The following is a 121,159-nucleotide window of genomic DNA, read 5'->3' as shown; positions in this document are numbered from 1 at the left end:
AGGGACAATTAGGAGGCCTGCGTCTTGTGACCGTAGCGTACGTGTAGGTATGTACGGCAGGACCAAATCAGAGAGGTAGGTAGGAGCAAGCCCATGTAATGCTTTGTAGGTTAGCAGTAAAACCTTGAAATCAGCCCTTGCTTTGACAGGAAGCCAGTGTAGAGAGGCTAGCACTGGAGTAATATGATCAAATTTTTTGGTTCTAGTCAGGATTCTAGCAGCCGTATTTAGCACTAACTGAAGTTTATTTAGTGCTTTATCCGGGTAGCCGGAAAATAGAGCATTGCAGTAGTCTAACCTAGAAGTGACAAAAGCATGGATTAATTTTTCTGCATCATTTTTGGACAGAAAGTTTCTGATTTTTGCAATGTTACGTAGATGGAAAAAGCTGTCCTCGAAATGGTCTTGATATGTTCTTCAAAAGAGAGATCAGGGTCCAGAGTAACGCCGAGGTCCTTCACAGTTTTATTTGAGACGACTGTACAACCATTAAGATTAATTGTCAGATTCAACAGAAGATCTCTTTGTTTCTTGGGACCTAGAACAAGCATCTCTGTTTTGTCCGAGTTTAATAGTAGAAAGTTTGCAGCCATCCACTTCCTTATGTCTGAAACACATGCTTCTAGCGAGGGCAATTTTGGGGCTTCACCATGTTTCATTGAAATGTACAGCTGTGTGTCATCCGCATAGCAGTGAAAGTTTACATTATGTTTTCGAATAACATCCCCAAGAGGTAAAATATATAGTGAAAACAATAGTGGTCCTAAAACAGAACCTTGAGGAACACCGAAATGTACAGTTGATTTGTCAGAGGACAAACCATTCACAGAGACAAACTGATATCTTTCCGACAGATAAGACCTAAACCAGGCCAGAACATGTCCGTGTAGACCAATTTGGGTTTCCAATCTCTCCAAAAGAATGTGGTGATCGATGGTATCAAAAGCAGCACTAAGGTCTAGGAGCACGAGGACAGATGCAGAGCCTCGGTCCGATGCCATTAAAATGTCATTTACCACCTTCACAAGTGCCGTCTCAGTGCTATGATGGGGTCTAAAACCAGACTGAAGCATTTCGTATACATTGTTTGTCTTCAGGAAGGCAGTGAGTTGCTGCGCAACAGCCTTCTCTAAAATCTTTGAGAGGAATGGAAGATTCGATATAGGCCGATAGTTTTTATATTTTCTGGGTCAAGGTTTGGCTTTTTCAAGAGAGGCTTTATTACTGCCACTTTTAGTGAGTTTGGTACACATCCAGTGGATAGAGAGCCGTTTATTATGTTCAACATAGGAGGGCCAAGCACAGGAAGCAGCTCTTTCAGTAGTTTAGTTGGAATAGGGTCCAGTATACAGCTTGAAGGTTTAGAGGCCATGATTATTTTCATCATTGTGTCAAGAGATATAGTACTAAAACACTTGAGCGTCTCTCTTGATCCTAGGTCCTGGCAGAGTTGTGCAGACTCAGGACAACTGAGGTTTGGAGGAATACGCAGGTTTAAAGAGGAGTCCGTAATTTGCTTTCTAATAATCATAATCTTTTCCTCAAAGAAGTTCATGAATTTATCACTGCTAAAGTGAAAGTCATCCTCTCTTGGGGAATGCTGCTTTTTAGTTAGCTTTGCCACAGTATCAAAAAGGAATTTCGGATTGTTCTTATTTTCCTCAATTAAGTTAGAAAAATAGGACGATCGAGCAGCAGTAAGGGCTCTTCGGTACTGCAGGGTACCGTCCTTCCAAGCTAGTCGGAAGACTTCCAGTTTGGTGTGGCGCCATTTCCGTTCCAATTTTCTGGAAGCTTGCTTCAGAGCTCGGGTATTTTCTGTGTACCAGGGAGCTAGTTTCTTATGAGACATTTTTATAGTTTTTAGTGGTGCAACTGCATCTAGGGTATTGCGCAAGGTTAAATTGAGATCCTCAGTTAGGTGGTTAACGGATTTTTGTCCTCTGGCGTCCTTGGGTAGGCAGAGGGAGTCTGGAAGGGCATCAAGGAATCTTTGTGTTGTCTGTGAATTTATAGCACGACTTTTGATGTTCCTTGGTTGGGGTCTGAGCAGATTATTTGTTGCAATTGCAAACGTAATAAAATGGTGGTCCGATAGTCCAGGATTATGAGGAAAAACATTAAGATCCACAACATTTATTCCATGGGACAAAACTAGGTCCAGCGTATGACTGTGACAGTGAGTGGGTCCAGAGACATGTTGGACAAAACCCACTGAGTCGATGATGGCTCCAAAAGCCTTTTGGAGTGGGTCTGTGGACTTTTCCATGTGAATATTAAAGTCACCAAAGATTAGAATATTATCTGCAATGACTACAAGGTCTGAGAGAGACATTCATATGGACATTCATATGGAGAGAGACATTCAAAAAGAGACATGTAGACACACAGACATGGAGAGAGACATTCAAAAAGAGACATGTAGACACACAGACATGGAGAGAGACATTCAAAAAGAGTCACACAGACATGGAGAGAGACATTGAAAAAGAGACATGTAGACACACAGACATGGAGAGAGACATTCAAAAAGAGTCACACAGACATGGAGAGAGACATTCAAAAAGAGACATGCAGAAACACAGATATGGAGAAAGACATTCAAAAAGAGACACACAGACATGGAGAGAGACATTGAAAAAGAGACATGTAGACACACAGACATGGAGAGAGACATTCAAAAAGAGTCACACAGACATGGAGAGAGACATTGAAAAAGAGACATGTAGACACACAGACATGGAGAGAGACATTCAAAAAGAGACACACAGACATGGAGAGAGACATTGAAAAAGAGACATGTAGACACACAGACATGGAGAAAGACATTCAAAAAGAGACACACAGACATGGAGAGAGACATTAAAAAAGAGACATGTAGACACAGACATCGAGAGAGACATTAAAAAAGAGACATGCAGACACACAGACATGGAGAGAGACATTAAAAAAGAGACATGCAGACACACAGACATGGAGAGAGACATTAAAAAAGAGACATGTAGACACACAGACATGGAGAAAGACATTCAAAAAGAGACATGCAGACACACAGACACGGAGAAAGACATTCAAAAAGAGACATGCAGACACACAGACATGGAGAGAGACATTAAAAAAGAGACATGTAGACACACAGACATGGAGAGAGACATTCAAAAAGAGACATGCAGACATGGAGAAAGACATTCAAAAAGAGACATGCAGACACACAGACATGGAGAGAGACATTCAAAAAGAGACATGCAGACACACAGACATGGAGAGAGACATTCAAAAAGAGACATGCAGACATGGAGAGAGACATTCAAAAAGAGACACACAGACATGGAGAGAGACATTCAAAAAGAGACATGCAGACACACAGACATGGAGAGAGACATTCAAAAAGAGACATGCAGACACACAGACATGGAGAGAGACATTAAAAAAGAGACATGCAGACACACAGATATGGAGAGAGACATTCAAAAAGAGACATGTAGACACAGACATGGAGAGAGACATTCAAAAAGAGACATGCAGACACAGACATGGAGAGAGACATTAAAAAAGAGACATGCAGAAACACAGACAGGGAGAAAGAGATTCAAAAAGAGACATGCAGACATGGAGAGAGACATTAAAAAAGAGACATGTAGACACACAGACATGGAGAAAGACATTCAAAAAGAGACACACAGACATGGAGAGAGACATTAAAAAAGAGACATGTAGACACACAGACATGGAGAAAGACATTCAAAAAGAGACACACAGACATGGAGAGAGACATTAAAAAAGAGACATGTAGACACACAGACATGGAGAGAGACATTAAAAAAGAGACATGTAGACACACAGACATGGAGAAAGACATTAAAAAAGAGACATGTAGACACACAGACATGGAGAGAGACATGCAGACACACAGACATGGAGAAAGACATTCAAAAAGAGACATGCAGACATGGAGAGAGACATTAAAAAAGAGACATGTAGACACACAGACACGGAGAGAGACATTCAAAAAGAGACATGCAGACACACAGACATGGAGAGAGACATTCAAAAAGAGACATGTAGACACACAGACACGGAGAGAGACATTCAAAAAGAGACATGCAGACACACAGACATGGAGAGAGACATTCAAAAAGAGACATGCAGACACACAGACACGGAGAGAGACATTCAAAAAGAGACATGCAGAAACACAGACATGGAAGGAGACATTCAAAAAGAGACATGTAGACACACAGACACGGAGAGAGACATTCAAAAAGAGACATGCAGACACACAGACATGGAGAGAGACATTCAAAAAGAGACATGCAGAAACACAGACATGGAGAGAGGCATTAAAAAGAGACATGCAGACACACAGACATGGAGAGAGACATTCAAAAAGAGACATACAGACATGGAGAGAGACATTAAAAAAGAGACATTCAGACACACAGACAGGGAGAAAGAGATTAAAAAAGAGAGACATGCAGACACACAGACATGGAGAGAGACATTCAAAAAGAGACATGCAGACACACAGACATGGAGAGAGACATTCAAAAAGAGACATGCAGAAACACAGACAAGGTGAGAGGCAGGCAGACAAAGACAAGCAAACACAGTGAGAAAAAGAGGGACAGACAGACAAACAAAAGGCTGCAAACACCAGACAGACAGACAGACAGACAGACAGACAGACAGACAGACAGACAGACAGACAGACAGACAGACAGACAGACAGACAAGAACCACTAACACAGGAACGATTGAGGCAGACTGACAGTGAGAGAGACTAGTCTGGAAGACAGAGAACAAAAAGAAAGTGGGGAGGCCCACGTGTGAGAGCCAGCAAACAGAAAGAGTGGGTGAGAGAAAAAAAGTGTGAGCAAGGGATGGAACGAGGAAGTCATGAGCAGAAGGGTGTGGTCGACTAACGGTTCTTAATGGTTCCTGACTGACACACAGAGGAAAGGGACTGTGGATGCTGCACTGGAACGAGCTCTGGAACTAAGCGACAACTCAGGATGGACACCAAGGTGAGCTGAATGACTCAAAGAGGAGAGGAGAAAGGGAGGGACATTGGTACTCATGAGAGAGGGAGAGAGTATGATATGTGAAGTGAGAGACAGAGAGAGAGAGAGAGAGAGAGAGAGAGAGAGAGAGAGAACGTGTGGCGGATGTTCGAGATTGACAGACGGACGGTCAAACAGCCTAGATACACAGAAAGATAACACAGACAATGGTGAGTGAGTGAGTGAGTGAGTGAGTGAGTGAGTGAGTGAGTGAGTGAGTGAGTGAGTGAGTGAGAGGCGGCCAGGCATGGGGTTAGTGGAGTGAGAGAGAGTCTGGAAGGGAGGCTGGGACAGCCCCAGAAGAACAGGCCCTTGCCTTGACATATGCTTCAGAGGCTTCAGAGTGAAATTAGGACTGGCGTGACCCGCTAATCTGAACTGTCAAGCCTCATGATGCCCACTGACACTTACCTGTCACCGCTTCCCCTGCCCTCAGGACATGCTGCCATCAGAATAAGTCAGGGCAGGCATCTCAGCTAGGTACTGATACAACACCAAAACACTCCTCTGGCTGTCACTCCCTCCCTCCTTCCTTGCCTTCATCCACCTCGCTCTCTGCTCTCCATCCCTCTAGAACAAATAATCATTGGGTTCCTCGTTGGTTTACGGATGATGTTATTTTCTGTATACACTACTGCTTTTTGTCAGAACTAGAAGTTTGTCAGTGTGATTGCAATTCTCCTCAGAATGAATGTGTTTACTTGTTTGCCTGTGTTATTTTGTGTACGATTACCATATGGTGCAGACGAAGAGTGATTACAAAAAGCTATTATGACCCTGTACAGTAGTTGTGTATGTCAGAGGAAGCTCTGAGTGGCACCTGATTGCTGTAAGTGTTGTTGTTATGACAGATCCTCATTCCGCAACTAGATTTTTAATTGGCGACACTAAGGAGTCCCGAGATATGATTTACAGTGTGATGGCTGAGGGAGCAGCGGTAGCAACACAATGTACTAAGGAGCATGTGGGAGGATTCCCGTTATAGCCATGGACTCTATCTCATCTCAACACATGACCTCAACCTTCCAATTCAGCTAAATCAGGGCCATGTGATGTGTGCTTGGTGATGATATGTGTAAGTATACAGTAAACAGGGCACAAGTATAATTCCATGGATTAGAAAATGAGAGTGCTCTCATCTAGTTTCTATATCGTATTATACATTTCGTTTGAGATTGTCAGCCATCTTCATTGCGTGAAAAAAATGTTCTTGCCTGCACTTAGGTGTGGGGGAGGGAAGTGGGAGAAACAACCGCTATGTGTACAATTTCCTGTATTTCAAAAGACATGTAGCCTCAGTACTTGACATAAAACCAGTAACACGGCTACTTCCTCTTTACACTGACATTAGTCACGGGCCTACATGAACGCACCCCTTGTTCCACACAGTAGCTCTTAGTGTCTGTCTCGTTGTGTAGAGTACCATTAGAAAACCCTTACAGCTACTGTAACGATAGGAGCTGGTTCTGAAACCTGTTACTCTGCCCTATAATGGGCAGAGTGTGAGTGTGTTTAAGTGCAGCGGGAGCGCACAAACAAGCAGGGCGTTAATGAAGGTTGATAGATGTGTGGTTGTCATGTGTCTGTTGTAATCTATTGTGGGTATAACAGATGTGCCTGTGTGGCTGCCTCTAAGTGATCTGTATTCATTGCAGTGTCACCTGTGCTGCTTAAGGGCCTTTGCTTATCTTGCAGATTTCCAGCTGAAGTAGTAGTCAGCTTAATGCTGTATTAATTACAGACCCTGCTGAGACTCTGTACCACAATCAATCTCTCACTCACATCTCTCTCAAATCTTTCAGATTCAGCTGAGCTGGATGGCAGTATGTCTGTTTCTCACACTACCAGGTAAGCCATGAAAAATAACGATTTATTTCTTTCTCACACATATACGCATGCATGCACCCATGGTCAAGCACACTGTTCTCATATGAACATACTGTATACACACTCTCTCCCTTTCTCATCTCAAACTAAAACAGGGTCTTCAACCTTTCCTTGCCCAGGGACCTCCGTCCAGGCAAAACGGTGACCCCACATATGTTAGCAGAACATGTTAATGACAAGGACAAGTAACCAACATTTCAAAATGAATCGATTTGGTAGATAGGTTTTCATTATTTTGACCTCCACACATTATAACTGGAAAAAGTGTCAACTCGAAAATAGCCTATTAGTTAGAAAGGTAACTCCAAACTAGGTCTGCGATGATTATAGACATTTGGGTAACTATGTAATGCAAATGGCCACAGTTGTCATTTTTGCTGAAAAATGTTTTGAGCTTTTGTTGCGTCATAATGCATCTTTCAAAATGAGCTACGGCATACCTAATGAACACAACACAGCTTTGGTGACACCCCTGTCTCAAAAACAAATGATTTTGACCACCTTGAACTTTTGGAAATGAAGCTTCTCCTCACAACTGTGTCATTCTGCTCGTATAATGATTACTAACTTCACCCTCTCTATGTATTCATTCTCCTAAAATGAATGTATTAAGATAATTGTGATTACCTCGACTAACCAGTGCCCGCGCAAATTGACTCTTTACCGATACCCCCTGTATATAGTCTCGCTATTGTTATTTTACTGATGCTCTTTAATTACTTGTTACTTTTATTTCTTATTCTTATTAAGATTTTTTAAACTGCATTGTTGGTTAGGGGCTTGTATGTAAGCCTTTCATTGTAAGGTCTACTACACCTGTTGTATTCGGCGCATGTGACTAATACAATTAGATTTGATTTGATTGGGACTTTATTTGATAATTATACAATAGATGTGCCAGTCCTACTCCACATACATGTTGGTTAATAGCAGCCGCTAAGCTGGTTAAAGGTTAGCAATGTGTTGGAAAAAATGTATGACCAAGTCAAAAAGGCTTGCAGCAGCTAACATCATTTGCCGCGACTGGTAGTCTCGGGAGCTTTTTCAAAGCCTATGTCAGATACTCCAATGAGTGTAATTAGCTCAATATTAAGAGTTGAGAAAAACAGACATCATTTAAAAATAAGATAGTCCCCTCTTTTCTACTGTAGGCATGTAGCACAACATTTGTTTAGTCTGTTGTTGCTAGAGACATTCATAAAAATATATACATTTTTTACATATATTTTTGCGGCTCACCTGCTGTACCTCCACAGACCTCTAGGGTCCAAACAGTCCTGAGTCATTCCAACGAATATATCTGTTTTTTCAGTGACATCTCTCCTCCTCTGAACCACACTGTAAATATCTCAAATGACCTCATAGGGATTCAGCAACAGAACTGATTTCCCTGTTAGGAAATTGATTCAGTTCTAATCACATTTGCTTGTGGGAACCCAGTGGGCCCATAGTGGGGTTGTAGCGATTCATCATGGAGTGGTTAATTAGAAGGTATTGATGGGGAGTGGAGTGTGTACAAAGGCCTGCTTCTCACGTCTCTCAGGGCCAGTACAATCTACCTCTGTGTTGGTCAGAGCAGCCCCTTCATAACCATGCTGCACTGCCCACTCACAAGACTAGTATTATCACAGACTTTGAATACATTCACAGCACTCTATTGACCCAGCTAACAATTCTAGGGAGAGAGAACGTAATGTTACCCTTAATGTTCCTTTAAGCAGCCACACACAAGCCTAAGATCACCATGCGCAACGCCAAGCAGTCGGCTGGAGTGGTGTAAAGCTCGCCGCCATCTGGAGAAGTGGAAACACTTTCGTTTGAGTGATGAATTACGCTTTAACATCTGACTTTCCGACAGACGAATCTGGGTTTGGGGGATGCCAGGAAAACACAACCTGCCCCAATTTATAGTGGCAACTGTAAAGTTTGGTGGAGGAGAAATAATGGTCTATCTTTCATGGTTCGGGCTAGGCCCGTTAGTTCCACTGAAGGGAAATCCTAATGCTACAGCATACATTGACATTCTAGATTCTGTGCTTGCAACTTTGTGGCAACAGTTTGTGGAAGGCCCTTTCCTGTTAAAGCATGAAAATACCCTCATGTATAAAGCAAGGTCCATACAGAAATGGTTTGTCTAGATCGGTGTGGGAGAACCTGACTGGCCCGCACAAAGCCCTGACCTCAACTCCATCGAACACCTTAGGGATGAATTTGAACGCAGAGCCAGGCCTAATCGCCCAACATCAGTGCCCAACCTCACTAATACTCTGACTGAATGGAAGCAAGTCCCCTCAGGAATATTCCAACATCTAGTGGAATGCCTTCCCAGAAGAGGGAAGGCTGTTATAGCAGCAAAGTGGGGACCGACTCCATATTAATGCCCATGATTTTGGAATAATATATTCGACAAGCAGGTGTCCACATACTTATGGTCATGTAGTGAATTTGTGTGAGAGTGGACTAACAAAATCAATGAGGCCCCCCCGGTCAGTAATTCAACAATGATTACCACACGTTTAGATAGCTGGCCGGTAGACTTACCAATAAAAAAAATGATGATGATGCTGACATAGGCAAATTGAGTGACTGTCAGTGACTGACATAACGAGAGAAAAACTGCTGATGCACAACAACATTTTGAAATTGCACCTTGTGTATTCTACTATTTTAACTCTCAATAGTAAGTTGAGACCCCAACTGAGTTCCTATCATTTACTTTTAAATTGATACTCGGGCATAAACGTTACCCGTCCCTGCCCTAGGGAATGTGCTTATTAGTCCAGTATAGTTTAGGCCCTGTCCAGAAGAAACACTAACCCCTCCTCCTTTGGCACTTATGTAGATCAAACAATTCGATAGGTGTAAGCAATAGGTAGAGTGCACTTTGTAGTAAATCTCAGCTATGTTAAAAGTACACTCAAGAAAAAAAATATTTAATTGATCATAGTAATTCAGGAGTATCATTAAAACAGCTTAACATGCCCCAAAAACATTAGAAAACTATACAGAAAGCTCTTAAAATACTGAAATAAGTCAATCAAATCACTGAGATCACAGTACAGTGAACTAAGACATTCAAAATTCAAATCCCAGGTAAAGACATGTTGAATAATTATTGTGTAAATGCACATTCACAATGTAATCATCTATTTTAAAGTGTGCAAAACGTGTACGTTAAAAACACTATGTTAAAAGCACTGTGTATGTGAGTATCCCTAACGTTCACAGCAGACAAAGAGCTATCATTGGTTCACCATTCAGGGCCTTGATTGGCTCGGCAACAGTAACAGGGCGTGATGTGTAATTACACTTTTTTAAGGGGGAGAACACTTCTTAGAGACCATCAGGCGACATCCTGACAACAGATACACAGAAATGTTCCAGCAACGTTCAATTGAAACGTGTCTAGAACATTAATATATTATGTTCTGAGAACATGCAACCATGTTCTGTGTATGTTTGGTGGGACGTTGATGGAAAATTCTCATAACATAGAAAATTGGACACATGAATGTTCTTGCAACGTTACCATGAAATGTGTCTAGAACGTTGATATTTTAAATTCTGAGAACATGGTAACCCCGTTCTGGGTAAGTTCTCTTTGATATTAAGGGAATGGTCTCTTGGAAACATTCCTTCCACATTACCAGAACACTCCTATGAAAACATTACTTAATGGCCTTATGTCACTCTTAAGGGAATGTTCTCTAAAGTTGTGGGAACGTTTGTTGTTAGCTGAGTAACTCCCTCCTTTTGTCCCTCCCACTGGCTGTGTGTGGACACATTCTCAACCCTGGCTGCTGCTAGGAATATATTACTCAATTGTTGTGGAGAATAATTTCAGCAGAAGCCATGTTTTGTGCTTCCGACTGTCTTGTAATGTGTTGTTTACGTTTCACCCAACTGCTTTGTTTGAGTAATGCTTGAAAAGTCATTTGTTTTCTGTCAACAGGGTCCCTTGCTCAGAGCCCTGCCACCACACACCCCAAAATGACTGTGGTGGCAAATGTTACTGCAGCTCCCTCTCCAGCCAGAACTGGTACAGTCCCCTTTGTCTTTTCTAGATGATGTCACATGGGGCTATTTCATATTTCTCTGTAGCTTAACTCAAGAACTTCACTCTTTAATAGGACCTTCTTTTAAATATTTTTCACCAGCAGGATGAATGGAAATCAATGTCCGTTAAACCATGGCAGCTAGAGCACCAATGTTTGTAATTACTTTGTCCCCCTCCTAACTGGCTTTGGTTCAGTAGCTGGAATCAATTTGAGGAATTACTGTGACTTGCGAAAGAAGTCACACTTTAAATAATGTTTCACTTATTTCGGACTATTTCATTAATGGAACTTGCGACAGAAGAAATCGTACTTATTATTTGGAACACTACTCCTCTTACACCGTTTAAGACAGAAACGCCATTCAACCTTTAAAACATGCAGGCCGGTCAGGACCAGTGTGATTGAAACCATTTATACTTTTTAACCTATTAAGCTTCTAATAAACCTCACCCACTTTAATGGGATTTCTTCTACATTCTAAAGCTCCCATTGTTAAAGAGCCACTGAACATGTCGATTGGCACATGTTTTTATGTTGCTCATTTGAAAAACAATATTTCAGTCTTAGCAGTGTGTTCCTCACTGATTCCGCGTTTGGTTAATGATTTTTTTCCCCCCATGAGACACTACTGACGCGGAAGCCTATTGATTGAATTTAAGATAATTACTTTTTGCCGAGGATGTTTTAGTTGCGCAGTTTTACATCTAACTAAGGTGTTTGGTGCAGTATTTGCCAAGTAAAAAAATGTGTGACATGTCTTAAGTAAACAAAGTCAGAACTGCTGGGCAGATCTGTCTCACTGTCTAATACATTGAATAGAGTGCAATCACCGCAGCTGCTCAGCCTATGTTAGTGGGAAAAATCATCAACTCAAAACCCACCTTTCATTTACCCGTTGCGACGCACGGAGGTTTCAAACTCTGTCATAGACGAGACTAACTTTATGACCAAAATGATCCTATTTACACTTTGTAGTCAATTTCACACTATAATAACTCTCTCTGACTCATATTGATACCATAAAGGCCATTTTCAACGGGATTTTTAAAGGCAGTGACTTTAAAAACTCCCCTTCTGAAGCTGACTTTCAACATTCTATTCACTATAAACAAATCAGCTACTTAGACCACTTTCCCAACAAGCTGGACAAAAACGTAGAGGGTATGAAATCTTAAAATATCTTCTACCAATCAAACTATATAGCTGTTTTAGTTATCAAATCAACTTACTTTTCCTCTCAATTTTTACAATCAACTGACATTTTGACCACTGTCCCAGCAAATATGACACAAACATAGATGGGATGACATACAGTGGGGAGAACAAGTATTTGATACACTGCTAACTTTGTAGGTTTTCCTACTTACAAAGCATGTAGAGGTCTGGAATTTTTTATCATAGGTACACTTCAACTGTGATAAACGGAATCTAAAACAAAAATCCAGAAAATCACATTGTATGATTTTTAAGTAATTAATTAGCATTTTATTGCATGACATAAGTATTTGATCACCTACCAACCAGTAAGAATTCTGTCTTTCACAGACCTGTTAGTTTTTCTTTAAGAAGCCCTCCTGTTCTCCACTCATTACCTGTATTAACTGCACCGGTTTGAACTTGTTACCTGTATAAAAGACACCTGTCCACACACTCAATCAAACAAACTCCAACCTCTCCACAATGGCTAAGACCAGAGAGATGTGTAAGGACATCAGGGATCAAATTGTAGACCTGCACAAGGCTGGGATAGGCTACAGGACAATTATTTTTTTTGTTTTATTATTATTTATTTTTTTAACCTTTATTTAACTAGGCAAGTCAGTTAAGAACAAATTCTTATTTTCAATGACGGCCTAGGAACAGTGGGTTAACTGCCTGTTCAGGGGCAGAACAACAGGTTTGTACCTTGTCAGCTCGGGGGTTTGAACTTGCAGCCTTCCGGTTACTAGTCCAACGATCTAACCACTAGGCTACCCTGCTGCCCCAGGCAAGCAGCTTGGTGAGAAGGCAACAACTGTTGGTTCAATTATTAGAAAATGGGAGAAGTTCAAGATGACGGTCAATCACCTTCGGTCTGGGGCTCCATGCAAGATCTCACCCCGTGGGGCATCAATGATCATGAGGAAGGTGAGGGATCAGCCCAGAACTACCTGGTCAATGACCTGAAGAGAGCTGGGACCACAGTCTCAAAGAAAACCATTAGTAACACACTACGCTGTCATGGATTAAAATACTGCAGCGCACGCAAGGTCCCCCTGCTCAAGCCAGCGCATGTCTAGGCCCGTCTGAAGTTTGCCAATGACCACCTGGATGATCCAGAGGAGGAATGGGAGAAGGTCATGTGGTCTGATGAGACAAAAATAGAGCATTTTGGTCTAAACTCGACTCGCCGTGTTTGGAGGAAGAAGAAGGATGAGTACAACCCCAAGAATACCATCCCAACCGTGAAGCATGGAGATGGAAACATCATTCTTTGGAGATGTTTTTCTGCAAAGGGGACAGGACGACTGCACCGTATTGAGTGTAGGATGGATGGGGCCATGTATCACGGAATCTTGGCCAACAACCTCCTTCCCTCAGTAAGAGAATTGAAGATGGGTCGTGGCTGGGTCTTCCAGCATGACAACCACCCCGAAACACACAGCCAGGGCAACTAAGGAGTGGCTCCGTAAGAAGCATCTCAAGGTCCTGGAGTGGCCTAGCCAGTCTCAGACCTGAACCCAATAGAAAATCTTTGGAGGGAGCTGAAAGTCCGTATTGCCCAGCGACAGCCCCGAAACCTGAAGGATCTGGAGAAGGTCTGTATGGAGGAGTGTGCCAAAATCCCTGCTGCAGTGTGTGCAAACCTGGTCAAGAACTACAGGAAACGTATGATCTCTGTAATTGTGAACAAAGGTTTCTGTGCCAAATATTAAGTTCTGCTTTTCTGATGTATCAAATACTTATGTTATGCAATAAAATGCTAATTAATTACTTAAAAATCATACAATGTGATTTTCTGAATTTTTGTTTTAGATTCCGTCTCTCACAGTTGAAGTGTACATAAAAATGACAGACCTCTACATGCTTTGTAAGTAGGAAAACCTGCAAAATCAGTGTAAATACTTGTTCTCCCCACTGTATTGACTTCCGGCGCCAACAGAGATGGCCGCCTCGCTTCGCGTTCTTCGGAAACTATGCAGTATTTAGTTTTTTTAATGTATTATTTCTTAAGTCTTATTACATACAGCCGGGAGGAACTATTGGATATTAGAGCAACGTCAACTTACCAACATTATGACCAGGAATATGACTTTCCCGAAGCGGATCCTCTGTTTGGTCCACCACCCAGGACAATGGATCGGATCACAGCAGGCGACCCAAAACAACTACACCGCAGAAGGGGCAGACGGTGAGGTCTTCTGGCCAGGCTCCGTAGACAGGCACATCAACCACCACTCCCAAATATACTACTTGCCAATGTCCAGTCTCTTGACAACAAGGTAGACGAAATCCGAGCAAGAGTTGCCTTCCAGAGAGACATCAGAGATTGTAACATTCTCTGGCTCACTATGTTATCAGAGTCGGTACAGCCACCTGGTTTCTTCACGCATCGCGCCAACAGAAACAAACATCTCTTTGGTAAGAAGAAGGGCGGGGGTGTATGCCTTATGATTAACGAGTTGTGGTGTGATCATAACAACGGCCATACTCAGGTCTGTCCAACGCTGGTCTGACCAATCTGATTCCATGCTTCAAATTGCTTCGATCACGTGGACTGGGATATGTTCCGGATAGCTTTGAACAACAACATTGATGTATACGTTGATTCGGTGAGCGAGTTTATTATCAAGCGCATCGGGGATGTTGTACCCACGGCGAATATTAAAACCTTCCCCAACCAGAAACCGTGGATTGATGGCAGCATTCGCGCAAAACTGAAAGTGTGAACCACTGCTTTTAATCAGGGCAAGGCGACCAGAAACATGACCAAATATCAACAGTGTAGCTTTTCCCTACGCAAGGCAATCAAACAAGCTAAGCATCAGCATAGAGACAAAGTAGAGTCGCAATTTAACGGCTCAGACACGAGAGGTATGTGGCAGGGACTACAGTCAATCACGGACTAGAAAATGAAAACCAGCCCCATCGCGGACCCCGATGTCTTGCTCCCTGAAAAACTAAACAAATTCTTTGCTCGCTTTGAGGACAATACAGTGCCACCGACATGGCCCGCTACCAAAATCTGCGGGCTCTCCTTCACCGCAAGCCAACGTGAGTAAAACATTTAAACGTGTTAACCCTCGCAAGGCTGCAGGCCCAGACGACATCCTTAGCTGTGTCCTCAGAGCATGTGCAGACCAGCTGGCTGGTGTGTTTATGGACATATTCAATCAATCCCTATACCAGTCTGCTGTTCCCACGTGCTTCAAGAAGGCCCCCATTGTTCCTGTTCCCAAGAAAGCTAAGATAACTGAGCTAAACGACTATCGCCCCGTAGCACTCACTTCCGTCATCATGAAGTGCTTTGAGAGACTAGTCAAGGATCATATCACCTCCACCCTACCTGACACCCTAGGCCCACTCCAATTTGCTTATCGCCCCAATAGGTCCACAGACGACGCAATCAAACTGCACACTGCCCTAACCCATCTGGACAAGAGGAATACCTATTTAAGAATGCTGTTCATCGACTACAGCTCAGCATTTAACACCATAGTATCCTCCAAGCTCATCATTAAGCTTGATGCCCTGGGTCTCGACCCCACCCTATGCAACTGGGTCCTGGACTTTCTGATGGGACGCCCCCAGGTGGTGAGAGTAGGAAACAACATCTCCACCCCGCTGATCCTCAACACCGGGGCCCCAAAAGGGTGCATTCTCAGCCCTCTCCTGTACTCCCTGTTCAACAATGACTGCGTGGCCATGCACGCCTCCAACTCAATCATCAAATTTGCAGACGACACTACAGTGGTAGGCTTGATTACCAACAACAATGAGACGGCCTACAGGGAGGAGGTGAGGGCACTTGGAGTGTGGTGTCATGAAAATAACCTCACACTCAACATCAACAAAACAAATGAGATGATTGTGGACTTCAGGAAACAGCAGAGGGAGCACCCCCCTATCCACATTGACGGGACAGTAGTGGAGAAGGTGGAAAGTTTTAAGTTCCTCGGCGTACAATTCACGGACAAACTGAAATGGTCTACCCACACAGACAGCATGGTGAAGAAGTCGCAACAGTGCCTCTTCAACACTTAAACTTTTACAGATGCACAATCGAGAGCATCCTATCGGGCTGTATCACCGCCTGGTACGGCAACTGCTCCGCCCACATGCGTAAGGCTCTCCAGAGGGTAGTGAGGTCTGCACAACGCATCACTGGGGGCAAACTACCTTCCCTCCAGGACACATACACCACCCGATGTCACAGGAAGGCCAAAAAGACTATCAAGGACAACAACCACCGAGCCACTGCCTGTTCACCCTGCTATCATCCAGAAGGCAAGGCCAGTACAGGTGCATCAAAGCTGGGACCGAGAGACTGAAAAACAGCTTCTATCTCAAGGCCATCAGACTGTTAAACAGCCATCACTAACATTGAGTGGCTGCTGCCAACATACTGACTCAAATCTCTAGCCACTTTAATAATAACAAATTGGATGTAATAAATGTATCACTAGTCACTTTATACAATGCCACTTTATATAATGTGTACATACCCTACATTACTCATCTCATGTGTATATACTGCACTCTATACCATCTACTGAATCTAGCCTATGCCGTTCGGCAAACGCTCATTCATATATATCTATATGTACATATTCTTAATCATTCCTTGTTGTGAAATTGTTAGATTACCTGTTAGATGTTACTGCATGGTCCGGAACCAGAAGCACAAGCATTTCGCTACACTAGCATTAACATTTGCTCACCATGTGTATGTGACCAATAACATTTGATTTGATTTTATTTGATATCCATCTACTTTTCTGCAATTCAAATCTGATATCAGAACAGAAATATATTCTAACAATCAAACAATATAGCTGTTTTAGTAAGAGCATCAAGTACTTTTCCTCTCAACCTCTTTGACCACTTTCCCAAGTTAGACAAAAACATAGAGCGTATGAAATCTTAGTCTACTTCTCTGCTTTTCAAATGTTGAATCAGAATAGAATATATTCTACCAGTCAAACAATATAGCTGTTTTAGTAACAACATTGCCAACTCTCTCCCAACTTTTCAGAAGAACTGCATTTTTGCCCGCTTTTCCAACAACTTGGACAAAAACGTTTAGCGTATGAAATCTTCTAGTTCTCTGTTTTTCAAATCTGAAATCAGAACAAATATATTTGACCAATCAAATCATAGCACTGCGGGAGCAAATAAGACTGATTATGCCACACAGCTCACCCAAACTCAGTAAACTAACCCATTATAAGAAACCCCACTGACACTAACCAAACTACAATAGCGACCCCACGTACTGAAGCACCTATGTGAACTGAGCCACAATAACAATTGACCACAATAGTAGAATTGTCAGTTCACCTTCAAAATAAAAGTTGCATTGAAACTGATGCAAACAGATACAAATACTGGATTCATGCCATATTTGGACTAAATAAGGCAAAACAAAGGTTGGAATGTTGTTGTAAATTTTACAAAATACAATCATTTGTTTATTTGACAAGTCACCTATCCAGTCAGCTAATTGTGTGTATTGAACATTCATATTGCACTGTACAGTCTAGCCTAGGGATTGTGCACTCATGAAATGGGGTATCAGCCTACTCAGTAATATATAATATAATAATATATGCCATTTACCAGACGCTTTTATCCAAAGCGACTTACAGTCATGTGTGCATACATTCTACGTATGGGTGGTCCCGGGAATCGAACCCACTACCCTGGCGTTACAAGCGCCATGCTCTACCAACTGTGCTACAGAAGGACCACCACTCAGTGACACCCACAGAAGACAATTCTGAACAGTTTACACAAATATCTCTTAGTCTTGGTTTTCCCGTCCTTCTCCTCTGGTAAGTAATTCAGTTAATTGTAAAAAAAAAAAAAATAATTTAAAGGTAGGCCACTGTATGTGTTTATATTCTAATAGTCGACGCGTACAGTGCCTTCGGAAATTATTCATACATCTGGACTTTTTCCACATTTTGTTACATTACAGCCTTATTTTAAAACAAAAAATACTCAGCAATCTACACACAATACCACATAATGACAAAGCAAAAACAGGTTTATAGAAATTTTAGCAAATTTGTGAAAGATAAAAAACAGAAATACCTTATTACATAAGTATTCAGACCCTTTGCTATGAGACTCGAAATTGAGCTCAGGTGCATCCTGTTTCCATTGATCATCCATGAGGTGTTTCTACAACTTGATTGGAGTCCATCTGTGGTAAATTCAATTGATTGGACATAATGGGGCCAAGAACCCGATGGTCACTCTGACAGAGTTCCAGAGTTCCTCTGTGGAGATGGGAGAACATTCCAAAAGGGCAACCATCTCTGCAGCACTACACCAATTAGGCCTTTATGGTAGAGTGGCCAGACGGAAGCCAATCCTCAGTAAAAAAGCACATGACAGCCTGCTTGGAGTTTGCCAAAAGGCATGGAAAGGCTCTCAGACAATGAGAAATAAGATCCTCTGGTCTGATGAAACCAAGATTGAACTCTTTGGCCTGAATGCCAAGCATCACGTCTGGAGGAAACCTGGCACCATCCCTACGGTGAAGCATGGTGGTGGCAGCATCATGCGGTGGGGCTGTTTTTCATTAGCTGGGACTGGTAGACAAGTAAGGATCGAAACAAAGATGAACGGAGCAAAGTACAGAGAGATCCTTGATGAAAACTTTCTCCAGAATGCTCAGGACCTCAGACTGTGGCAAAGGTCCTTCCAACAGGACAACGACCCTAACCACACAGCCAAGATAACACAGAAGTGGCTTCGGGACAAGTCTGTGAATGCCTTTCAGTGGCCCAGCCAGAACCTGGTCTTGAACCCGAGTGAACATATCGGGAGAGACCTGAAAATAGCTGTGCAGCAACGCTCCCCATCCAACCTGACAGAGCTTGAGAGCATCTGTAGAGAAGAATGGGAGAAACTCCCCAAATACATGTGTGCCAAGCTTGTAGTGTCATACCCAAGAAGACTCTATGCTGTAATCGCGGCCAAAGTGCGTCTACAAAGTACTGAGAAAAGGGTCTGAATACTTATGTAAATGTGATATTTCAGTTGTATATTTTCATAAATTCGCAAACATTTAGAAAAACTGTTTTTACTTTGTCATTATGGGGGGGGTATTGTGTGTGGATTGACGAGGGGAAAAAACAGTTAAATCCACTTTAGAATAAGGCTGTAACGTAACAAAATGTGGAAAAAGTCAAAGGAATGAATATGTGCTGAATGCACTGTATAGTGTAGAGAATTATTTTACCATCTAAAACGATGTGAAATATATTTTCCACAGCCACAAATGTTGTATTGTCAGCTGTTTGCAGCTGGTGTACAAAACTGAAAGCAAAAACTGAACTTGATAACCGGAACCATAGAAATCGTTCACACGGAACTGATCTATCACTTCTTAGACCTGCTTTCAATGAAGAATGACATATCAACAGTGGAAAGAAAAAGTATGTGAACTCTTTGGAATTACCTGGATTTATGCAGAAATTGGTCATAACATTTGATCTGATCTTCATCTAAGTAACAACAATAGACAAACAGTCTGCTTAAACTAATGACACCCAAAAAATGGTATGTTTTCATGTCTTTGTTGAACACACTGTGTAAACATTCACAGTGGAGGATGGGAAAAGTATGTGAACCCTTGGATTTAATAACTGGTTGTCCCTCCTTTGGCAGCAATAACCTCAACCAAATGTGTTCTGTAGTTGTGGATCAGACCTGCACAACGGTCAGGAGGAATTTTGGACCATTCCTCATTACAAAACTGTTTCAGTTAAGCAATATTCTTGGGATGTCTGGTGTGAACCACTCTCTTGATGTCATGCCGCAGCATCTCAATCGGGTTGAGGTCAGGACTCTGACTGGACCACTCCAGAAGGCTTATGTTCTTCTGTCGAAGCCATTCTGTTGTGATTTACTTCTGTGTTTTTGGTCGTTGTCCTGTTGCATCACCCAACTTATTTTGAGCTTCAATTGGCAGACAGATAGCCTTACATTCTCCTGCAAAATGTCTTGATAAACTTGGTAAATCATTTTTCCGTCCATGATGGCAAGCTCTCCATCCCCAGAGGCAGCAAGCAGCCCTAAGCCATGATGCTCCCTCCATCATACTTTACAGGATGAGGTTTTGATGTTGGTGTGCTGTGCCTTTTATTCTCCAGACAGAGTGCTGTGTGTTCCTTCCAAACAACTCCATTTTAGGTTAATCTGTCCACAGAATATTTTGCCAGTAGCTCCGTTGAACATCCAGGTGCTCTTTTGCGAACTTCAGAAGTACAGCAATGTTTTTTCGGGACAGCAGTGTCTTCTTCTGAGATGTCCTCCCATGAACACCATTATTGTTTAGTGTTTTACGTATCGTAGTCTTGTCAACAGAGATGTTTGCATGTTCCAGAGATTTCTGTAAGTCTTTAGCTGACACTCTAGGATTCTTCTTAGCCTTCTTAGCCATTGAGCATTCTGCGCTGTGCTCTTGCAGTCATCTTTGCAGGACGAACACTTCTAAGGAGAGTAGCAACAGTTGTACTGTCTCCATTCATAGACAATTTGTCTTACTGTGGACTGATGAACATCAAGGCTTTTAGAGATACTTTTGTAACCCTTTCCAGCTTTATGCAAGTCAACAATTCTTAATCTTAGGTATTCTGAGATCTCTTTTGTTCGAGGCATGGTTCACATCAGGCAATGCTTCTACTGAATAGCAAACAAAAATGTTGTGAATGTTTTTTATAGGGCAGGGCAACTCTAACAAACATCTCCAATCTCGTCTCATTGATTGGACTCCATTTTAGCTGTCTCCTGACTCCCATTAGCTTTTGGAGAAGTCATTAGCCGAGTGGTTCGCATACTTTTCCAACCTACACTGTGAATGTTTAAATGATATATTCAATATAGACAAGAAAAATACAATAATTTGTGTGTTATTAGTTTAAGCGCACTGTGTTTGTCTATTGTTGTGACTTAGATGAAGATCAGATCAAATTTTATGACCAATTTATGCAGAAATACCGGTAATTCCAAAGGGTTCACATACTTTGTCTTTCCACTGTATAAAACTCACATATCCATGTGAATTTGGTCAGGTCACCCAAAAGGTTGCATTTTGCAGCTTTAGGGTTACTGACTAGAAACTGCCTTCTGAAAAAGGCCATTATTAATGCAACCTATTTTTTATTGGTTCTGCATTCTAGGCCTATACTTGGGATATATTTTTTGTTTAAGCTAAGTTTGCTTGAGAAAGTAAATGATATGATTATGGTCTCTGTCATGCTCTGAACTGTAGGTGTGCCTACACATGCCTCCTGTCCTGTTGAGCTCAACCCTCCCAGAGTAGTGGTGAGATATGGAGACTCCGTCTCAGTCAACTGCACCACATCCACAGACCCCGAGGGGATGGGGTGGGAGGCCACGTACGGAGATACAGGTTTGCATGGAAATGTAAACCTTGTCACCTGGACTGTGAGAAGACTCATGGACTGGACAATAGAACCTAAATGCTACATCAAGTCACAAAATGGAAGTCAGTGTACTGAGATTCTCCCTGTCATTCTCTACAGTAAGTTGTTTTTCTTTTTCTTACATTTGGGAGTTTTGTCAGTAAAAGCAATTATATTTCACTATATGTAACTATTTTGTCTCTAGAGACTCCAGACAGCGTGTCTATCTCTCCTCTGAGCCACTCTGGTCCAATGATGGAGGGGAAGGAGTACCAGCTGCAGTGCGACATCCAGAACATCGCTCCTCTACAGAACCTGGTTGTGAGGTGGTACAAAGGCAATGAAATTATAGAGACTCAAACGTTTAATGACTCCACAAAGGAACTAGTGAATATGTCCTCCACTATCACCATCACCCACAAGAGATATGAGGGTGAAGTAGAGTACAGATGTGAGGCAGAGCTGGACCTGGGACCAGAGGGACCGAAACCTTCTGCCTTGTCAAAACCTCTTAATGTTACTGTTTACTGTAAGTCTTTTTGTTTCCTTTTGGGGGTTGGTGGAATAAAGGGACTTGTTAATGGGCTGAGGGATTATTCTATTCCACATACTATCTTCTACCAATCAGATTATACCACTGGGGGAGCACATAAAACTGATCATGCCACACAGCTCACCCCAACCCACTAAACTAACCCACTATAACAACTCCCACACTCACTAACCAAACTACAATAGTGACTCCACTTACTATAGCTAACCCATGGCCTACCTACCTAAAACATTCAGAATTACTACTGCAATGCACTGCTACTACTACTTCTGGGTTACTCACTACTACCTAGTCTTCCACTAAAGGTTACTATAGCTATTTATAAAACAGTCACTGCCTCTACTATACCAGCCTCAATTTATCAACACTAACAAACTTCTAAACTTCTTCCACTAGATGCAAAATAACAGCCTACAACTTTTCTAATTCCTTATGACTAAAAGTGTAGCAGTCTGACTGTAGTTATTTATGATGAAATATGCACGTTTGACTATGTTTCACTACTACGCATTTAACATTTAAATGCCTCAATTTAAAGGATGTACCACTTATTTCTAACTTGTTGTAGTTATTTGGAAGCCATGTTTTGTGCTTCCGACTGTCTTGTAATGTGTTGTTTAGCGTTCACCCGACTGTCTTGTAATGTGTTGTTTATGTTTCACCCAACTGCTTTCTTTGTGTAATGCTTGAAAAGTCATTAGTTTTCTGTCAACAGGGTCCCTTGCTCAGAGCCCTGCCACCACACAGCCCAATCGACCGGTGGAAGTGACTCCCTCTCCAGCCAGAACTGGTACAGTCCTCTTTCTCATTTCTAGATGATGTCACATGGGGCTACTTCATATTTCTCTGTATCTTTCCACCTGCCACAACTCACCGTTAATCTCAAGAACTTCACTCTTAATAGAACCTGCTTTTAAATCTTTTTCACCAGCAGGAGGAATGGAAATCAATGTCCGTAAACCATGGCAACTAGAGCACCAATGTTTGTAATTTCAATTTAACCTTTAAAACATGCAGGCCGGTCAGGACCAGTGTGATTGAAACCATTTATACTTTTTAACCTATTAAGCTTCTAATAAACCTCACCCACTTTAATGGGATTTCTTCTACATTCTAAAGCTCCCATTGTTAAAGAGCCACTGAACATGTCGATTGCCACGTGTTTTTCTCATTAGAAAAAACATATTTCAGTCTTAGCGGTGTGTTTCCTGACTGATTCTGCATTTGGTTAATGATTTTTGTCCCCCATGAGACACTATAGATGCAGAAGCTTGTTTCCCTTCTTCAAAATCCCCAGAATAATTCTAAGATAACTCAAGACATATGAAATATCTTTTAAGTCTTTGCAGAGGATGTTTTAGTTGCGCAGTTTTACATCTAACTAAGGTGTTTGGTGCAGTATTTCTCAAGTAAAAAATGTGCGACATGTCTTAAGTAAACAAAGTCAGAACTGCTGGGCAGATCTGTCTCACTGTCTAATACATTGAATAGAGTGCAATCACCGCAGCTGCTCAGCCTATGTTGGTGGGCAAAAGGAAATCAACTCAAAACACAACTTTCATTTACCCATCGTGACGCACAGATGTTGCAAACTCCGTTGTAGACGAGACGAACTTCATGACCAAAATTATCCTATTTACACCCTTTAACTGTTTCTGACTCATATTGATACCACACAGGCCATTTTCAATGGGATTTTTAAAGGCAGTGACTCTTTAAAAACTCACATTCTGAAGCTGTGACTTCTAACGTTCTATTCACTGTGAACAATGTGATTTTGACCCAAATCAGCTACTTTGACCACTTTCTCAACAAGCTAGACAAAAACTTAGAGGGTATGAAATCTTAGTCTACTTCTATCCTATTTAAAGCTGGTATCAGAACAGAAATATCTTCTACCAATCAAACGATACAGCTGTTTTAGGAATCAAATCAACTACTTTTCTCCTCAACTTTTACGAACAACTGAAATGTTGACCATTTTCCCAGCAAGTAGGACACAAATGTAGAGTGTGTGACATATTGGTCATCAAAACCTCTTAATTTGACTGTTTACTGAGTCTTTTTGTTTCCTTTTGGGGTTGGTGGACTAAATTGACCTTTTAATGGGCTGAGGGACTATTACTATACCTTTCCACATACTATCTACCAATCAGATTATAGCACTGGGGGAGCACATAAGACTGATTATGCCACACAGCTCACCCCAACCCACTATAACAACCCCCACACTCATTAACTAAACTACAATAGTGACCCCACTTACTATAGCTAACCCATGGCCTACCTACCTAAAACATTCAGAATTATTACTACAATGTACTGCTACTAGTACTTCTGGGCAACTTACTACACTAAAGGCTACTATAGCTATTTATAAAACAGTCACTGCCTCTACTATACCAGCCTCAATTTATCAACACTAACAAACTTCTAAACTTCTTCCACAAGATGCTAAATAATAGGCTACAACTTTTATAATTCCTTATGACTAAAAGTGTAGTAGTCTGAATGTAGTTACTTAAGGAAAACATTTAATACCACAATTTAAAGGATGTATCACTTATTTCTGACTTGTTGTAGTTATCTGGAACACCACTACTCTTACATAGTTTAAAATAGAAATGCCTGTCACGTCCGTTGTTTAAATGAGTGGACCAAAGCGCAGCGTGAGTAGAGTTCCACATATTTATTGAGGTGAAACTTCAAACAACAAATAAATAAATGAATGTGTAGTTCGTAGTGCACATAGCACAAGACAAAACAATACAAAACAAAATAACAAGTAGGATCCCCAATTAGAGGCAACGATCATCAGCTGCCTCCAATTGGGAACCATACTCACACCAACATAGAAAATAAAACCTAGAAAACTCCCTAGTCACACCCCGACCTAAAACACCTGAACCTAGATGGGGAGGGTGGGCAACTAGCGTCGGTGGCGACTCCGATGCGGGACGTAGCACCTGCTCAGACTGCGGATCCGGCCGTGAAGCCAGGCGGAGCTCCGTGCCCGGACTGGGAACCGGAGCAGAGGAAGGCTCCGGCCATGGAGTGGGACTTGACACCGTGCCTGGACTGGGCACCGGCACAGAGGAAGGCTCCAGCCATGGAGCAGGACTGGTCGCCGTGCCTGGACTGAGCACCAGCTCAGAGGAAGGCTCCGGCCGTGGAGGGAGACTGGACGCCGTGCCTGGAATGAGCACCGGCACAGAGGAAGGCTCCAGCCATGGAGCAGGACTGGTCGCCGTGCCTGGACTGAGCACCAGCTCAGAGGAAGGCTCCGGCCGTGGAGGGAGACTGGACGCCGTGCCTGGAATGAGCACCGGCACAGAGGAAGGCTCCAGCCATGGAGCAGGACTGGTCGCCGTGCCTGGACTGAGCACCAGCTCAGAGGAAGGCTCCGGCCGTGGAGGGAGACTGGACGCCGTGCCTGGAATGAGCACCGGCACAGAGGAAGGCTCCGGCCACACCAACATAGAAAATAAAACCTAGAAAACCCCCTAGTCACGAAAACCCCTAAAACACCATAGAGAACCCCGGTCAGGGCGTGACAATGCCATTCCATCTGGATTAAGTTTCTTTCATAAAACCTTTTGATACAGCGTTTACTTTTTGACTTTTTGTCCTCCTAAAACAACTTTATCCACTGTAATAAGATTTTTTCAACATTCTAAAGCTCCCATTGTTGAAAATTCCCAGGACTTCCAACATGTAAACAATGTAGCTTTTGACACAAGTCAGCTACTTTCCCAACAACTTAGACAAAACCGTAGAGGCTATGAAATATTGGTCTATTTCTCTGCTGTATTAATCTGAAATCAGAACTTCTACCAATCAAAATTGCTCCAGAAAAAAGGCAATGCAGCACTCGCTATGCCAACACATAAACAGCTAACTCTCGCCATTCCACCCATTTGCTAAAGTTAACTGATGCAAGCTAACTAGTCAGCCCAGACAGAAGCGCAAAACAAACAATAATATATTTAAAAAGTGGTCATTGCTTTAGTGTCAATTTCAATCAGGCACTGACGTTATCTACCTACAAAACACAGATATCCAATTGACCAGTGAGAATTCTCTAGCTGTGAGCTTTTTTATGCTGTGATGACACAATCACAGCCAATCACAAGTGTAAAAATGTGCTCACAATAATCATTGAATGTGAGCTATGTCACGTTGTGGGCATTTTTACATGACACCCCACACTCCAGTAATAGGATTGATATAGCAGTCGATCAAAGTAATCAGACCTGATATTTTAATATATTTAACTTTGACTGTATTTCACTGCTTCACTTAATGAAAACCTTCCAAACTTCTTCCAATACCACACAAATCATTTTAAAGAGCTGAAGCAAGTCACACAATTTAATTTCATATAAAATTACATTTCTAGTTCAAATTGTGTGGCCTTGCCACAGACCAAGTCATCCTCTCTGCTTTTCTCCTCAGCTCACACAAACAAGTCAACAACACCCACGGCTAAGTCCTTAACCACCACAGGTAAATAACAAACCTCTTATTCCCTCCTTGACATTTAAGAATGACCTGTTCCCTGAAAAACAAACACTCCTATTGGTAGTCCCTGAAACACACTGCAACACATCTATAGTGAATGGATGCTTTGCTATGAAGAATCTCCCATAACCACTTCTGTCTTTCACGTCAAAGGTGCATGCAGTTTAAAATGGAATTAGCTCTGTAATTAGCAAATGTTACATTCCCCTTTCTCGTTAAGATAGACAGACAGTGGATTTTACAGCACCTGACAGGGACACCACTGATACGCTTTAAAAAGTGTAATTAGACTGACCCGATTTCCTATGAGAGTCGTGCCATTTAAATATGCAGAAATTCTATAAAAAAGGGAGTGGAACATAAAAGGAATGCACCTGGAATTTAATGAGATGTAATTATGTACAGGTCCATATGACAGAGATAAGGACTCAAAATGCTGACAGAGGAAATGTTATTTTTTTTAATCTCTCGCTCTCTCTCTCTGTCCATAGTGACACCATCTCCACCCACCTCTGAAAATACCGCCGTCTTTTCTCCTGTTGCCTGGGGTAACAAAGGCATTTCCTAGCCTACCTTTGCCTTATATCTGGTGGGGTTTTCTGAGTTTTGTTATTGTTATCTCACAGCAAATTTGACAGTATCACAATTCCCCATCTCCCAAACAAAACCCTTGGAGGAGTTGTGAAACAGAAACAGAGCACCTCAGCTCGCTGTCTCTCACTTGTCCTCAGATTAATGCTTGATTGTGGCTGATGTAAGAGATAAGAAGTCTCCGAGTGTGTCCCTCTGCGCTGTGCAGGCTTACGTAAGGGTTGAGATGTGGCTTCAACAACACATCAACTGGACCAGATCGCTCTGTTGTCATCTCATTGTGTTGTTGTTCCCACCTCTTTCTTTGTTGCAGGAATATAGGCTACACCTATTATGCTCTAAAAACACACAATGCAAGTACTGTCTTTAAAAAAAACTAAGTGATATTGTATTTCTCTTTGATCACAGATGCAAAGTGGGATGAACCATTCAATTATGGTAAGAGAATCTGATTTTTTCCAAAGTTAACAAATACAATGATTAACCAAGCAGCTAAAATCCACTTATCAATACCACAATGCTTTCAAACATGGGTTACAATCACATGGTAATAGACTCATCTATGTGTCACTGTGTCTGTGCTCAGACTACTACTTCCTCCGTGTTGTTGGTCTGTCTATGGCTGCAATGCTCTTCATCCTGGGTATTATGGTCATTAGCTGTGAGTAGAAAACATTTACCCTCCGTGTCTCTTTTCTTTGTCGTATTCACACTGTTATCATAAAAACAGCTCTTTCTATCCCTCTTATTGTCTTCCTGTCTCTCTCATTCTCTGTCACACAGGTGGTAAAGTATGCCCGATGCCTAGGTGTCATGTGGGCACAGGGAAGTGAGTAGTCCTCTTTAGCCACATATCAATGTGTATACACCCAACCACACACACACACACACACACACGTCACCTTCAGCTTCACATAACCTCATTATGGAACACAGGCCCAATCATGCAACAGTATTTGTAATGGAGGTGTTCCAGTGAAGTGACTGACTATAAAGGGACAACGTAAAAAGCCAAGTGGACCAGCTGGGTTGCAATGTTTAGGGATATCATTCTGTGTTGGTATTGAATGCTACTGTATTCTATCTATACCATGAGTGAGTATCTGTGTGCCTAGATGAGTTTATGTAGATACAGTACTGTGAACATGGATAAATCACTGTATAGAGGAAGTATCTAAAGTCAGTCTTGAGATCAGTCATAATCACTGAATGGATTGCTGACTTAGATCCTATTGTTGACAAATGGCTTAAAGCATTGTTTGGCTGTAATCGATTGGTTTGTCAGCCATGTACAGTTCTGTAAAAACATATTGTTTTGCATTGTTTGATGAATTGATGTTAGAATAATCAATGTTTTTGAATCTGACCTTAGATGAATTGACCCTGGATACTGTAAATGGACATTTCATTAATTGTTTTCATGTGTGTTTTTTTCCCAGGTCGTACCAAGTGTCCAGAGAGTAGTGAGGGGACAAACGTGTTACTGAGTGGCCTCAAGACACCAGAAGAGTTCATCAGAGGGACATGGAGAAACAACACTGATACAACATACATTATCGACCATGTGCGTGTGTATGTTTGAGTTTGAGTTTATTTTATTTTTACAGGGACAGTGCACATTATGTGTGTGTGAAAACGTAGTTGGACAAAACTCTGCGTCTGTCATTTCAGAGATGAGAACGTGATATGTGTTTCATGTGCCTTTCCCACAGACTGCAAGTGAGACTCACTCAACATTATGAAATTACCCCTCCCTCACTCTTCTAAAGACTTACCTGTAGTTTTAAATGCAAGTTTTATTATACTTTGGCACTCATGTTTCTGTGTATATTTTGAAATGCGCACAAAATGTTACAGAATACATACTGTAGATGTTACGTAGCTCAGAGTCGCCCCCAAGAGCACTGGAAGAGGTACTGATCCTTTTTTTTCTCTCATATCCCAGAGACAGCAATTTCATGCCTAGCTTTTCACAGATCATTGTGTAGATTTTATCTGTAGATTTGTCACCAACTTGAATGATATTTTCTCTAATAAATCACATACATGTCCTGTTCATGGTCTCATTTCCACAGATATTATGGAGGTCCATCATGCCTCTGACAGCCTCATCTAACCGAACTGTCCCTCTGGTTCCGGGTAGGGAATTGCCGATACTACATGCCACAAGGACAATACTGACATAGGTGTCTGAGAAGCTTCCCTATTCTACCTTTAAAGGGAAAATTGACTGAAAAACAATATATATTTTTTTTTTCATTATTGCACTGTTAATACAGTTCCAAAATGTTTTGCATGTCAGCAGTCAAGATATTGGACTTTCATGATTGTCCTTATAACAGAACAGAGAGGTGGAGAGAAAAAGAAAAAAAACTCCAAAATAAACTATGGAAAAATGAGTCACGCTGACAAGTGAAGAATAGGGACATTATTTTCCTGCTCCTCTTTGTTTAAATGTTACTTCCATTACTGAATTCAACTTTGAAATGAAAATGAATTGCTAGTCTGGGTGAATAATGACAAGATGAGCCATGTTTGATATTAGGTTTGTTTCCACCTCTATCGAACAGCCTGCTCAACTCTAGCCAAGATGTTTCTATGAAAACGTTTTTAAAATCACTACCTCAGAAATGGCCGAGCCTCGTACAAGCCAGTGAATAAAATGGCCCTGAAAAACATTCCGCTATCTGATAATCTTCAAAATACCCCCTAAAACTATCAGGATGTAAAAATAAAACCTGTTCACTTCCCTTTCCTGTATTGTATAACTCACAAAGAAAACAGATGGTCAGTAGTTCCAGCATGTTCTTTACGCAGAAAACAGACTGACAAAATGTTTTAGTAGAAAGTTATTTTAAGCTTCTTAGTGGCTTTTCATTGTACAATTTACAATTTAAATGAGCAAAACTCTGGATTATGCCACATAGTGTACCAGCTCTGTGTCCATATGGCATATTGTGAAGCATTCACGCTGAGACAAAGCATAGCAGAACATATTTAATGTAAAAAAAAAATGTCATAATCCATAATATAGAAGAGCCATATACAGAACATAATGCTAGTCCAAATTGAATGATTGGAGAATGTGTGGGCTGTGGAAACCTACAGTACAAGTAGAACAGCAAGATGACACTTTTAGTGCAGGTCTAGTTATTCTAAAACACACTCAGATTCATAGACATAGGAATGGATGAGATATAGAGCATTGTCCAAACACTTCGCTGCTGTACACTACAAACAGTTAATGATCCTGAGCAAACAGAATGTACAGGGTTTATCAGCATTGATTATGAGTACTGATGAAGACGTGTGCTTAAAAATTAAGACTAAATTATCATTTGAATATTGACTTTTACAATAGGACATCTCATAAAAAAACAATATAATAATACACAAAGCTAAAATATTTTTGTTGTTGTACGCATTTGCATTACGTATTGCTGTGCAGAGGACGCATCATCCAAGCTCATCAAACAGAATCTGCTGGTTGATACATTTTCCTATTTTCATCAAAAGACAGAATGCACAATCCTGAAACATTCGTGTAAAATTGACAAATATAAACCCTAACCAGATTCAGTTTTTATGGAGAGGGGGTGGTGTAAGGACTTTTGTGTAATAGGTAAGGGCTCGTGGAGAGCCATGTCTGACAGTGTCAGGGATTGGCTGAACTCAGTAATGCTTTCTCTTGACAATTATTTTTAAAGATTAGATGAAAAATGGGCCTTGAGAAACTTTTGCACAGCTGAAAAAGCTCATGGAGCTCTTGAAAATACATTTTTCTTTTCCAATATTTGAACATTTCATACCCTTTTCAACGTAAGCCCTGGAGGAAATAAATAGAGGACAATCATTTTTGATGCATTCACAATAGCAATGCAACAGACGAAGTGGCTTTGAAGGAGCATAATGCCATGGAGATGTGCGAGTGTAGCTGAATGAACAGGGCATTACACAGGTCAAACCAATTCTTTTAGAATTTTTGGACTTTGTTTAGTTCATGACTATTTCAACATGCTTGCTTGAATGGTTCTTAGATGTACTTTTTTCACAAACAAGAAAAACTGTTCTATGCAAACCTCATCTATAATGAGACTAGTCGCTGACTCGTAACCACAACGTCTACTTTGTAAGTCAAGGGAATTTCTAAGGGTATTTCTGAGTACGGGAAAAAGGCTTTCTTGAATGTGACTCTGGTCAGTAAACAAACAGAAAGTGAAAGTTCTTTTGTTCTTTTACCGTATGTTAAATTATACTCCTTTTGAAATGCTGTCGGAGCTAGACTACATCTCAGGCTTACTGGGCTAGTTGTGATGCTTCAATCAAACTCCACATACACAAACACCTGCAGAGTGCAGACACAAGCATACCACACTTTATGCGTTTAGAATCTGTTTACTAATTGAATTTCGTCAACTTAAACAGATTGGGACAATTCTGATTGAGTGAACCAGAGAACACAAAATGAGATGGAGGCACTAATAACACACAGGTGTTTCTGTACAGCCTGGAACCCAGCCAAGCCCATCCTCAGGTGTTTCTGTACAGCCTGGAACCCAGCCAAGCCCATCCTCAGCTGATGACATCACAGCGGTAAGGTTGAGTGGAGAAAGACAGTGGGCACGCTATTTTGACAGACCCAGTGATTTCAAAACTACTTGATTTTGGGTGTAATTCGCACACACTCACAACAACCCTTGTTCCCTCATGATAACGCAACAAATGAATAGCCCTGTCATGCCAAAGCACATCATGTCCACCTCCCCCTCTCCTCTGACCCCTGCCAAAAACATCCTTTCTCTGTAATGCAGAGTAAGAAATAAGCCAGCCAGCACCTCGGCCCTAAAGCTTTTGATCACGGGGCACGATTGATTTCCATTTAAATGAAAAGAGAGCCAGGGAGTGATGGTGGAGTGGCCTTAAACTCAGTATGAATGAAACATGGGCATTGTGGGTATTTCCCCACTCACCCCCCAACCTCCCTACCCCTGCACTTTATTTTATCCTCTCAATTTCTCCCCACCATACCCCCGTCCCAGCACTATAAACCATTCAAATCAAACATACCTCAGCCATCCAAGAGCTGTTTACAATCAGTGATGTGGTTGACGTTTTGAAAGGAAGCATTTCAAAAAGAAAAAGGGGGGTGTTGAAAAGAAAACATCATCATTCACAAAGGTTGATTAATTCCATCTCAGACCTCTGGCTTTTTTCACCCATTTCTTTTTCTTTTTTCCCTTCATAGGTTGAGAAGACGGGAGAACAAGCTTTATCTTTCAACTGTACTGGCTGTTGTCACTGATAGGCCGAGGACAGGATATGTCACAGAGCTGAACGTGGAAATTTAGTGAGGACTGGGCTGGTTTAGGGTGGATTAAACGTGCTTTTCTCATTCAAAAAAGCCTGTTCTAAATGCACCAAATCAACTCTGAATACAGTTTAGTTTAGCGAAGGAGCGGAGAAACAATTGCAATTGCAAATTACTTCTAGCGGGACATTTGTTTTTCTTGTAAAATATGCCATTGGACAAAAGCAGCAACTGCAGAATGCCCTTTTAAATGTACACACATACTTTGGGATATGTGTGACAGAAACAAACAAGAGACCAAATAAAGGAAACTAAGTTTCCTTTGGAGGGGACCCATGACACAGTAACAGATGGTCCCAGAGAGGAGAGCAGTAGGGGGTGGTTCAGTAAGAGCAGGCTGGGGTGGAAAGTGTACCCTTCCTGGTTCAAAGGGCAGTATTTTGTAGAGCTCAGTTCATTGGTCCTCCCCTGCAGGTGTCCAATGGAACTGGAGCTCATCCTGTGGTTAGACCGTTCCTTTCATTCCCTGTTCTGTGGGAACTGAGTAGATCCTAAAGAAAGGACAGGAGAGAAGAGAAGAGAAGAGGGGGAAATGTATTATACCAACCCAAAAAACCCTGTGGGACTTTACACATCTGAAAAATTATAAATTCACTACTATAAAATATTAAAAACATTATACGTCAGTGATATTTATTTCCTTGTTAGAAGTTTATGGGGATATATAATTTTACAGAAACATTGGATGTCCAGACTACAGTATATAAACATTACACGTTTTCGAGAATTGCGGATTACAATTTTTGAGATCCTTCCCTAAAACAGCCTGTTCGAGTTTGCACATGAAAAGCAGGTAGCTACAATCCCTGTTTGTCGGAATCCAGGAAATGCAAGTCGGGTTATAGCGCGCTGCAGGGGTTTGGCGTGCTACATGGCGACTGCATTACCTCCACACATCCTCTCCCCAGGTGGGACTTATGGCCCTGGCAAGCCTCCCTGTTGATCCAACAAGCCGGGGGTTGCTGTGAGAATAAGCCTCTTTTCAGCACACCTATCACTCAACACACAACACAGCCAGAGCTGACTGCAGCCATAGGAGCCCAGCATTAATCCTGCAGAGGAATTTAACCCCTTTCTCTTTCTAAGCCTACATCATCAGATCTATAGCGCCGAGGTGGCTACGTGCTAGGTAAACTCTCTAACCTCTATCGTTGGCTAGGTCACATAGCAGCTAGCATGGGACAAATGAAACTGATTACTTTGCAGAACACCAGCCCACAGCCCACAACCCACAGCACTCAGCACAGTTACACAGCCCCAAAGACAGACCCAGAGAAAGAAAGAAAAAAAAGAGAAAGAGACTGGTAGAGCTCTCAGCTAGAACCCCCCTTTCTCCCTCAGAGGCCCCAGGAGAATGACTAACAGAATGACTATCTCTCACTGTCTGTTCAACTGGTTCAGGCTGTTCTCTGTGCTCTGATTGTTGTTGTCAGATAATGTTGTCATACCATAGAGACAGAGCTGGGGTTTACTGCTCACTGTGCAATGTGCTTTATACTCTAGATTTCTATGGACATGTTATTCCTGCTCTGAGAGCAGGCTGGGTTTTGCTCTGTAGGGGTCATGAAGGGCCGACCGCTCTCTCTGCATCATTGTTGACAGTTGACAGGGTGGGGCGAGGTAGAGCAGTGGAGTGGGCTGGATGGCTTCAGGCTGTGCAGGTAATTGCAGCACAAGTCCAGACGGGCTCGATGGCTCAGCGGCTGGGTGGATCTGCCCTTCCTGATTGAGTTTCGCAACCTCAGCAAGAGTTTGTCTGGTTTTACATGATGCTGGCATGATGCCGTAGCAGAGCGTGTTACCAAGCCAGCGGTGCGGTGGATGGACTGACTGTTACTCACTCGACTGGTTCAGTCGCTCCCTTCCAGCCGGGCAGGCAGTCAGGTAGCGGGGGACTAAGTGGAACATCTCTCTGAGAGACACTGTTTTCTATTATGTCTATTATCGCAAGGCCTGTTCCTCTTAGGGAAAGTAAACACTCCGAGGGGAATAACACGAAGAGACAAATGTACAGTTCAACGTGCTTTAAAAACTATAATTTAGCTACATTTCCATAACTGCTCAATGGAATCCCCCATGGACAAAAATTGCAGCCCTGATGGTTTTATCAGGACGATGGTGTCAGTGGAGGAATTGAGGGTGCGAGGTTACACTGAGATCTAATATGCACAGCTTATTGTCAAACAGAGTGAATGGAGAAGTGTGGCCTTACCCTTGTGGTCGGTTGTGCATGCGGCGCCGGACCAGCACTATGGCTGAAACCAAACAGAAAAGGGAAAAGGTCACCGTTTTCTCCTTGCCGCTGGAGAATAGTTCACATTTGCTTAGTATTAGAGCTTACATGACACCCTGGAACTGGTGTAAATCATGTCAAGTACCTGATTCAAGGGCCTAACAGCCAAAGGCCTGTAAACTCACTGACTTCAACAAACCACTTTTCTAAAGGTTGCTACATCTGATCCCTGATCAAACCATCAGTAATAATGTGCTAGACACAGGCCCTATAATGTGTTGTGTTGTGAGGTGTGAAAAGAGGTCTGCCAGTCAGGTAGCGTGATATTGTCTGTCTTATCTTGACTTTTAATCCTTACCTACTATCACTGCGATTGATAGTGCCACCACACTCACGGCTACGATGATGACAATGGTAGTAAATCCATCTGAGAGCAGATAACACATGACAAAAGTAGTTGATGGTTGCAACACACTGAGTCAAAATGAACGCACAAACTTAATTAACAAAATTATTTTTGCATGACATGGATAACCAAGTAGTATGAATTTGCCTAAATATTTACTTATAAATGGATTTATAGCACATTTCAATTACAGTTCATCAAGTAAGAAGGTATCTATGGGCCTACTGATATGCAGAAATAAGGTTACTTAAATTCTACATAATGTAAAAGTAGAACAATTTGGAAACAAAGTTTTTCCTACCTTCCGCTACTTTTTCTCCTGTTGCCTTGTTTATGTCCACAGTGTCATCAGTTTCAGGTTCAAGCGTGGAATATTGTCCGAGATTTGGGCTCACTAGGACAGGCAACAACACACCAAATTATTCTCCCAACTCCATATCCATTCAGAAGGATTTCACCGGTACAGACACATACAAACAAACATTCATTCATCTGCTCACTGACTTCATGGACTAATTCTATCACTGTCTGATCAACGTGGCAGAGGAGGAACAGAACTGGCAGATTTAACAGATCATCATTCTGATTGGATCGATTTCACTCCCAGCCAATCATTACTCATTCAACATTCAACACTCTGATGAGGGGGAGGGGGAGGAAGGAGGGCTTCAGTAGTGCAGCTCCACTCCTGGCCTGGCTGAGAGAAGGTGTTTCTCCAGAAGATGTGGCCTACCTGCCTGCCTGCCTGCCTGTGGGACAGACACCACTATAATTATATCAAAGCAACATCATGGGGAAGATGAAGAGTGGCAGCGAGCGACGCCGAGAGAAAATGAGAACGCCAATGTGGATTAGTGCCCTGACAGGGTGGAGGGGGGAGATCTCTACTTGTCTGTCTAGTCTAACTTCTGCTTGATGGATACACGAGGGGAGGGGTTCTCCCAACAGATAATTGATTCCATTCTGGGGTAATGATGAGGGGAACGGTGGTGTAACAGTGGTGTGCTCTCACTCTGCTGACTGGGCTGCTTGCCCTTCACATTTCTAACAGGGGGCGAGTTAAAGGGTTAAACTCACCGTTTTGCTTGAATAGATCTTCATCGTCTCCATCTGTGGGACATTCAGAACAGAGGAAGTGGGAAAAGCCCAGTCAGCATCAATATAAAGTAGCTTGTATTACATTTAAAGATTAGCAGAAGTTATATCGCTGTGCTTCATTTGAGGGTTCACTCATGGAACATTATCGGATCATCACGGTACTCCTAAACATAATCATCACTTTTGTAACATTATAAAAAACGCTTTTCATATACTCCTGATTTCATGCTACTTGTGATTTTGTCCTCTTTGTTTTCCAGATGAAGATGTATTCCATACCTGCTACGTCTGCTGAGCCTTCACTCTCCTCTGAGGAAGCTGTATGGGAATAGAGATGGGGAGGATGGGACCAGATTAAGGTCATTCGTTACATCTCTGCACGGTACTGGAGCATAGCTACTCTCCTATGAACTACTGCTGTGGGTAAATACAGAATGATTGAGGTGCCATCCATTCAATGGTATACTCACTCATGAACTCTATACGTCTGTGGCTAGGGCATTTAGCTCATGGTAAAGGCATCCATCTTAATATGACCAGTTTCAGAGTTTTGTGGGAATAACTAACTATACCTTCAGATAGATGGTAAAACACTACTGTAGCATACACAGGTTCATATCTTCTTTATGTTGAACTGGGGTTGATGTAATATGTATGTATTCTTTCTTCAAAATATACTTAAGTATCAGCCTAGGTTCTTCTGAGGAGTTTTACCCTTAATATTCTGCTATCTCTGGAAGCTATAGGACATTGTATATTTCTCGTGTGGAACACATACAGGGCATAAAAACAAATTAAAGCTGATCTGTGTGATTAGATCTTTATCGGTGTCTCAGTGTCTTCTGCCAGAGTGTTGTGGGAAGGTGAGAGCATGCGATACGTACCAGCAGCTCCTCGCAGAGTCACAATCAGACACAGAAACAGCAATCGCAACATCTTCCAATGCTGCAGGGGAGAGAAGAGAGGAAACCAAGTTATAAATACCAGTCATTACTATTCTGCTATTGATGTGTGTAAAAAATTAAGATCTTCCCATTTGAAAAAGCGAAAGTGAGATGGCGTGAAAGAGTCATCTATAGTCTGTTGTTGAGGCTGTCTGTAGTTGACTCAAACATTGAGGTTTAACTCAGAACCACATGTAGTCAATGAAAAATGACAGGTATTGGGAACACTATCTTCTGCAATAACGACACGGACTACCATGATGATACAACTTCATCCAGGTGGCACAAGCACTTCCCTGATGTTAGAGGACGATGGATATCTTGTCTCAGGGATGGATATAAACTGTGTTTCCCAGTGCTCAGCAGAAACCCTGTCCCTCTCTGAACACTCAGTCACAGCCAGCTGGCATCAATACTTTCCCCTCCCACCTGGGTAACGGTGTGGGACTGTGTGGGACCTTGCGTGACTCGGTGTACTTTTACATTTTGTATTGTGTATTGTGTGTACTGTGTGTGTAACGGTTCGAATGGTGTGTAAGGCAACAGTGCTTTGTTCTAACCAGCCATTATAAATCATTAGGATTGGTAAAGGTAATTAATCTATGTCGTGTCAGCCATTAAACTCTGTCACCCTCTGTTTAGACACTGAAAAGTTATTTGTAACTAAACAAATATTTAAGTCTCTGTCAGGTCCACTTTGGAAGATGGCCCAACAGTCACATTCGTTTTGTCTGGCTGCGAGTGGGAGTTTTTTTCCTGCTGCCTTCTTGAGAGACCTCACACTACTTCCTGGTGGCAGTGGGCCCAGAACAGAGTCTGTTCTCTCCCTCTTTTCGCTGATCTCTCCAACACACAGATGTGGAACACAGCTGTTCCTAGCTAAACAAAGCCTCGGCAACCAGCTGGCCAGCCGCAGTACAATTGGCTGTATTTTTAAAACGGGCCCAGGCTTGGGAATGACCTCTTCCCTTGTCGATGTCCGACTGGGCGGATGACGCCTTGGTGCTCAAACATAACACGGCTCCCTGGCACGGGCCCAGAAGCCTCTGCTCTACCAGGGAACCAGGGGTAGAGTGGAGGGAGAATTCCCCGTTAGGGAACTGGAGCAAATGCTGCTGCTACTGCCCTCCCCCTCATTGTCAGCGATGCCCATTGTGTACAGGGACCCTGCTTCCTCTAGATAATGACTACACCACTATGTGAGGGCTCTGGGAAGTGAACGGAGGTAGACTGCATTGTTGGGCCATTGGACAGGCTGCCTGGGGAGTTTCCACTAACCTCATACCCCCTATCCTCACTGCCCTCTACCCCCAATAATATGTTACGGAAGTCCAGTTGCACTTCCAGTTGGGACAGTGTTGCCGTACATTTGTTTACCATGGCAGTGCGAAGACATCAAGAGTCAAAGCAACAGGTACAAATGAGATTGTGTCTCATAGACTCCTGAACCATAATGGTGAGGGGAAGTCAGTAAAAAGAAATAGGGAGAATGGGACTATAGTGGTGGCGGGGGAGGGAGTGGAGAGTAACTGACTCTGCTCCATCTCAGGTCACTGGTTCAGCAGGGGATTTGATGCTTGAGAAAGGCCTGAGGATCGGGAGTCTATGGGCTATAATCTCATTTGAACGTGTTGCCTTGGCTCCAGATGTCTTCACACTGCCATGGTAAACAAATCACCATCCTAGAGGGCTGCAGAGGGAGACGGGGAGAGATGCGTGGACTGGGCTTCTAAAATACCAGGCTTGAATAAGCAGGTCATGGAGGGAGACATATGTTAGTTTAAGGTGTTAATCAGATGACAGGAGAGAGACTGATTTCAGAGGGAGACCAGTGTGCTGCAGTGTAATGTGCTCTGCTCAGGCCTCACAGAGAGCTGCAGTAAATCTCTCAACAACCTAAGCAGCAGCCCCAAATAAAATCCCCCTCTGTATCCAATCTAGTTTAGTCAGAGATGCTTTGGGTGAAATAAGAAGCTGATCCAATTTGGAAACATTTATCAACACAGTCCATTGCCTCAGAATCAAAACGCCTCCTGCGAGATGATTTCATTTCTCTAAATTGGGTAATATATTCTTGTATATTTGAATGGCGACTGAATTTGCATTGATATCCATGCAGGATTTTACTAGGCCCCAATTTGCATCTTATCATAAGCAGTGGCCTCCCAATAAAGGAGAAAGAAGAGGCCTGCCCATAAGCCACAGAGCTACAAAGATCATAGACTATCATAAATCTATGCATCCTAAATCAAGAACGCAACACTAAGCGGAAGCTGCTTCTGCAACCTACACTTAGTGTACAGAACATTAGGAACACCTTCCTGATATTGACTTGGACTCAGAACAGTCTCAATTCGGCAGGGCATGGATTCTACAAGGTGTCAAAAGCATTCCACAGGGATGTTGGCCCATGTGGACTCCAATGCTTCCCTTTGGGTGGTGGCCCATTCTTGATACACACAGGAAACTGTTGAGCATGAAAAACCCAGCAGCACTGCAGTTCCTGACACTCAAACCGGTGCGCCTGGCACCTACCACCATACCCATTCAAAAGCACTTCAAATCTTTTGTCTTTTGCCCATTCACCCTCTGAATGGCACACATACACAATCTGTCTCAATTGTCTCAAAGCATAAAGATCCTTATGTAACCTATCTCCTCCCCTTCATTTATATGGATTGATATCGATTTAACAAGGTACATCAATAAGGGATCATAGCTTTCCTCTGGATTCATCTGGTCAGTCTGTCATGTAAACTGTCTTTGTTTTTCTGCCATTTGTTTCCCTCATGTTTTTTTCCCGGCACACACGCACGTTGAGCAGAGCAGCATACCTCACTGGCTAAGCTCGTCCCAGAGAACATCTTGATCTTATTTACAGGGTTTAATTCTGAATGATAAACCCCCCCCCCGTCATGACTGACGTGAGTGAAATAAACACTGATGTGGCAAGATAGTGGAGAAATGAGGGGAGAGCGATAGAGAGCGAGAGAGAGAGAGAGAGAGAGAGAGAGAGAGAGAGAGAGAGAGAGAGAGAGAGAGAGAGAGAGAGAGAGAGAGAGAGAGAGAGAGAGAAAGCTAGATGAAGCTTTTATCATACAACACAGTAAGAACAGACATAAATATAAAAAGAGAGCAAAAGAATAACAGACAGAACGAACCAAGTGAGCAAGAGATGGGGAAAGGGAGAGGGAGAGAAAGAGTACCTGAGAGAAAACGCTACCTGATGATTTGTTATTCATTGCCATTCAATTTCAAAATGTGGTGGCTCTGCTTTCTATTGTTCAGTGAGAAAATATTCATATTGAAATGTTTACTCAACTGCCCCCTCCACAGAAGCTGTTTATCTCGGTGAGTTAAATGCAAATAGCCTCTTTCTATAACCCATAAACAACACATTTCCCTTACACTATGGCAACAGGCCACAAACAGCAATTATGGAGCAGGTAAATACGCACATAAACACAAACAATACAGTCAGAGCACATGACCTGCTATTGAGAGCATGCACACAGGTTGCCATGAAGCAAGTCAGCATCAGGCAGCATAAAAGTGTGGCGTTGGTCTGGCTGTGTGTGTGAACCAAATTAAGAAATGGGCCGTCTCAGCATGAAACCCAAAGGGGCAAAGTACACAGAAAGGATTTGACAATCCTTTTGCAGACATGCCATCATCATCACAGAACCAAATGGACCATTTTTAACATGGCCACAGATTCTGCTATCTGTCTGCCTGAGTGTCTGTCTGAGCATCTGTATGTCTGTCTGTCTGTCTGTCTGACCAACAAAAGGATCGAAAGACAACAGAGACCGTCACAAGACTAAGGAAGTGATTCTAACATGATGATGACCACTGTGCTGACTGCCACTACCACCATTACTGAAGTACAGTACATTGTACATGTGATGTGGTTGGCCTATGGCACGCTGACTTGCATAACAATGTTATACAGGATTATACTGTGTCTCTTTTAGGGAAACTTTAATGCTGTTCAATTAGACAAAACATCTCTAAGAGCCATCTGATGGAGAGATGCCACTGCTGTTCTTTGTTTTGTTAATGCAACAGCACTATCACCATGACGAGACTAATCCCTACACCTAGACCAGACCAGTGTTTTCCCTACACCTGTAAAGGTGTGGCGGGCTCCTCAACCTAGCTCTGATTCCTAAGAGAAGAAGTCTTCAAGTGATTTCAATTGAAGCTTTTAGAAGCCCTGTATATTGATGTATGGGCCTTTGCATCCTGCCTGGAAAATAATCTAGTCTGACACTGACATAGACAGTGAGCTTGAAATGAGGTTTCAAGTCCACTGAAGCATTTCAGTATTCCATGCTCATCCGAGCCTCTTTATAATCTAGACCTTCATAGCTGGGTCTCACATGCCTCTCAGAAATACAGTCGATTCAACAAATGTTCAAAATCCCCTGCCTTGGCTGCTCTGTGTACCGACTTCTCCCACCGAGTTTAAACCATTTGATGTCAATGTGGGCTCCCACCACTCTTTGGGAGGAAACTTGAGTTAGTATAGTAGAACTAAAGGTCTCTAAAAACGGAATTGTTTGATCTGAGAAAAAATTCAGGTAAGGCTGACACACACATGCAAACAGAAAAACACATTGTAGACACACAGGCACAACATACACAAGCGTGTACAAGACAGGAAGTGAGAGAATTACTGCCTTGTCTGTGTTTCATGCTAAATCATGAAGCCTGACTGTGTGATCGCTCCTTATCTGTCTGAAGCAACAGCCCTTTTCAACACAACTGGTTAAATGCAAAAGTGCAGACCATAAACCTGCTTCCTTATGGGTCTTTACATTTGAATTGCAAATCTAGCTTACTGTAACTATTTAGAGTGCATCATATAAAGGGCAGTGAGGCAGGTAGCAGCCTATAGGTCCAATGTTAATGACTGCTAATAAACAAACAAAAACACTAGTATCACCTCAACTATGTGGTTGAGAATAAATACCCCAAAACTGAAGAATTGCTTCAGAGTTTCAATCCAGCCACTATTTCAATGAGAAAACTCCCTGTGATTCATTATCATTACACAGTTAAGACAGCTTACAAACATAACGTTTAGGTTCAGTAGCCTGCCTGGTGGTTGGAAAAAATATTTCCAATCTTAGTCAGAAGTTGGCTGAGAAGATAGTTATAAAGGCAAAGTCGTTCTGCTTTGGCAGCAATGCAGAATAAAAGACAATACACTGCAGTGCACAGACAGGGTGAGTGGTTTCTGTTCCAACTGAGAGCAATATTGGCAAGACAACAAAACACATATCAATAAGCCAATTTAGCCTGGTTAGAAATCCATAATACCCTTTTCTTCAACTTTCGCCAATGTTTTTGCTCTCATATGAAAATGATCATAAAAGATGCAAAAAGATGTTCACCTTGTTCAGGTAGCCAACACATTACAGAATCTGTGCCAAGGTTTCCTGGTCGCCTATGTAGGCAAGACTGAGGCTACTGTAGACTAATTGATCATGTTTGTATGAATATATCAGCCCCAGACAACCAACAATAGAACATGAGCTGCCATTTACTCAACTTGTGTCGAGGCATTGCAAGACCATTTAAACTATATATTTCAATAACACCAAAAGGTTTTAAATAAAGCATTTTGATTTAGTAAACTTCCATACTCTCTTCTATAATATCATAGTCTATAAATGATAGGGTTGTCTTAATATTATAGATTTGGGTCTGTCTGCCACCCACTCAAAAGGTACTCACCTACACTGACTTTCTGCACCGTGCGACTGGCTGTGTTTCACAATAGGCTATTATGAGACTAAATTGAACCTGCAAGATGTTCACGCGCCGGTGACAGGAAGCACTGTGATGCAGCAAGGGCCAAGTTCAGACGAACTTGTTCGAAGCAAAACGGGAATTCATTGGCAGTGTATCACATCGCTAAGTAGAAAGAAATACCCTAAATACACTGTTGACATGTTTGTGCGGATGTTTTGCAGGGAAGATGTGAGAAATTCCCTTGTGTTACAGTACTCCTAGGCCTATACAATAAACAGACACATATGCAGTGGGCAGTTGTTTGAATTTTCCATTGCAATGTTCTGAAATGAAAGCTCTATCATTTAGTTGTAAAATTGAAGTGAATTTGCCAGCCCTTCTTCGACAGAGAGAGGTATTACAGTGTGACACGTGGTCATGTTGTTCCCTCCATGAGCTCACACTCATCTGTCAAACTGAGCCAATTAGGACCAGCTGTCAACACCGCTGGTGTTCGAGAGAATCAAATCCGTGATACATTGTGGTCAAAGTGTCACTGTCTGACTGATCTATAAATAATAATGAATAGTTATTTATAATGCAAGGTGATTTGTAGATCAGTCACCAACTGCAATTCAGTCCATGGCTGCAAACCATCACAGAAACCATTTTTTTTCTTCACTAATTGGTATATTGAAAGTTAAAAGATCTGATGTGATTGGTCAAAATACAAATTAGTCGAATAACTATCTGTGGGCTACCTGTGCAAATGCTTCAATTTTCATTAATGATGCTCATGAGTGTGAATTTGGGGTTAGCAATGTATTTCTTCAACAAAAAATACGACAATTTAAATTTCATTTTATCCAACAACTGTTTTTGATCCCAACAATTAAGTTTAATTGCTGTTCCAGGTATAAATACTACATTCTTATTATGGTTTAGCAAGCCTTTGCCTGTTGTAAATTTCCATATAGTGTGTGTGACTTCTGTGTGCAAGGTCATTGGAAAATTCTTGAAATAGATTGATGGAGCCCTTCAGGGTATTTCTGTGTTCGCTCGTGGGCCGGCCCTTCACATAAGTGACATAGGCGGTCGCCTAGGGCCCCGGCTAAGTTACAACTTACTGTTGAATACACAAGGTGCAATTTCAAATTTGATTGAGCATCAGTAGTTTACCTCTTTTTAATCAGTCATTGAATTAGCTCACGTCACCAATTATTTGTAATACATTTTTTTATATGTAGATTGGTAAGTTAGTTTACCCAGCTATCTAAAACTTGTAATAATAATGGCTGAATTACCGACTGGGCACGCCAAGAGGGCGGCCACTCAAATGTTTTACCCATGAGGTGGAGGCCCTGAAAAGGGTAAGGCTGGCCCTGGTTCCCTCATGCTGACTTTGCCTGTTTACAAGATGTGCCATCCCATGTCATTCCCATCATTGTGACTCAAGTGAAAGATCACCCTGTTTGTTTGATTATGCAAGACAAAGGTTGTAGGTCTTGGCCCAAGCCTTAGATTGATATGCAGGCCAATTAGGCCAATACTGAGTTGTAAAAGCCTTCTCTTAATAAGTTATACCATAGCTATTTGAGATGTATTATTAGATGGGGCCCCTATGCTACAAGACTAACAATTATTTGAGTATTTAATAAAAAGTCCCTATATCTATATACCTTATTTAAAAGGTATCACCTGAATGGATTTAAAATGGGCCTGCACAGAATCGAGTAAGGGCAGGTATGTGTGGTGTGGATCATCGCTCAGGGTAGACCATTTACATGACATATCTAGTGAAATATGTCATGTAATCCACACATGCAACATACTGCTATGTTGCCTCTCCCTTATGCCACTCAAAATTCAACAGTTGAGTAACTATTTGTATAGTTTCGTGTTATTAGTGGGGTGGGGCTACCTGTGTGTGTTCTTGAGATAATGAAGACATTGACCTCCCTGGATATCGTGCAAGCCTGCCCTGGTTAGTGGATAGTCTATCCCTTAGCATCGTGCCATTTAATGTCATGGTAATGCTGGGGGCACCTTCGTAGACTCCTAATTAGGCCCCTCTCTCCCATTGTTAGTCAGGTGGTCATGTGTCCTCCAATGGAAGCTTTCAACCATCTGACAAGCAGTGCCAGATTAGTGCATTGTCTGGCAGCTTATAATGGCTTTTGACATGCAGAATGTAAAGTGTTGAAGCTACAGTTTAGACAGTCACCTCTCTTTCCTCTCTGTCTTATTCACATGAGTCTTGATAAAAACTAAGCTATGTAGGATTGTTGACAGCACAGTAACTGAGGTTTGGGTTTAATATAATATAATAATATAATATATAATAATATATGCCATTTAGCGGACGCTTTTATCCAAAGCGACTTACAGTCATGTGTGCATACATTCTACGTATGGGTGGTCCCGGGAATTGAACCCACTACCCTGGCGTTACAAGCGCCATGCGTTACAAGCGCCATGCTCTACCAACTGAGCTACAGAAGGACCATTTGAACATATAAATTGAACATATTGTTAACAGAGCACCTTTGTCTGCAGGCTATGCTTTAGGAAATGTCCATATTAAAACCAAGCTTTTCTGTAGTGGCTATCCCTCTGTAAGCATTATACTGTAAGCCCCTTGTTGACTGTCAGTCATCAACTAGTCTAGCTCCGGACCTGTGTATTACAGAGTTTTGTTTAACTGCTCGTGCAAAAAATACTAAAGCCGTTTCATCACAGTCCCAACTCCTAAATTATACAAGACGGTGTTGAAATTGGATAGTTTTAATGTAATTTTAGCCTTACATCTGACATATTTTAATCAAGGCTCTTGCTATATTCTAAGTTTATACTGGAAAGCATCACTCACCTCAAGTTGTGTTGACACTTCTAGCTGTGCTGAGTTGATTCTAGACCACTGCAATGTTTTGTTCCACTGTCGTTGTGATCCCTGGCAACATGGGAGCTTCCTGAGAATGTGCACATCAGACAGAGGTCAGGAACTAGGATCTGTGCTCTGAATTCTCTCATTGGCTGCTGAGCCAGGTGCAATTGGACACCTGCCCTGATAGTGTTATCTGTTTTCCAGTACTTGCACACTGCTCAGTGCTCTTAGCTTGGTGTGAAACATATACAGTAGGTTGTTACTTACAGTTGATCAGTGTGAGCTGTGAAAGTAATCACTTTTCTGCAAAATGCAACGTTCCAACAATTAGTTTCATAAAATGTTAATTTGCTTTCCTCGACTAGTGTTTGTACAATTTATAGCTTTTTCAGATTGAAGACATCTCATTAGCCCCATTTTAGTTTTAACATGGGAATGTCCTATAGCCTGATCCTCCACATAGGCGCTGGAGAGGGTTCAGCTCCAGAGTAACACCACCCTGTCTAGGACAGGGATTCACTCTCAGAAGGCTGTAGGTGTTGCAACAGGTTACACATGCTCAAAACAGGACATTGAAAACAGCACTGACCTGAAGCCAGTTTCTAACTTGGAGTCTGACTTTGTTTTCCCTCCCCTGACTAACGCTAACATGAACTATCCAGCCATGTGTGAAAAACAAAGTATATACTACAACTAGAGATGAGCTCATGGCTCCATAGGTGATTTTACTTTTCAACCTTTTTTAATTTCTTCAGGTAGGTACACGCAACATAACCACTGACTACTTAGTTTTTGTATCTGCAGATCCCTGTGAGGAGATGCACTGTGGACCTCACAGGCAGTGTGTAAAGAAGGACGGAAAGCCGGTCTTCTCCTCAGAGTCTAAGATCTGTTCCGCACCTTTGTCGGTAGTAACACTTTGCCGTGATTGTGGCTAGTACGTGTCCATACCGTCTTGTTGCTTTTGCAGATCAAAGTCAGAAGAGGAACCTGCCCCTAGCCCTGGCCGCCGGCTCTCCGCCTTTATACCCTAGCAGCTCCAGCGTTGTCTTGGAAACAGACTTTGGTCTGATGCTGCGGTATGACTGGCATCCCAACCTTGAATTGGAAGTGGCACCGAAGCTGTCTGGTTCACTGTGTGTTCTCTGTGGAAACACCAACCACAATGCAACTAATGACTTTGCCACCCCTGATGGAACCGTGGTAGCTGTGGACTTCGCACTTCGCTGGAAAGTGGACACTGACGGAGCCTCAGGCTGCTGCAGAGCCACGGCCATGTTGATCCTGACCTGGACATCCACAGCTGCAAGGCTGACCAGTGTGCTGCCGATGTAGCTCCTTCTGCTGTCTAGGTCGATGCAGGCCTACTCTGACATATGTCAGAGGCTGGGGCTCAGAGTCTTTCAAGGCCGGCTACCTCTCAGTGCAAGGCTGGCTACCTGCTCAGTGGCAGCCACTGTGTCCCATACAACAGGTGTGACTGCAGACATCAGCGTCTCTACTACCTCCCCAATGAGATGGTCTGGATGGACCGCCAGTGTCGGAAGCAGTGCACCTGCCATCCTTCCTCCAAGAACGTCACCTGTGTCCAGGCCCAGTGTCAGGAGGACGAGGAGTGCAAGACTATGGCTGGGCTACCATAAGGAAGGGCCTAAAGGGTGTGCACAGCTCAAGGGGATCGGCATTGCACCACTTTTGACGGGAACAGGTATGACTTCCAAAGCACCTGTGTGTACCAGCTGGTGAGGCACTTCCCTAGCTCGGGAGATCTGCCTGGTTTCAGTGTGGTGATGCAGAACAAGAGGGGGCAGACACCAACACGTCTTAGTCCATTAGGGTCAATATTTTGGTCCATGGTTACTCTATTGAGATCTCTCATTACTGGGATGAAGTAGTTGTGGTGAGTTGGCCTGTTTTGGATACATATTGAATAGCGTTCCTGTCTGCACTACTGTCTAAAAATATCAGTGTCAGAAGATTTGAAATACCACCTCGTCTTGGACATGACTACTTCTCAATCTTGTTTCAAGTGAATGGGGTTATTTTGAGTGTTGTGTTGTGTTCAGTGTTGAGCCAAGGCAAAGTGAAGATCTACATGAACGGGCTCTCCAAGTGTATTGAGACCAACTTTGGTGTCCTGGTCACATACAACTGGGACCTCCTGACTGTCCAAGTGCCCAGGGTCTTCTCTGGCTCCCTCCAACTTCAACATGGACCCAGAGGACTATCTAATAGACAACGGGAACATCAATGCCTGTGAGGCGCTGGAAAACGGGTAGCGTTTTTGAATATGTGGATGTAACGACTGTGAACAACCTCCAGTGCTCCATCAGGAGCAGGCTCTCTATTTAGGCACAGACTACTAATGGAGCGTTCCAGAATTGCCATGGGATGGTCAACCCAAACGCTGCCTTTGACAACTATGTCTACGACCTCTGTTACAACAATGGCACGCAGACTGCCCTGTGTCAGATTCTCTCAAGTTACATCGCTGCTTGCCAGGAGGAAGGGGCAAACGTAGATGAATGGAGGGCTTCAGATTATTGTGGTAAGTAGTTTGAATTGATAAATCCTTTTGCTCTGCATTGATGACTATTTCATCTAAGTCTGTCATTAGTTGATGTGAAACTCTGCATGATCTATACTTGGACATGTTTTGGTAAACATCCCTTCCTATGCCCTGTACAGGTCTGTACTGTCCAGCCAACATTGAATACAACCTGTGCCCAATAATTGTGTGGCGTCTCGTGTAAACCTGGGTTCTTCCATAGTGGTGGGAAGTGTGTCACCAACACTGAGTGTGGCTGCCTCTGACTGGTTGTACCACAAGATCAAGGAGGTGTTTTACCCCCATGACCGCGGTCAGGTTGCTGCACTTGTCGGTCACGACCAGCTACCATGCACTAACACCACCTTTACCAGTGGAACAAAGTGTAGGATCCAAAATGGCACGCTTGACTGCTATCCAGCGGCAGTTTCAGGGAAGTGCAAAGTGGTGCGAGGCAGGCACTTGAGGACCTATGATGGGCATAGCTTTGATCTCCATAAGGGCATATCAAATAACCCCTATTTCCTAAACCAGACATCTGCCAAGAATGGAGCAGAAACATTTCCATATATTCAGCAAGGTCGGCTACACCTGAGGTACAAGATACTGAACGACTGTGGAACCGCAGCAGAGGGTGATAGTTGAGGTGTGTTTTACAGTAGCGGCCTTTATCCTAATGGTCGTATTCATCTTGAGCTATAATAAATCTGTTTAAACGTTGATGTGATGTTTCAGGTCTGACCTTTTGTCTCAAGGTGGAAAGGGTGTGTCTCCCAGGTGGCGCAGTGGTTAAGGGCGCTGTGTTAAGGAGCAGTACGGCTGGTTGGGTTGTGTATCGGAGGACGCATGACTTTCAACCTTCGTCTCTCCCGAGCCCGTACGGGAGTTGTAGCGATGAGACAAGATAGTAGCTACTACAACAATTGGATACCACGAAATTGGGGAGAAAAAGGGGTAAAATTAAAATAAAAAATAAAAAAAAGGTGGAAAGGGTTTCATGGAACCTTCCTGTCCACCAGGAGAGTATCATTGCTGTGCTTTCTGGTCTGACAACATGGGTGGAATTGGACAATGGGGCAGTGATCACGTACGATGGTCCTGACTTCATTCAGCTGTCATCTCCTCCTGCCTATGCTGGCAAGGCATGTGGTTTGTGTTGAAACTTCAATACTGCCGCTACAGATGACACTCAGATGATCAGTGAAGTTTTCCTGTCTGGTGCCAACTGCCCAGAGTGTAACTCGACCTTGGAGGCTGAGTTCAAGTTGGAGCATTTCTGTAGAGTGCTCTCAGCTCCTGCTGGCCTGTTCAGAGACTGCCACGCCACGGTAGACCCACGACCTTTCTTGGACAACTGTGTAAAGGCCCCTGTGTGTGTCTTGAAGGCATATGGCAAAGTACTGCGGCAGCCTGAAGGATTATACATTTGTATTTTAAGAAGCTGCAGCCAAGGTCCAGCCATGGAGGGGAGACGAATGCTGTCAGTGGATGATGCAAGATCCTTTCTGGCTTAAAACTGAATTAAACATACATGTATTATGTTTACAAAGACTTAATGTCTTTCCCCTCCTTACAGCCATCTCATACCCAGTGAACTACAAAGTGTGTGCCAATGCCTGCCCTGAAGCCTGTGCCAAGACTCCTGGTTTGGTTAGCAGTCCTTCGACTTGTGTGGAAGGGTGCCAGTGTGAGGCTGGGTAATGTGCTCAGTCATTTTTATTTTATTTTTATTTCACCTTTATTTAACCAGGTAAATGATAACTTATTCTCAAATGGCTTACAATGCCGACCGGGCCAAGATAAAGCAAAGCAGTGCGACACAAACAACAGCACAGCACAGTTACACGTGGAATAAACAAGTGTACAGTCAATAACACAATAGAGAAAAAGAAAGTCTACATAGAGTGTGTGCAAATGGCGTGAGGAGGTAGGCAATAAATAGGCTATAGTAGCGAAGTTATTCACAATTTAGCATATTAACACTGGAGTGATAAATAAGCAGATGATGATGTGCAAGTAGAGATACTGGTGTGCAAAAGAGCAGAAAAGTAAATAAAAGCAATATGGGGATGAGGTAGGTAGATTGGGTAGGCTATTTACAGATGGACTATGTACAGCTGCATCGATCGGTTAGCTGCTCAGACAGCTGATGTTTAAAGTTAGTGAAAAGTTAGTGAAAGTCATGATCACTGCGCCAAGCCTGAGCAGTGTGGCTGCTTCCAGAATGGACGCTACTATGAGGTGTGTGTGTGGAACTGTCATTAGCACCGGTTTTATGGTTCAGTCAGACTGACTGTATTTTACTCTCAAATTACTCTAGGATTTCTAAGATTTTACTGAGTTGCAGTTCAACTAAAATAAAATTCAATAGGCCCTAATCTATGAATTTCACATGACTGGGCAGGGGCGCAGCCATGAGTGGGCCTGGGAGGGCATAGGCCTACCCACTGGGGAGCAAAGCCTACCCACTGGGGAGCCAGGCCTACCCACTGGGGAGCCAGGCCCACCTACTGGGGAGCCAGGCCCAGCCAATCAGAATGAGTTTTTCCTCACAAAAGCCCTTTATTACAGACAGAAATTATCCCCAGTTTTATCAGCTGTCTGGGTTGCTGGTCTCAGACAGGTGTGGGGGTCCTGGGCTGGCATGGTTACATGTGGTCTGCGGTTGTGAGGCCGATTGGACGGACTGACAAATTCTTTAAAACGAAGATGGAGGCAGCTTATGATAGAGAAATGAATTGCATTCTCTGGCAACAGGTCTGGTGGACATACCTGCAGTCAGCATGCCAAATCCATGCTCCCTCAACTTGAAACATCTGTAGCATTGTGTTGTGACAAAACTGCAAGTTTTAGAGTGGCATTTTATTGTCCCCAGCACAAGGTGCACCTGTGCAATGATCATGCTGTTTAATCAGCTTCTTGATATGCCACACCTGTCAGGTGAACAAATTAACTTGGCAAAGGAGAAATGCTCATAACAGTGATGTAAACAAATGTGTGCACAAAATTTGAGAGAAACAAGCTTTTTTGTGCGTATAGAACATTTATGGGATTTTTAATTTCAGGTCATGGAACGTGGGACCAAAACATGACATGCTGCGTTTATATTTTTGTTCAGTATTCATTTTCTGAGTTGTAGTCATTGGTGCCCACCTTTGCAAAACGTTTTGCATCAGGAAATACTTGTTTGTATATAGTAGTCCTGCTTGGTTCTGTTATACATGTTCTGACCAGAACATTTGACTGTTTTCTCATGTTCCAAGACTATAGGTTTGATTACCCTGAGGGCGTAGTCAGTAATGACACATTATCACATTTATTATGACATATTATTTATCATCAAACCTGAATTTATGCAGCTCTAATGCGGCTGTAATCCCTGACATGTTGCCACAACTACACCACAGACCAAAATGTGCCATGCTTCATTTAGCCCAGGCTGTCACAAACAGCCCTATGATTAATGTCTTAACTGTATGTGAGTCACAACACCTGTGTACAGGACTTGACTAATCCCAAAACCTTTGTGGGGTGTCAATTGGAGGGAGGGTTGTGTAACAAACACACACTGACTCATTGTGCTTCTGCAGAAGGGGGAGGTTTCCTGGTTGGATGGGTGCTCTGAGGTGTACATGTTCCGCCCCTGGCTCCCTGCGCTGAGAGGCAGCCTCTGCCCTAAGGGTCAAGCTGCGCCCTTCTTGAAGGTTCCTTGGGCTGTGTTGGGCAAGGTAATCACTGCTCCGCTGGGTCGGCTGGATTCGCTGACACACACAGAAGCTCGAAAGTTACCAAACTTGGAGGGATTATTTGTTTAGTTGCACTAAACCACTTCTCTGATGAGCTTTTTTTGAGTTGTGGTGTTGAAGAAAAAATATAAAAGCAACATGTAAAGTGTTGGTTCCATGTTTCCTGAGCTAAAATAAAAGATCCCAGAAAGGTTCCATAAACACACATTTTGTGACACTTGTTTACATTCCTGTTAGTGAGCATTTCCCCTTTGCCAAGATATGCCATACCTGGCAGGTGGATGGATTATCAAGAAGCTGATTAAACAGCAGGATCATTACATAGGTGCCCCTTGTGTTGGGGACAATAAAAGGCCACTCTAAAATGTGCAGTTTCGACACAACACAATGCCCCAGATGTGGGAGTGTGGAATTGGCATTTTGACTGCAGGAATGTCCACCAGAGCTGTCGCCAGATAGAGAAATGAACATTACATTATCATAAGGCACCTCCAAAGACATTTTAGAGAATTTGGAAGTACATCCAACTGGCCTCACAACCGCAGACCACGTGTATTGAGCGGTTTGCTGATGTCCACATTGTGAACAGAGTGCCTATATCGGGGTTATGGTATGGGCAGGCATAAGCTACGGACAACAAACACAATTGCATTTTACCGATGGCAATTTGAATATGCACAGAAATACCATGGTCAGATCCTGAGGACCATTTCTTTTTTTAAGGTATCTTTGACCAACAGATGCATATCTGTATTCCCAGTCGTGAAATTCATAGATTAGAGCCTAATGAACTTATTTCAATTGACTGATTTCCTCATGAACTATAACTCATGAACTATAATAGTAAAAGCTTTATTGTTTCATGTTGCGTTTATATTTTTGTTCCGTATACGTTGGATGTATTCAGCCTGATGTATTTACCAGGATTTATACTATACCTATGATTCATACTTCCTCAATGCTTTCATTCTCCTGGAGTTGGCAATGACCTTTTTTATTTCAACATTTTGCACACAGTTTACACCAAATCTTGATTGCTTGCCTCCAGGGGCTAGTGGAATTGTTATTGTCAATCAAAAACTTGGTCAGAATTAATTAACCTGTCAATTGTTCAGAAGCTAACATGTCAATCTCTATCACACTTCTGGTTGAATATACCTCAACTTTAGAAAGATTCCAACAGCGCAGTTTTTTCCTCTGTGCAGATTAGAGAATGCCTGTTCGAATATTTGATGCCACTCAAGTCAACGCATTTATAATCATCTAATTTAAACGAACAGACTGTAATAGTCACAAGAATAATGGACAATTTTGATATGCTTTGAAATTTGATACATTCAATTAGGAACACGGTCAACTGCAGTAGTCGTCAAATCTGTGTGAATTCTCTCAAGAGCCTATTTCTTGTCGCCTGTCTTTCCAGTCCAAGCCCTTAATCTGTTGACCTGGCCCAGAAAGATGATTGCTGGGTGCTCGGAGGCCACCACTACTACACCTTTGATGGCCTGGTGTTTAATAACTACCATGGAAACTACTCTGGTCCAGAAATGCACCCACGCCAGTACTGCAGAACCCTTCTCTGTAAAGGTGCAAACTGACCATGCTCAGAACCACTTTTCATCTATTTAAGCACTACAGCTCACTGTGTACAAGGACCACACTGTTATCCAGAGCGGCTGTTGTTGGGTACGTTACAAATACACACATGCACTTTACATTCAATAGAAAGTTACAACAGACTCAGTCAGGCTATAGACCATGCAGTGATTTTCCTCTGGGCATGTCTATTGGTCAACCGTTCTGTAATTGTTTTCCACCGAGTGACGGTTTAACATCCCTTTTGTAATAAGAGTTCACTGGGTCATTCTCTGGATGGATGATGGGCTGTGTTTGAATAGTGATTCGTGTCAAGTTCAAGTGCATGTCTGTATGGCATTTTAGCTAGACTGGGTGAAAAATGTAGATTACCGAATAAAGCTTTTCAGGGAAGAAATTTTTTATGAGATAAAAAATAAGTTATGTTTCAGTGGAATGACTTTGAGGTGGAATGATTACTCGGGTTGATTGCACAATTTGAGAGCGTCCAATCACATGTTCCAATGCCATTTTAGTTAATCATTGCCTATTGACACATTTGATTATATGAATTATTCCACACAAGTAAATGTTTACATGAAATACATCCACCCTCTACTCTGAAATGACCATTTGTCTCCTTTCTCTCCCTTCTCTGGTGAATGGCCAGAGAGAGCAGTCTGTTCTCGGTCGTTGACACCAGCTTCGGCCTCCATGTCAAATACGACTGGTTCTACTACATCCTGGTAGGCCTGCCCAGAAGAAGCTCTGACGTGTGGCAACAACCATGGCAACAAGGACAATGACTTTCGCATACCAGAGGGTGCTACTGCTATGGATGAGGCGGCCTTCGGCTGGAGCTGGAGGAGGGTCTTGGACTAGGAGGGTCAGTCCTGCCATGTGGACTGTGGAGGTCCCTGCTCCGACACGGATCTACAGTACAGTAAGGAAAGCTCCAGGACGTCTGGGATCTGGTCGCAGCAAAACCCTCTCAGTTGGTGCCATGATTTGGTGGACCCTAGGGTCTAATGTCATCAGTAAGGGCAAGAACCAGGAAGTCCTGTGCCAGAATCTGCAGGCCTACACAGGTGCTTGTCAGTCCTCCCAGGTTCCCATCAAGCCATGAAGGGGCAGCACCTTCTGCCGTAAGCATTCAGACTGATGTTACATTCAGACATGTAAATGTATTTGACATGGCTCTGCAGTGTCGTTGGTCTTTTATGTAGTTTTAATGTCACATGTTCAAGTACAGCGAAAAGCCTTTCTTGCAAGCTCCAAACCCAACAATGCAGTAATCAATGTAGCACAAAAAAAACTTAAGGTCAGTGGTGGAAAAAGTACCCGATTGTCATACTTCAGTAATAATAAAGATACTGTAGATTATTAGAAAATTATCAGAGTAAAAGTGAGTCATCCAGTAAAAGTCCAAAAGTATTTGGTTTAAAATATGCCTAAGTATCAAAAGTAGAAATAATTTCACATTCCTTATTAAGCAAACCAGACAGCACAATGTACTATTTTATTTTATGTTTATGGCTAGCTAGGGGCACACTCCAACACTTACGCAATCATTTACAAAAAAAGCATTTGTATTTAGTGAGTCCACCAGATCAGAGGCAGTATGGATGACCAGGGCTGTTCTCTTGATAAGTGCGTGAATCTGACCACTTTTCCTGTCCTGCTAAGCAGTAAAGTACTTTTGGGTGTCAGGGAAAAAGTACATTATTTTATTTAGAAATGTAGTGAAGTAAAATTTGTCATATATAAATACACTGCTCAAAAAAATAAAAGGAGCACTAAATAACACATCCTAGATCTGAATGAAAGAAATATTTTTATTAAATAGTTGGACACCTACTCATTCCAGGATTTCTTTATTTGTGCTATTTTCTACATAGTAGTAGTGTATAGTAGTGAAGACATCAAAACTATGAAATAGCACACATGGAATCATGTGGTAAAGAAAAAGTGCTAAACAAATCAATCTATTTTAGATTCTTCAAAATATCTACACTTTGCCTTGATGACAGCTTTGCACACTCTTGGCATCAGTATGTTTAAGTATAAAAAGGGGTATATTCGATTTGACACTTCAGGCAGAAATTCCAGCCCTAATCTGTGAATGGGCCTGTTAAGGTCCTCATTCTGAAACATTTGAGTCCAGGGTTTCCTCCCCCTACAAGTGAATGGAATCCAGAAGAACATGCCCTTCCTCTTCAGTCATTCCACAGTGGTTTATGCTGTTGGTCTGATCATCTACATCCACACAGACTGGGGCTTCTCCATCAGCATGAGAGTAAAGGCAAATATCGCCATCATCCTCTCTGGAAAATACTCCAACCCCACCTGCGGCCTGTGTGGCAACTAGAACTCTGACCCTGCTGATGAGCTTACAGGGTGGGTTTCCACAGAGTTCTAGAAGTTGTGGAAGAGTGGAGACTACACATGGTGTGGACCCCAACTTTGGAAACTGTCTGAAATGTTCCCCAGAGCAGCTGAACCTCTACTCCAGCTCAGGGGTGTGTGGGAAGATTGTGTAGGTCAACGTGACTTTCCGAGACTGTCACGTCAAAGTGGACCCAGCTGAATTCTTTAACCTCTGTATTGGTGACCTGTGTGTCATCACAAAGACCAACAGCTTGCTCTATGTAGGTGGCTGGATGAATACGCTGAAGCCTGTAAGTTGGACAGGGCTGAGGATCAAGCCCACCCCAACTTTTGCTGTAATTATGCACCTCTATCAGCTTGTTCCACAAGCAAAAACAAATGAACATTTTCTGGAATTGCAACACTGCGCTGTTTGGCGTTACACATTGCTGTGTACCAAATTACATTTGGACGGCTTGTAGATTCTTCTGAAAGTACGGTATTAACATTTCATTGTGTTTGGTTAGTTGATATTGATCACACACCATAAGGAATTATTTTAATATTACCTTTTTTTAACTAGGCAAGTGAGTGAAGAACAAATTCTTAATTTCAATGACAGCCTAGGAACAGTGGGTTAACTGCCTGTTCAGGGGCAGAATGACAGATTTGTACCTTGTCAGCTCAGGGGTTTGAACTTGCAACCTTCTGGTTACTATTCCAATGCTCTAACCACTAGGCTACCCTGCCACCCCAAATGCCAGGGCAGTGGTATTATTTGCATTCACAATCAGATACTTGCCTTGTGGTTTTGCTCCATGAATTTTTTACGGGAATTTATTATCCAGCTAAGATGTTGATGGGTTTTATAAGGCTGAAAATGAATAGCAGGTGCTTGTTTAGAAAACGGTTACTATTATTCAGGCCAGTGCCTCTGCTGCCTCTTTACCACTAGATGGCAGTAACACATCATTGATTTACCCAGTGGAGCCAAAATCACTCATGCCTATACACTGTATAACAACTAAACAATGTCATTCTCCCTTCACAGACAGAGCCTGTCCAAAAGGCACAAGGAGTGTGGTGTTCACCTAACACGGCTCTGGTCCTACTCTCATCTGCGAATGTTGGCTCAACAAAACTGTGGCGCTGCCTGCAGACCACTGGGAGAACTGCTTCTGTGAACCAGGCCTGGTGCTCAGTGGCACCCTCTGTGTCCAGCCCGAGGACTGCGGCCACTTCCACCATGAAGAGTACCTGGTGTTGTCCTGTGAGACGAGATGTGCGTTCCGTGCAGGTGGACACGTCTTGCCATAAAATCTCCAATTGGGAGGGGGAGGAGTGTGGTGTTCAGAAGGGAGTACATGGCAGCTATCCAAGGCCCAGAGTGGCACACTGTCTAGCTTCTTATGGCTGAGGGGCAGTATTGAGTAGCTTGGCTGAATAAGTTGCCCAAAGTAAACAGCCTGCTCCTCAGTCTCAGTTGCTAATATATGCATATTATTATTAGTATTGGATAGAAAACACTAAAGTTTCTAAAACTGTTTGAATGATGTCTGTGAGTATAACAGAACTCATACGGCAGGCAAAATCCTGAGAAGAAATCAAAACAGGAAATGAGAATTCTGAGCATTGTATGTATTCACCAGAGTGCCCATTGAAATCCCCTTGAGATATTAATGTTGCACTGCCTAGGGGTTCCACTAGATGTCAACCATCTATAGAAATTTGAATGAGACTTCTATGGTGTTGTGGGAGTGAATGAGAGCAGAATCTATCAGGTGTCTGGCAGTCAGCCATTTTCTGATCATGCTTTTTCCTCATGGTATCCATTTGCATCCCATTGCTCATGAAGACACAAAGGAATACTCCGGTTGAAACTTTATTGAAGCTATATGTTAAAAACATCCTAGTGATTGATTCTGTACTTCGTTTTAAATGTTTCTTCGACCTGTAATATAAGTATTTCTGTTGAATGATGTGGCTATGCAAAATCACTGGATGTCTTTGGAACTAGTGAATGTAACGTGCCAATGTAAACTCATATTTTGATAAATATGAACTTCATCAAACAAAACATACATGTATTGTGTAACATGAAGTCCTACGAGTGTCATCTGATGAAGATGATCAAAGGTTAGTGATTAATTTTCTCTCTATTTGTGGTTTTTGTGACTCTGGCTGGAAAAATGGATGTGTTTTTTTCTGTGGCTATGTGGTGACCTAACATAATCGTTTGTGGTGCTTTTGCTGAAAAGCATATTTGAAATCGGACACAGTGGTGGGATTAACAACAAGATTAGCTTTAAATTGGTATGAGAGACATGTATGTTTGAGGAATTTTAATTATGAGATTTTTTATGTTTTGAATTTGGCGCCCTGCACTTTCACTGGCTGTTGTCATATCGCTCCTGTTAACGGGATTGCAGCCATAAGAACCTAGTGGATGGCAGATCCCACTACAACACGTTTGACGGGCAGGCGTTTGAGTTCCATGGGACGTGACTACATCCTGCTCCATACCTGCCAGCTGCACTCTTAAACTGTTGAGGAGTTTATGGTGGCTTTGCGTCATGGCAGTGAGAATGCATCCCGGGAAATACACATGGTCATCATACAAAAATCTCTGAAACTGGAAACACTTGTCTCCCTCACTAGCTGTAAGTACCAACTGTCAGAGCAGCTCACAGATTACTGCACCTGTACATAGCCCACCTATAATTTAGCCCAAACAACTACCTCTTTCCCTACTGTATTTATTTTATGTATTTATTTTGCTCCTTTGCACCCCATTATTTTGATTTCTTGCACATTCTTCCACTGCAAATCTACCATTCCAGTGTTTTACTTGCTATATTGTATTTACTTTGCCACCATGGCCTTTTTCTTGCCTTTACCTCCCTTATCTCACCTCATTTGCTCACATCGTATATAGACTTGCTTATACTGTATTATTGACTGTATGTTTGTTTTACTCCATGTGTAACTCTGTGTCGTTGTATGTGTCGAACTGCTTTGCTTTATCTTGGCCAGGTCGCAATTGTAAATGAGAACTTGTTCTCAACTTGCCTACCTGGTTAAATAAAGGTGAAATAAAATTAAATAATAAATAAATAGGATGAAGATGGTTCTCTGGCCATCTTGGAGAGGTTCAGGTAAAGGGTGAGTTTCACCATCAGCATTAATGTTTTATGTTGTTTGATGCAGATACTGCTTTTTTTCTTGTATTATTTTACAAATGAACTTGACATATTTAGGACTTACTGTACAATATGTAATCAATAGTGATCAACTTTCCCTTTTCACCCAGGTCAATGGAGTCCTTGAGAACCTGCCCTTCTCCCACAGTGATGCGAGTCTGCATCAGAATGGTCATCTGGTAACCATCCAGGCCCTTGGGTCAGTCCAGGTCATCTCCAGTCTACACAAGCTGCTCCTGGTAAATATCTCAGACTCATCCTACTAGAGTATGGCCTGTGGGGGAACTACAACAATGACCCCATGGATGACCTACAGGTGCCCAACGGAACCCTGACCTCTGACCCCGATGGGTTTTGTGTCGTCTGTTGACATGGGTCATGTGCAGGCCTGCGTCCCCCTGCAGTGATGGGTTTGGGGCTAACTGCCCAATCTGTCAGTGTCCCTGCATGGCTGTGAGCTCTACTGTGGCCTACTCACACTGCCTGGTGGCCCCTTCACCCCCTGTCACTCTGTAGTCCAGCCACAGACCCACTACATGGCTGATCTGTGTGTGGCAGGGAACCAGACCCAGCAGCCGCTGTGTGAGCAGCTGCAGTCCTATCATGTGGAGTGTCAGGAGGCAGGGGTCAAGGTGGGCCCATGGAGGAACCACACTGGCTGTGGTAAGTTTCCCCTCTGACAGAAAATGGCATCATATTGCTCAAATGTGTCCCTAACAATGCATTCAATCTATAAAACTCTGCTGATTGCCCTTTAATAATTAGAATACGGAAACTTAAGCTAAATATATATTCTCATTAATGAAGCCAAACAAGATGCCATCAATGTCTAATTAGTCATCTAGGTCTTCACTGGAGATCTGTTTAACATTGTGGGCCAAATGCCATACAACTCTCCTTCCGTGGCCTCCAATTGCTCTTAAATACAAGTAAAACTAAATGCATGCTCTTCAACCGATCGCGGCCTGCACCTGCCCGCCTGTCCAACATCACTATTCTGGACGGCTCTGACTTAGGTATTTGTAGTTGTCCACATATTCTAGGTGTCTGATAAGACTGTAAACTCTCCTTACAGACTCACATCAAACATCTCCAATCCAAAGTTAAATCTACAATTGGCTTCATATGTCGCAACAAAGCATCCTTCAATCATGCTGCCAAACATACCCTTGTAAAACTGACCATCCTACCAATCCTCGACTTCGGCGATATCATTTACAAAATAGCCTCCAATGCCTTACTCAATGAATTGGATGCAGTCTATCACAGTGCCATCCGTTTTGTCACCAAAGCCCCATATACTACCCACCACTGCGAACTGTACGCTCTCGTTGGCTGGCCCTCGCTTCATATTCGTCGCCAAACCCACTGGCTCCAGGTCATCTACAAGACCCTGCTAGGTAAAGTCCCCCCTTATCTCAGCTCGCTGGTCACCATAGCAGCACCCACCTGTAGCACGCGCTCCAGCACGTATATCTCTCTGGTCACCCCCAAAAAACAATTCTTCCTTTGGCCGCCTCTCCTTCCAGTTCTCTGCTGCCAATGACGGGAATGAACTGCAAAAATCTCTGAAACTGGAAACACATCTCCCTCACTAGCTTTAAGCACCAGCTGTCAGAGCAGCTCACAGATCACTGCACCCGTACATAGCCCATCTATAATTTAGCCAAAACAACTACCTCTTTCCCTACTGTATTTTTATTTTTATTTTGCACCCTATTATTTATCTCTACTTTGCACATTCTTCCACTGCAAATCTACCATTCCAGTGTTTAACTAGCTATATTGTATTTACCTCGCCACCATGGCCTTTTTTTGCCTTTACCTCCCTTATCTCACCTCACTTGCTCACATTGTATACAGACTTATATTTCTACTGTATTATTGAGTGTATGTTTGTTTTACTCCATGTGTAACTCTGTTGTTGTATGTGTCGAACTGCTTTGCTTTATCTTGGCCAGGTCGCAATTGTAAACTTGTTCTCAACTTGCCTACCTGGTTAAATAAAGGTGAAATAAAATAAATACATTTACAAATGCATGTATTAATCATGAATATTCTATTCCCCAGCTCATTGCCCCCAGTTCAGCCACTACAGCCTGTGTGCCAGCACCTGTTCCTCTCTGTGCCCTGGAGCGGCGGGGTCTGTGCCGTGCCCAGATGGCTGTGAGGAGGGGTGCCAACGTGACCAATGGTCAGGCCTGCGTACCAGCAGGGCAGTGTGGCTGCTGTCAGGACGGGAGGAGGTTTTAGGTACGTTTATAGAAAAGCCTATTGATGGAGTAAGCAGAGCTGATTAATCATCAAATAGAAGCACATTTTGAAATGTCAATATCAATATACAGTGCCTTGCGAAAGTATTCGGCCCCCTTGAACTTTGCGACCTTTTGCCACATTTCAGGCTTCAAACATAAAGATATAAAACTGTATTTTTTTGGGAAGAATCAACAACAAGTGGGACACAATCATGAAGTGGAACGACATTTATTGGATATTTCAAACTTTTTTAACAAATCAAAAACTGAAAAATTGGGCGTGCAAAATTATTCAGCCCCCTTAAGTTAATACATTGTAGCGCCACCTTTTGCTGCGATTACAGCTGTAAGTCGCTTGGGGTATGTCTCTATCAGTTTTGCACATCGAGAGACTGACATTTTTTCCCATTCCTCCTTGCAAAACAGCTCGAGCTCAGTGAGGTTGGATGGAGAGCATTTGTGAACAGCAGTTTTCAGTTATTTCCACAGATTCTCGATTGGATTCAGGTCTGGACTTTGACTTGGCCATTCTAACACCTGGATATGTTTATTTTTGAACCATTCCACTGTAGATTTTGCTTTATGTTTTGGATCATTCTCTTGTTGGAAGACAAATCTACGTCCCAGTCTCAGGTCTTTTGCAGACTCCATCAGGTTTTCTTCCAGAATGGTCCTGTATTTCGCTCCATCCATCTTCCCATCAATTTTAACCATCTTCCCTGTCCCTGCTGAAGAAAAGCAGGCCCAAACCATGATGCTGCCACCACCATGTTTGACAGTGGGGATGGTGTGTTCAGGGTGATGAGCTGTGTTGCTTTTACACCAAACATAAAGTTTTGAATTGTTGCCAAAAAGTTCAATTTTGGTTTCATCTGACCAGAGCACCTTCTTCCACATGTTTGGTGTGTCTCCCAGGTGGCTTGTGGCAACCTTTAAACTACACATTTTATGTATATCTTTAAGAAATGGCTTTCTTCTTGCCACTCTTCCATAAAGGCCAGAGTTGTGCAATATACGACTGATTGTTGTCCTATGGACAGAGTCTCCCACCTCAGCTGTAGATCTCTGCAGTTCATCCAGAGTGATCATGGGCCTCTTGGCTGCATCTCTGATCAGTCTTCTCCTTGTATGAACTGAAAGTTTAGAGGGACGGCCAGGTCTTGGTAGATTTGCAGTGGTCTGATACTCCTTCCATTTCAATATTATCGTTTGCACAGTGCTCCTTGGGATGTTTAAAGCTTGGGAAATCTTTTTGTATCCAAATCCGGCTTTAAACTTCTTCACAACAGTATCTCGTACCTGCCTGGTGTGTTCCTTGTTCTTCATGATGCTCTCTGCGCTTTTAACGGACCTCTGAGACTATCACAGTGCAGGTGCATTTATACTGAGACTTGATTACACACAGGTGGATTGTATTTATCATCATTAGTCATTTAGGTCAACATTGGATCATTTAGAGATCCTCACTGAACTTCTGGAGAGAGTTTAATGCACTGAAAGTAAAGGGGCTGAATAATTTTGCACGCCCAATTTTTCAGTTTTTGATTTGTTAAAATTTTTTGAAATATCCAATAAATGTCGTTCCACTTCATGATTGTGTCCCACTTGTTGTTGATTCTTCACAAAAAAATAGAGTTTTATATCTTTATGTTTGAAGCCTGAAATGTGGCAAAAGGTTGCAAAGTTCAAGGGTGCCGAATACTTTCGCAAGGCACTGTATATGCTATAATGGCACAGAAACAAAATTGAGTTCCCTATCTATCTCTATGGAAGTCAATAGAGGAAAAGATAGAAAGGGGGTGTGTTCAAACAGTAAGCCTAACGAAGCTGTAGACGAAAGTCGGGGAGGTGCATCTGAAAAGTCGGACACTGGCTTGGTTTCCAAATAAAATCTGGCAACAGATTTATGGGAATATTCTAAAATCCTCAAAGAAAATGTGCACATTGTCCTACCATTGGTGTTTCCACCAAACTGACATGTTGAGGACAAAAGTCAGTGCCTGATGACATGGCACACACTTTTTGGTTTTCATGTACCAAATAAAAATTGAATGTTAAATGTTTCCATTGCATTTTCAACTCTACCAATAGTTGTCACAAACTGTTGCATTAAATAGCAAATGTGCTTACTCTTTGCATGTGCACTCCAGCCAACAGCTGGCAGATAGTGCGGATAGGTTAGTCTACATGAGAACATTTTGGATAAGAGAAACTCAAATCTCTTGCCACTTAAATAAATGTAATAAATGGATTCAATAAAGTTATCACTTGTCACTTTAAATATTGCCACTTTAATGATGTCTACATATCTTACATTATTCATCTCGTATGTTCAGTGGGGAGAGAACAAGTATGTGATACACTGCCGATTTTGCAGGTTTTCCTACTTACAAAGCATGTAGAGGTCTGTAATTTTTATCATAGGTACACTTCAACTGTGAGAGACGGAATCTAAAACAAAAATCTAGAAAATCACATTGTATGATTTTTAAGTAATTCATTTGCATTTTATTGCATGACATAAGTATTTGATACATCAGAAAAGCAGAACTTAATATTTGGTACAGAAACCTTTGTTTGCAATTACAGAGATCATACGTTTCCTGTAGTTCTTGACCAGGTTTGCACACACTGCAGCAGTGATTTTGGCCCACTCCTCCATACAGACCTTCTCCACATCCTTCAGGTTTCGGGGCTTTCGCTGGGCAATACGGACTTTCAGCTCCCTCCAAAGATTTTCTATTGGGTTCAGGTCTGGAGACTGGCTAGGCCACTCCAGGACCTTGAGATGCTTCTTACGGAGCCACTCCTTAGTTGCCCTGGCTGTGTGTTTTGGGTCGTTGTCATGCTGGAAGACCCAGCCACGACCCATCTTCAATGCTCTTACTGAGGGAAGGAGGTTGTTGGCCAAAATCTTGCGATACATGGCCCCATCCATCCTCCCCTCAATAAGGTGCAGTCGTCCTGTCCCCTTTGCAGAAAAGCATCCCAAAGAATGATGTTTCCACCTCCATGCTTCAAGGTTGGGATGGTGTTCTTGGGGTTGTACTCATCCTTCTTCTTCCTCCAAACACGGCGAGTGGAGTTTAGACTAAAAAGCTATATTTTTGTCTCATCAGACCACATGACCTTCTCCCATTCCTCCTCTGGATCATCCAGATGGTCATTGGCAAACTTCAGCCGCGCCTGGACATGCACTGGCTTGAGCAGGGGGCCCTTGCGTGCACTGCAGGATTTTAATCCATGACGGCGTAGTGTGTTACTAATGGTTTTCTTTGAGACTGTGGTCCCAGCTCTCTTCAGGTCATTGACCAGGTCCTGCCGTGTAGTTCTGGGCCTATCCCTCACCTTCCTCATGATCATTGATGCCCCACGAGGTGAGATCTTGCATGGAGCCCCAGACCGAGGGTGATTGACCGTCATCTTGAACTTCTCCCATTTTCTAATAATTGCGCCAACAGTTGTTGCCTTCTCACCAAGCTGCTTGCCTATTGTCCCGTAGCCCATCCCAGCCTTGTGCAGGTCTACAATTGTATCCCTGATGTCCTTACACAGCTCTCTGGTCTTGGCCATTGTGGAGAGATTGGAGTCTGTTTGATTGAGTGTGTGGACAGGTGTCTTTTATACAGGTAACGAGTTCAAACAGGTGCAGTTAATACAGGTAATGAGTGGAGAACAGGAGGGCTTCTTAAAGAAAAACTAACAGGTCTGTGAGAGACTGAATTTTTACTAGTTGGTAGGTGATCAAATACTTATGTCATGCAATAAAAGGCAAATGAATTACTTAAAAATCATACAATGTGATTTTCTAGATTTTTGTTTTAGATTCCGTCTCTCACAGTTGAAGTGTACCTATGATAAAAATTGCAGACCTCTACATGCTTTGTAAGTAGGAAAGCCTGCAAAATCGGCAGTGTATCAAATACTTGTTCTCCCCACTGTATATATTGTATTCCATACCATCTGCATCTTGCCTAAGCCGCACGGCCATCACTCATCCATATATTTATATGTACATATTCTTATTCCTCCCTTTACATTTGTGTGTATAAGGTAGTCATTGTGAATTTGTTAGATTACTTGTTAGATATTACTGCACTGCCGGAACTAGAAGCTCAAGCATTTCACTACACTCGCATTAACATCTGCTAACCATTTATTGATATTTTTATTTGTTAAACAGCAGTCACGCATCTATCATCATGTCACCAGAATAAGACTCCTCAACATTTTTTGGGGAAAGGAGCACTTTCACCACCCTGTGAACTTCACAATTGATTTAATCTGTAGCCTTATAAACTACATGCTTTCCAGGGTCGTAGTGGGAGGACCACACCATGTCATCGCGTGACTCCAAATGTATTATTCTTTCAATATTTGCGCATAAAGGTGTTTCCACTTTCATTTCTCGCATAATTCATTTTATTGATACAAACAGATCCCACCATGTCAAACCAAACATTGTGCTGGCATTTGTAAAATTGTACCGAAACTGTTTCCATGACAGCTGTCATGATTTACTTTAATAAGGTATGACTTTACTCCCATAAAAACTGGATGAAAATATGGTTAGTGTCACCAAACAACTGCATTACACTCAAAATAATTAGAATTCAGATGCTAATCTGGTTGACGGCCCTAGTTAGCTAGCTAACCAAACCCATTATGATTGATAGCTAGCATGCTAGCTAGCTTGACTGCTACATGCAACAATAACAGTCAAGTTTAATCTTAATGAATGTCTTAACAGTCCAAAACAACATATAAGCCTGTTAGATAAAAATTATATTATGAAATGTACAGGCAAAATGCAAACCACTACAGAAACTGTGTATCTGGTGACACTTCCACATCCAGTTGAGCAGTGGCTCTCCCTGATGGAGACATCCTTGAGTCCCGCTCAACATCCACTCGAGGGCTCCAAAATGGACTGTACAGCTCACCTGGACAGCCCGCCAGGGGGAGCCCTCGAGTGGATGTTGAGCCTGATGCGGGACTTCTGCATCTAGAGCAACATCCACTTGAGGCTATTACTCAATGACTCGAGGGCTAGGCAGGCTACTCACAGTAGTAGGCCTACATGGGAAAGTCTTGATGTGTGGGATAGCATGTAGCTAACTTTTTAGGGCCAAAGCCAAGTTGGCGTAACCTATAACCAAGCTTAGCCTTTTGTTTTTTTCCAAAGGTTTGTAATTTTCTTGTTTTGTTCTAACCTGGAACTGACGCTCTTCTGTTGCCTCTGTTTGAAACTGCTGGGCCAACCTTAGAATAGGCTATACCCCACTTTCTGGCATGCTTAGGAAATCATTTTACTCCCACTGAATGTTACCTCACTCAGACCTAACATACAGTGCTAAACTTGTTTTGAACTGTGAAATAATAATATGGAAAATAGTCTCAAAATGCCAAATTAACTGCACACCATTTTTATGTTTTTAAACAGCCTAAAACAGATTCAGGGTAGCCTAAGCAGCCAATAGTTGGCACTACAGTCTAGGCTTGATGAGCCTTCCCGGTAATACACTCGTGTCCCCCATGGAGCGGCATTCAGCTGCAAAGGCATCATCAAATATTTGTTTAACTAACCCAAGATAGACCACAGGCTGTCGTTTCCAATGGGAGCAAATTAATCATAGTGGGCAGAACAAGCAAGCATTCTCATGTATTTTCGATTTAGGATGGTGCACACCCTTGACTGAGCACGGTGTACAACAAATTGTCCGAAAATATGAAAATGGTGGTGGAAAATAGTTTTATTCGTACACATTTTCCTGTTTTTAAGCGGCTCGACATTAAAAATTGTTAATGAGGTTGATTATGCCTTTGCAGTCTGAATGGAGGATGGTCTATTTACGAGCCAGGCCACAGGGGACGAGTGTCTTACCCGCAATGCACATCAAACCTAGACGATAGTTGCGCTAGATTTGCACTACCGGCTGCCTAGGATAGATTCATGGGTGTGCTCTCTCAGTCCGCACACAGTTCATGCATTTAAAATGTTTAACGTTGTCCAACACTATAGCAATTCGGTGACTGAATCTGCGTTTGTTTGTGAAAAAAATTAAAATCAAAATAGAGTTGGCTGTAAGGTTGTTTACCTCTCAGTAGCTGGGTAGTTTTGGAGGGCAGATTGCGTTTCTTCTCAGACCAACCCCTAACCCCCTCCTCCCTCACCAGACGCTCAGATATACTAGACTACGAAAACTTTGTTGGATGTTTCAGGAGAAACATTTCAGGACCAGATTTGTATTATTTTTTAAACAAATGTATGTACGTTAAGTACGCTCATTAACCGTGTTTTATCAGTTTTGCAAAGGAGACATTTGGTTTCGGTGAATAAAAACACTAGAAACATTGTATCTGAAGGAGCGCACTGGGCGGAGGCAGCGACCCAAGCATTTTTGTTATTCATCTAAACTCCACAGGCACCTCTTTTCCATTAATTGGACTTCTGACAGGTAATTTGTTTTCATTTGCCAAAAATCTTTTACCAAAAGGTAATTTTCCCCGTCAAAACATGTGAACAATTAGGCTACAACAACGTGACTGTTCTGACAGGCTGTTATACATGTACTTTGGGGAAGAAAGCTGTTATTGACCTGTGCGCAGCTTTAAAGTTTGTGTATAAATTCCTAAACTTATTTAAATAGCCTTGCAAGTAAGCCAATTTTTCAGTTGGTTTTAAGAACATTTAGCCCACAGAATGCTCCCCATATCATTACATTTACAACGATTTGTAAATATCTTAGAGCACGTGACCATACATTTTGTATTTATTTATTTCACCTTTATTTTATCAGGTAGTCCTACTGAAACCAAGGTATATTTTACAGATGAGTCCTGAATTACATAAATGACAGAAGATACATGCATCAAAATCTAAATGCAAAATGCTTGGAAGAAAAACATGGTCATAAACACAAACACATTCATCAGCAATAAGGTCCTCAATCATCTTTCAGGATTGCCCAAGAGACACCAAAACATCTAGTTTAAGAACATTTAAGCTTGTTCCACAAATAAGGTGCAAGAAAAGTAAATAGACTTTTAGTTAACTCATCAAAATGCTTTTTGAAAGACAGCTTTTCATCTATTCAGAAGCCCAGACAGGAGGTGGGGGGTGTCAATGTAAATAGTCTGGGTGGCCATTTGATTAATTGCTCCGCAGTCTTATGGCTTAGGGATAGAAGCTGTAAAGGAGCCTTTTGTTCCTAGACTTGGCACTCCGGTACTGCTTGCCATGCAGAAGCAGAGAGAACCGTCTATGACTTTGGTCACTGGAGACTGACAATTTTTTGGCCTTTCCTCTGACACCGCCTGGTATATAGGTCCTGGATGGCAGGAAGCTTTGCCCCAGTGTCGTACGCACTACCCGGTTAGGGTGCTCTCTCTGGTGCAGCTTTAGAACTTTTTGAGGATCTGGGGAGCCCATGCCAAATATTTTCTGTCTCCTGAGGGGGAAAAGGTGTTGTCGTGCCCTCTTCACGACTGGAGTGGTGTGTTTGTGGACAACAAGGAACTTGAAACTCTTCACCCGCTCCACTACAACCCCGTCGATGTTAATGGCGGCCTGTTCGGCCAGCCTTTTCCTGTAGTCCACAATCAGCTCCTTTGTCTTGCTCACACTGAGGGAGAGGTTATTGTCTTGGCACCACACTGCCTGGTCTCTGTCCTCCACCATATAGGCTGTTTCATCGTTGTCGGTGTGTAGTCAGCAAACTTAATGATGGTGTTAGAGTCGTGTTTGAACAGGGAGTACAGAAGGGGAAGTCCAGGATAAATAACGTGCCCAATTTCAACTTCCTACTCATGCCAAGAATTTAAGATATGCATGTTATTAGTAGATTTGGATAGAAAACACTTTCAAGTTTCTAAAACTGTTTGAATCATGTCTGTGAGTATACAGAACGTACGTTTTTGTCTCTGTTTCGCCGAAAATACTTTTAAAAATCTGACACGTGCTGGATTCACAACGAGTGTAGCTTTAATTGAGTATCTTACATGTGTCATTTAATGAAAGTTAGATTTTTATATCATTGTTTTAAATTTGCTGCAACCGTCCCCTATACCATAGGAAGTTAAGGAAGACGACCTCTTCTGCAAACCAGGACAACAGGAGAGGATATTTTTTAAGTACTGGACAGCTTTGTGAAATCAAATGGACTTCGGTGGTCAAGATGTGTTGGTATCTGTACTGATGGCGCAAAAGCCATGACGGGGAGACATAGTGGAGTGGTAACGTGCATGCAAGCAGTTTCTCCCGACGCCACTTGGGTACACTGCTACAACCACTGAGAGGCTCTTGCTGCTAAGGGAATGCCTGACAGCTTGAAAGACTTTTGCACACTACAGTGAAAATGGTTAACTTTGTTAAAGCAAAGTATTTTCTGCAATATGCAATGATATGAGCAGCGACCATGTAATGCTTTTACAACATACAGAAGTGCGCTGGTTATCAAGGGTCAATATATTGATACGAGCTTAATGTTTTCTTTACTTACCGTCATTTTCTCTTGTCTGACCGTTTGCATGATGACGAGTTTCTCACACAACTGGCCTATCTGGGTGTTTTTCTCACCTGAATGATCAATGTAGGATTACAGGGACTCTCCGCAACTATATTCAATGTACGGGACAAAATTGAGGCTATGATTAAGTTGGAGCGCTTCTCTCTGCATTAACAGGTCTTTCCATAATTTTTTATTTTTTTGTGTGCAAATTATCTCAAGCTTACGGATGTCAATGTGATATTGCGAAGCAGCTGAGTGAGTTGGATGTGCAATTACGCAGGTACTTTCCCGAAACGGATGACACAAACAACTGGATTCGTTATCTCTTTCGTGCCCTGCCTTCAGTCCACTTACCAATGTCTGAATAAGAGCGCCTCATTGAAATTGCAACAAGCGGTTCTGTGAAAATATCATTTAATCAGAAGCCACTGCCAGATTTGGGGATTTTTGGACACTGAAGCCCTTTGCAAACACATACCTATGTGAAAACATGTACCGATGTGAGAGGGGATTCTCGGCCCTCACTAGCATGAAAACTAAATACCGGCACCGACTGTGTGTGAAAAATGATTTAAGACTGAGACTCTCTCCAATACAACCCAACATTGCAGAGTTATGTGCATCCTTTCAAGCACACCCTTCTCATTAACCTGTGGTGAGCTATTTACAATTTTTGATGAACAAATAAGGTTTTATATGTAAGATGGTTAAATAAACAGCAAACATGTAGGTATCACAGACTCTGTCAGTGAGAGATTGACAATGTCAGTGAATACACTTGCTAGTTGTCAGTTCTCTGGTGTGATGACTCACACATCACCATCTGGCAGTCCGACGGACAAACTTGGATTTGGGGGATTCCAGGAGAACGCCACCTGCCCGAATGCATAGTGCCAACTGTAAAATTTGGTGGAGGAGTAATAACGGTCTGGGGCTGTTTTTCATGGTTTAGGCCATACTTCCAGTGAATGGGGATCTTAACACTGACATTCTAGACGATTCTGTGCTTCCTTTGTGGCAGCAAATTGGCGAAGGCCCTTTCCTGTTTCAGCATGACAATCCCCCCGTGCACAAAGCGAAGTCCATACAGAAATTGTCTGTCGATCAGTGTGGAAGAACTTGACTGGCCTGCACAGCGCCCCGACCTCAACCCCATCAAACACCTTTGGGATGAATTGAAACGCAGACTGTGAGCCAGGACTAATTGCCCAACATCAGTGCCCGACTTCACGAATGCTTTTGTGGCTGAATGGAAGCAAGTCCCTGCAGCAATGTTCTAACATGTAGTGGAAAGCCTATCCAGAAGAGTGTAGGCTGTTGTAGCAGTGAAGGGGGGACCAACTCCATATTAATGCTCATGATTTTGGACTGAGATGTTTAACGAGCAGGTGTGCACATACCTTTGGTCATGTAGTGTATAATATTTAAGTAAAACATTACCATGTCAAACCTCGCTTAAATTTGTATATGGTTACATATCTCTCTATTATGCGTGAGAATACTTTGGAACAGATTTACAAAATGAAAATCACTTAGAGCCAATTTGCTTTAATTTTTACAGTATTTTATGTCCAACAAATTAAATCACCCGGGAATCAAATTTGGCCACAAGCCACCAGTTGGCATAGGCCTGCTGTACCATAAATGTTCAAAACAGACTGGGTTAACAGTTTCGGTGCTTGTAGTAGCCTAGCCTGTTTGGGATAGGGGGCAGCATTTTCACGTTTGGATGAAAAGCGTGCCCAGAGTAAACTGCCTGCTACTCAGTCCCAGTTGCTAATATCATTAGTAAATTTTGATAGACAACACTCTAAAGTTTCTAAAACTTGAGAAAACCTGAGAAAAACCCACCAGGAAGTGGGAAATCTGAGGTTTGTAGTTTTTCAACTCTTTGCCTATCGAATATACAGTGTCTATGGGGTCAAATTGCACTTCCTAAGGCCTCCACTAGACGTCAACAGTCTTTAGAACATTGTTTGATGCTTCTACTGTAAAGGAGAGAGGAATGAGAGGGGATTGAGTCAGTGGTCTGGCGGAGTGGCATGAGCTGACCGCGCGTTCAGGTGAGAGTTAGCTTGAGTTCCATTGCATTTCTGAAGACAGGAATTATCTAGTTGGAACATTATTGAAGATTTATGATAAAAACATCCTAAAGATTGATTCTATACTTCATTTGACATGTTTCTACGAACTGTAATATGACTTTTTAAAACTTTTCGTATGAACTATGCGATTGTGCATTGAGCATTTGGATTACTGGGCTAAACGCACGAACAAAAAGGAGGTATTTGGACAAATTATGGACTTTATCGAACAAATCAAACATTTATTGTGGAACTGGGATTCCTGGAAGTGCATTCTGATGAAGATCATCAAAGGTAAGTGAATATTTATAATGCTCTTTCTGACTTCTGACTCCAACATGGCGGATATCTGTATGGCTTGATTTGTTGTCTGAGCGCCGTACTCAGATTATTGCATGGTTTGCTTTTTCCGTAAAGTTTTTAAAAAAATCTGACACAGAGGTTGCATTAAGGAGAAGTATATCTCTAATTCTGTGCGTAACCCTTGTATCTTATATTAAAGTTTTGATGACTATTTCTGTAAATTGATGTGGCTCTCTGCAAAATCACTGGATGTTTTGGAAGCAAAACATTACTGAACGTAACGTGTCAATGTAAACTGAGATTTCTGGATATAAATATGCACTTTATCGAACAAAACATACATGTATTGTGTAACATGAAGTCCTATGAGTGTCATCTGATGATGATCATCAAAGCTTACTGATTCAGTTTCTCTTTCTGCTTTTTGTGACTCATCTCATTGGCTGGAAAATGGCTGTGTGTGTTTTTGTGACTAGGCTCTGACCTAACATAATCATATGTTGTGCTTTCGCTGTAAAGCCTTATTGAAATCGGACATGATGGGAATATTAACAAGACGTTTCTTTCATTTGGTGTATTGCACATGTGAATGTATGAAAGTTCATATTTAAAAAATATATTTTTGAATTTCGCGTGCTGCCTTTTCAGTGCAATGTTGTCGAGTGGAGAACCCCTAGCCATAAGAAGCTAGTCTACTTTTCTTACTTTTTATTTGTCCTTTTCAGTTAAGTCAAAATGCAATAACCTCAACTCTCAAGGCATGAGAAGTAGCTATCTATAGCCTAATGGGCTAGATGAAAACCATGACTGAGGTTAAAAGTATTTTCTAAGAATAACTTAGTTTAAATGGCCATCTGATGCCCATCACAGTATGATATTCCTTCATATGGAAATCTACATAATGTATAGTATGAGTTCTGCCACCGCATCTGCTGCCAGAGTAGTTCTTAATTATCATATTTCAGTTGGACAGAAGTCCTGAGGACAGTGACTTAATCTGACAGGTGATGTAATTAATACATAATTAGATATATAATATGACTAATTTGTATGTTCACTGTTCAATTCTCCCAAAATCCCACATTCGTGTTCTGCACATGAATCAAAAATACTCACAGTTCCCTAGAGATTAGTGTCAAGTGAGTACATTCTTCTGCAGCACTCCAACAAACAAGATTTTGTTTAAAGAAAATGTTAGGCTTATAGTTGGAGTCATTGGAAGTTGGAAGTTTACATACAGTTAGGTTGGAGTCATTAAAACTCATTTTTCAACCACTCCACAAATTTCTTGTTAACAAACTATAGTTTGGGCAAGTCTGTTAGGACATCTACTTTGTGCATGACACAAGTCATTTTTCCAACAATTGTTTACAGACAGATTATATCACTTATAATTCACTGTATCACAATTCCAGTGGGTCAGAAGTTTACATACACTAAGTTGATTGTGCCTTTAAACATCTTGGAAAATTCCAGAAAATTGTGTCATGGCTTTAGAAGCTTCTGATAGGCTAATTGACATAATTTGAATCAATTGGAGGTGTACCTGTGGATGTATTTCAAGGCCTACCTTCAAACTCAGTTCCTCTTTGCTTGACATTATCGGAAAATCAAAAGAAATCAGCCAAGACCTCAGAAGAAAATGTGTAGACCAACACAAGTCTGGTTCATTTTTTCAGCAATTTCCAAACGCCTGAAGGTACCACGCTCATCTGTACAAACAATAGTATGCAAATATAAACAACACAGGACCACGCAGTCGTCATACCGCTCGGGAAGGAGACGCGTTTTGTCTCCTAGAGAAGAACGTACTTTGGTGCAAAAAGTGCAAATCAATCCCAGAACAACAGCAAAAAGGACCTTGTGGAGATGTTGGCGGAAACGGCTACAAAAGTACCTATATTGACATAATCTGAAAGGCTGCTCAGCAAGGAAGAAGCCACTGCTCCAAAACAGCCATAAAAAGCCAGACTACTGTTTGCAAAATGTGGACAAAGATCGTACTTTTTGGAGAAATGTCCTTTGGTCTGATGAAACAAAAATAGAACTGTTTCGCCATAATGACCATTGTTATGTTTGGAGGAAAAAGGGCGATGCTTGCAAGCCGAAGAACACCATCCCAGCCGTGAAGCATGGGGGTGACAGCATCATGTTGTGGGGGTGCTTTGCTGCAGGATGGACTGGTGCACTTCACAAAATAGATCATGAGGGAAGAGGAAAATTCCGTGGATATATTGAAGCAACATCTCAAGACATCAGTCAGGAAGTTAAAGCTTGGTCACAAATGGGTCTTCCAAATGGACAATGACCATGCTTGACCATACTTCCAAAGTTGTTGCAAAATGTCTTAAGGACGACAAGGTCAAGGTATTGGAGTGGCCATCACAAAGCGCTGACCTCAATTCTATAGAAAATCTGTGGGCAGAACTGAAAAAGTGTGTGCGAGCAAGGAGGCCTAAAAACCTGACTCAGTTACACCAGCTCTGTCAGGAGGAATGGCCCAAAACACCCCCGACTTATTGTGGGAAGCTTGTGGAAGGCTACCCGAAACATTTGAGCCAAGTTAAACCATTTAAAGGCAATGCCACCGAATACTAATTGAGTGTATGTTAACTTCTGACCCACTGGGAATGTGATGAAAGAAATGAAAGCTGACATAAATCATTCTTTATCCTGTTATTCTGACATTTAACAATCTTAAAATAAAGTGGAGATCCTAGATGACCTAAAACAGGGAATTTTTATTCTGATTAAATGTCAGGAATAGTGAGAAACTGAATTTAAATGAAGTTGGCGACGGTGTATGTAAACTTCCAACTTCAACTGTATCTGCTGTCAGTAACAAAATTAAGGACACTTTCTGCCCAGGGTGCCAATGCCTCCACAAACAACAGTCAGGACACTTTCTGCCCAGGATGCCAAAGCCTCCACAAACAACAGTCAGGACACTTTCTGCCCAGGGTGCCAATGCCTCCACAAACAACAGTCAGGACACTTTCTGCCCAGGATGCCAAAGCCTCCACAAACAACAGTCAGGACACTTTCTGCCCAGGGTGCCAATGCCTCCACAAACAACAGTCAGGACACTTTCTGCCCAGGGTGCCAATGCCTCCACAAACAACAGTCAGGACACTTTCTGCCCAGGGTGCCAATGCCTCCACAAACAACAGTCAGGACACTTTCTGCCCAGGGTGCCAATGCCTCCACAAACAACACTCCAGTGTGGGAGTTTTGGTTTAAGAGCCACGACTGATAAACACATGATGGGAAAATCTAGAAGAAGGGCTTGGACGAACATTTGTAGAAAGAATGGTCTATGTGTGAAAAACAGACTGTAGCGCCATACCGTCGTGCGCAGTGACTGCACATTCCAGCTGAGAAAAAAAGCTGAATTTGTGCCTTCAAAAAGGATTCACACCCCTTGACATTTTCCAATTTCTTTTTGTTACATACTGAATTTCAAATGGATGAAACTTAGATTTGTTTTTCACTGGCTTACACACAATAACCCATAATGTCAAAGTGGAATTGTTTTTTTTTGTTTTCTTTTTAACAAATTAATTAAAAATGAAAAGTGGAAATTTCTTGAGACAATTATTCAACTCCGTTGTTATGGTAAGCCTAAATAAGTTCAGGAGTAAAACATGTGCTTTAACAAGTCCCTTAACAAGTTGGACTCACTGTGTGCAATAAAAGTGTTTAACATTCGTTTTTTGAATGACAACCTTATCTGTACCCCACACATACATATAAGGTCCCTCAGTCGAAGAGTGAATTTCAAACACAAATACCAGGGAAGTTTTCCAATGCCTTGCAAAGAAGGGCACCTACTGGTAGATGGGTCAAAATATATATATATTTTTAAAGCACACATTGAATATTCCTTTGAGCATGGTGAAGTTATTTATTACACTTTCGATGGTGTATCAATACACCCAGTCACTACAAAGATATAGGTGTCGTTCCTAACTTAGTTGCCGGAAAGGAAGGAAACCGCTCAGAGATTTCACCATGAGGCCAGTGGTGATTTTAACAGTTACTGAGCTTAATGGCTGTGATAGGAGAGAATTGGGGATGGATCAGCAACATTGTAGTTATTTCACAATATTAACCTAATCAACAGTGAAAAGAAGGAAGCCTGTACAGAATGAACATGTTCCAAAACATAATCCTGTTTGCAACAAGGCACTAAAATAATACTGCAAATAAATGTGGCGAAGAAATTCAGTTTTTGTCATGAATACAAAGTGTTTTGGGGGGGGGCAAATCCAATACAGCACATTACGGAGTACCGCTCTCCATATTTTCAAGCATAGTGGTGGCTGCATCATTTTATGTGTATGCTTGTAATCATTTAGGACTAGGGAGCTTTTCAGGATAAAAAATAAATAGAATGGAGCTAAGCACCGGCAAAATTCGAGAGGAAAACCTGGTTGTCTGCTTTATACCAGACACTGGGAGATGAATTCAGCTTTCAGCAAGAGAGTAACCTAAAACACAAGCCAAATCTACACTGGAGTTGCTTACCAAGAAGAAAGTGAATGTTCCTAAGTGGCCAAGTTACAGTGTTGACTTAAATCTACTTGGAAATCTATGTGGAAATCTATGGAAATCTACCTGAAAATGGTTGTCTAACCATGATCAACAACCGATTGGACAGAGCTTGAAGAATTTTTAAAATAATAATGGGCAATTGTTGTACAATCCAGGTGTGGAAAGCTCTTAGAAACTTACCCAGAAAGACACTCAGCCGTAATTGCTTAAAGGTGATTCTAACAATTATTGACTTAGGGGATTGAATACTATTAGTGACCTATATATTAGTAATTTATTTCACTACATATATATATATATTTTTTTTTACGAATGTTAGCATTTTTCTTCCACTTTGACATTACATGGTGTTTTGTGTAGATCTTTGACAACAAATTACAATTAAATCCATTTTAACCCCACTTTGTAACTCAACAAAATGTAGAAAAAGTAAAGGGGCGTGAATACTTTCTGAAGGCACTGTATGTCTTTAACCCAGGACAGGATACCTGTGTTCTATGGTGCAGACACTGAAATAACCCCCTCTACCCTTACCCCGAGTCAGGAGCTAATAACATAAAGAGATCATGGGGGAACTGTTTAATATGGCTGCAATCCCGTTAACGGGATCGATATGACACCAGCCAGTGAAAGTGCAGGGCGCCAAATTCAAAACAACAGAAATCTCATAATTTAAAATTCCTCAAACATACATGTATTTTATACCGTTTTAAAGGTAATCTTGTTGTTAATCCCACCACAGTGTCCGATTTCAAATATGCTTTACAGCGAAAGCACCACAAACGATAATGTTAGGTCACCACCAAGCCACAGAATTAAACACAGCCATTTTTCCAGCCAAAGATAGGAGTCACAAAAAGCACAAAGAGAGAAAATGAATTACTAACCGTTGGTGATCTTCATCAGATGACACTCATAGGACTTCATGTTACACAATACATGTATGTTTTGTTTGATAAAGTTCATATTTATATCAAAATATCTGAGTTTACATTGGCGCGTTACGTTCACTAGTTCTAAAAACATCCAGTGATTTTGCAGAGCCACATCGATTCAACAGAAATACTCATCATAAATGTAGATGATAATACAAGTTATACACATGGATTTATAGATATACCTCTCCCTAATGCAACCGCTGTGTCAGATTTCAAAAAAACTTTACGGAAAAATAAACGCATTTTTACTTTTGAGACGGCGCTCAAAAGTAAAAACACCACAGCCGCAAAGATGGCGTCAACATAAACAAGAAATTACATGATAAATCTTCCCTTACCTTTGATGATCTACATCAGAAAGCACTCCAGGAATCCCATGTCCACAATAAATGATTGTTTTGTTCGAAAATGTCTGTTATGTCCAAATACCTTCTTTTGTTAGCGCGTTTGGTATACATATCCAAACGCTAATTCTGGTCAGCGTTTATATCGGACAAAAACTTCAAAAAGTGATATTTCCGGTCAAAGGAACATTTCAAACTAAGTACAGAATCAATCATTAGGATGTTTTTAACATATAGCTTCAATAAAGTTCCAACCGGAGTACTCCTTCTTGTCTTCGTGAGTAATGGAACGCAAGTGACTACCATAAGGAATTAACATGATCAGAAAATGGCTGACTGCCAGACACCTGACTGATTCTGCTATCATTCACTCCCACAACATCATAGAAGTCTCCATTATAATTTCTATTGATGGTTGACATCCAGTGGAACCCCTAGGCGGTGCAACATCATTCATATCTCAAGGGGATTTCATTGGGGACTCTGGTGAATACAGACAAAGCTCAGATTTCTGACTTCCTGTTTTGATTTCAACTCAGGATTTTGCCTGCCAATATGAGTTCTGCTATACTCACAGACATCATTCAAACAGTTTTAGAAACTTTAGAGTGTTTTTTATCCAATACTACTAATAAAATGCATATATTACAAACTGAGACTGGGGAGCAGGCCGTTTACTTTAGGCACCTTATTCATCCAAGCTACTCAATACTGCCTCCCAGCCATAAAAAGTTAAAGTTGCAGGGTGTTGTGACTAGCTCTGTTGGTCCCCTCCGATACAAAGCTGTATGTGTTCATCAACAAGGCTGACGTTAAAATGCTGGGTTCTGCACCTATTCCCACCACAACCAGACCTGTCAGACACTGGTGGTGGGAGAACTTCAACACTCCGCTGGTCAGGACAACTGTGTAAGCCTGTTATGTTTCCTCATTATGAGCATAGCAGTCTTTCCATTACGTTATGCTTGAAATAAGTAATTGCGTCCCCCCAGGGGATTGAACTTGGTTCTCAAATAAAGTATTTGCTTTCTGTTTTGCCATTTTTCTCCTACACTTTCAATCGTTGTCTTTGGGAGGTCCTTCATGTTTCTGGTGGTTGTTTCCCTTTGTCTCCAGGTGACATGGATCTCTCTCTGTTGGTGGCATTCTGCTCCTGTGTTCCTCCTGCTTTGGGTGAGCTTTTTCCTTTCACTTTTTTATGTTGGAGCTTCTCTCTCAAAATACTTGACTCCGGCACATGAATGGTGACTGAGGAGCATTCACAGTGTGGTTGAGGGAAGTGTAATGTTTTATTCAGAGTGCCAGTGATTTAAAGAATGAGCTGGTCTCTGGTCTGTCTGTACTAACAGGGTCAGGATTTGGCAGGGAGATGCCAGGTAAGTTTGCAGTGCATTGGATGCCTCAGCTGTGTCAAAGGAATGAGAAATGCAGTCTGTCTGCCTTTGAATAGACACAGAATGCATGGCCATCCTTTTTGGCTTATCAGTTGCCCTAGAGCAGTGTTTCCCAACTCCAGTCCTCAAATACCCACCTTTTTTTACAGTACACATTTTTATTGTAGCCCTGGACAAACAAACCTGATTCAACTTGTCAACTAATCATTGAATTAGTTGAATTTGGTGTTTTTGTCCGGGGCTACAACAAAAATGTGTGCTGGTGAGGGGGGGGGGACTGGAGTTGGGAAACACTGCCCGGTCCCCCCAGACTTTTCACATTTTTGTTTTAACCTTAAACTGGCACACCTGATTCAATTAGTCAAAGGCTTGATGATTAGTTGACTAATTGAACCAGGTGTGCCCATTTCGGGTTAAAACAAAAGTGTAACATGTCTGAGGGATGGGGGCAGAGGAGAGGGGTGGGAAACCCTGTCCTAGAGTATGGCTGTCTGTAGAGAAACTGGAAAGGTCATTCACAGTGCAGTGTTTCCCCCTAGGATGTTTTTCAGCAGTGGTGGCAGAGTTAGCAGGGGGAGGTTGGGGGTTGCAGCGGATGGGGTCATCCTGGGGCAGACATCAACATAATAAATAAATAAAAAATATAAAAAAATGTCCAGTGTCGGCCAATGCATGTAGGGGAGACACTGCAATGTGATAGAGGAAAGTGTGTAGTGTCATATTTTAGCGAACTGTGTCGTGTCTTAAGAGTGCCAGTGATTAAAGAATGAGCTGGTCTCTGGTCTGTCTATACTAACAGGGTCATCTATAGGCAGGGACATGCCAGGTAAGTTTGTTTTATTGGATGCCTCAGTGTTGTCATAAAGGAATGAGAAACACGGTGTCTGTTTTGGAATGGGCACTGAGAATGCACAGCCATATTTGTTATTGGCTGGTCAGTTGCCCTAGAGCAAGGTTTCATCAAACTCAGTCCTAGGGTCCCCATTTTGGTTTTTACCCTAGCAGTGCACAGTTGATTGAAATAACTCCTAGTTGGGGTGGCAGGACCGAGTTTGGGAAACTCTGCCGTAGAGCACATGTGTTGAACTCGGCCCTCCGTGAAATGAGTGTCTGTGGGTTTTCGCTCCGCCCTAATTAGTAAATAACTCTCCTCACCTGGTTGTCTAGGTCTTAGTTGAAAGGAAAAAGCAAAGACCAGCAGACACTAGGCCATCCATAGAATGAGTTTGATACCCCTAACCTAGAGTATGGCTCTCTGTAGAGTAACTAGCTTTGATTTGTATGCACTTACATAGTGCGCAACCATATTGATTAAGTACTATTGTGTAAGGATTTCAAGTTATGATTAAATCCAGTTAATTTGAAATGGGCTCATCGAGGCTGGTGTAAAAAAGAGCCTTTGCTTCCCTGGCCAGGATTAGCCTTTTTCTCATGTGAGGGATTTTAGTAATCGGTCATTTGAAGTGCAGCTAAGCCTCCCATATTGTAGTAGCATGTGGCGCTAGGCAGTCCTACACTGCACTTTGGGTTGTGTTGTGCTGACTTGTCCCTGAGCAGATTACCCTACATTCGTTGTTTTTCTCCTCAGTCAGCAGGGTGATTTGGGGCAGGATATGAGTTCTCCTGGTAATGGAGAGGAATGACACCAAACAAAAGTGTTTGTCGGACATTAGGCTTATCTACTGCACCATAAAAAGCCCTGCTGGCTCAGGTTGTCGTTCTCTGACATCCTTTAGAAGAAAACAAAATGAAAATGTCAACAGATACAAGATGAGCCAATCAGAGAAGCATTTCATTGTTAGAGAGCTGAGCAGTGATTATTGTACTACACCTTGGGATCTTCAAGAAGTGGTTCTATTACCTCTGTTCTCATCGAAGCAGGAGTACTTTATTTGTTATTTGGTGATCCAGATAACGTGACATCCATGTGATTTAGATTCTTAATCTAAATGGTATTGTGAGGGAAGATGTGACATTTGGTTGATTCTCAAATGGTTACTCACACTGCACAAGCCAACGTGCGTACTCACACACACACACACACACACACACACACACACACACACACACACACACACACAGTGAAGTCTGCTTTATTACATCACCTACCTGAGCTGACATGGGACACTGGCCTTGGGAAATGACTGCAGAGTGGGTATGGTTAAAAATGCATCAGGACTTGCAACTCTGTGTGGTGTCTTGCATCATTGTAGCTTTAGCATTTCCACTACATTTCAACCACATTTTGCAACTTCCCCTTTACTCTTCTGAAGAGAGAGCCACCTGATTGTTGCCAGATTGTATTTAAAAGCATGCACTGTGTATCGCATCACCCAGTGGTTTAATCTGTGTAAGTGCATGCACCATTCCTAAATCTTCAGTACAAGTGGACCATATTTTTAAAAAGCACAGAACACTACAACCAGTCTTACTATCATGTGTACAGTAGTCACTATTTACATTCAATGTACACCTCTGGAACACTTGACTACAGTTCTGAAGGTAAACAGAGCCTTAAACCAGTTCTGAAAGCTTCGTAGTGCACACCAAGCACACAGTCAGAGCTATTCTCTGTCAATCATTAATGCTTTCTGTCTTTTGTTTTCCAGCATCGACGATGGTTGAAAAGGGTAAAGGTTTCTTGTTGTTTCAGATGAACATTACTGTACTGATTGTATTTCACTTTAAAGAGCATGTTGGCAAATCACATACTTTTTGGTCACTCACCATCTTTTTACACCAGTTGCACTCGAAACTCAGTTTATGTTTGAATTAGTTTAACTCCAAACATGGTGTTTAAGTTTCTATTGAAAGGGATCACTATGAATGTGTGTGATTTAAATGAGATTTAATTCCCAGCAGGGCCACAACATTTTTACAAGTCTCCCAGCGATTCCTTTACAATGCATTCCATCTGGCACATGCGTAGCTCTGTCATCTATTTGCTTTGGCTGGCGAGGGGACAAGTGGCCGAGGGGACAAGTGGTCTAATGTGCCCTTTTTAATACCATAGCTGGAATTTCAATGTAGATGTAATAACTGAATAATAACATTCTACAAAATGCAGTCACACACTAAATGTATCTTGTTTTCATGTATTCCCTCTCCTTCTCCCCTCCCAGACTATGACTCTGCGTTTCACTACGGTGAGTGGGGGATGGATCAACATGGACTAACTCCACTGGGGGTAAACGTGACACTTCTCAGGAAATATCTGGGCGGTCAAGACGGGCTCGTGTTTTCCCTCCATTTTTCAAGTTCAACTGTCAAACAGTCCCTCCCACTCTGCTGTATTCTCATTTCTTAACACACTGCTCTATCCTGTCTTCAGCAGGTCTATGCATTCACAGACACATTATAGGATATATTCAGCTCTTACAGTGAATATCCTTCCATGTTTGAGGCAGTAATATCAATCAAAATATAGATACCTATAGATGTGAACCTAATGGATTCATCAATCGTGGCATATACATATGTTTGAATTATCTCATAGGAACATGGTGTCATAATTGCATAGCTTTGCTATGCTGCAATACACCCAAAGAGGGTACAGTGCATACGTATGTACTGATTAAGATGGTTTATGTTACACTGCCTTGCACATGTTCTGTAGTAGTGGGCCTTACTGTGCAGGGATAAAAATGTATTTCTGTTTCAGACTATGAATCTCTGAGGATCGGTGGACTGATCTTCGCTGTGGTACTGTTTGTCATGGGCATTGTCCTAATCGTCAGTAAGTCTGTCTGCCCAACTACGGTTATACTTAAATTGAAATCAAATGTGATTAGTCCCATAAGTTTATTTCTACTGTACCAATCTCATTCCGCAATTGTATTTCTGCACTGTTCAACATGCTGATCCATTGGACAGCCCTTCTTTACCAGTCCAGTCCTTATAAACAAGCCTGGAATCAGTTTACTTGCTGGGGGCTGGGATGCAGGCCAACATGCCTTGCACAACCCCCAGGACACCCAACACCTCTCTACCCTGTAGGCATCTGCACATCTAGGGCACTGACTAAAACTGACCTGGACGCTATGTAGCCTTTTCCCCTCCCTCCTCATCTCATGTTCTTGCACTCATCCACCCCACCCATAGCTGCAGCCCCCCACCCGCCCTAAATCTTACTCCAAGCGTCCATTACATTGGTCATAGATATCACAGGGGGCAAAGGGAGTGTCCCCTCTCCTGCTACTACACATGTGCAAAGAGAAGGCTTTGGGTCTTCAGTGTTCTGTACAAATAATCAATCATTCAAGCGCTTAGTTTGGGTATTTTTTACTGGATAGGGTCTTGTAAAATATAATATTCCAACTTCGAAACAGATCAGTTGCTGAAGTATCTTCATTCTAGTGCTAGTTTACCAGGCATGTGTCTTTGACACCTAGGATGGAGAGAGGCCTGTCAACTCTGGCTATGCTGAGAGTATATCATCTTTCCATCATAGTAGCTCTTCTTCACATCAATTTCTCTTTTTCTGCAGGCCAGAAATGCCCATGCAAATCAAGTCCGAAGTCACGGTAAGTTGGACAAAGAGATAGTGTTGATAAAACATGGCACAGAAAGAACTTTGTGCGGTCTAAACACTTAAGACACCTTCGTCCACTTACCCTCGCCTTATGCCTGTTATGTACGCAGAGAATTTACCCTTTACTGGGAATTTATTCCTTCACATGGTAAATCTGGGGAAAAGGGGCTGAACAGAACCAAAGCAAAGAAAATACATGTCAAAGCCCCCTCTCCTACCTAACCACTACTTACCTATCTTAGCACCACCTGGTACGCTAACCAAAATACAGGGGCTGGTCCGCACAGGTCTTACCTAGTGTGCATAGACAGTAAATACTACGGGTTGTGTCAACTCATTTTAGCTTTGGGAATGATCACAAAGTTTATCCAGAACTCCGACTGGAAGGTGTGGGCTTACTTGAGAAATCTTGATGTAATAAATATATAAGACAAATTCTTCATTCACAAAACCAACTTACACCGAGAGGAAAGTTTTTCTGGAACATGCTTAATCCTGACATTGTCTGGAAAAATGCATGGTTAAGGCCTTACAAATACTGTATACCAAACGAAGTTAAGGAAGATGCACTTCAACATTTTACATAAGATATATCCATGTATTTCTATGATTTCCAAATTTGTGGCTATTGATGATATCTGCGTTTTCTGTGAAAAAGAAGCTGAGAATCTCTCACTTGTTTCTTTGAATGTAAATTTGTGACAGAATTTTGGGAAACCTTGCAAAGTACTTATTTACCATTATGAACACTGCCTATAATTTTAACATAAAATATATAATATGTTACTATTGCAATGATAACAAAACCACTGAAATGATTGTTAATTTTTTAATTCTTGTTGCCAAATACTTTATACACAAACCAAAATTCTATACCAAAATTACCAATTTTTCTGATTGAATTTAATTATCTTATTAAAACACTAACCCTAGTGAATAACAACAAGAATAACATCTTCATGAATCATTATAATAAGATATTTTCAGAGTGAATATAATTGCACTTCAATTGTTTCTTTTTTGTATTTTTTAAATATGTTTTGTATGTTTGACCATTGTAAATACCTATGTTTGCTTTGCTAGACATGTTTGATGTAGCAATGTAAGTTGATTTTTGTATTATGAATTAAATCATTACTTCCTCCCTCGCCCCTTGCCCTGCAAGTGTATACTCGTCAGACGTCATGATACCTCATCAGAAGTGTCCACTTAATTTGAGGGCTGAAGTGTTTGGACCGCAACCCTTGACAGAGTTCATTGTAAGGCCTTTAAAGTGTAATCTCTAGACCAGTAAGAGGAGCTTTTTAGAATATTCTTAACCGTTAGACAGAAGCTTCAGTACTCATTTTGAGTTTTAAGACATTTCCCCCCTATGTTTTAGGGTTTAGATGGCTTGTTTAGATATTGTATACTTTTTAATCACTGTCCAAGTAGTGATTTTGCTCTAGTGGTTTATCTGTTTGTTTTCCATTTTCCTCTCTTAGGCCTTCTGGGGTACCTGAGGCAGAGGCAGGGGTTGTGACAGGTAAAATCATCCATATCTTTGTCTTCAATGGCATATTGGTCTTTATCAAATGTCTGATTTGTATGTATCATTTTATTTATGAAACCAATACATCTCATCATGTTTACCATTCTGCTCTCAGGTCCCCAGTGATGTAAAGTCTCTCCACCAGGCGGCAGCATTGGACAGTGGAGGACTAACTATAGCTATCTCCCAGAGGGCACAAGGCTCCTTTTTTAAATTTCATCCTGCTGATATGTTCTCTTGACATGTTTTTTCATTTCTCTTTTTTCTATATGAATGAATCTACAGCGACAGTATTCTGAAGGCATAATTGGTTGATGCAGTAGGGTAGGCTATAAAACCTTCTGTCATATGTGATAGACACACATGAACAAGCGATTTTGTAATTTAGAACTTGACTATTTATGACTATTTTAAATTGTAATATTTCCACATTGTTAAATAAAGTGATGTAGATGGGTCATTGTGTGTTGTGTTTCAACTTTTCCACTGTCAGCCACTGGCATAGACTGTCTCCCTGTCAGTCACTGCTACTGGCCCAGTTTTCCCCCAGTAGCGCAGTTCTAATGGATATTCAGCACACCCGTTTTGCTGATGTTGCACCTTTCTGCAGGCAATAGTAGATGAACTCATTCAACCTCCTGACAAGTGCAGCAACATCAAACATGCTGCAGCCTATTGTTTAGAACCATTGTTGCATGCTAATCTGTTTTTTGCTTAACAAAAGTGGCCTATCAGATTAGCATGAAAATAACTCCGGTATTGGTATATTCTTGGCCAAAGAGGGTCTAGCTGCAGGATGGATGAGGGAGAGGACCTGTCAAAGACAGCTTTTCAATAGTGACAGATGTATTTCCCCCTTCTAGGAAAGTGGCCACAATCGAAAGAAGGGGGGTTGACTGCATAAGATAAACCTTTTTATCATCCCATTAGGAAAATACTTGAAATCATAATTCCCATTTGAAATGATAAGAATTCTCCTAAATTCACTTGGTCACTCAAATATAGGCTAACTACGGCATTCCTTGTGAAATAATGTAGCTCATTAAACTGGAGTAAAATGATTGCATGAAAGATCACATGCATTTTCTGCCTACACCAGCACCAGGGACTTAAAGATGTTTTCTTCTTTACTATACATTTACTCTGTATTTTTTATATAGATGCTAAGACGGGAATTCCTTTGTGCACAGCCTCTCCCGTGTTGCTCTGTTGCTAGGAATATCTTCTCTCCTCGTGCCGCATTACAAAAGAGACACGCCAATGGGTGGAATAGGGAGAGACCTGTTAGCTCATTCCTCCTCTCGCAGTTTCCCACGCCTCCTCGGGGCATAATGAAAGTAGGCTACTCGAGTGCAGTAGAAAACCATCCGCATTGGCAGGCACATTTTTTTTCAACTTCACACGGTCTTTGGGGGATACCTCAGACTGAGGCTGCAGTATTGAATAGCCTATAACCGAATGCAGTGCCTGTGCATCACCACCAGAGGACCCCCCCCCATGCCTTCTAAGTGTTGGTGCAATTTACTTTCTTGAGCCGCAGTTTTCTTTCTTTTCTTCCAATCCTACTCCACACACCTCAAAAGTGCGCGTCTTCCCATTTTCTGTCCGCTGACCTGAAAACCTGCATCGGGGCGCAAGAGAGACTCAGCAGACAAAGACCCTGCATATCCAGACTGCAGTCATGGCAACTGAAGGAGGTTTGTCTTCTTCTGACTGTAGCCTATGCTAGAGCATCTTTAAATTTAAAAATACCAAAACAATTGAAACTACATAGTGCGTTTCATGATGTTTTTGTTGTTCTTCAGTTCAGTGTTTTATGTACAGGTTCTTTGCTCAGGCTGTTCTTGCACATCAATTATTTAGGCTAAGCTTGCTCCTAGACTCATCCCATCAATCTCCAATTCATGGGATTGATGAGCAATTGGTGCATACATAGGTGGTAGAGCGCCATTACAGGCTAGGCTACTTTTCCACTTCCATTTAATATATGAACATATTGCTTATTTTTCTAATTACGTAATACTCACCGTCTTTTTTGTAAATGAATAGTTTCCTTATCATTTGTGAATGGTTGTGTTGGCTTGCCCATCAGGGTGCAAGAGGGGAGGGGTAGTGCGCTGGGGAGAAGTTGAAAGCGCCAACTTAGCCATTACATGAAGTGGGGGTTCAGCAACATACATCTGCATTGTCGACGCTCTGTTTAATAAGTGCTGCCAAGATGATCTTATAGCCTACTGCTCGTGAAAGTCAAGAGATAGCATATTTACTTGAACTATGGCTGGGAGCTCTCATCTGAAGATATATATTGGAGAACAGTTCAGCACCAGGGTTGTGGACAGCACTTTAGTGTATAAAATAAAATATTGTACTAACAATTATTAGGATTGTTCTATTTTTGAACACAACCGATATGGATAATCGATACATGTAACTTGATTGATTGTCTTGTAAATCGCGTTGCACTGAACGCCTCTCGTGCGCTTCTAACCCACTTTCTGTGGGCCGTCTTTTCCTGCTGAGCAAAGACCCTCTATTGATCCGCGCTCCGCAGTCAAGCAGCACCGAGACAGATGTGGTCGTCTTAAGAAAACGCCTAGTAAACTGGAAGATTTACGTATAAAATATTCCTGTTGGTGTAGCGCTTTGATTTTATTTCCAGTTGGTCTATTCCTGTGACCACATTAAGCAAAAACAACGCACCAACTCAAATTGAAATTGCTTTCAACGCTATCATTAGTATGCCAACTTAGAATCAGTGATTAATACGAGAGCAAAATCTGTCCACATTAGGCTAGTCATATTTCGACGTTTTCCCAAAACCAGTCTAGTTTGCTGGCCATGGTGCTGAACCGACTCCCATCCCAAAAGGGCGTTCCCATTAGCTTGGACTCGGGCTATTGGCTGTTCACTTCTCCAGCACTGCAAGATTCTGCCGTCTTTTATAACTTACATTACATAATGTTCAAACCTTGTTATTAGGCCTAATGTTGATGATTCTGATTAATAATTTGTGTTTTCTATACAGAATCGATGTTTCATGATCAAAGTGACTTTGAATATGGTGAGTGAATTCATTCGAATGGATTCATGTGTTATTTGGGTCGCACCATACATGGCATGTGAGTTGTACCATCTTACTACTAATGGTCATGATAATAGATTTTCTTTGTGGGTTCAGATTATGAGACACTTCGAACTACAGGGGTCATCATTGGTGTGATCTTGTTTGTGTCTGGTATCCTAATAGCTCTTAGTAAGTATACTTGCACACACTCCGCCTAGTCTGTCACATGCTCACCCGTAACTCTCTGAAGGTTACTGTAACTGTTCATCTCTTCAACAGGTAAAAAACTGACATGCTCAAAATCGTCTTCCAAGTAAGAGTTTGTACAGGGCTTGGCAGTTGCTCCGCCTGTGCATGTGGAATGCATCAGTCTTTGGAAGAGGAGTCCCCACCAAATACAGGATGGCTTTACTAATACTATTTTACTGTTACCATGTCTGTCCTTTCCCCCTCTCTCCCCTCCCACAGTGGAACCCATGTCTGAATGCTGCCTATTGGTTAAGATATTACAGTCCCGCACTCCCTCCCTAAATCCAACAACACTGCCCAGCCATTCAACTAACTAAGCAATCACCCTACAGAGCATCATATTACAGTCAAATGTCTCAAGATAGTCTAGTAGTCTAACTCTGTGACATCTTTGACATTTTTGAAAATCAAGTGTTTTTGTCAACCAAGCAATATTAAGGAAATGTCTGCATTAGGACCCCTAGTTGAGAATGGGGGCCGTTGTTGCATGGGTTGGCAGTGTGGGTGGATGGCCTCAAAGAGTGTATGTTTACAGCCAATGGCATGCTGACCCAGTCTCTTCCTCTCCCCTAACCTTTGAGAGAGGACATCGATTGGGAAGATCCTGACAAATCTCTGCATTTTGCCCCAAATTGAATCCTGTGATTGTCAAAGCTTTGTGGCCCCAGCCCCTTCTGTGAATGGATACAGTTGACCTAATCCGTCTAAAATACCTTCTCTTTGGTCAGAACACACATGATCTTGGTTACGTTGTGGTTGTTTCCACAAAGCTTTGAGGTGAAATGAACTGTCTAAACTATCCAGGATTGCTTCCTTTAATTCCCTTTCTCTCCTTGTGTCAGAGTGAATAACTGTCTTCTCTTGTCTTCTCGTCTTCAGCTCTAATCCAGCAGGCACCCAAATACCAAAGACAGAGGGTAAGCCGCCATGGGAGGGGGGTAGGGAGGGAGAGAGAGAGAAAAATAACACACTCTGTCCTCTATCTTGTGTTGCAGTGCCTCCTCAAACAGTATAGATGAAGTGTGCATGGAGGCGAGGGAGAGTCATCATGGGAGGTGCTGCAGAGAGGCCAACACACATAATAACGCACACTCTCACATATATGGTTGCCACACACCAGCACCCATTGGAACATCAAGTATGGTGCACACCCAGCCCATGCTGACCAGAAGAATGACGGAATTGTCATTCTTGATTTAAATAAAATGTGTATCAAGCCAAGATGAAGATGTTACTCTTAACCGTCTTTGTGACTTGTGTATTAGGTGCTATCAATCTTCCTTGCCCGGGAGAGAATGTAATGTAGCCTTCAGTGCTGATTTGGGGTTTATCCTTACCCCAATCGGCACCAAAAGCACCTAAAAGCAAAAAAACATACCTGGCGCAAGATCAGCTTTCAGGTGCACTGTAAATCTATATCATGATATGGGTAGTGTTGAAACAGAACTGAATGCTATGCTCTCTCTGTTCCTTGTTTTTGACTTCATGCACACCCAAGAAAGTTGATTGCATGTCTCATTTTACTGTATAGTAATCTCAATGCACTTTAGAAATCTACAACTTTATCATCCAGTTGTGAGAGAGGTCTTTTACATTTAGGATTTCACATTGGACCTGTATCAATAACCTCAAGCATGAATTAAGATATCAACCCAACCCCATTATCCCACTGTTCTACTGATGGTTGGCTCAGGATCTATCTGCTGTCATTTTTGATGGCATTAAGTGGACTGCCGTGTGTGGTTGTGTTCTAGGTAGCAATGAGAAGGATTTCAAACCCATGTCAGATGTTAATTTGAAACAGAAGCAGGAATGAAGTCTCCTGTCATTCTCTGGGGTCTGTAAGAGGGAGCCACCAGTATAGTATTGTATGTCAACAGCCTTTTTCTTTATCCTATTGCATTTTAAGTTACATTGCACGAGTAGAATCATTCAAAGCACTAAAAAGGTATTACCTTGGGTGTGAAGAAGCGGGCATTTTAAAAGTGTATGAGTTTAAGCTTCATGAAAAGATCAATACATTAAGATAAGAAGTCACAGTAACTAGCTGCAAATAAAATGTCTGTATTATCATTATTTAGAGCTGTATCTAACTTGCTGCAAGTACAATGTCTGTTATCTTCAGATATTTTTATTTACCGGTATGCAGCACTAGTAATGCCTGATACTGAGCCAATGGCGTAACAGTTAACCAAAAGCAAATGAGTGATTCTCACCAGAGCTAACCAATAAGACAGCTGCTGCAATAAAAATCACCCTGTATACAATGGTCTTATTGATGTATTATTTACAGTTATTTCCCATATATTTTAATCTGAACCTTTATCAATACATACATGTGGATTAAAATAGAGTATAAAATAGATGACAAATAGAGATATTTGAAGAACAGATTTAATTCCAGGGTTAAGTTCAGTAAATCAGGCAATTCAGTTAATCAGAAGGATACATTCAGTGAAAAGTAACAGGAGTATTACACTGTTACAAACTGTCAAAGTAGACCCAAGCAGCCAAAATAACCAGATTCTCTCGTACCATTTTTGAACTATAACATTAGTTATTCTCCCTCACGTTAACTCACCTATGATTTAGACCTAGGAACACATAAAGACATCTCTGTATGTTCCTTGACTAAGACTGCCCAGGTTCCAAAACTAGGGGAAATCACAGTCAAATCTGGGGAAATGTTGTGTCATATCTCCAATGAGATGTTTTATTTTGTTGTATTTTCTATGCCACTTACAATTATGAAGTGGTATATTCACTACAGCAATATTTCAAAGGGCACATGCATGCTATCTCATTGGATAAAAGGTATATGTGTAAGTGATGCATGTTTTCTTGTCACCATAAAACATGTTGTGGTATTTTCAATCATGAGTCATGTTTGAAAATACTTGATTACTTTAAGGTGAAACGAGTCATAACTGAAATACTCCTCCTATAATGCCCTTTAAGAAATTAATACTACTGATACTACATTGTATACACTGTTGATATGTTATATAATATTATATAGCATGTGTGGTCAATATCAACATATTCCCTTTACACAGTAAATGTAAAATGTTATTTTCATAAGTCATAGTATGAATGAGACCATATACAGTGGTGTAAAGTACTTCAAGTAAAAAATACTTTAAAGTACTATGTTTTGGGGGGGTATCTGTACTTTACTATTCATTTTTTGCAACTTTTACTTTTACTTCACTACATTCATAAAGAAAATAATGTACTTTTTACTCCATACATTATCTCTGACAACCAAACATACTTGTTACATTTTGACAGGGAAATGGTCCAGTTCACGCACTTATCAAAAGAAAATCCCTGGTCATCCCTACTGCCTCTGATCTGGCAGACTCACTTAACACAAACGAGTGTTGTAGTGTGCCTCTGGCTATCTGTAAATTTAAAAAATGTAAAAATATTGTGCTGTCTGGTTTGCATAATAAAAGGATTTGTAATAATTAATGCTTTTACTTTTGATACTTAAGTACATTTCAGCAATTCCATTTACTTTTGGTGCTTAAGTATATTTAAAACGAAATACTTTACACTTTTACTGAAGTAATATTTTACTGGGTGACTTTCACTTTTAGTTGAGTCATTTGGTACCTTTACTCAAAAGTCATACTTGAGTAGTTTTTCCACCAATGACAATATATTAGCAATATATTAGCAATGAGTGCTGTGAGTATATCAAATATAAAAAGAAAAGACCTAGATAAGTTATAAGCAACATTGAAAGCATGAGCACAATGGTACACTGTGTCACATGCTTAGTGAAACAACATCCACCTTTCAACAAACCAATATGATTTCTGACCATGGTGCGATGTTTTGACAAGAGAATGAGTGGGGGTGGGAGCCCAGAAACCCTCCCCAGATATGCCGCTAAGGAGGGCTTCCCGGCTGGGGGGATACTCATACAATGAGTCTCGGAAGCTTTGAATATAATGTAAACGATTATCATAGAAATCAAGGTTGTACTGAGTGACAGTAATGTCAGGGGGGACTGGAATACCACCTGTTACCACTGCTCATTGCTAGATATCCATTAAACAATAACAATAGCTGCCCATTAAGATATAAAAATACATAAACGTCATTGCTAACTGAATTCAGATAGGGACCAAAATCATGTCAATAAAACATATAGTTTCAAAGTGAATGCTCTAGTATATATTAGAGATTCACAGTATTTGAAAATCCTCACATGAAGATACGCTAGAATCCCTGCCTGTTGGAAGTACAGATGTCTGGATTCAACCTACAGTACAGACCTTCAGTACTTCCTCTGAAAAGAGGTGGAGGGATACACAGGGACATAAAAAGTAGTCCGGGTCACTCTTGGTCCTGTAAGGACATTACACGTCGACGAGAGGAAGCACTTCGCTTCTTCAGGATGAGTTTGAGCTGAAAACAGACGGGACAGGAATAGGTGAGCTGAGATTATATGAATGAAACAAAATGGCCATTTGTCTGTCTGTCTGACTGCTCACCTGTTCCCCGTGGGGTCCACTCTGCAGCAGGTGTGCAGGCTGGTCGTTCTCCAGGTTGCGGATGCTGGGGTCGGCCCCTCTGCTCAGCAGCAGCCTCAGCATCTCCTCCTGGTGTGGGCTGCCATGGAGACCAGCAGCCATGTGCAGTGCGGTATGACCGTGGGCCTGCCGGTGAGGAGGTAAAGGGAATCATGAAGCTGTGAGTATTGACCAACACTAAGGCAATAATTAGATATGCACACACTGTCGATGAGTCTCCCTTTCTTTTCACTCTTTTCCTTTCACCTTTTCACACACTGCTGAAGATGTTCTACCTCTCCTTTCTCTTTTCATGGAGTCTCAGGACACAGGTCAGTTTCTCTACACTTTTGAAGAGCGGACAATCTCACAGCAGAACTGACCTTCATGTTGACAAAGTCCCTCATGTTGTCCAGGGGGGTTTTCAGCAGATGGCGAACCAGCTGGATGTTCCCCTCCTTCACAGCCAGGTGAAGAACAGTCTTGTTACTTTTGATTTCCTGGAAACAGAGGAAAACACTGTATGAAGCCTCCAAAGGAAACCGCAATGCATCGAAAGTGAGGAAAATATTCAAAACCCATCATAGATTTTTGCAGGTGTGAGATTGGGTAGACAAAAAGCTGACTAATAGCTCCAGATTAGATGTATTTTCTACCAAAACGAACCATGCCATTCCCTTGGGAGGACGGAGGTATAGATGGTGTTTTCTACTTATTGAGTACTGGCACCTCTTGTAGAACACTGGCTCTAAAATACTAACTCTGGTACGTTACATTTAAGTAGTGCATTCAGTACCTGGCTGGTCAGGGAGGCTCCGGTGTTAAGTAGCATTTGCAGCCAGGAGAGCTTCTCCTCTGCCAGGGCATGGATACTGGCATCATCCAGCCCTGTGGAGGAGAGGGAGGAGAGAGTCTTCAGGGTGCCACTGTAGGAGATGGCTGCACAGTGCAGAGGAGTCAGACCTGAGATAGGAGTGGGGAAAAAAGTGTATTCTATTGTTGTTACTTATTCTGTTGTCTTACTATATCATTTGTCAGATGTCTTTTGAGTAATGGTTGTGTTCGTCTCATTTAACATAAGCTGGATGTTACCTTCAAAATTGCGAGCCTCCAGGTTCACTTCAGGCCCAATGGAGAGAATAACCTACAAATACAGATCCAAAGATTGAAAATGGTTATTCACATCATTCTGTTATTTATCTAGATTGAGCCCTAACAGATGATAACTTTGGTTGAAGGCAGTGCTGTTGGTTTACCTGCATAACCCTGGGGAAGCCATAGGTGGCAGCAAGATGAAGTGCTGTTTGACCTTTGACATCACAGGCATTTATATCCGCTCCTAAAGACAACAGATCCTGGACGATTTCCGGATGGTTAGCAGTCACCGCCACCAGCAAAGCAGTCTGGGATACAGGAGAGGAGGGGGGGTAATGCTATTAAACTAAGGCTCACCATGTATGGCATCCACACATTTATTTTAGAGGAAGCATCTCATTTGTGTTGAACTCAATCCTGTGTTCTCTAAAGAAGAAGTGTCTTCTTAGTGCATACCTTCCCCTTGTGTTCCTTGGAGTCTAGCCTGCCCAGCTCAGCAAGCCTCTCTGCTGCAGCGAATGCATACTCCCTCAGGCCCTTGGCTGTATAGATATGCAGAATCCTGACAAGACAAGGCAACGTGACAAATTGGTTTCAGGTGACACCTACAGTCGAAAATGTTATAAAGTCTCATGAGACATAATACACTTTATTTTTATTTGCAAAGTTTCTCTTAACATTTTCTCAAACTTAGTCATGTCTACTTTCTCAAAATCAGGTCACAAGCTGATGACACACACACACTTACGTGTCTCCGTCGTCATCCTGCCAGGTGATTCTGCTGTAGTCCATCCCTCTGAGGAACATCCTGGCTTCCTCCAGCTTAGTGACATCCATCTGGCCACTAAACACCTGCTGGACAGGTTCTGTGGGGCCCAGGGCCCCCGACGACCAGGAGAAGACAGCAGTCTGCAGGGGCCCAGAAGGAACCAAACTAGACACAGCCTCGGTCACTGGACACTCCGTCTGTGAAGGAAAAATATTGGTATCATCATAAATGCTATAGCACATGCTGTTCATGTACTTAATAGCATGTGAACAACAAGTAGTCAAAATAAATTGCTTCTGTTCGAGAAACCAGTCCTCCTTACATAATGCTGAGGCATCCTGGTGTCTGGGTAGTCCTGCATCTGCCGTGTGTTGTAGCTGGAGACCATCTGAGGGCTGTAGGCAAGAGTATGGCTGTATTCCATTGAGGAGGATGGGCTGGAGAAGTAATTGTTCCCCATAGGGGAGAATGGACCTTCCTGTATGGCCAAGAGGGCTTGGTGCTCATCCATACGACCCCATCTCTCATACCCCACTGCCATGTCTGAGTAGCTGCTGGCTACACCTGGGAGGGTCACAAGTTAACCCATCTGTCATTGTCAAAGGAAAAGTATTTGAATAATTTGACAATGTATTTGACCCAGGTCTGGTTGGGTTGGAAAGGGCTTACATGGGTGCTTCAAGCAGTACTCACCTGTTGAGGTAGACTTCTCTGGTGTTGACACCTGTTGGGAGAGGACAGTGGCAGTGGAGACACCGGTACTGGTTGTTGCCGTCGAGGAGGTCTCCCTCTTCCTCTTCTGCTCCAGGAGTTTCTTCACTGTGGGAAGAGTGTAACACAGCTTCTCCTTCGGTGCTGTGGAGACAAAGGTAATGATGCAATGAATGTTCTTTGGTGGATAGTAATGAAGTCGACTGTGACATTTGTTCTCTATTGCGGTGCTTTTCTACAATGGTCTACTATTCTTATCAGACATGTATTACTACAGAGCGACACCGCTAAAGCTGTTGGTATAATGTTATGACATAATATGAAGTAATGTGGTCATTTTGGATAACGCTTCATTCTTTAGTTTTTGGATTGAAAGGATTGGCAAAAAGAGGCCATTCTCCTCCAGCTCTGTGATTTCCCATGATTCATCTATGATATCATGTTTACTATTTTCCCCCATTACTTTCTGTTCCATTCAGCAGCCAGAGGAAAGAGAGATAGTGGTGAAAAATATAGGTATCTGAGGTTTCCAGCTTGATATTGCTTGTGTGCAGCAAAACAGGGTAGTTTTTCCTCAAAGTCATCACCCCGCACGTGAAAGACAAAGCGACATTTCCACCGAGGAGCATAAACAGGTAGAGAGAGAGCTCTGAGGAACCTATTCCATTAGGAAAACAGTCTGTGAGGTCAGAACTAACAGACAAATTCAATAGAACCACTACCTTGTGGAGGCTTGCCACTACACATTTTCTGTGACTCTTTCCTGTCTATCTCCGTTACGCTGTCTATGGTAAACCACAGCACCTTCCTGTCGCTGCTGTGTGTGCCGAGAGCACGTTACAACCCAGAAGTGAAGAGTGAACATATAAACGTGGGCCATGTCTGCTCTGCTGTGTGACTGGGCTGGCAGCCATAACATAGTGTCTGACTATTAGCATGATGATTCATAAATGTGGTCATGGAGTAGATTGTTTCTCGCAGACATCTCACATCACCTGTCTTTTTCTTGGAAGACAATCAGGCCATAGAAAGGGGGCTTTTTGGGGGGTGAGCCTGAGTTTTTGGTCTAGATGCAATAACATATTTGAATGCTACAGGAGTCTCATCTATTCCCCAAGGGGGTTCGGTGAACATAGGAAGGAGTTATAAAAACACACTTTTGTAGTGCCATCAACACAGTTTCAGTGGAATGTCAAAATCGCTGACTTGAGAGCGAAAGTATAGTGAATGCCTGGGTGAGGGGTGTGTTGCGTTTTCACTTTAAGTATCCCTCTCACAAAGAGGAAAGTTTGGTTTCACTTGAAGCCACTCAAATGGATACAAAGGAGGAACTGCCTTTCTGTTCTGCAATTGTGGAAACTCCAAAAGTTATTAACATTCTGTTCCTTGTCTCTCACTTCTCCTGGGCCTGAGTTTTACTTGTCTCTCAATTTTTTCCCTCATATATTTTCTCTTTCCTCAGTTTACTGTCTTGCTGAGTAAGGAATAAAAGACAGACTACTGGCACTTGCATAACTAAAAATGAGTTGGGAGATGCCAAGGAATTATAGCTAAACTAAAATGACACATTACATCAATTACATGTGCAAATTTCATACCTTATAACAATGATTATAAACATTACTGTAAGAGACTCCTATTGTATTATATTATATAAAAAATGCATTGCTACTACTGTCATGGGCCAAATGAGAATCAATTTGCCAAACTATGACGTATTGGTAAAATGAAACTGAAAACGGTTGTGACCATCTCAAGACTTTATTCCTATGTATCTAATGAGATCATCTTCATACAATACATCATCAGATACTGTAAAGTCAATCCCCCTGACGTCATTTCTCAACCTTCAACACAGTATAGGAGGGATGAATACTAATAGAGGGGATGCCTCACAGGGGTGAGAAAGAAAGGGTGATCTACACACGGAAGGGCAGCTCTGTTCACTGGTGCATATTGTAGACAGCAGATGTGCCTCCCCAAAAATAATATAATGCAAATATTTGACTAGTAGTGCATCATGGGGGTAGAATAACCCCCTACAGATACAGGATAGGCTACAGTCGGGTATTAACCCTTAAATGCAGTCTACTGTCCACGTCCAAAGCCAATATTTATTTTAAAACACCCACAGAGAGGGAGAACTGTCCTCAATAATGTTCTTTGTCACCAAACAGGCAACAAAGGTACCAGCAGTATTCTGTAATATCACCTACATAGTGATGTAGTGCTCTATAAAGCATATTTCTACTTGAGTTTGGGTATAGACTAATGCACGTAGTACTCTACAAGTCCATTTCTACCGAGTTACAGTACATCATTAGGCAGACAAATAATTATATCAGTGCAGAAAGTTCTTTACATCAGCCTATTGCACTAAACATCTTCAAATGTCGATTTTTACAGTTGTCAAAGTTGGGACGTTAGTTAAACGATCCATGACAAGGAGTCAGAGCTGCTGCGATACCCTGTCTGAACGTTGTTGCGATGTAATATTTAAATCGCGGAAACCCCTGTCCATTCAGTCATGCGCGTGGGCGGCGGGGATTCCGAAGACCTTTCTGTTTACTGGCTCAATATGATACCGTGGTGCCGAGCAGAGAAAACGAATTGAACTTCCTCAATGACTGTGGCACCGTGTAGACTAATATATTGCATAGGATTGACTAGTATGCTACACTATATGTCCGTCGCCGGCAGTAGCACTCTGACCAAAATCAAGTTCATTATTGCGTGTGTAAAATAGCCTATCCAGAATCCCCCTTCACACCCACCGTTAAAAGGTGAACTGAGGTGTAGCCAACATGGGCGAGGGTTGCGAGGGTTTCCCCGCTGTCTGTTTTCAATACGCAAAAGTAGGCTATTGTTTTCATCATTGCCTGTATTGCTGACTTAACTTCTTAATATTAACGTTTTTAATAATCTCACATTAGTTTGATGCATTCAATTGTATGATATGATACAGGCCTGCCCACTTTATAACAACCCTCATTTACTTTGAATGTTAGTCATGACTTGTAGGCTACTTGCCACTTATTAATCAAAACAATTATGTAACTTAGACAGTACGAATGGATGTTCAAATCTGAGCAGAAAGAGAATGTAAACAATAGCTTTTGATTGTCAATGTCACAACATCCGCTATATGATCACAATATTCGTAGCTAGGCGTATTAGTAGCCTGCGAGACAATGTAGTATTCATCATCAACATAATAAACACTCACATTTCTGCCAGTGCATGTCAGAATCCCCTTTTCTTTGTAGCACCTTGTCAGCTCCTCTTGGTCCAAAATATTTGGTGCCTCTTCTTCAGGGTTTGAATTCGCAGCGATTCCTGGTCCTGCTGTAAGTGTCAGACTTGTATGATATGACTCGTGTGTCTCTTCTGTCACAGGCTCGTTGTAATCTTGCTACTATGTACACACATAACACGTTGCCGGTGACGCCATCTCCATTTCCAACACCACGCCCACTATAGGCTGAACATTGGGTGCGCAAGAGCACCACATCAAAGCGCAGCGCTACGCTCCACTTGCTCAGAGATGGAGGGAGCGAAGAGGAGGGTGTAGACAGAGATAATATTTGTTATGTTAGACAACTAACTTTCCAGAATATTTTCTGAATTAACAATGAATTATTATATTCTGACTCAAAGTGTGGGGATGATTTTGGCTACCAGGTCACCTTTGTTTGTATGTGTTTTGTGTGTGTGGGATTTTAGCATGTAAATCTTGGTGGGGCAAAAAGTGGTATGCATGCCAGTAAAGCCACTACACAACACAACACTAAACAATACATTAATTGCAGTATAACGATGACAAACTGATCACAAACGGCTTACATAAAGCTGTCCCAACACTAGACCCAACATCTTCCCACTGCTACACCTGGCTATGAGCGGAGCCTTGTTTGGCAGTGAAACAGTCCATTCAGCCTTATTTACTGCCTTAAAAAAACATAGATGATATGGCTGACTTGCTGAAACCTTAAAATTGTGGTTTCTAATGACAATTGAGATGTACAAACTATGAAAAAGGGGGACGACAAGCGTCGGTAGCCATGAAGTGCTTTGAAAGGCTAGTCATGGCTCACATCAACAGCATCCTCCCGGACACCCTAGATCCGCTCCAATTTGCATACCGCCCCAACAGATCCACCGATGACGCAATCTCAATCGTACTCCACACCGCCCTTTCTCACCTGGACAAAAGGAACACCTATCGACTACAGCTCAGCGTTCAACACCATAGTGCCCATTAAGCTCATCACTAAGCTAAGGACTCTGGGACTAAACACCTCACTATGCAACTGGATCCTGGACTTCCTGACAGGCCGCCCCCAGGTGGTAAGACTGCTAACAACGCATCTGCCACGCTGTTCCTTAACACTGGGGTCCCTCAGGGGTGTGTACTTAGTCCCCTTCTGTATTCCCTGTTCACCCACACCTGCGTGGCCAAACACGACTCCAACACCATGATTACGTTTTCTGACAACAATGGTAGGCCTGATCACCGACAACGATGAAATAACCTATAGGGATCAGGCCAGAGACCTGACCGTGTGGTGCAAGGACAACAACCTCTCCCTCAATGTGAGCAAGACAAAGGAGCTGATCGTGGATTACAGGAAAAGGCGAGCCGAACAGGACCCCCATTAACATCGATGGGGCTATAGGGGAGCGGGTCGAGAGTTTCATGTTCCTTGGTGTCCACATCACCAACAAACTATCATGGTCCAAACATACCAAGACAGTCGAGAAGAGGACACAACAAAAACTTTTCTCCCTCATGAGACTGAAAAGATTTGGCATGGGTCCCCAGATCCTCAAAAGGTTCTACAGCTGCACCATCAAGAGCATCCTGACTGGTTGCATCACCGCCTGGTATGGTAAATGCTCTGCATCCGACATGTAAGGTGCTACAGAGGGTAGTGCGAACAGCCCAGTACATCACTATGGCCAAGCTTCCTGCCATCCAGGACCTATGTAATAGGCGGTGTCAGAGGAAAGCCATAAAATTGTCAGAGACTCCAGTTCTCTGCTACTGCACGGCAAGCAGTACCGGAGCGCCTAGTCTAGGACCAAAAGTCTCCGCAACAGCTTATACTCCCAAGCCATTAGACTGCTGAACAATTCATAAAAATCGCCATCGGACAATTTACATTGAACCCCCCTTGTACACTGCTGCTATTCGCTGTTTGTTTGTTACCTATACATAGTCACTTCGCACCCAGCTACATGTACATATTACCTCAACAAGCCTATACCCCTGCACACTGACTCGGTACTGGTGCCCCCTGTATATAGCATCGTTATTTTTATTCTTATTGTGTTACTTTTTAGTATTACCTTTTATTTTAGCCTACTTGGTAAATATTTTCTTCCTCTAGAACTGCACTGTTGGTTAAGGGCTTGTAAGTAAGCATTTCACGGTAAAGTCTGCTGTTTCGGTTTTCCTCCGTCGAAAGAGAGTCGGACCAAAATGCAGCGTGGTTAATACGATACATATTTAATGACGAATAAACACGACAAAAACGAGAACCTATACAGCCTATCTGGTGACAACTAACACAAAGACAGGAACAATCACCCACGACATACTCAAAGAATATGGCTGCCTAAATATGGTTCCCAATCAGAGACAACGAAAATCACCTGACTCTGATTGAGAACCGCCTCAGGCAGCCATAGACTATGCTAGACACCCCACAAAAACCCCATGACAAAAACGCACCACAATAACCCATGTCACACCCTGGCCTGACCAAATAAATGAAGACAAACATACATTACTTCGACCAGGGCGTGACAGAACCCCCCCCCACCCCCTAAGGTGCGGACACCCGGATGCACATCAAAACAATAGGGAGGGTCCGGGTGGGCGTCTGTCCATGGTGGCGGCTCCGGCGCGGGACGTGGACCCCACTCCATAAATGTCTTAGTTCCTCCCCCTCGCGTCCTAGGATAGTCCACCCTCGCCGCCGACCATGGCCTAGTAGTCCTCACCCAGAGCCCCACTGGACTGAGGGGCAGCTCGTGACTGAGGGGCAGCTCGGGACTGAGGGGCAGCTCGGGACTGAGGCAGCTCAGAACTGAGGGGTAGCTCGGGACTGAGGGGTAGCTCGGGACTGAGGGGTAGCTTGGGACTGAGGGGAAGCTCGGGACTGAGGGGAAGCTCAGCACTGAGAGGAAGCTCAGCACTGAGAGAAAGCTCAGCACTGAGAGGAAGCTCAGGCAGGTAGTTGGCTCCGGCAGATCCTGGCTGGCTGGCGGATCTGGAAGTGTCTGGTTGACTGGCGGATCTGGAAGTGTCTGGTTGATTGGCAGATCTGGAAGAGTCTGGTTGACTGGCAGATCTGGAAGAGTCTGGTTGACTGGCGGATCTGGAAGTGTCTGGTTGACTGGCGGATCTGGAAGTGTCTGGTTGACTGGCAGATCTGGAAGAGTCTGGTTGACTGGCAGATCTGGAAGAGTCTGGTTGACTGGCAGATCTGGAAGAGTCTGGTTGACTGGCAGATCTGGAAGTGTCTGGCTGACTGGCAGATCTGGAAGATCATGGCTGACTGTCGGATCCTGGCTGACTGGCGGATCCTGGCTGACTGGCGGATCTAGCTGCTCTGGCTGCTCCATGCAGACTGACAGCTCTGGCTGCTCCATGCAGACTGACAGCTCAGGCTGCTTCATGCAGGCTGGCAGCTCTGGCTGCGCTGAACAGGCAGGAGACTCCAGCAGCGCTGTAGAGGAGGTAGGCTCTGGCAGCGCTGAACAGGCGGGAGACTCCGGCAGCACAGGAGAGGAGGAAGGCTCTGGCTGCGCTAAACAGGCGGGAGACTCCAGCAGCGCTGTAGAGGAGGAAGGCTCTGGCTGCGCTGAACAGGCGGGAGACTCCAGCAGCGCTGGAGAGGAGGAAGGCTCTGGCTGCGCTGAACAGGCGGGAGGCTCCGGCAGTGCTGTAGAGGAGGAATACTCTGGCTGCGCTAAACAGGCGAGGTGCACTGAAGGCCTGGTGCGTGGTGCTGGCACTGGTGGTACTGGACCGAGGACACGCACAGGAAGCCTGGTGCGGGGAGCTGCCACCGGAGGACTGGTGTGTGAAGGTGGCACAGGATGGACCGGACCGTGAAGGCGTACTGGAGAGCCTGAGAGCATGACTGGCACAGGACGTGCAAGGCTAGGTAGGTACACAGGAGGCCTAGTGCGTGAGGCTGGCACAATTTTCACCAGTCAACTAACACGCACCTCAGGACGAGTATGGAGCGCTGACCCAGGTGCCATTAAATCCCTGACACGCTCCGTCGGGCGAATATCGTATTTAAAGCACCAAACTAGCAACTCCCTCATAACTCTCTCCTCCACTTTCCCCATTAACTCCTCCACAGTCTCTGCTTCACTCACCTCCAACACCGGCTCTGGTTCTGGTCTCCTCCTTGGCTCCTCACGATAAACAGGGGGATTTGGCTCAAGTCTGAACGCTGACTCAGCCACACTCTCCCTGAGCCCCCCTCGCACTACTCCAGAGAATCCCAGGCGGGCTCCGGCACTCTCTCTGGGTCGACCGCCCACCTGTCTATTTCCTCCCAAGTAGTGTAGTCCCGATATTGTTGCTCCTGCTGCCGCTGTTGCTTCTCCTCATACCAGCACCTCTCAGCTCTCGCCGCCTCCAGTTCTTCTTTGGGGCGGCGATATTCTCCAGGCTGATCCCAGGGTCCGAACAATTCATCCTCCCATGTCCATTCCTCTTTTCGCTGCTTCTGCTGTCGCTGCCTGTCACCACGCTGCTTGGTCCTGGTGTGGTGGGTGATTCTGTTATGGTTTTCCTCCGTCGAAAGAGAGTCGGACCAAAATGCAGCGTGGTTAATACGATACATATTTAATGACGAATAAACACGACAATACAAAAACAACAAACGGAACGAGAAAACCTATACAGCCTATCTGGTGACAACTAACACAAAGACAGGAACAATCACCCACGACATACTCAAAGAATATGGCTGCCTAAATATGGTTCCCAATCAGAGACAACGAAAATCACCTGACTCTGATTGAGAACCACCTCAGGCAGCCATAGACTATGCTAGGCACCCCACAAAAACCTCATGACAAAAACGCACCACAATAACCCATGTCACACCCTGGCCTGACCAAATAAATGAAGACAAACATACATTACTTCGACCAGGGCGTGACATCTGCACTTGTTGTATTCGGCGCATGTGGCAAATAAAGTTTGATTTGATTTAATAAGAGGCAATCCGTAATTTCGATTAGACATTAATGAGCAAACTAGGACAGTATTCAGTATAACTATATTTTTAGCACTTTTGAAATGTACAGCGACAGAATTCAGAATATAGGCTGTACAGTGTTCTCCCTGTACACCACGTCAGAACCGTAAGATAAATAAAGGGGCATATAAGCAGACAATGGAAGCTCTTACAACATTCAATGATAACATTTCTCTAAAACAGCTTATAGGCTACATGTGCACCACTAAGTCAGAACAGTAGGCTAAATTAATAGACCAAACTATTAGGGTGAGACACATGGGCTACTAACAGCTTACTACACAACATACACTTAGTATTTATTTCTTAGCTACAGTATACATATCTCCCTGGCATATTGCATAATTTATGCAGCGGCATAAATGGTAGGCCTGATCAATACATTTCTGGACTCACCTTGTTGTGCTGTGCCTTACTGTAAGGTGGCGCGGTTGTCCTTTATGTACAAATTTTGTCATCAAAGTCTGGCATTCTCTGAATTCATGGTGCTTTCAAGACAACTGTGAACTCTGAAAAAAACAAGGTTGAATCATGATGACGTCATTGATCTCAAGGTCGTAGCTCTAGAAAGAGGCCAGAGTTACAATTCTGAGTTTTTGCAGTTTTAAAGTTAACAGTTGTTTTGAGCACGGCACAAATGATGCTTCATTGACAGCATGTGGGGCTCAAAACAGGTGGAGCTCTCACCTGCCCTAAATGACGGGTCGCTACTAGTGTGTGTGTGTGTGGGGGGGGCAGAAAGAGAGGGAGAATAAGAAAGAGATTTCCTTGATGTAGTAGGAATCTTCCTATATGCCATCATCACATACTACTGTATTATTTAGAAGCCTTTAGTTCCTCTCCACTGCAGCGGTTGGTATCTGCATGAGGAAATCTAACTGAACAGTCTCATTGGCTGCTTTGGTCTCAAACCAATGACAGGAGTGGAATCCAGCATCAAAGCATACACCCACTATTCCTTATCAAACTGTTAAGCGTCTACATGCATGCTAGGAAAGACATGAATCTGGCTTGTCTTATTTTAGCACAAAGTGTTTATATTGACATGTTTAGTATTTCTCAGGCATGGGTTAAGATCAAGTCCATTTGAACTCAGCTTATTGGGGAAAATAATTAAGTCAGTCATTTATTTGAACAATCTGCATATATTCTTTAATTTAATGGCAATTTATCCTAGATTGACAAAATCGAAGGGTTATTCAACCCAGACCCTTTAGCCTACTAGCAGCTCTTGTTAGCTTTTCAGGACAGGACAAAGCCTCCAGCATATGATTTAATCATTTTTTATACAGCTGATTCAGTGTTTCTTTGTCCTCATAGAAAGGCTAGGATGCCCTCTAGTGTCTGTTTGATACACTTTAATACACTCACCCCATCTTGTGTAATGCAAGCTCAACTACCACTTTCCTCTGTGTTAGGAGGGCTGAGGAGCCGTCTTTACAAGGATGGCCCATGGAGTCTTTTTAACTTGATGAATTGAATTGAAGTCTTAATTAAGACACATGATAAGTATCATTGGATGGTTTGAACTGTATGGTTTGGGGATAGGCTACACAGATGCCACCTTATTTCCAACTCAGACTTTTTAAAGAATGTACAACTTTTTATCAGCAAGTTACCTATGTTCACAATGGCAAATACACTTTATTTGTATTTTTTATTAACACCCACAACCTCCTGTGAATGATTATTTTATAGGTGACCTTTTTCACTAAATAGTCTGAAGGGAAAAGTTTCCAATCAAGCTGCTCCATTTCTGCACTACTGTAATGTCAGTCAGATGTGTATACCTGCTGTTTGTAGACAAGGTGGACACAATGATGAGTTATCATTGTTTGACTGATGAGAGTGTTACAGCAGGTGAAGGGCCTCAGTAAGTGTTACTGACTCATTCAACATGCTAATCCCTGATTCAGACGGAGGCTGTATCCACTGTAACAGAGACCTTCACTGGTAACACCTTCAGAGGATGGAGAATACAGTGATTCCTGATGTATGGAAAGACTCTCTCAATGAAAGTGTGTGTGAATGTGTGTATATGTGTGTTATTATCTGGGTCAGAGAATGACAGCTTTCCTCTGTACCAGTCCAGCTGCACTCTGACCATCTTGGGTTTCTGTCTCACGGTTAGGCGATCGAGTCTGTGAACACGTGGCACCATTAGAACATACGTTAAATACCTATCCTTTTAAAACCACACACCCCAGGATCCTCTACACATGCCGAAGTCTCCCTTCCTCCAGCAAGACTATGTGATCACACCAACGAACAGTCCTGTATTGTGCCCAACCTCATCGTGTGTTCCTGAGTTAAAGCCCTCAGAGGCCAGGACCATTTTATAGTCATCAAATCTCTCTGGGTTGTCTGGAAGTTGCAGTATATCATCAGACAAGATTAGATATGAGTTTGCAGTGTTGGGGTCTAGAGTCACTGGAACTGAACAGAGACAACACAAACATACCATAATTAAATCAAATTGAGGTATGGACATAATCTCATTATTCATCATACATTTTATTCACTAAGCGTATTTCTTGTTTTCTGTGTTGGAACATTTTAGTGGCGCTAAAGTTTTACCCCAATTGTATCTAATACTCACTGTATTGAATTCTTGCCCTGCATCTTCTCCCAGACTCTATACTGCAGGTTACCCATGTGTTTTGCCATATCAATCAGTCCTCCTGAAACCCTCTCACGGTCTGGCAATGTGCACTGGGTTCTGGAAGGACAGACAGGAGTCAGTGGGGTTGGATACTGAACCACTGAGAAGAGAGAGACTGGAAGCAGATCACTTACCTTTCCAAGGTGGCACTGTAGTTATGCAGAGAAACAAAATACATTTTATCCATCTCTTATTATACCATGTATTTTGAGAACACTTTCTTATTTATAACAAAGGCCTGGGGAAGAATGCTCTCTATAAAGTACAGTGGTCCTTACCTGTAGGAATGTTATGCTTTTAGGCCCCAGCTCCTCTTCTATGGTTCTGATTGTGTCTGACAGTGATGACATCTCTCTGCTCATCTCCTCAATCTTCTGACTCTTCTGCTTCTCTTCCTCCCTTAGTGCAACTATCCTGACCTCCTCTTCCTCTTGTAGGTACAAAGGAAGCTTCTCAAACTCCTCCTTGATTTGCCTCTCTGTGTGCTGAGCCTGGCTCTGGAGATATCAAACAAGAATGTATCTGATAGTAACATCAGTCACCAGTCTATCATCCATAATTCCACAGGGTGGAAATGTGGCTGCGATCACATGACGTTAAACAGGTCAATGACATTAAACAGGTCAGTTTAACGTCATTGAAGACATTCAGCTTCTCCTGTAAGTGCTTCAGTGCAGGCTTAACCTCCTCCTGAAATAAAAAAACATAGAAGTTGGGTGTAAAACATTGAATTATCAAAGACATTCAATTGGGGTGGGCATTCTTTGTTTTGTGTTCTATGTTTTCTATTTCTGTTTGTTTGGCCTGGTGTGGATCTCAATCAGAGGCAGCTGTCTATCGTTGTCTCTGATTGAGAACCATACTTAGGTAGCCTTTCCCACCTTTGTTTTGTGGGTCGTTTTCTGTTTTTGTGTCTGCACCAGGCGGAACTGTTTCGTTCGCTTTGTTTTTCCAGTGTTCAGTTTTATTAAAAATCATGAACACGTACCACGCTGCATCTTGGTCTCATTCTTCAAACAGCCGTTACACCTAAAAACAGGCAATGTAGTGTGTCAGACATATAAGGGAAACAGGGGAGGAGTAGGAGGAGGAGCAGTGAAACATTTATTCAAAAGTGAACTCCTAGCAAGCCCTAGTGAAAGACAGTAACTGATCATTGTAGAAGGTCCTGTAGATAAGTTTACATTAAGGTAAGATCATTCTGTTTGCGATGTATTATTTTGTTTATTCTGGTTAACTTTCTTTTTTACTTGGAGTGTTGCTTCCATAGCACTCCACTAAAAGACATACGTTGAAATGTTTGTCTCAATTGAGATCATTTCAGTATGTTACATTTTAAATCTGTAAATTCAGATTTTTTTAATTGAATGTTTATTATTTTGTTCAACTACATTATAAAAAAATAATAATTTCTGTGTAGCATATCCGACTCTTATTTTTTTATATTCAACTTTTAATTAGCCTATCTTCACAATTGCAAATACGCCCACAACCATGTGACTCATTCTTATGTAGGTGACCTTTTCAAAGTACATTTTGTATGGAAAATCTTTTAGTTAAGGTGCTCTACTTCTGTTCCACTGAAATGGCAATCAGATGTGTGCAGTGTCAATGCGGATAGTATGCACCCTAAGCCTTCTGTTTATAGACAAGTTGGACACAAGGGAACCAATGCAACAACCAACAATTCAGAGCAGTTTGTGTTCCCATGTGAAACCCATGCATCTCATATGTTGGTGTGAATATTGATGCTGCAATAAACCAGATGTTTTGTGTGGTGACTTTAAATGTCTCTATAGGGATGTTGTGTTTGTAAATGCAGACACAAATGATGTTAATACTGTTCTGTTTAAGTAGATATTGTACGGTGGTAATCACAGAATGTCAGACAACGCAGCATTGCTGATGGTTCTCTTCTTTTGCCTCTGTGGTAAGTGATGAACTTTCACACCTATACTCACACTCCTATCTGAATTGATGTTTGTGTGTGTAAGCGCACGCTTCTGACTGCACCCTTGCACACATACAAGGTGGTCCCACACAGGAAAATAAGACCACAAAGCAGTTTGGGTAAACAGAAACTAAACTGCAGCCTCTATTGGTGTTCTACATGTAGGCTTCTCACCCTCAGACATTCCAGTGAAATAGGTAATATTGTTTTTACTAAAGCTATATCTGTACAGTATACACTAAGTAACTCAAACATTAGAAACACCTTCCTAATATTGAGTTGCACTGCCCCCTTTTGCCCTCAGAACAGTCTCAATTCGTCGGGGCATGGACTCTACAATGTGTCGAATAGAGTTCCACATGAATGGGGACAAGAGATAGTCCCACCAAAAAAATCTAAAGGAATTTTGGTCTGCAGTGTCTGTCCTATATCTGAGAAATACATGACATGGTCAAAAGTATGTCGACATCCATTCAAATTAGTGGATTCTGCTATTTCAGCTACACTTGCTGACAAGTGTATACAATCAAGCCCACAGCCATGCAATCTCCATAGAGAAACATTAGCAGTAGAATGGCCCATACTGAAGAGCTCAGTGACTTTTGGAAAGGATGCCACCTTTCCAGAAAGTCAGTTTGTGAAATTTCTGGTGTGCTAGAGTTGCCCATGTCAACTGCAAGTACAGTTTTTGTGAAGTGGAAACATCTAGGAGCAACAACGGCTCAGTCACCGAAGTGGTAGGCCATACAAGCTCACAGAATGTGACCGCCAAGTGCTGAAGTGCGTAGTGCGTACAAATTGTCATCGGTTGTAACACTAACTACCGAGTTCCAAACTGCCTCTGGAAGCAACGTCAGCACAAAAACTGTTCGTCGGGAGCTTAATGAAATGGGTTTCCATGGCTGAACAGTCACACACAAGCCTAATATCACCATGGCAATGCCAAGCGTCAGCTGGTGTGTTGTAAAGCTCGCCGCCATTGGACTCTGGAGCAGTGGCACATTCTCTGGAGTGATGAATCACGCATTCACCATGTCAGTCCGATGGGTTAATCTAGGTTTGGCAGATGCCAGGAGAGCGCTACCTGTCCGAATATATATATATATATATATATATATATATATATTAGTGCTAACTGTAAAGTTTGGTGGATGAGGAATAAAAAGCAATTTTTTTGTTCATTAAAATAACGTGAAATTGATCAGAAATACAGTGTAGACATTGTTAACGGCAGAGTTCTTCTGTCCATTTTTTATGGAATATCTACATCGGCGTACAGAGGTCCATTATCAGCAACCATCAGTTCTGTGTTCCAATGGCATGTTGTGTTAGCTAATCCAAGTTTATAATTTTAAAAGGCTAATTGATCATTAGAAAATCCTTTTGCAAGTATGTTAGCACAGCTGAAAACTGTTGTGCTGATTTAAAGAATCAATACAACTGGCCTTCTTTAGACTAGTTGAGTATCTGGAGAATCAGCATTTGTGGGTTCGATTTCCGGCTCAAAATGTCCAGAAACAAATAACTTTTTTTTAAACTCTTCAGTCTATTCTTGTTCTGAGAAATGAAGGCTGTTCCATGCGAGAAATTGCCAAGAAACTGAAGATCTGGTACAACGCTGTGTACTACTTACTTCACAGAACAGCGCAAACGGGCTCTAACCAGAGCATCTGGTCATCTACGCTGATTAAAACGTATTTAACAGGTGACATCAATAAGGGATCATAGGTTTCACCTGGTCAGTCTGTCATGGAAAGAGCAGGTGTTCTTAATGTTTTGTACACTCAGTGTATAATAGAATTACACTGACAATATCTTTTTCATTTTTCTCCTCAAGAAAAAGTTGTGACTGACCCAGGTACAAGTATGTATCATGATAAACACAACACCAGAACTGATATACACAAATTCCAGATTATTAAAAAATGGGGACCAAAATAATAATATTTCCCGTCACTCTTCACTCATCCCACTCTTGTCCTCCGTCCCCTCCTATCTATCTTCTCTATGATTCACCCTCCTCTACCAGATAAAACGTCCTGCTACAGGATTGAGCCTGGCACTATGGCTGGCATCATCATTGCAGACGTGATCCTGACCATTGCCATTGTCATTGTCACGTACCACTGTGCCAGCCGACGCAGACGTCGAAAAGAGAGGGGTAAAGTGCCATGCAGGGTTATTTCATGAACATAATCATTCCCAACTGCTTCCATTGGATCAAGGGCCCCTGCCCTCTGCCCGCTATGAGCAATATTATATTTATGAAAGTTTAGCTTCCCCCTTTTCTTGTCTTGCTTCCCTTTTATCCTCCTCCTAGAATTAGAAGGAACAATGAACAGCTCTATATTATTCAAGTTAACCCAATAGACTCTAACATGTACTGTTAATTAAGTGCTTGGTAACTGTAAATCACTAAATATCACTAGTATTTTGTATGTAAGAGCATTTTTGAGAGCTCTAATGGTCTCTCTCTCTCTCTCTCTCTCTCTAGCTGATAAAGTCTACATGAATGTCAGGGCAAACTGCAAAACATGAGAATCCTCAGCAAGCACCAGAATACATATTAAACATATTTGTATATACTGTGCAATCTGGTTTTACATCATATCTGTCAATACATTCTTGTGATTTGAAGTGTCTTTCACTGCCACCTCCTGGTGAAAGCTCAAATCTACACCTTCAGATGTAAAAAATCACACTGAAAGTTTGAATTATTTCAAGATTTACTCAAATAAAAAGGTGAAACAGATGCACAACTTTGTGTTGACCCAGTTAGTATAGAGATGTACAGGAGGCTCCTAGCCATGATAAGCCTGTGTAGAGTATTGTCTGTGTGGTTTTTGATGGCTCTGTCCTGTCTATGTCTCTCAAAGAGGCCCACACACTACGCTTGGTTCTCAGACACTTTGTATCTCTGAACCATCTGTCTGATCAGCGTCCTGTCTCTCTCACTCTCACACACTCTTTCCTCGCTCACACTGTCCTTGATTATTCTTAATCAAGTGAATCATTTTGTACATGTAGCTTGTTTTTAAATGATCAAATAAACAAACACAATGTAATGCCAATATACTCAAAAACCTTAAGCATGTAGAAACAGCAGTAGGAATCTGGGATTTTGTCTTTTTTTCAATTGTTTTAAGCACAATTTTGTAAACAGGGCCCGGTTTGTCAAAACACTACACACAATTAGCACAACCCAACACCAAAGTAGCACAACACTTCAGATCATTTGCAAAATGGAACACTTGTCAAAACTATACCCTGACTTCATAAAAATAATATTTTGTTACCATATGAAACACACACATTTCATATGACTTCATTCTTTTTGAACCAGTTAGACACTACTGTTGCTAACCTAAAACACTTTCACTAAGTCTAATTGTCAGTGATTAGAGTGCTGTAAATTAAGTACACAGAGAAAGTGCAACTATACAAATACTACACAAGACCAATGCTGCAGACTGAGGAAAACATCATTTATTTCTCTCCATATACCCAAATCAGTCAACATGGAGAATCACAACAAAACATGTCCCAGTTTTCATGCTACTACAGTAGTGTGCATAATAACACTGTTAGCTCAGCAAACAGACAAACGTAAAATATTGTATCCAGTACAGGTTACAATTACAGTAAATAACAACAAACATAAAAAATAATCTGAAAAAAACTGACAATATTGTACAGAAAATACTACAGTAAACATACCATACATTATCTCATCGCTTAGCTGGATCTGTCCAGAGAATTTCATCATCATCACAAGCAATATCATCATTAGCAAGACAACGCGGGAAGAACCGTCTTGAATGTCGAATCCATCCTTGAACAGCTGCGGCGTTGACTTGGTCACAGGTGTCCTCCATGGCCTGAATGAGGGGTACCTGAGCCTGGGGCTGGAGATCGTAAACCTTCCTGGCCTGAATGAGGGGTACCTGAGCCTGGGGCTGGAGATTGTAAACCTTCCTGGCCTGAATGAGGGGTACCTGAGCCTGGGGCTGGAGATCGTAAACCTTCCTGGCCTGAATGAGGGGTACCTGAGCCTGGGGCTGGAGATTGTAAACCTTCCTGGCCTGAATGAGGGGTACCTGAGCCTGGGGCTGGAGATCGTAAACCTTCCTGGCCTGAATGAGGGGTACCTGAGCCTGGGGCTGGAGATTGTAAACCTTCCTGGCCTGAATGAGGGGTACCTGAGCCTGGGGCTGGAGATCGTAAACCTTCCTGGCCTGAATGAGGGGTACCTGAGCCTGGGGCTGGAGATTGTAAACCTTCCTGGCCTGAATGAGGGGTACCTGAGCCTGGGGCTGGAGATCGTAAACCTTCCTGGCCTGAATGAGGGGTACCTGGGCCTGGGGCTGGAGATCGTAAACCTTCCTGGCCTGAATGAGGGGTACCTGAGCCTGGGGCTGGAGATCGTAAACCTTCCACCGCCATGCAGAGAAACTCTTCGATAGGGTTTAGAAACGGAGAGTATGGTGGAAGGTATATTGCTGTCAACTGTGGATGGTGTTGAAACCAGTTCTGGACCAAAGCAGAGCGGTGGAATGACACATTGTCCCAGATGACCGTGTATTGCATCTGGTGCATTTCATTACCTGCTGTGACGATGTGGTGCAATCAATCAAAAAATGTGAGAATGTGAGGTGTGTTGTAAGGGTCCATTTTGGCATGACAGAGGACAACCCCATGCTGTGAAATGGCAGCGCAAAGGGTGATGTTACCCCCACGTTGCCCTGGGACATTGATTATAGCCCTGTGGCCAATGATACTTCTGTCTCTCCTTCTTGCTTTTGTGAGGTTGAACCCTGCCTCATCAATATATATGAATTCATGCAGGATTTCCTCAGCATTCATCTGCAAAACTCCCTGAAATACAGTGAAAGACAAGATTGTGTAGTTGAGGATAGGTCTAGTATACAGTCAATGTAAAAAAGTAATGTGTGCAGTATGCAACATCACAGTGCTAAAGTGAACAATACAAACCTCCACATACTAATGCCGCAGCTGTTTGACCCTCTCTGAATTCTGCTCAAAAGGCACTCGATAAAGTTGTTTCATTTGAACCTGATCTGTTTTCAGGATGCGTGCCAGTGTCGACTGAGAGACCTGATGGACATTATTGAAAATGGGATGGTCACGATAACGTTGGCTTGTAGTTCTCGGAGCCTGATAGCATTATTGGCCAAAACCATGTTTATTATCTCTCTCTCTTGTTCTTGCGTGAATATGGGCCCCCTTCCTCTTTGTCGTTCCCGACCCTCAATCCTATGTAGAGAATAATAAATGTAATTTACTGTACAATGTCACAGGAAGGGGTATCACAAGTGCTGATATGGTGCTGACAATAAGCTGCTGATTACTGTAACTGTAGACAGATCTTTTACCTGTCGAAAAGTCCTTATGACAGATGCCACTGTATATCTGCTAAGATTTGGCTGAACTCTCAGTCCAGCCTCCCTCAGCGTCAATCCGTGGTTCACATGGTCCACTAGTGTTGCACAAATGTCATTTGATAAGTTTGGTCCTCTTCTTCTTTGTACATGTTCTCCTCCTGCTTCAGGTCTTTCCTCAAACTTTGGCTCGGCCTCTTCCTCTACCTCCTTGTCCTCCTCTGTGTACGCCTCCTCTCACCCTCACTCTTCTTCGGACTCCTTCCATTTTGGTTGAAGGCAGGTGAACCTACCTGCTGCATTTTTATAGTGTTTAAACATGATTGGTGTGTCTACAATTTAGCAGTCATGTGTTTGTGCACCTGATGGCTGTGTTTAACAGATTGGCTCATAGGTATGGTAATTTGACAGTCAGTGCTTTGGAATTGCAAGGAAGTGACATCATGATATACTTCTGTGTCTGATGTATACAAGTGTGTTTAGTGTTTTGCAAATCACTGTGTGTAATGTCTTGCAAATAGTGTGAAGCTGACAATGTGCTTACAGTTGTTTAAACCTAGCCTTGTTTTGTGCTCCTTGAGTGTAAGGTTTTGCTAATTGTGGGAAAAGTTCAATGTTAGTGTGTAAGCAATCGTAAAAACTGTAATCATAAATGTAGATTTGAAAAGAAGCAACATGTTATATAGTGCATTCGGAAAGTATTCAGACCCCTTGACTTTTTCCACATTTTGTTACGTTACAGCCTTATTCTAAAATTGATTAAATTGTTTTTTTTACCCTCATCAATTTACACACAATACCCCATAATGACAAAGCAAAAACATATTTTTAGAAATGTTTGCAAATGTACTAAAAATAAAAAAGGTTTCAGATCTTTTACTCAGTACTTTGTTGAAGCACCTTTGGCAGCGATTACAGCCTTGAGTCTTCTTGAGTATGACGCTACAAGCTTGGCACACCTGTATTTGTGGAGTTTCTCCCATTCCTCTCTGCAGATCCTCTCAAGCTCTGTCAGGTTGGATGGGGAGCATCGCTGCACAGCTATTTTCAGGTCTCTCCAGAGATGTTCAGATCTGGGCTCTGGCTGGGCCACTCAAAGACATTCAGAGACTTGTGCTTAGGGTCGTTGTCCTGTTGGAAGGTGAACCTCCACCCCAGTCTGAGGACCTAAGCGCTCTGGTTTTCATCAAGGTTCTCTATGTACTTTGCTCCGTTCCTTTTTGCATCGATCCTGACTAGTCTCCCAGTCCCTGCCGCTGAAAAACAACATCACAGCATGATGCTACCAGCACCATTCTTCACCTTAGGGATGGTGCCAGGTTTCCTCAATACGTGATTATTGGCATTCAGACCAAAGTGTTCAATCGTGGTTTCATCAGACCAGAGAATCTTGTTTCTCTGAGAGTCTTTAGGTGCCTTTTGGCAAACTCCAAGGGGGCTGTCATGTCCCTTTTACTGAGGAGTGGCTTCAGTCTGGCCACTCTACCATAAAAGCCTGATTGGTGGAGTGCTGCAAGGATGGTTTTCCTTCTGGAAGGTTCTCCCATCTCTACAGAGGAACTTTAAAGCTCTGTTAGTGAGCATGGGGTTCTTGGTAACCTCCCTGACCAAGGCCCTTCTCCCCCGATTGCTCAGTTTGGCCAGGCTGTCATTTCTAGGAAGAGTCTTGGTGATTCCAAACTTCTTCCATTTAAGAATGATGGAGGCCACTGTGTTCTTGGGGACCTTCAATGCTACAGACATGTTTTGGTACCCTTCCCCAGATCTGTCTCGACGCTCTACGGACAATTCCTTTGACCTCATGGCTTGGTTTTTGCTCTGACATGCACTGTCAACTGTGGGACCTTATGCAAACAGGTGTGTGCCTTTCCAAATCATGAATCATCAATTTAATTTACCACAGATGGACTCCAATCAAGTTGAAGAAACATGTCAAGGATGATTAATGGTGCTCCTGAGTGTTGCAGCGGTCTAAGGCACTGCATCTCAGAGCTAGAGCCATCACCACAGAGCCATCACCACAGACCCAGGTTCGATTCCAAGTTGTACCACAACCGACCGTAATTGGGAGTCCCATAGGGTGGCGTACAATTGGCCCAGCGTCGGACAGGTTAGGGTTTGGCCGGGGTAAACCGCCATTGTAAATAATAAATTTTTTCTTAACTGACTTGACAAATTCAATTAAGGTAAAAAAAACTAAATGGGAACAGGATGCACCTGAGCTCAATTTCGAGACTCATAGGAAAGGGTCTGAATCCTTATGTAAATAAGATATTACTGTTTTTTATTGTTAATACATTTGCTAATATTTCTAAAATCCTGTTTTTGCTTTGACATTATACACTAGTGTGTGTAGAATGCTGAGATTTTTTATTTTTTTTAATCCATTTTAGAATAAGGAACGTAACAGTAAAAGGGTCTGGGTACTCTCCGAATGCACTGCATGTGAATGAGTGTACATGGAATTTCCCTACATCCCTCACCCTAAAATAGCAATGTTGTTGCCTGAGAACCTTTTTGACCAGCGCCATAGAAATAGTTTTTATGAATGTCCAGTGTGTAGGCCTATATTAGTTTACCTACTCAACTCTGAGATGAAAGCACTTTGAACGTGAAGTGCCATGGTCAACCCACTGCCCCTGGTATGATAGTGTATGATGTTTGTCTCTGTGGTACACTGAAATGTGAACTCTGAGTTGACTGTTGATTTCCATCCAATGATCTTTTATAGATAGGCTATCTTATGTCCCTAATGTAGGGAGGTGCTTATTGTGCCGACAGGGTAAGCTATCATTTCAGATGAACTTGTGGTTGAGAGAATCAGGCTTGGCTAGAGCTGCTCTCATGTGTTGGTAACCACAGCCTACAGAAACCACAGGTCATGTTAGAAAGAAGAAAAAAACTGCCAATCTGCAGGACGCTGAGCGGAAAAGGTCTAGTGTGGGCGCCATGGTAACAAGCAAGGCCTTTGTCAGAAACAAATAGCAGAGCTCACATCCCTCATCCACAAATAGCAGAGCTCACATCCCTCATCCTCAAATAGCAGAGCTCACATCCCTCATCCACAATTAGCAGAAGTGGACAAAACTGTCTGCTGAGATCTGGGTACTTGATCTGTCAGATAACACTGTAGGGTGACAAATAAATGTCAATATTTGTCTAAAATGTGTCTCTGTTTTCTACATTATGATTTGAACTGTTATTGTTTCACTGATAAATTCTGAAACGTGAAGGTCACAGAGTGTTCAGTTGACCCATCACAGTAGTGTATGAGGTGTATAGTGTGTCGAGGCTCCTCATGTTGATCGGCTAGGTCATTTCCTGAGCTGGTGTGAGTCTAACGACTAAAAGTCAGAAGTAAAACCCCTCCCTGACTTCTCTGGTATTGGCCTGACCTACCATTCAGGGAAGTGAGGTTCTGATTGTATTTTTAAGAAATGGGTTTAGACACACTCCTGCCTCACTGGCCCCCAGAAATGGCAAACTATACCAGCATTGTATGAAGACAATATTGGTATACATTACAATACAGGAACAGTAGCTGCTACTCATTTAACACTGTATAGCCTCAACATGGTCAAAACTATAATGTGGATATAATGACTGGTCAGTCCTTGCATCCAAAGCAATGTCTATGAATTTGAGAATGGTTACATTTCTCCAGCCACATCCCTCAGCTTTTCCCTGAAACAGGGGCAGGGAGAACACGTTGTTATTGTTTCAACTGCTGATTGCTGCTTTAAGCATGAATCTAAATTAATAGAAGTATATCAAGAGGGTTAAAAAAAATATATTGGGGGAGAAAAGTTTTTAATATTTGAGCCACTGACAATGTCTTGTGTTGTCAAAACGACATGTATGTTATCAATTTGTGTGAGCTGATGTGTGTTGAACACTCATGTGGACATGACATCACAGGGGCAGAAACAGAAACTCACTCACTGGTTTCCTTGTCAGGCTGCTCCCCCTTTGCTCTCTCACACACGGACACACAGTTACAGGACACACAGACCACTGTCTCTAGCACTCCTAAGGTTTAAATATTACCTTGTCTGTTTTGCTAGCTCTACCACAGAGTCATTGGGTACAGAATACCTTGGACAAAGCACCAGGGACCCGGAGCCTTAGACCTCTCCTCTCCTCTAGTCTCCTTAGTAGGACCAGGCTGAAAATGGGCAAGGCCCTCTGTATCGTGGCTCCCCTGAAAGGATTATTTGGTAAGTAGCTCTACATGTGGTCATAATATCAACAAACTATCTGTTGATAAGTAACTGCATGCTAAGGTTACTGTTAGGGTTAGGTTAAGAATAAGGGTTTGGGTAAGAGGTACGTTTAAGGTTAGGATAAGGCTTATTGAGGTTAGTAAATAGTTAGCTGACATGTTACTGATCAAGTGTTACCCTTAACCGTTAGGTTCTCAAGTAACTGAGTTTACCTGTTTTTAAATTGTGATCATATTGATAATAGAGTTTCTCTACACAACATTATGTCAGAGGCTTTAGAGAGGCATCCCTATTTGTAAATTATGTGATTAAGTGTATGGATAAAAGTCAACATTGTGCTGTCCTCTTCATTGACCTGTCAAAGGCTTTCGATATTGTTGATCACTCATTGCTAATTCAGAGGCTTTCCTCAATTTGGCCGAGACCAGGCTGCATGTAACTAGTTTAACACTTTCTTGACAGACAGAACTCAATGTATATCTGCTGATGGTGTTAAATCAGGCTTCCTGGATATTATGAAAGGTGTCCCGTAAGGGTCGATTCCGGGTCCTGTACTTTTTACAGTTTCCATTAACAATATCTACTTGTCTGTAAAAAAAAATGTAATCTGCACTTGTATGCCGATGATACTGTTATGTATGCTATTGCCCCCACGGTTGACCAGGCTCTATCTGAACTACAGTCTGCCTTCATTGTATAACATAAAAACTTTATTGACCTGAAATTAGTACTGAATGCAGGTAAAACTAAGTATATGTTATTCTCTGTAATGAATAAAAGTAAGTCTGATGATCTAAGCATAATCTACTTTGGATGGTTTCCATATTGATCGTGTCCGTGCTTACAAATATCTGGGCATCTGATAGATGAAAAGCTGTCTTTTAAAAAGCATATTGATGAGTTATACTGAACAAAAATATAAAACATTTTACATTACATTTAAGTCATTTAGCAGACGCTCTTATCCAGAGCGACTTACAAATTGGTGCATACACCTTATGACAACCAGTGGAACAGCCACTTGCATCTAAATCTTGTTGGGGGGGTGAGAAGGGGGGTGAGAAGGATTACTTACCCTTACTTACCCTATCCTAGGTATTCCTTGAAGAGGTGGGGTTTCAGGTGTCTCCGGAAGGTGGTGATTGACTCCGCTGTCCTGGCGTCGTGAGGGAGTTTGTTCCACCATTGGGGGCCAGAGCAGCGAACAGTTTTGACTGGGCTGAGCGGGAACTGTACTTCCTCAGTGGTAGGGAGGCGAGCAGGCCAGAGGTGGATGAACGCAGTGCCCTTGTTTGGGTGTAGGGCCTGATCAGAGCCTGGAGGTACTGAGGTGCCGTTCCCCTCACAGCTCCGTGGCGAGCACCATGGTCTTGTAGCGGATGCGAGCTTCAACTGGAAGCCAGTGGAGAGAGCGGAGGAGCGGGGTGACGTGAGAGAACTTGGGAAGGTTGAACACCAGACGGGCTGCGGCGTTCTGGATGAGTTGTAGGGGTTTAATGGCACAGGCAGGGAGCCCAGCCAACAGCGAGTTGCAGTAATCAAGACGGGAGATGACAAGTGCCTGGATTAGGACCTGCGCCGCTTCCTGTGTGAGGCAGGGTCGTACTCTGCGGATGTTGTAGAGCATGAACCTACAGGAACGGGACACCGCCTTGATGTTAGTTGAGAACGTCAGGGTGTTGTCCAGGATCACGCCAAGGTTCTTAGCGCTCTGGGAGGAGGACACAATGGAGTTGTCAACCGTGATGGCGAGATCATGGAACGGGCAGTCCTTCCCCGGGAGGAAGAGGAGCTCCGTCTTGCTGAGGTTCAGCTTGAGGTGGTGATCCGTCATCCACACTGATATGTCTGCCAGACATGCAGAGATGCGATTCGCCACCTGGTCATCAGAAGGGGGAAAGGAGAAGATTAATTGTGTGTCGTCTGCATAGCAATGATAGGAGAGACCATGTGAGGTTATGACAGAGCCAAGTGACTTGGTGTATAGCGAGAATAAGAGAGGGCCTAGAACAGAGCCCTGGGGGACACCAGTGGTGAGAGCGCGTGGTGAGGAGACAGATTCTCGCCACGCCACCTGGTAGGAGCGACCTGTCAGGTAGGACGCAATCCAAGCGTGGGCCGCGCCGGAGATGCCCAACTCGGAGAGGGTGGAGAGGAGGATCTGATGGTTCACAGTATCGAAGGCAGCCGATAGGTCTAGAAGGATGAGAGCAGAGGAGAGAGTTAGCTTTAGCAGTGCGGAGCGCCTCCGTGATACAGAGAAGAGCAGTCTCAGTTGAATGACTAGTCTTGAAACCTGACTGATTTGGATCAAGAAGGTCATTCTGAGAGAGATAGCGGTAGAGCTGGCCAAGGACGGCACG

At 42.4% G+C, this 121,159-nt stretch overlaps 7 protein-coding genes and 2 long non-coding RNA genes across 17 annotated transcripts in view; 7 read left to right on the top strand and 2 right to left on the bottom strand.

The window, feature by feature from the left end:
- Positions 1–4,833: 4,833 nt before the first annotated feature.
- On the top strand, positions 4,834–29,366 carry LOC118367802 (intercellular adhesion molecule 4-like). 2 transcript variants are annotated; one of them, XM_035751454.2, is made up of 12 exons: positions 4,834–5,024; positions 6,863–6,908; positions 10,900–10,986; positions 21,492–21,764; positions 21,851–22,174; positions 22,914–22,988; positions 26,654–26,704; positions 27,211–27,267; positions 27,719–27,748; positions 27,897–27,971; positions 28,094–28,139; positions 28,750–29,366. In XM_035751454.2, the coding sequence occupies exons 1-12, from the start codon at positions 5,013–5,015 to the stop codon at positions 28,772–28,774; spliced, it is 1,101 nt and encodes a 366-aa protein (XP_035607347.1). In that variant the 5' UTR covers positions 4,834–5,012; the 3' UTR covers positions 28,775–29,366. The 2 variants fall into 2 exon arrangements, with proteins under 2 accessions (XP_035607347.1, XP_052350601.1); XM_052494641.1 differs by lacking the exon at positions 4,834–5,024 and adding an exon at positions 5,158–5,230.
- A 926-nt stretch (positions 29,367–30,292) lies between these two features.
- On the bottom strand, positions 30,293–46,067 carry LOC118367798 (uncharacterized). Its single transcript, XM_035751447.2, has 8 exons — positions 45,968–46,067; positions 37,300–37,360; positions 36,695–36,733; positions 36,395–36,427; positions 35,619–35,711; positions 35,270–35,338; positions 34,891–34,933; positions 30,293–33,169 (listed from the first exon to the last, which is right to left on the bottom strand). Exons 2-8 carry the CDS (start codon positions 37,349–37,351, stop codon positions 33,124–33,126), a joined length of 375 nt encoding a protein of 124 aa, XP_035607340.1. The 5' UTR covers positions 37,352–37,360; positions 45,968–46,067; the 3' UTR covers positions 30,293–33,123.
- A 7,208-nt stretch (positions 46,068–53,275) lies between these two features.
- On the top strand, positions 53,276–59,472 carry LOC118367801 (uncharacterized). Its single transcript, XR_004822179.2, has 3 exons — positions 53,276–53,962; positions 54,522–54,996; positions 57,270–59,472. It is a non-coding gene; the product is annotated as an uncharacterized LOC118367801 (long non-coding RNA).
- A 5-nt stretch (positions 59,473–59,477) lies between these two features.
- Positions 59,478–66,682, top strand: LOC118367796 (alpha-tectorin-like). Its single transcript, XM_052492661.1, has 4 exons — positions 59,478–59,657; positions 59,735–60,081; positions 61,489–61,671; positions 66,531–66,682. Exons 2-4 carry the CDS (start codon positions 59,955–59,957, stop codon positions 66,680–66,682), a joined length of 462 nt encoding a protein of 153 aa, XP_052348621.1. The 5' UTR covers positions 59,478–59,657; positions 59,735–59,954.
- Positions 66,683–66,728: 46 nt separating this feature from the next.
- LOC118367799 (FXYD domain-containing ion transport regulator 6-like) lies at positions 66,729–86,322 on the top strand. Of its 6 annotated transcripts, XM_052494643.1 has the most exons (11): positions 67,777–68,131; positions 79,523–79,579; positions 79,756–79,782; positions 80,600–80,626; positions 82,410–82,430; positions 82,923–82,946; positions 83,462–83,536; positions 84,287–84,323; positions 85,497–85,590; positions 85,816–85,856; positions 85,978–86,322. In XM_052494643.1, the coding sequence occupies exons 2-10, from the start codon at positions 79,528–79,530 to the stop codon at positions 85,831–85,833; spliced, it is 375 nt and encodes a 124-aa protein (XP_052350603.1). In that variant the 5' UTR covers positions 67,777–68,131; positions 79,523–79,527; the 3' UTR covers positions 85,834–85,856; positions 85,978–86,322. The 6 variants fall into 6 exon arrangements, with proteins under 6 accessions (XP_052350607.1, XP_052350605.1, XP_052350604.1 ...); XM_052494645.1 differs by lacking the exon at positions 79,756–79,782 and having other exon boundaries at positions 67,513–68,131; XM_052494644.1 differs by lacking the exon at positions 80,600–80,626 and having other exon boundaries at positions 67,515–68,131.
- Positions 86,323–87,088: 766 nt separating this feature from the next.
- On the top strand, positions 87,089–92,049 carry LOC118367800 (uncharacterized). The gene is made up of 4 exons (XR_004822178.2): positions 87,089–87,559; positions 88,888–88,923; positions 90,055–90,092; positions 90,171–92,049. It is a non-coding gene; the product is annotated as an uncharacterized LOC118367800 (long non-coding RNA).
- Positions 92,050–92,191: 142 nt separating this feature from the next.
- Positions 92,192–99,898, bottom strand: LOC118367795 (NF-kappa-B inhibitor delta). Of its 2 annotated transcripts, none has more exons than XM_035751445.2 (11): positions 99,500–99,898; positions 96,256–96,417; positions 95,885–96,126; positions 95,542–95,759; positions 95,250–95,355; positions 94,955–95,101; positions 94,791–94,842; positions 94,495–94,586; positions 94,082–94,198; positions 93,681–93,845; positions 92,192–93,594 (listed from the first exon to the last, which is right to left on the bottom strand). In XM_035751445.2, the coding sequence occupies exons 1-11, from the start codon at positions 99,513–99,515 to the stop codon at positions 93,523–93,525; spliced, it is 1,389 nt and encodes a 462-aa protein (XP_035607338.2). In that variant the 5' UTR covers positions 99,516–99,898; the 3' UTR covers positions 92,192–93,522. The 2 variants fall into 2 exon arrangements, with proteins under 2 accessions (XP_035607338.2, XP_035607336.2); XM_035751443.2 differs by having other exon boundaries at positions 94,495–94,661; positions 99,500–99,897.
- Positions 99,899–108,314: 8,416 nt separating this feature from the next.
- Positions 108,315–111,933, top strand: hcst (hematopoietic cell signal transducer). 2 transcript variants are annotated; one of them, XM_035751442.2, is made up of 5 exons: positions 108,315–108,413; positions 109,081–109,153; positions 111,012–111,032; positions 111,204–111,335; positions 111,669–111,933. In XM_035751442.2, exons 2-5 carry the CDS (start codon positions 109,105–109,107, stop codon positions 111,710–111,712), a joined length of 246 nt encoding a protein of 81 aa, XP_035607335.1. In that variant the 5' UTR covers positions 108,315–108,413; positions 109,081–109,104; the 3' UTR covers positions 111,713–111,933. The 2 variants fall into 2 exon arrangements, with proteins under 2 accessions (XP_035607335.1, XP_035607333.1); XM_035751440.2 differs by having other exon boundaries at positions 111,012–111,038.
- Positions 111,934–118,526: 6,593 nt separating this feature from the next.
- tyrobp (transmembrane immune signaling adaptor TYROBP) overlaps positions 118,527–121,159 on the top strand; it is a 7,317-nt gene continuing 4,684 nt past the window's right edge. Inside the window, exon 1 of the mRNA XM_035749173.2 lies at positions 118,527–118,790. Within this exon, the coding sequence (XP_035605066.2) occupies positions 118,745–118,790 (46 nt within the window). The 5' untranslated portion in view covers positions 118,527–118,744. The remainder of the gene's footprint in view (positions 118,791–121,159) is intronic.

This window comes from Oncorhynchus keta, chromosome 34, assembly GCF_023373465.1.
Source record: "Oncorhynchus keta strain PuntledgeMale-10-30-2019 chromosome 34, Oket_V2, whole genome shotgun sequence".
Taxonomy (NCBI): Eukaryota; Metazoa; Chordata; class Actinopteri; order Salmoniformes; family Salmonidae; genus Oncorhynchus; species Oncorhynchus keta.
This window is presented reverse-complemented; position numbering and strand designations above follow the sequence as displayed.

Bases quoted from the DNA above. Each gene is read 5' to 3' on its own strand.
- LOC118367799 (XM_052494643.1), top strand. From the start codon at position 79,528: ATGGATCTCTCTCTGTTGGTGGCATTCTGCTCCTGTGTTCCTCCTGCT. The intron at 79,580-79,755 runs GTGAGCTTTTTC...CTGTACTAACAG, and splicing joins CTGTGTTCCTCCTGCTTTGG to GGTCAGGATTTGGCAGGGAG. The intron at 82,947-83,461 runs GTGAGTGGGGGA...TTTCTGTTTCAG, and splicing joins TGACTCTGCGTTTCACTACG to ACTATGAATCTCTGAGGATC.
- LOC118367795 (XM_035751443.2), bottom strand. The intron at 94,199-94,494 runs GTACTGAATGCA...CTCTGTTTCCAG, and splicing joins GAGCCTCCCTGACCAGCCAG to GAAATCAAAAGTAACAAGAC. The intron at 93,846-94,081 runs GTCAGTTCTGCT...CCTCACCGGCAG, and splicing joins GGGACTTTGTCAACATGAAG to GCCCACGGTCATACCGCACT.
- LOC118367798 (XM_035751447.2), bottom strand. From the start codon at position 37,351: ATGTTGCGATTGCTGTTTCTGTGTCTGATTGTGACTCTGCGAGGAGCT. The intron at 36,734-37,299 runs GTACGTATCGCA...ATTCCCATACAG, and splicing joins GACTCTGCGAGGAGCTGCTG to CTTCCTCAGAGGAGAGTGAA. The intron at 34,934-35,269 runs GTAAGGATTAAA...GTTTGGTTTCAG, and splicing joins ATCAATCGCAGTGATAGTAG to CCATAGTGCTGGTCCGGCGC.
- LOC118367802 (XM_035751454.2), top strand. The intron at 6,909-10,899 runs GTAAGCCATGAA...TTCTGTCAACAG, and splicing joins TCTGTTTCTCACACTACCAG to GGTCCCTTGCTCAGAGCCCT. The intron at 27,749-27,896 runs GTAAGAGAATCT...GTCTGTGCTCAG, and splicing joins GGATGAACCATTCAATTATG to ACTACTACTTCCTCCGTGTT.
- hcst (XM_035751440.2), top strand. From the start codon at position 109,105: ATGTCAGACAACGCAGCATTGCTGATGGTTCTCTTCTTTTGCCTCTGT. The intron at 109,154-111,011 runs GTAAGTGATGAA...TTTCTCCTCAAG, and splicing joins TCTCTTCTTTTGCCTCTGTG to AAAAAGTTGTGACTGACCCA. The intron at 111,336-111,668 runs GTAAAGTGCCAT...CTCTCTCTCTAG, and splicing joins CAGACGTCGAAAAGAGAGGG to CTGATAAAGTCTACATGAAT.
- LOC118367796 (XM_052492661.1), top strand. From the start codon at position 59,955: ATGGCTGATCTGTGTGTGGCAGGGAACCAGACCCAGCAGCCGCTGTGT. The intron at 60,082-61,488 runs GTAAGTTTCCCC...TCTATTCCCCAG, and splicing joins GAGGAACCACACTGGCTGTG to CTCATTGCCCCCAGTTCAGC. The intron at 61,672-66,530 runs GTACGTTTATAG...TTCCACATCCAG, and splicing joins AGGACGGGAGGAGGTTTTAG to TTGAGCAGTGGCTCTCCCTG.